This window comes from Rattus norvegicus, chromosome X (genome assembly GCF_036323735.1).
Source record: "Rattus norvegicus strain BN/NHsdMcwi chromosome X, GRCr8, whole genome shotgun sequence".
Classification (NCBI taxonomy): Eukaryota; Metazoa; Chordata; class Mammalia; order Rodentia; family Muridae; genus Rattus; species Rattus norvegicus.
The window spans coordinates 26,308,618-26,445,748 of NC_086039.1; the positions used below are offsets into that span (position 1 = coordinate 26,308,618).

The 137,131-nt window shown below is 39.4% G+C and overlaps 1 protein-coding gene and 2 pseudogenes across 3 annotated transcripts; all 3 read right to left on the minus strand.

The window, feature by feature from the left end:
* Positions 1 to 2,746: 2,746 nt before the first annotated feature.
* LOC100362291 (hypothetical) lies at positions 2,747 to 20,650 on the minus strand (annotated as a pseudogene).
* Positions 20,651 to 54,148: 33,498 nt separating this feature from the next.
* On the minus strand, positions 54,149 to 119,017 carry Samt1 (spermatogenesis associated multipass transmembrane protein 1). 3 transcript variants are annotated; one of them, XM_006256812.5, is made up of 4 exons: positions 118,969 to 119,017; positions 110,674 to 110,785; positions 56,926 to 57,024; positions 54,149 to 54,939 (listed from the first exon to the last, which is right to left on the minus strand). In XM_006256812.5, exons 3-4 carry the CDS (start codon positions 56,952 to 56,954, stop codon positions 54,267 to 54,269), a joined length of 702 nt encoding a protein of 233 aa, XP_006256874.1. In that variant the 5' UTR covers positions 56,955 to 57,024; positions 110,674 to 110,785; positions 118,969 to 119,017; the 3' UTR covers positions 54,149 to 54,266. The 3 variants fall into 3 exon arrangements, with proteins under 3 accessions (XP_006256874.1, XP_017457770.1, XP_063136417.1); XM_017602281.3 differs by lacking the exons at positions 110,674 to 110,785; positions 118,969 to 119,017 and adding an exon at positions 57,454 to 57,528; XM_063280347.1 differs by lacking the exons at positions 110,674 to 110,785; positions 118,969 to 119,017 and adding an exon at positions 57,424 to 57,527 and having other exon boundaries at positions 56,926 to 57,089.
* Positions 108,395 to 110,702, minus strand: LOC685806 (hypothetical protein; annotated as a pseudogene).
* Positions 119,018 to 137,131: the final 18,114 nt, after the last annotated feature.

A 137,131-nucleotide genomic window follows, 5' to 3' on the forward strand; every position in this document is an offset into this window, starting at 1 on the left:
GGCTTACTTCTTAGCACTATCCCCCTACAACTGTCTTCCTGATATTTTTTCAAAGAAAATATTCCACAGTTTTTCTAATCTTTATGTTCTAGTTTTGCTAACAGTTCCCTACCACTGATTTGACTGTGAAGCTTTCCAAATACTTTTGTGCGAAGAATGTCCCCTCATTCTCTGTCCTCTTCTATGGCCACGAACATTCTTGGACTCATTGTTTCTGTGAATTCCCTGAGGAAAACTGTGGGACCCTGAAAGTAACCCTAGTTATTGGTTGAGCTGTGGTTTGAAACTACTGTGTCACTGCAAGGGACAGTAGGCATTTCACCTGACTCCCATGAAACCAGTTCTTCTCACTAGCTCATCACTCCATAGACTTGTGGCCATCAGTCAGGTAAGGGCAGTGCCCCAAGACCCTCTACAGGTAGAGGATGTGAATATATCATGTAATCTCAATATAGATCTCCATTTTAATGAGGTACCTAAAGTCTTGGAGGATTAGCTAATAAACTTTCCTTTTGGAATACTTCTCCCTGCAAAAGGTATATAATCTCAGGCCCACCTTGAGAAATGAGTACCACTTTAATGGTCAACTTATGCTTTAAAACTAAATGTCTTAAAACCATTGATTGCCTCTTTTCATCATGATCTGCTGTGCGGAACCATAGAGAAGCCCTTCGCCGGGTCTAATCTTATAGAAAGCTTCCCTGTACTACCAGCAGTGGTGACAACCAAGCCAAGTCTGCAGCCTGCCACCATCAAGCCAAGGATTATCCTTGTGGGACCAGAGAGATTATTCTTCTTTACCCTCAGCTCTGGGCTTGATACAGTTTGTGACACCCCACTTCATACTCATGTCTTCTTCTACATTCTGAAGATGTCTGGATGCCCAAGAGCCTAAGGACCTGACTGCCTCTGGCTACTTGCAGGCCTGGGGACCACTGAGCCAGCTCCAGCTGGGGTAAGCATGGTCAAAGTCCTGCATCCTGCCTCCCAGACTGGCCAAGCCCTATGTTGGAGCAGATAGGGTCCAGTATAAACCTATAGAAAACACATGTTTGTCACTTACCAAGTTGAATTAATATTTGTGTACACAAAGAATATAAACAATGTCTTCTGGAGCACCACTGAACTCAATTGTCACCTGCAAACACATAGTTCTATATTCATTCAAGTAGACACATACACAAAATCACACACACACACACACACACACACACACACACACACACACAGACACTTCTCTAGAATACCTGACTGTGGGTACACAATTCATACATCATCTTTTCTTTTTTATTTCCAAAGAACATTGACACTTTTGCTGCTATCACATTCAAGTTCAGACTTGGCTAACTGATCCAATCCCCACACTGTGTTTCTCTGGAATCAATCCTGCCCAGGCTATCTCAACATTTTAATTTGGATTTTGGATATGTAGCCCTCATGATCTCTTTGCTTGGCAAAATCTCATGAACATTATCATGAGTGTCATCTCACAACTCCCAAGCCAAGTTTATTGCCCATGTATATTGGGCATATTGTGGCCTATTTATTTATTTATTTATATTTATTTTTATTTTTGCACAAATTTTCCAGATATTTTTCAAGGATACCTTAGTGTCAGTCCCATTCTCACAGCTAAATGCCTAACTTCTCTCTTACAATTCCATAGCTGGATACCCCATGAAAATAAGTCTCCCTATAACATGTATATATATACCCTGGCCTTACTATGGAGGAAAAGATCATGTATCAGATCTGAATATGTACTTCATCTAGCCTAACATTAGTTTCCAAAGAGAGTCATCCCTACCTTCCCAAATTTAGCATCCCTGATGAGAAAGCTCTTCAACCATCACTCTCTGTCATTTCTTAAACCAATCCTGCATATAGCTTCTAAAATCTTTAAAAATCACTTGGATGCATCAAGGCTTGATACCTCAGTGTAGAGGAATGTCAGGGCAGGGAGGTGGGAGGGAGTTGGTGGCTGGGTAAGGGAACACACTGATAAAAGTATGGGGGGGAATGGGATAGTAAGTTTCTGGAAGGGATTCTGGGAAACGGAATAACATTTAAAATGTAAACCAAAAAAATCCAATAATATAAAAAAGCCTACTGAAAAGATAATATTTCTTTTGATAGCAAAATGTCCCCAAGAAATAGACAGCATTGCTGTTTTTAAAGAAGCATAGTGTTTTTGGAATCATATTTCCCAAAGTCTCAAACTAATATATTCTTGTCTTTTCTATCAGGGTTTTATTTGAGGCATAAGATATATCACACCCATAATGTTGTGACACTCTTTAATTCTTTAAATATATGTACATATTTTAGAAGGCTCTACAATATTGGTTTTCCTTAATGTTTCTTAAAGGTCTTTGTTCTTACCTGGGGTTCTCCACACAGGAGTATGGTTAATTTTTGTTTGTTTAGGTGATACTTGACATTTGTTTTGTACATTTTTGAAAATTGCATTTTAGGATGAATTTACTTACTAGTGATTGTTGTCAAAATCTGAAACCATTATCAAAATCTGAACTCTTCAGAGTTTGAGACATGAAAAAATAATTAAGAATGGAAGGGCTTAAGCGATATATAGGACAAAGTAAACTTAAACATACTCTGAAAATCAACTTATGCTTAATATAGAAAAATTATTTATAATCCATTCAGTTCTACCTGAGTTTCCTTCAGTGTTAGTAAGTTTCTCGAAAAGGTTCTCACAGATGTTGCAAATGCAGAAGGCTTCACTTCAGACCTCTAGAAGGGCCTCTTTGGAAGCATAGTTGGCCATCATAGGAATTTTTAGTTTCAAATAACTTATCTCAGAGACAAACATGTTTACACCAAAGAGTGACATGGGGGATAACAGGAGACCTCCTGGAAACATAGCAGTTAAATATTTGCTTCTTAATGTTTCTTTCTTTTTTTTTCTTTTTTTTTTCTTTTTTTTTTCGGAGCTGGGGACCGAACCCAGGGCCTTGCGGTTGCTAGGCAAGCACTCTACCACTGAGTCAAATCCCCAACCCCTAATGTTTCTCTCTTAACATGAAATTCATGTGGAAAATGAAGAGTGGTTTGGCCATTAAGATCAACTGTGTGTTTCCAGGTCACAGAAACAAATGTGAACACACTGCTAACAATCAAAATTAAAGCAGAGATCTTGTAGCAATATATCTGCATCTCCACAAATGGATGTTTGTTGCAACTAATCTTAATGTCCATTGCAATGAAAGCTAGAACTGCAGGCTTCATCAAAATGGTCCATACTATAAGGTTCTGTACCTACAAAAATTCATTTAAAATTTTGTAAGTTTAATCAATAGGGATGTGCACCATTATGTAGGTTAGTGTCCAGAGACTAAAGTCTTGAGAAAAATACGTTTCCAATAGTCCGTAGGACACAAACTGCACAATATTATTGTCAAATTCCCACAGGCGCCAGCATAAGCTGCTTGCAGTATTTCAAAGATGAAAGCTGATAAGCAGCTAAGAAGGCCACGCAGCTTGTAGATGTACTCTGTCCCACTGTTAAATCTGAAAATGATATTGAACAAGTATGAAGTCAATACAGGGACACAAAAGAATCTGGGAAAACTAAAAGTCACAGTTTATGGAGCACAAAGATCTCATAACCTTTATCTATTTTCACATATTTGCATTTAAGTAGTCAATGAATTAGTGTTTAAAATATTGCAAGTAACAATAGAAGAAGCCTAGAAAACCATGGCAGTGGAAGGATTATCATCTACCCATGTTTTTTTTTCATAGCTTCAGTGTATTTTTAAAATACTAAACTGTAAGTATATATTTATTAAATATTTTAACACTTGGAATTAACAGTCAGAAAAAGTATGTATCATCACAAGTAAAGTGATGGGTTGCTTCTGTTTTTTCAATGCCCAAATATTATAAACAAAGGAGAGTAACAATTGGCAAGAATTCTCAATTCTCAATTCTAAATTGCTTTGCAGGACTATTGTATAACTATTGGTAAATGAACTCTAGGGCAAGTACAAGTGAAATGAAAAATGATTCACATGTTATAACAATGCATGTCCAAATACCATGCATGAAACATCTATAGTGTTTTATTTGTATACAGTCTTTGACACACACATGCACACAAACACACACAAACACACACACACACACACACACACACACACACACACACACCACTACAAACATATAGGAACATAAAAGATACATGCCAAAAAAGACCTCTATGTAGATAGAACTAACAGTTTGGAATATCTTTCTTAAATATTATTTTCTGAAATGTAAAAAAAAATGTTGCTATAAATATTTTGTACTTAAAATCACAATGACTTTCAAATTTTGTAGATATCTGTGTAAGGTTTTTCCTCAGTGTAAAATTCATTCTTCAGTGCCCAAATCCAGAGTCTGCATGTAAACCCTGAGGGTCTGTTGAAATTTCCATAATTTATCCATGACGTAATCAAATGTAAACTCTCATTGATGAACTTTATTTGATTTTTGAATACAAATTTTCCTATTTCGCGTGTGCATTTTATCATCAAATAAAGGTTTCACATGCATTTTATGCACGAATTCATTTAGATCTTTCCTCATTTCAAAACTTTGGATGCAGTTAGTACTCGTGTTCATGGAAAATTATTCCTTTTTGGATGGCAGAATGTACTAGAGAAGAACGCAAAGGGGGCACATGTTTACACCTACCAGGTACATGGTAAATTTCATTGCCATTTTCAATTCAGAAGTACTGAGGGTAGTAAAACCAGGCTCTCATTGATAGACCATCTTCCCTCCCAGGTACCCAGTACTGGACAGATTCAGTGGAATGTGCTCCCCAATTTGAAGAAGATAGTAGCTGTTACACTTGTAAAATTATAGCAGAAAGATGTGATTTCAATTGATATGGGCCTCAGTAATACCCTATAAACATCTTCTTACTTATGAAGGCATATTGAAGACAGTGGATTCCAGGGGCAATGAGTTTTGATTTACAACCTGAAACGTGGAAAATGGTGCTGTTTCATAGAAATGTGATAGCATAGCAGGATCTGGTTCTCTCATATTTGAATTCCATGCAATACATGCATCTGTTTCATCCAGACCCAATTTGAAAGCCCCCTCCCAATATAACTTATTTAAACTTTGCATTTATGTATCGAGTGATGTGATCCATTTAAAAGATGCTGTGATCATAAATATCTGTCAATTAACAGAAAATGCTGAACAGAGTTGGATTGACGCAAGATGTGAATCACCTTCAAGATGTGCAATTCTGTTAGCCAGATATTTCAATTCAGAAAAGTGTCCCACCAACCAACTCCTGGCTCACAACATCCTTAACAATTCTGTCTTGTGCTTTGATTAGATTGAGCCTCGGACATACATTTTATGGATATTAACACATCTGATTTACCAAAACTTCAATCAGATGTAGGCAATGATTATTTACTTGTTATTGATATGAGAAGAGAGAGAGTGTGTCTATATCACATAATAAACTTCAGGAAACTACACATATATTCTGGTCAGCACAAGCTGCAGAACCCTCTTAAACAAGTCGTGGTTCCTGGCACTTATACTGTCGGATGTACATGGCTGGACATTTTATCAACAAACTAATCAATCTTGTGTCAGTATTTATTGTGACCCTCTTTGTTTTGAGAAATAGTAAGTTGTTACTAATAACTACATAAATATTAAATACTTGCCTCTATATATTCCTTGAAGTGCAAGTGTTAGTGTTTACCCAGTGTTAGAGTAACATTAAAAATTCTTGTTTTCATCACTACCAGAGGTAAATGTCTCATTATGAGTAATGACCCAGAATCAAGGCATATAGTCTGAAACGGCCGGAGAGGCAAACGTTCTTCTCATATGTGAGAAGGTTTAGGAAAATCATGTATTTCTTTTTTTTATATTGGATACTTTATGTATTTACATTTCAAATGTCACCCCATTTCCCTGTCCTATTGCCCTCCCCTTGCTTCTATGAATAATCTTTCATTCCCAAACATCCACTCTCACCTCAGCACCTTGGAATTTCCCTACAATGGGGAAACTAGTCTTCACAGGACCCAAAGCTTCTCCTCTTATTGGTCCAGACAATGCCATACTATGCTACATATGTGGCTTGTGTCATGGGTCTCCCCATGTGTAATCTTTGATTGGTGGTTTAGCTCCTGGTAGCTCTGTGGGGGTCTTGTTGGTTGATATTGTGGTTCTCCTATGGGTTGGCAAACCCCTTCAGCTCCTTTTGTCCTTTCTCTAACTCCTCCATTGGGTCCCCATCCTCAGCCCAATGTTTAGTTGCAAGCATCCACATCTGTATTTGTCAGGCTCTTTCAAGGCCTATGAGGGGACATCTATATCAGGTTTCTGTCAGCAAGTATTTCTTGGTATAAGCATTTATAACTGGGTTCAGTGAATGCTCATAGGATGGAGTACCAGGTGGGGCGGTGTCTTGATGATCTTACCTTCAGTGTTTGCTTTACTCTTTTTTCCTGTATTTCATTTAGACAGGAACAATTCTACAGCAGAATTTGGGAAGTGTGAGTGTCCTTATCCCCAAACAGGGGCTCTTGCCTAACTTCTGTATACGATCTCAACAGGTTTCCCCTTCACTTTTAGGGCATTTGAGCTAATCTTATCCCTGTTTGGTCCTGGAAGCCTCTCGCTTTCCTGGAATCTGGGACATGCTTGTGGCTAACAGTAGTTCTCCAGCCCCCAGTGTGCCCAGCTCTGCTTAAATTCCTGACCCTCCCTCTGTATATCAACATCATACACTCTCATATCTGATCCTGCAACCCTATTTTCCTTTCCACCTCCTATCTTCCTCCCAAGTCCATCCAAACCTCTACCTCTTGTGATTACTTTATTCTTCTTTCTACTAAGAAGTGAAGCATTCACATTTCAGTCTTCCTGGTTGACCTTCCTATGGTCTGAACCTTGGGTATTCATAGCTTTTGGGCTAATATTCATTAATCAGTGAGTGCATACCATGTGTGTCCTTTAGTGACTGTATTACCTCACTAAGAATGATATTTTCTAGTTCCATGTATTTACCTAAGACTTTCATGAAGTCATTGATTTAATGGCTGAATAGTATTATATTGTGTAAATGTGCCACATTTTCTGTATTCTTTCCTCTCTTGAAGGTCATCTGAATTCTTTCCAGCTTCTGGTTATTATAAATAAAGCTGCTGTGAACATAGTAGAGCATGTTTCCTAGTTATTCGTTGGAGCATATTTTGGGTTTATGCCCAGGGGTGGTATAGCTGGGTCCTCAGGTATTACCTCGCCCAACTTTTCTGAGGAACAACCAGACTGACTTCCCCAGTTGTAACAGCTTGCAATCCTACAAGTAATGGAGGAGTTTTCCTCTTTCTCCACATTTTTGCCAGCATCTGCTACCACTGAAAGACCACCAGGGTGGGGAAGACCCCCACTCAAATCTCAAAACAACGCAACCCCCAAGAACTCACGAGAAAACAGTCTTGATGTAATAAACAAGAGGTGTATTTGAGGAACCAGAGCTCTGGGCATGACACGTATCTCACACAGGAGACAGAGGAGACGACCCCGAGCCCAATTAGGGGAAGGGATTTATAGGGAAAATTACATAGGTAGTTGGCAACCATCACACAAAGCAATTTCATTGGTTTGTAACGGGCTCAGTTCAACTCTAGGCCACCCTCCTTCTGGGGCAAGGTGACCCTAATTCTCATTTTTCCAGGACTGCTGAGTCAGGCCTTAATGAGGCCATATGGTTTGTGGTGGCTATAGCCAGGCTACATCCCCAAAATATGTTATGTTATTCTTTTCTATGAGGTGCACTTGTCCTCACAGCAGGGTCAGTGGGGAATAGTTTAAAATCTTTATTCTTTCACCACCTGAGTTTTTCAACCTAGCCATCTGACTTGTGTGATGTGGAATCTCAGGCTTGTTTTGATTTGCATTTCCCTGATGACTAAGGATGTTGAATATTTTTTACATGTGTCTCAGGCATTCAATATTCCTCAGTTGAGAAGTTTTTGTTAAGCTCTGAACCCCATTTTCTTTTATACATTATTTTTCTGGGATATTTATTTAAATTTCAAGTGTTATCCCCTTTCCCTCCTCTCCCATACCCTCTCCTTCCTTACCCTGTTACTATGAGGATGCTCTTACTCTGTCCTTACCAATCCCACCTCAATTTCCTGTCATTCCCTACACTGGCGAAATGAGCTTCATTGGAACAAGGATTTTCCTCCTATAGATTCAGGAAAATGCCATCATCTGCTACATATACTGTTGGAGTTATGGATCCCTCCATGAGTACTCATTGGTTGGTGGTTTAGTCCCTGGGAGCTCTGGTAGGGTCTGGTTGGTTGATATTTTTGTTCTTCATATGAGATTGCAAACTTGTTCAAACCCCATTTTTTGTCTATTTACTTTTTTATTAGATATATCTCTTTACTTACATTTCAAATGTTAATCCCATTCCCGGTTTCCTGTCCTTAAGCCCCTATCCCCTCCCCCAGCCCCATATGGGTATCCCCCATCCATCCCCTTACTGCCCCCCATATTCCCTTGCACTGGGAGGTCCAACCTTGGCAGGAGCAAGGGCTTCACATTCCACTGGTGCCCCAACAAGGCTATTCTCTGCTACATATGCAGTTGGAGCCTTGGGTCAGTCCATGTATAGCCTTTCAGTAGTGGTTTAGTTCCTGGAAGCTATGGTTGTTTGGCATTGTTGTTCTTATGGTGTTGTAAGCTCCTTCAACTTTCAGTACTTCCTCTAATTCCCGCCAAGGCGGTCCTGTTCTCAGTACAGTGGTTTACTGCTAGAAGTGACCTCTGTATTGGACATACCCTTGATGTGTCTCTCAGGAGAGATCTATATCCGGTCTCTTTCTGCATGCATTTTTTAGCTTCATCAATATTATCTAGTTTTGTGGCTGTATATATATGGACAACATGTAGGGCAGGCTCTGAATGGCCATTCCTTCATTCGCTCCTCCAAACTTCGCTTTCATATCCCCTCCTATGGATATTTTTCCCCGTTTAAGAAGGAGTGGGAGAATCCATACTTTGGCCATCCATCTTCTTGAGCTTCTTGTGATCTGTGGATTGCATCTTGGGAAATTTGAGGTTTTGGGCTAATATACACTTATCAATGAGTGCATACCATGTGTGTTTTTCTGTTATTAGGTTACCTCACTCAGGATATTTTCTTGTCCATTCCATTTGCCTATGAATTTCATAAAGTCATTGGTTTTTGATAGCTGAGTAGTACTCCATTGTATATATCTTAGAGCATAAGCCACCGATGTTCTGTTCAGGTAACTTTGTCCTGTGCCTAGCTTTTCTAGACACTTACCCACATTCTTTAATATTTGTTTCAGTGTATCTAGTATTTTTTCCTCCATCTTTATTAACTTATATATTTCTGATTTACATTTCAATTGTTATTCTTTTTCCTGGTTTCCGGGCCCACATCCCCCTAAACCCTTACCTTCCCTTCTAAACGGGTTTTCCCCTCCCCATGTTCCCCCCATTACTACCCTCCCCCAAAAATCATGTTCACTGAGGGTTCAGTCGTGGCAGAACCAAGGGCTTCCACTTCCACTGGTGCTTTTACTAGGCTATTAATTGCTACCTATACAGTTGGAGCCCAGGGTCAGTCCATGTATAGTCTTTGGGTAGTGGCTTAGTCACTGGAAGCTCTGGTTTGTTGGCATTGTTGTTCATATGGGGACTCAAGCCCCTTCAATGTCTTTCAATCCTTTCTCTTGAATGGGGGTCCCATTCTCAATTCAGTGCTTTGCTGTTCACATTTGCCTATGTATGGCTGTGTCTCTTAGGACAGATCTATATCTGGTTCCTGTCAGACTGCACTTCTTTGCTTCATCCATTTATTTGTTTGGTGGCTGTATATGTATGGGCCACATGTGGGGCAGGCCCTGAATAGGTATTCCTGCATCCTTTGTTCTAAACTTTGCCTCCCTATTCTTTCCCAAGGGTATACTTGTTCCCCTTTAAAAGGACTGAAGCATTGGCATTTTGGTCATCCTTCTTGAGTTTCATGTGCTCTGCGCATCTAGGGTAATTCGAGCATATAGGTTAATGTACACATAGAAATGAGTGCATAGAATGTGTCTTCTTCTGTGATTGGGTTACCTCACTCAGGATGATATTTTCCAGTTCCATCCAGTTGCCTATGAATTTCATATAGTCATTGTTTTTGATAGCTGAGTAGTATTCCGTTGTGTAGATGTACCACATTTTCTGTATCCATTACTCTGTTGAAGGGCATCTGGGTTCTTTCCAGCTTCTGGCTAATATAAATAAGGCTGCTATGAACATAGTGGAGCACGTGTCTTTGTTATATGTTGGAGCATCTTTTGGATATATGCCCAAGAGAGGTATAGCTGGATCCTCAGGTAGTTCAATGTCCAATTTTCTGAGGAACCTTCAGACTGATTTGAAGAATGGTTGTACCAGTCCACAATCCCACCAACAATGGAGGAGAGTTCCTCTTTCTCCACATCCTCGCCAGCATCTGCTGTCACCTGAGTTTTTGATCTTAGCCAATCTGACTGGTGTGAAGTGGAATCTCAGGGTTGTATTGATTTGCATTTCCCTTATGACTAAAAATGTTAAACATTACTTTAGGTGTTTCTCAGCCATTCGGCATTATTCACCTGTGAATTCTTTGTTTAGCTCTGAACCCCATTTTTAATAGGGTTAACTTCTTGAGTTCTTTGTATATTTTGGATATAAGCCCTCTATCAGTTGTAGGGTTGGTAAATATCTTTTCCCAATCTGTTGGTTGCCATTTTGTCCTAACAACAGTGTCCTTTGCCTTACAGAATCTTTGCAGTATTATGAGATCCCATTTGTTGATTATTGATCTTAGAGCATAAGCCATTGGTATTTTGTTCCGGAAATTTTCTCCAGTGCCCAGGTGTTCGAGATTCTTCCTCATTTTTCCCTCTATTAGTTTGAGTGTATCTGGTTTGATGTGGGGGACCTTGATCAATTTGGACTTAAGCTTTGTGCATGGTGATAAGCCTGGATCGATCTTCATTCTTCTCCATGCTGACCTCCAGTTGAACAAACACCATTTGCTGAAAATGCTATCTTTTTTCCATTGGATGGTTTTGGCTCCTTTGTCAAAAATCAAATGGCCATAGGTATGTGTGTTCATTTCTGGATCTTCACTTCTATTGCACTGGTCTGTCTGTCTGTCTCTCTACCAATACCATACAGTTTTTTTCACTATTGCTCTGTAATACTGCTTGAGTTCAGGGATAGTGATTCTCCCAGAAGGCTTTTTGTTGTTGAGGATACTTTTAGCTATCCTGGGTTTTTTGTTATTCCAGATGAATTTGCAAATTTTTCTGTCAAACTCTATGAAGAATTAGGTTGGAATTTTGGTTGGGATTGCACTGAATCTGTAGATAGCTTTTGGTAAAATGGCCATTTTTACTAAACTAATCCTGCCAATCCAGGAGCATGGGAGATCTTTCCATCTTCTGAGGTCTTCCTCAATTTCTTTCTTCAGAGGCTTGAAGTTTGTATCATGCAGATGTTCACTTGCTTGGTTAAAGTCACACCGAGGCATTTTATATTATTTGGGACTATTACCAAGGGTGTCATTTCCCTAATTTCTTTCTCAACTTGTTTCTATTATGTGTAGAGTAAGGCTACTGATTTATTTGAGTTAATTTTATACACAGCCACTTTGCTGAAGGTGTTTGTCAGGTTTAGTAGTTCTCTGGTGCAACTTCTGGGATCACTTAAATATACTATCATATCACCTGAAAATAGTGATATTTTGACTTCTTCTTTTCCGATCTGTATCACTTTGATCTCATTTTGTTGTCGAATTGCTCTGGATAGAACTTCAAGAACTATATTGAATAAGTAGGGAGAGAGTGGGCAGCCTTGTCTAGTCCCTGATTTTAGTGGGATTGCTTCAAGTTTCTCTCCATTTAGTTTAGTATTAGCTACTCATTTGCTGTATATGGCTATTACTATGTTCAGGTTCCGGCCTTGAATTCTTGTTCTTTCCAGGACTTTTATCATGAAGGTGTGTTGAATTTTGTCAAATGCTTTCTCATCATCTAATGAAATGATCATGTGGTTTTTGTCTTTCAGTTTGTTTATAAAGTGGATTTCGTTGATGGTTTTCCATATATTAAACCATCCCTGAATCCCTGGAATGAAGCCTACTAGACCTTGATGGATGTTTGTTTTGATGTGTTCATGCATTTAGTTTGCAAGAATTTTATTGAGTATCTTTGTGTCGATATTCATAAGGAAAATTAGTCTGAAGCACTCTTTCTGTGTTGTTTGTTTCTGTCTTTTAAGTATAAGAGTAATTGTGGCTTCATAGAAGGAATTCCGTAGCACTCCATCTGTTTCAATTTTGTGGAATAGTTTGGATAGTATTGGTATGACGTCTTCTATGAAGGTCTGATAGAATTCTGCACTGAAACCATCTGGATCTGGGCTCTTTTTGTTACTAGACTTTTAATGACTGGTTCTATTTCCTTAGGAGTTAGGGGGTGGTTTAAATAGGTTATTTGTTCCTGATTTGACTTTGGTACCTAGTATCTGTCTAGGAAATTGTACATTTTCCTCCAGATTTTCAAGTTTTGTTGACTATATACTTTTGTAATAGGATCTAATGATTTTTCGATTTTCCTCTGGCTCTATTGTTATGTCTCCCTTTTCATTTCTGATTTAGTTAATTTGGACACATTCTCTGTGTCCTGTGGTTAATCTGTCTAAGGGTTTATCTATCTTGTTGATTTTCTCAATGAACCAGCTTTTGGTTCTGTTGATTCTATGTATAGTCCTTTTTGTTCTGAGTTGGTTAATTTCAGCTTTGAGTTTGATTTTTTCCTGCCTTCTCCTACTTCTGGGTGTGTTTGCTTCTTTTCATTCTAGAGCTTTTAGGTGTGCTGACAAGCTGCTGATATATGCTCTCTCCTGTTTCTTTTTCAGGCAGGCACTCAGAACTCTGAGTTTTCCTCTTAGCCCAGCTTTCATTGTGTCACATAATTTGGGTTATTCCTTAATTTTCATTAAATTTTAAGAAGTCTTTAATTTCTTTCTTTATTACTTCCTTGACAAGGTAATCATTGAATAGAGCATTGTTCAATTTCCATGTATATGTGGGCGTTCTTCCCTTATTTTTGTTGAACACCAGCTTTATCCCGTGGTGGTCTGATAGGATGCATCAGATTATTTCAATCTTCCTGTATCTATTGAAGCCTGTTTTATGACCAATTATATGGTCAGTTTTGGAGAAAGTACCATGAGGTGGTGAAAAGAAGGTATATCCTTTTGTTTTAGGATAGACTGTTCTAGAAATATCTGTTAAGTCCATTTGGTTCATGACTTCACTTAGTCTGTCTATATCTCTATTTTATTTCTATTCCCATGATCTGTCCATTGATGAGAGTGGGGTGTTGAAATCTCCTACTATTATTGTGTGAGGTTCAATGTGTGCTTTGAGCTTTAGTAAGGTTTCTTTTATTTATGTAGGTGCCCTTGTATTTAGAGCATTGATATATTTAGGATTTAGAGTTAATCCTGGTGAATTTTTCCTTTGATGAATATGAAGTGTCCTTCCTTATCTTTTTGATGACTTTTGGTTGAAAATTGATTTTAATCAATGTTAGAATCACTACTCCATCTTGCATCTACAGACCATTTGCTTGGAAAGTTGTTTTCCAGCCTTTTACTCTGAGGTTGTGTCTGTCTTTGTCTCTGAGGTGTGTTTCCTGAAGGCAGCAGAATGCAGGGTTCTCATTGCTCATCCAGTTTGTTAATCTATGTCTTTTTATTGGGGAGTTGAGTCCATTGATGTTGAGGGATAATAAGGAATAGTGATTGTTGCTTCCTATTATTTTCGTATTTGTATGTGAGATTATGTTTGTGTACTTTTCTTCTCTTTGTTTTGTTGCCAAGACGATTAGTTTCTTGCTTTTTCTAGTTTGTAGTTTGCCTCCTTATGTTGGGCTTTACCACTTATTATCCTTTATAGGGCTGGATTTGTAGAAAGATATTGTGGAAATTACGTTTTGTCATGGAATATCATGGTTTCTCCATCTATGTTAATTGAGAATTTTCCTGGATACAGTAACCTGGGCTGGCATCTGTGTTCTGTTAAGTTCTGTATGACATCTGTCCAGGATCTTCTGGCTTTCAAAGTCTCTGGTGAGATGTCTGGTATGATTCTGATAAGTCTGCCTTTATATGTTACTTGACCTTTTTCCCTTACTGCTTTTAATATTCTTTCTTTGTTTTGTGGCTTTGGTGTTTTGACTATTATGTGAAGGGAGGAGTTGCTTTTTTGGTCCACTCTATTTGGAGTTCTGTAGGCTTCTTGTATGTTTATGGGCATTTCTTTCTTTAGGTTAGGGAAGCTTTCTTCTCTGATTTTGTTGAAGATATTTACTGGTCCTTTGAGCTGCGAGTCTTCACTCTCTTCTATACCTATTATTCTTACGTTTGATCTTCTCATTGTCTCCTGGATTTCCTGTATGTTTTGGACCTGTAGCTTTTTCCGTTTTAGATTACCTTTGACCGTTGTCTCGATGATTTCTATGGAAACTTCTGCTCCTGAGATTCTCTCTTCTATCTCTTGTATTCTGTTGGTGATGCTTGTGTCTATGGTTCCTTGTGTCTTCCTTTGTTTTCTTTTTTTTATTATTTTTTTTCCTTCTGCAGCAAAGAGTTTATTGCATCTTTTTTTTTAATTTTATTTTTTAACTTCAGTATTTCTTATTTTCATTTCGAGTGTTATTCCCTTTCCCGGTTTACGGGCCAACATCCCCCTAATCCCTCCCCCTCCCCTTCTTTATGGGTGTTCCCCTCCCCATCCTCCCCCCATTGCCGCCCTCCCCCCAACAATCACGTTCAGTCTTAGCAGGACCCAGGGCTTCCCCTTACACTGATGATCTTACTAGGATATTCAATGCTACCTATGAGGTCAGAGTCCAGGGACAGTCCATGTATAGTCTTTAGGTAGTGGCTTAGTCCCTGGAAGCTCTGCCTGCTTGACATTGTTGTTCATATGGGGTCTCGAGCTCCTTCAAGCTCTTCCAGTTCTTTCTCTGATTCCTTCAATGGGGGTCCTGTTCTCAGTTCAGTGGTTTGCTGCTGGCATTCGCCTCTGTATTTGTTGTATTCTTGCTGTGTCTCTCAGGAGAGATCTACATGCGGTTCCTGTCTGCCTGCACTTCTTTGCTTCATCCATCTTGTCTAAGTGGGTGCCTTAATATGTATGGGCCACATGTGGGGCAGGCTCTGAATTCTATATCCAGCGTTGTCTCCCGTTTTGCTTTCTTTATTGCTTCTATTTCCATTTTTAATTCCTTCACCTGTTTGTGTTTTCCTGGAAGTCTTTCAGGCATTTTTGTGATTCCTCTCTATAGTCTTCTACTTTTTTAGTTATGTTTTCTTGCTTTTCTCTAAGGGAGTTCTTTATGTCTTTCTTGAAGTCTTCCATGATCATGTTCAAATGTTATTTAAACTCAAGATCGTACTTTTCTGGTGGATTTGGGTTTTCATTGTTTGCTTTCGTGCGAGAATTGGGCTCCGATGATGCCATGTAGCCTTGGTTTCTGTTGCTTCGGTTCTTGTGCTTGCCTCTTGCCATCAGTTTGTCTTTGGTGTTATCTTGTTTCACTATTTCTTAAAGTTTCTAGACTGTCTTATAGGCCTGTGTGTCAGGAGTGCTGCAGACCTGTTTTCCTGTTTTGTTTTGGCCAGTTATGGGAACAGAATGTTCTGCTTTCAGGTTTGTAGTCTTTACTGCTTACTGGTCTTTGGGCGTGTTTTCCTGTGGGTGTGTGCCCTGAGTCCACCAGGTAGGTCACTTTGAACGCAGAAGTTGGTCTTACCTCTGTTTTCAGGCCTGAAGTTGCTCCTTGGGGGCTACGTTTCAGCTATTTGTGAGAGCAGCAACCAGAAGGGCCTGCCCCATCTTTTCTCTGGTCTCTCTGCACATGGGGTCCAGATGGCGCTAGATGTTTTCCTCTAGAGTCAGAAATGTGGGCAGAGTGTAGTCTCTTCTGGCTTCCCAGGCATGTCTCCTCCTCTGAAAGTTTAGCTCTCCCTCCCATGGGATTTGGGTGCATGGAGATGTTGACTGTGTTCCTTCCTGTCTGGGTGGTGTCTGGAATGCAGGGGACCTGTCGCTTGAGTGCCCCTGTCTTCCTGTTCCCAGAGGCCCTATACAGTTTCACCTTGGGCCAGGGATGTGGGCAAGGGTGGATAGTATCTGTGGTCTCTCCTGCCATGCAGTCTCAGAAGTGCCCACCAGTCTGGGTGGTGAGCTGTCTCTCCCACAGGATTTGGGGGCAGGGAGCTGTGGGCCTGGATCAGCCAGGTTGGGGCTCCAGCTAAAAACCAGAAGTGTCTGGTCCCAGAGGAATTTTGACTCTGTATGTCCTGAGTATCCCAAGCAGGTCACTTGGAGCAGAAAAGTTAGTCTTACTGTTGGACCCAGTCCTGAAGGTGCCTCTGGGGGATTGCGTTTAGCTTTCCATGAGAGTGGCAACCAGAAGAGCCTGCCCTGTCTTTTCTCTGGCACCTATGCACAGGGGTTCCAGATGTCGTTAGGTGTTTTTCCCTGTCAGAAATGTGGGCAGAGTGTAGTCCCTGTCTGACAGTGGTTAGGCTGTCCTATAGGCCTGTGTGTCAGGAGTGCTGTAGATCTGTTTTCCTATTCTCTTTCAGCCAGTTATGGGAACAGTGTGATCTGCTTTCAGGCATGCAGTCATTCCTGTCTACTGGTCTTCAGGTGTTCCTGTGGGCGTGTGTCCTGTGTCTACCTGGCAGGTCACTTGGAGCAGAAAAGTTGGTCTTATCTCTTTTCTCGAACCTGGAGTCACTTCTCAGAGCCAGGTGTCAGCTCTCTGTGAGGGCACCAATTAGAAGGGCCTGTGCCGCCTTCGCTTGGGACCCTGTGCACAAGGGGCCCAGATGGCCGGTGCTAGGCATTTTACTCCAGGGTCAGAAATGTGGGCAGAGAGTAGTCTCCTCTGGCTTCCCTGGCGTGTCTGCCCCTCTGAAGGTCTAGCTCTCCTTCCCATGGGGTGCCGGGAGCTGTTTTACTGGATCACGTCAGATCTGGATGGTGTCTGGACCACATCAGTGAGTGCCCATATGTTCCTGTCCCAGAGGCCGTATACGGTTTCCTCTTGGGCCAGGGATGTGGGCAGGGGTAGGCAGTACTGGTGGTCTCTTCTGTCCTGCAGTCTCAGGGGTGCCCTCCTGTCTGGGTGGTGAGCTCTCTCTCCCACCATGTTTGGGAGTAGGGAGCTGTGGCCTGTGATCCAGTGTGTCTGGTCTTATGTTGAGGGCCTTGATCCATTCGGACTTGAGCTTCATACAAGGAGATAGAATGGAATGATTTCTGTTTTTATACATGCTGACTGCCATTTGAACGAGCACCAATTTTAGAAATGCTTTCTTCTTTCCACTGGATGGTTTTAGCTCCTTTGTCAAAGATCAAGTGACCATAGTTGTGTGGGAGTTTTACTGGGTCTTCAATTCTTGTCCATTCATAAACTGTTCTCTGTACCAATATTATACAGTTCTATTCATTATTGCTCTGTAATACAACTTGCACTCAGAGATTGTGAATCCCACAGTTCTCTTATTGTTGAGAATAGTTTTTGTTATCTAGGGTATTTTTACTATACTAAATGAATTTGTGAACTTTTCTTTCTAAATCTGTGAAGAAGAATTGAGTTGGAATTTTTGATGTGGATTGCATTGAATCTGCAGATTGCTTTTTACTATATGCCCATTCTTACTATATAAGTACTGCCAATTCATGAGCATGGGACATTTTTCAATCTTTTGAGATCTCCAATTTCTTTCTTCAGATACTTGAACTTCTTGTTGCATAGATCTTTCACTTGCTTGGTTAGAGCCACAACAATGTATTTTATATTATTTAAGACTATTGCAAAGGGTGTTGTCTCCCTAATTTCTTTCTCAGCCTGTTTATCCTTTGAGTTGAAAAATGTTATTAATTTGTTTGAGTTAGTTTTATAGCCAGACACCTTGCTGAAGTTGTTTGTCAGGTTTAGGATTTCTCTGGTGAAAGTTTTAGAGTTATTAAGTATATTATCATACCATTTGCAAATAATTTTATTTTGACTTCTTGCTTTCCAGTTTGGATCCCTTTTACCTCTTTTGTTGTTTATATTTTTGGCTAGTACTTCAAATTCTATATTCAAGAAGAAGAGAGAGAAAGATAGTGGGAAGCCTTGTCTAGTCCCTGGTTTTAGTGGGATTGCTTTAAGTTTCTCTCGATTTATTTTGATGTTGGCTTCTCGTTTGCTGTATATTGCTTTTAGTATATTTAGCTATGGACATTGAATTTCTGATCTTTCCAAGACTTTTATTATTAAGGGATGTTGAATTTTGTCAAATCCTTTCTCAGCATCTGATGAGATGATCATTTGTTTTTTTCTTTGAATTTGCTCATATAGTGGATTATTCTGATGGATTTCTATATATTGAGCCATCCCTTCTTCCCTGGGATGAAGCTTACTTAATCATAGCGAATGCCGGTTTTGATGTGTTCTTGAGTTCGGTTTGCTAGATTACCCATAGGGTACAATATTTTTACAGATTTCATGTTTGTTATTTTTATGATCATACCTTGCCTCCATAGTATTATAACTGCATGCTTATATGTTCATTTATCTCATACCATACAAAGTCTTATAACCTAGTTAATTATTTTTGGACCAAACATAAACTCCTTAACTATTCCCTGCCATTGTGCTTGTCTTGCAATATTATAGATGTATCTTGTAAAGTTCCTTTAGTGAAAAGTGACCTTCTTTTTTCCAGCAGACATTAAATGAAAATAGCTTCCATGTTACAAGCTGAGTCATTGTGTTCAGTACTTGGTGAAATTATGGCTAATGTCCAATGTGAACTTTTATGCATGCTGTCACAGACTCTTGCAACACTGGAAATGGCAGAGTGAACACATGTCACTGAGGAGTGATTACTTCAAAGACTTGAACATTCTTCTCCTGTTCAATTGTAGATCTATTTGTTAATTGTAAACTATTGCAAGAAAAACTTTTCAGATATGGGTTGAGTGAGGCAGTAATGTATGAGTAAATTAGATTTACATTAAGAATTATCATATTTTAATGTTCTTTGATCAGAATATTATTAGTAGGTTTCCACTATGGCAGTGGGATATCTGATATAAGGTGCTTATACAATTACTCATTGTTATTATGAGTTCAACCTCAGAATGTGAACTCTGAATCCGGTATAAATGTATCAGGTTACTCCCATAAACTTTGTGAAACATACACCAGAATACCTTCTTGGAAGGTTGCTGTAATTAAAAAGACTTGCAGCTACATTATTCAGTAGAAGTGCTAATGAGACAAATGAAAAAATTAAGATGTTTCAGAAACATCTCCAGAAAACAATAACCAATGAAATTGGAGCATTTTGTGGTCAAGGGAAAATGAATATATCTATAAAATCCTCAAGCATCTAAGTGTCATGGATTACTGTGTAAGGAGGAGTAGAAAGATCATAATTGCCAGAGTACCAGGGAGTTAATTGTGAGATTGTGTCTCTAAGTTATAACAGAAAACATAGCAATAAAATCGCATGACCATTATTGCCAAAATATGAGCTACAGTGGAATGATACCAAGGATCCTGTTACCTGGCAGGAGACAAATTTGTGAGACCTCAACCCTGTAAAACATATTATAGGCAGCACAGGAAAGCTAAAAGTGGGAGAGGTGCTGTTACCCAGAAGAAGTATGCAAGTCCAAAATGATCAGCTTTGAAAACACTCACACGGTTGGCATTCATTTCAAGGAATGAAAATATGTGTGTGTAAGGGTGTGTGTGTGTGTGTGTGTGTGTGTGTGTGTGTGTGTGTGTGTGTGTGGCTATTTAATCATAACAGAATTGTCGAACATTTATTATTCTTACCTATTCACTATGCGAATAATCCTGAAACACTTGTTGTAATTAGCAAAATTAGAATTTAATATGATCGTGTGTTTCACTAACTATTAACTTGCATTATTTAATCATCCTAAAGAGTGTGCAATGGCAGCTGTTCAAAGGACTGTGTCTAATCCTTGTATTCTTAAAGGAGTTGCATAGGCACAATGCTTATCTAAGCATAACAATGTTAATTTTAATTTTTATTAAGATAAAAAGATTGAGATGAACACTAGAATCTTGCACAGAGTCCCAGAGATGTTAAACTCTTGAGGGTAGTATGCTTCTCATAGTCCACAGGACAAACCCTGCCCAACATGGATGTCAAATTCTAACAAGCACCAGCATAGCTGTTTGCAATGAGTATTTTAAACATGAAAGATGATAAGCTGCTAAGGAGGCTGCTTAGCTTGTAGGTGCACTTCTTCCCACTAGTAAATCTGAAAACGAAATTGAAAAATTATGAAGTCAAGTCAGAAACACAAAAGAATTTGGGAACAAAAAATAGTCTATATGGAGTACTAAGAACTCATGCCCAATTGAATCCTAGGAACCTCTCCATCCCAGTGGTCTGGGACTACCAAGTGGTTCACCGTATCCCCAACCCTCTCCTATTTCCCTTCTTACCTGATTTTGCCCCTTCTTTCCATCCCCTCCTCCTTGTCTCTCCTGCCCTCTGCCTCCTATGATTATATTGTTCTCTTTTCTCATTGGGACTGTAACATCCTTACATGGGCCTTGCTTTTTGCTAACACTTTTAAGATTAGTTCAAAAGAGGAATGGATACAGAAAATGTGGTATATCTACACAATGGAATATTACTCAGCTATCAAAAACAATGACTTTATGAAGTTCATAGGCAAATGGATGGAATTGGAAAATATCATCCTGAGTGAGATAACCCAATCACAGAAAAACACACATGGTATGCACTCATTGCTAAGTGGATATTAGCCCAAATGCTTGAATTACCCTAGATGCACAGAACACACGAAACTCAAGAAGGATGACCAAAATGTGAATGCTTCACTCCTTCTTTAAAAGAGGAACAAGAATATCCTTGGGAGGGAATAGGGAGGCAAAGTTGAGAACAGAGACAGAAGGAACACGCATTTAGAGCCTGCCCCACATGTGGCCCATGCATATACAGCCACCAAACTACATAAGATGGATGAAGCAAAGAAGTGCAGGCCAACAGGAACCGGATGTAGATCTCTCCTGAGAGACACAGTCAGAATACAGCAAATACATAGGCGAATATCATCATTAAACCACTGAACTGAGAATGGGACCCCCATTGAAGAAATCTTAGAAAGGCCTGAAAGAGCTTGAAGGGGCTTGAGACACCACATGAACAACAATGCCAACCAACCAGAGCTTCCAGGGACTAAGCCACTCCCCAAAGACTATACGTTGACTGACCCTGGGCTCCAATGTCATAGGTACCAATGAATAGCCTAGTAAGAGCATCGGTGGAAGGGGAAGCCCTTTTTCCTGCAAAGACTGAATCCCCAGTGAACGTGATTTTTGGGGGGACGGTGGTAATGGAGTGAGGAATGGGAGGGGTACACCCATAGAGAAGGTGAGGGGGGGTGTTCGGGGGGATGTTGGCCTGGAAACCACGAAAGGGAATAACAATCGAAATATAAATAAGAAATACCCCAGTTAATAAAGATGAAAAAAATTTTACAAAAAAGATTGGTGATTGTATCATGTGTATTCTTTACATTTTGACTAATATTTACTTAGCAGTGTGTACATATAATGCATGTCACTTTTGTTGCACTCAGATTGGTATTTTCTTTTTTTTTTTATTATTAACTTGAGTATTTCTTATATACATTTCGAGTGTTATTCCCTTTCCCAGTTTCCGGGCAAACATCCCCCTCCCCCCTCCCCTTTCTTATCGGTGTTCCCCTCCCCACCCTCCCCCCATTGTCCCCCTCCCCCCAACAGTCTAGTTCACTGGGGGTTCAGTCTTAGCAGGACCCAGGGCTTCCCCTTCCACTGGTGCTCTTACTAGGATATTCATTGCTACCTATGAGGTCAGAGTCCAGGGTCAGTCCATGTATAGTCTTTAGGTAGTGGCTTAGTCCCTGGAAGCTCTGGTTGCTTGGCATTGTCGTACATATGGGGTCTCGAGCCCCTTCAAGCTCTTCCAGTTCTTTCTCTGATTCCTTCAACGGGGGTCCTATTCTCAGTTCAGTGGTTTGCTGCTGGTATTCGCCTCTGTATTTGCTGTATTCTGGCTGTGTCTCTCAGGAGCGATCTACATCCGGCTCCTGTCAGCCTGCACTTCTTTGCTTCATCCATCTTGTCTAATTGGATGGCTGTATATGCATGGGCCACATGTGGGGCAGACTCTGAGTGGGTGTTCCTTCAGTCTCTGTTTTAATCTTTGCCTCTCTCTTCCCTGCCAAGGGTATTCTTGTTCCCCTTTTAAAGAAGGAGTGAACCATTCACATTTTGATCATCTGTCTTGAGTTTCATTTGTTCTAGGCATTTAGGGTAATTCAAGCATTTGGGCTAATAGCCACTTATCAGTGAGTGCATACCATGTATGTCTTTCTGTGTTTGGGTTAGCTCACTCAGGATGATATTTTCCAGTTCCAGCCATTTGCCTACGAATTTCATAAAGTCATTGTTTTTGATAGCTGAGAAATATTCCATTGTGTAGATGTACCACATTTTCTGTATCCATTCCTATGTTGAAGGGCATCTGGGTTCTTTCAAGCTTCTGGCTATTATAAATAAGGCTGCAATGAACATAGTGGAGCACGTGTCTTTTTTATATGTTGAGGCATCTTTTGGGTATATGCCCAAGAGAGGTATAGCTGGATCCTCAGGCAGTTCAATGTCCAATGTTCTGAGGATCCTCCAGACTGATTTCCAGAATGGTTGTACCAGTTTGCAATCCCACCAACAATGGAGGAGTGTTCCTCTTTCTCCACATCCTCGCCAGCATCTGTTGTCCCCTGAGTTTTTGATCTTAGCCATTCTCACTGGTGTGAGGTGAAATCTCAGGGTTGTTTTGATTTGCATTTCCCTTATGACTAAAGATGTTGAACATTTCTTTAGGTGTTTCCCAGCCATTCGGCATTCCTCAGCTGTGAATTCTTTGTTTAGCTCTGAGCCCCATTTTTTAATAGGGTTATTTGTTTCCCTGTGGTCTAACTTCTTGAGTTCTTTGTATATTTTGGATATAAGGCCTCTATCTGTTGTAGGATTGGTAAAGATCTTTTCCCAATCTGTTGGTTGCCGTTTTGTCCTAACCACAGTGTCCTTTGCCTTACAGAAGCTTTGCAGTTTTATGAGATCCCATTTGTCAATTCTTGATCTTAGAGCGTAAGCCATTGGTGTTTTGTTCAGGAAATTTTTTCCAGTGCCCATGTGTTCCAGATGCTTCCCTAGTTTTTCTTCTATTAGTTTGAGTGTGTCTGCTTTGATGTGGAGGTCCTTGATCCACTTGGACTTAAGCTATGTACAGAGTGATAAGCATGGATCGATCTGCATTCTTCTACATGTTGACCTCCAGTTGAACCAGCACCATTTGCTGAAAATGCTATCTTTTTTCCATTGGATGGTTTTGGCTCCTTTGTCAAAAATCAAGTGACCATATGTGTGTGGGGTCATTTCTGGGTCTTCAATTCTATTCCATTGGTCTATCTGTCTGTCTCTGTACCAATACCCTGCAGTTTTTATCACTATTGCTCTGTAATATTGCTTGAGTTCAGGGATAGTGATTCCCCCTGAAGTCCTTTCATTGTTGAGGATAGCTTTAGCTATCCTGGGTTTTTTGTTATTCCAGATGAATTTGCAAATTGTTCTGTCTAACTCTTTGAAGAATTGGATTGGTATTTTGATGGGGATTGCATTGAATCTGTAGATTGCTTATGGTAAAATGGCCATTTTTACTATATTAATCCTGCCAATCCATGAGCATGGGAGATCTTTCCATCTTCTGAGGTCTTCTTCAATTTCCTTCTTCAGTGTCTTGAAGTTCTTATTGTACAGATCTTTTACTTGCTTTGTTAAAGTCACTCCGAGGTACTTTATACTATTTGGGTCTATTATGAAGGGTGTCGTTTCCCTAATTTCTTTCTCGGCTTGTTTCTCTTTTGTATAGAGGAAGGCAATTGATTTATTTGAGTTAATTTTATACCCAGCCACTTTGCTGAAGTTGTTTATCAGCTTTAGTAGTTCTCTGGTGGAACTTTTGGGATCACTTAAATATACTATCATGTCATCTGCAAATAGTGATATTTTGACCTCTTCTTTTCCGATCTGTATCCCTTTGATCTCCTTTTGTTGTCTGATTGCTCTGGCTAGAACTTCAAGAACTATATTGAATAAGTAGGGAGAGAGTGGGCAGCCTTGTCTAGTCCCTGATTTTAGTGGGATTGCTTCAAGTTTCTCTCCATTTAGTTTAATGTTAGCAACTGGTTTGCTGTATATGGCTTTTACTATGTTTAGGTATGGGCCTTGAATTCCTATTCTTTCCAGGACTTTTATCATGAAGGGGTGTTGAATTTTGTCAAATGCTTTCTCAGCATCTAATGAAATGATCATGTGGTTCTGTTCTTTCAGTTTGTTTATATAATGGATCACGTTGATGGTTTTCCGTATATTAAACCATCCCTGCATGCCTGGGATGAAGCCTACTTGATCATGGTGGATGATTGTTTTGATGTGCTCTTGGATTCGGTTTGCCAGAATTTTATTGAGTATTTTTGCGTCGATATTCATAAGGGAAATTGGTCTGAAGTTCTCTTTCTTTGTTGTGTCTTTGTGTGGTTTAGGTATAAGAGTAATTGTGGCTTCGTAGAAGGTATTCAGTAGTGATCCATCTGTTTCAATTTTGTGGAATAGTTTGGATAATATTGGTATGAGGTCTTCTATGAAGGTTTGATAGAATTCTGCACTAAACCCGTCTGGACCTGGGCTCTTTTTGGTTGGGAGACCTTTAATGACTGCTTCTATTTCCTTAGGAGTTATGGGGTTGTTTAACTGGTTTATCTGTTCCTGATTTAACTTCGGTACCTGGTATCTGTCTAGGAAATTGTCCATTTCCTGAAGATTTTCAAATTTTGTTGAATATAGGTTTTTGTAGTAAGATCTGATGATTTTTTGAATTTCCTCTGAATCTGTTGTTATGTCTCCCTTTTCATTTCTGATTTTGTTAATTTGGACGCACTCTCTGTGTCCTCTCGTTAGTCTGGCTAAGGGTTTATCTATCGTGTTGGTTTTCTGAAAGAACCAGCTTTTGGTTCCGTTGATTCTTTCTATGGTCCTTTTTGTTTCTACTTGGTTGATTTCAGCTCTGAGTTTGATTATTTCCTGCCTTCTACTCCTCCTGGGTGTATTTGCTTCTTTTTGTTCTAGATCTTTCAGGTGTGCTGTCAAGCTGCTGACATATGCTCTTTCCTGTTTCTTTCTGCAGGCACTCAGCGCTATGAGTTTTCCTCTTAGCACAGCTTTCATTGTGTCCCATAAGTTCGGGTATGTTGTACCTTCATTTTCATTAAATTCTAAAAAGTTTTTAATTTCTTTCTTTATTTCATCCTTGACCAGGTTATCATTGAGTAGAGCATTGTTCAATTTCCAAGTATATGTGGACATTCTTCCTTGATTGTTATTGAAGACCAGTTTTAGGCCGTGGTGGTCCGATAGCATGCATGGGATTATTTCTATCTTTCTGTACTTGTTGAGGCCCGTTTTTTGACCAATTATATGGTCAATTTTGGAGAAAGTACCATGAGGAGCTGAGAAGAAGGTATATCCTTTTGCTTTAGGATAGAATGTTCTATAAATATCCGTTAGGTCCATTTGGCTCATGACTTCTCTTAGTCTGTCTACGTCTCTGTTTAATTTCTGTTTCCATGATCTGTCCATTGATGAGAGTGGGGTGTTGAAATCTCCCACTATTATTGTGTGAGGTCCAATGTGTGTTTTGAGGTTTAGTAAGGTTTCTTTTATGTATGTAGGTACCCTTGTATTTGGGGCATAGATATTTAGGATTGAGAGTTCATCTTGGTGGATTTTTCCTTTGATGGATATGAAGTGTCCTTCCTTATCTTTTTTGATGACTTTTAGTTGAAAATTGATTTTATTTGATATTAGAATGGATACTCCAGCTTGCTTCTTCTGACCATTTGCTTGGAAAGTCGTTTTCCAGCCTTTCACTCTGAGGTAGTGTCTGTCTTTGTCTCTGAGGTGTGTTTCCTGTAGGCAGCAGAATGCAGGGTCCTGGTGCGTATCCAGTTTGTTAATCTATTTCTTTTTATTGGGGAGTTGAGGCCATTGATGTTGAGAGATATTAAGGAATAGTGATTATTGCTTCCCGTTATATTCATATTTGGATGTGAGGTTATGTTTGTGTGCTTTCATTCTCTTTGTTTTGTTGCCAAGACGATTAGTTTCTTGCTTCTTCTAGGGTATAGCTTGCCTCCTTATGTTGGGCTTTACCATTTATTATCCTTTGTAGTGCTGGATTTGTAGAAAGATATTGTGTAAATTTGGTTTTGTCATGGAATATCTTGGTTTCTCCATCTATGTTAATTGAGAGTTTTGCAGGATACACTAACCTGGGCTGGCATTTGTGTTCTCTTAGGGTCTGTATGACATCAGTCCAGGATCTTCTGGCCTTCATAGTTTCTGGCGAGAAGTCTGGTTTGATTCTGATAGGTCTGCCTTTATATGTTACTTGACCTTTTTCCCTTACTGCTTTTAATATTCTTTCTTTATTTTGTGCATTTGGTGTTTTGACTATTATGTGACGGGAGGTGTTTCTTTTCTGGTCCAATCTATTTGGAGTTCTGTAGGCATCTTGTATGCCTATGGGTATCTCTTTTTTTAGGTTAGGGAAGTTTTCTTCTATGATTTTGTTGAAGATATTTACTGGTCCTTTGAGCTGGGAGTCTTCACTCTCTTCTATACCTATTATCCTTAGGTTTGATCTTCTCATTGAGTCCTGGATTTCCTGTATGTTTTGGACCAGTAGCTTTTTCCGCTTTACATTATCTTTGACAGTTGAGTCAATGATTTCTATGGAATCTTCTGCTCCTGAGATTCTCTGTTCCATCTCTTGAATTCTGTTGGTGAGGCTTGTATCTACAGCTCCTTGTCTCTTCTTTTGGTTTTCTATATCCAGGGTTGTTTCCATGTGTTCTTTCTTGATTGCTTCTATTTCCATTTTTAATTCCTTCAACTGTTTGATTGTGTTTTCCTGGAATTCTTTCAGGGATTTTTGCGATTCCTCTCTGTAGGCTTCTACTTGTTTATTAATGTTTTCCTGTATTTCCCTAAGTGTGTTCATGTCTTTCTTGAAGTCCTCCAGCATCATGATCAGATATGATTTTGAAACTAGATCTTGCTTTTCTGGTGTGTTTGGATATTCCATGTTTGATTTGGTGGGAGAATTGGGCTCCGATGATGGCATGTAGTCTTGGTTTCTGTTGCTTGGGTTCCTGCGCTTGCCTCTCACCATCAGATTATCTCTAGTGTTACTTTGTTCTGCTATTTCTGACAGTGGCTAGACTGTCCTATAAGCCTGTGTGTCAGGAGTGCTGTAGACCTGTTTTCCTCTCTTTCAGTCAGTTATGGGGACAGAGTGTTCTGCTTTCGGGCGTGTAGTTTTTCCTCTCTACAGGTCTCCAGCTGTTCCTGTGGGCCTGTGTCTTGAGTTCACCAGGCAGCTTTCTTGCAGCAGACAAGTTGGTCTTACCTGTGGTCCCGAGGCTCAAGTTTGCTCGAGGGGTACTGCCCAAGGGCTCTCTGCGGTGGCAGCAACCAGGAAGACCTGTGCCGCCCCTTCCGGGAGCTTCAGTGCACCAGGGTTCCAGATGGCCTTTGGTGTTTTCCTCTGGTGTCCGAGATGTATGTACAGAGAGCAGTCTCTTCTGGTTTCCCAGGCTTGTCTGCCTCTCTGAAGTTTCAGCTCTCCCTCCCACGGGATTTGGGTGCAGAGAACTGTTTATCCGGTCTGTTTCCCTCAGGTTCCAGCGGTGTCTCAGGCAGGGGTCCTGCCGCTCCTGGGCCCTCCCCCACAGGAGCCCAGAGGCCTTATACAGTTTCCTCTTGGGCCAGGGATGTGGGCAGGGGAGGGCAGTGTTGGTGGTCTCTTCCGCTCTGCAGCCTCAGGAGTGCCCACCTGATCAGGCGGTGAGGTGTCTTTCCCACAGTGTCTGGGAGCAGAGAGCTGCTGCGGGCCCGGGATCCGGGGGCGTGGGACCTCCGGCAAACACAGGACGTGCCTGGTCCTAGGTGAACTCTGCCTCTGTGTGTCCAGATCTCACCAGGCAGCTCTCTTGCAGCAGACAAGTTGGTCTTACCTGTGGTCCCGAGGCTCAAGTTTGCTCGCGGGGTGCTGCCCAAGGGCTCTCTGCGGCGGCAGCAACCAGGAAGACCCAGATTGGTATTTTCTAGATCCTTCCTTTTGCCTGCAAAATATGTAATGCACTTGTTTCTAATAGCTGAATACGTTTTTATTGTGTAAATGAACCACATTTTTGTACCCTTTTTTATGTTGTTGTTGTTGTTGTTGTTGACGACATCTCTGGTTTTTTTTTACAGCTTCTGGCTATTATGAATTATGGTACTACGAATATAGTGGAGGAAGTGACATTGTGGCATTGTGGAGGGAGCATCTTTTGTGCATATGCTCAGGAGCTGTGAAACTGTTTCTTCAATTTGAAATGTTTTCAGTTTTATGATTAACAACCAGATTGATTTCTACAGTTTACCAGTTTGCAATCCCAACAGCAATGGAGGACTGTTCCCTTTTATCCAGATCATTGCCAGCATGTGCTGTCACTTGAATTTGTGATCCTAGCCATTCTGATTGGTGTAAGGTGGAATCTCAGGATCGTTTATAATTTGCATTTCCCTGATGTCTAAGATGCCATCCTTTATGGAACTGGAAAGTATCATCCTGTGTGAGGTAACCCAATCGCAGAAAAACCCACATGGTATGCACTCATTGATAAGTGGATATTAGCCCAACTGCTTGAATTACCCTAGATGCACAGAACACGTGAAACTCAAGAAGAATGAACAAAATGTGAATGCTTCACTCCTTCTTTAAAAGGGGAACAAGAATACACTTGGGAGGGAATAGGGAGGCAAAGTTTAGAACAGAGGCTGAAAGAATGCCCATTCAGAGCCTGTCCCACATGTGGCCCAGACATATACAGCCACCAAAGTAGATAAGATGGATGAAGCAAAGAAGTGAAGGTTGACAGGAATGGAATGTAGATCTCTCCTGAGAGACACAGCCAGAATAGAGCAAATACATAGGCGAATGCCAGCAGCAAACCACTGAAATGAGAACGGGATCCCCGTTGAAGGAATCAGAAAAAATAAAATAAAAAAAGAAAAGAAAAAGAAAGATGCCATCCTTTTATTTAGGTGTTTCTGGCCATTCAAGATTTCTCTGTTCTGTTATTTACTCCAATCTTAACTGTTATTTTTGGTTTTTTAACGAATTGTGTTCTTTATATATTATGAATGTCAGTGTTAGCCAAGATTTTTTGCAAATCTGTAGGCTGCAGTGTTGTCCTATTGACACTGCCTGTTTCCTTACAGAAGCTTTTAAAGAAATCTCATTTGTCAGTTTTTGATCTTAGAGCCTGATGTATTTGTATTGTGTTCAAGAAATATCTCCTTTGACAATATGTTCACGGCTATTTCATATGTTCTGTTTTTTTTATATTGAGTTTATTAGGTTTAATGATGAGGTCCATAATCCAGTTGGAATTGTGCTTAGTACATGGTCAAAATAGGAAACAATTTACATTATTTGACATGTAGACCTCCAGTTAGACTACCACCATTTGTTGGAGATGCTGTTTTTTGCATTTTATGGTTTGGTTTCTTTGTCAAAAGTTAAATATCCAGATTTATGTAAGTTTATTTCTATGTCTTCCATTCTATTCAACTGAGAAACCTGTCTGTCTCTGTACTAATATCATGTTTTTCTTCTTTTTGAATCACTTTTGCTCTGGAGTACAGCTTGAGGAAAGAAACAATGATTCCTCCTGATGTTCTTTTATTGTTCAGAATTGTTTTCATTTTTCTGGGGTTTTTATTTTTCCATATGCAGTTGAGAATTTGTCTTTCCACCTCTGTGAATAAATATGTTGAAATATTTATGGGGTTTGCTTTGAGTTTGTAGATTGCTTCTGTTTAGATGGCCTAAGTTTACTCTTACCAATCCATGGGAGATCTTTACCTCTTCTGAATTCTTGTTCTATTTCTTTCTTCAGGGACTTGGAGTTCTTGTCATACATATCTTTCATTGGCATGGTTAGAGTTACACCAAGGTATTTTTTCTATTGAAGAGGGTGCTGTTTCCCTAATTCTTTTCTTCTCCAATTTTTCATTTTTATAAAGGAAGGCTACTAATTTGTTTGAGTTAATTTTATGTCCATCCACATTGCTGAATATGTTTATCAGTAGTAAGAATTCTGTGTTAGAATTATTGAGGAAGCTTATATATACTGCCAAGCCTGGCTTATCCCTGGTGAGGACATGGTAACATGGTGCCTGCCACTGGGAACATTCCCAGGTGTGAACCTACAAGATATGTGTAGCCTAGTGTGGCCCTGTTTTGGAAAGAGTGAGATGGTGCTGCTTCTGGAACAAGGCCTGGGTGTGAGCCTTCATGAATGTGGATGGCTGCTGTGGGCATAAGGCATGTTTTTGTCACAATGTACGTATTTTTGCATTCCTGCTAGGAATGTCCTCCCTGTTAATATTAATTACTCCAGGAGAATTAGATGGAGCAGGACTCCAGGAGGTAAAGATTTGGCTAATGTCTTAGCACAATGGTAAATGCTGGGACCTTAAGGACAACCCTCAATTCTTTGGGAGAGAGCTCTATATACAGAAAGTCAAAAATATATAATTTATCAGTTATAACAATGCAATATGAATTGAGATGTGTTTCACAGATCTAAAGGAACAAAGGCAGATTCATAAATGAGCCATCTTAACAGAAAATTATAAACACATTCACATCCAAAGGCCATCAGTTTTCTGACTTCAAGTTTACCATAGGACACAGCAAGCTTAGGCCCAAGTGTAGTATAAATGATATTTTAAAGGCAGGTTCACACAAATCTGTTATTGTTTGTGTTCTTGGGTGGTCTTTGGGGTCTGGATGACATCTGTTCAAGATATTATGCCTTTTAGTGTCTATCCCAAAATTCTGTAGTAATTCTGATTAGTCTGATATTTTACTTGGCTTTTTTCCATGAAGCATTTAATATTCTTTCTTTCTTCTGTACATTTAGTGCTTTGGTTATTATATGGCAGGAGTATATGCTTTTCTGATACAATCTATTTGATGTTATGTAGGCTTCATAAACATTTATGCACTTCACTTTCTTTAGGTTAGGGAAGTTTTCTTCTATGATTTTGTTGAAGATTTTGACTGGAACTTAGGGCTAGGCATCTGCACACTCTTCTATTTCTATTATTTTTAGGTTTGATGTTTTCATTTTATCTCACTTTTCTTGGAAGACTGAGGTGCGGATCCTTCTACATTTTTTCATTTTCTTTTACTGATGTGACTATATCTTCTCTGGTATCTTCTATACCTGAGATTCTCTCTATCATGACTTGCATTCTGTTGTCGATGGTTGCATCTCTAGCTCCTAATTTTCTCCTAGCTGTTCTATCTCCAGGATTGCTGCCATTTGCAATTTCTTTCTTCTTTCTATTTCCTATTTTAGGTCTTGGAACATTTTATTTAATTTCTTCACCTGTTTGAATATATTTTTCTGTATTTCTTTAAAGGTATTATTTATACTCCCCTTAATAGCCTCTATCACCTTCAAGAAATGGGATTTTTAGGACAGAATCTTGTTTGCATATGTGATAGGGTATACAGAGCATTTTGTGTTAGGACAACTCTTTTATGATGGTTTTAAATTACAGTTGCTTCTGTTTCTTATGTTCTTGGACTTCCTTTTGTCTTCTACTTATCTCTCATGTGAATCTCTAGTCCTACATGCCTCAGACTGGAGTAGGCCTCCTTGGAAGCAGTGAGACCTCTGTAACCTGGTAAAAGCAGGCCAATTGGGGGGCAGGAAGTGCTGTCTCTGTTTAGGCCAGGACTCCTCTTCCTTTTTTCTTCTTAAAAATGTATTTGTTTGTTTGTTTGTTTGTTTTTATGCTCAAGCTATTACCCCCCCCAGTCCACATTTCAGTTCTCACATATCTACTCCCTGCCCTCCTGTCTCCATTAGAATGTCCCCACCCCATGCATCACACCACATGTCTAAACTACCTTGAACCTCCAGTTACTTGAGAGTTAGATGCATCTTCTCTGACTGAACCCAGACCCAAGAGTCCTCTTCCGTGTCTGTGTTGGAGGCCTCATATCAGCTGCTGTATGCTGCCTGGTTGTGGATCTAGTGTCTGAGAGATTTCAGAAGTCCAAATTAATTAAGATTCCTAGTTCTCTTACAGAATCACACTCCTCAATCCTTCTCTTGATCGGTTGTGTGCACATATCTTCATCTGACCCATTCAGCTGTTTTTTGAGTAATTTGAAGGGCAGTCACAATACGTCCCATTTTTGTGAGCACCCCATAGCCTCAGTAATGGTGTCAGAACTTGGTCACCCCTTTGAACTGGATCCCCTTTGGGGCATGTCCCTGCACTTTTTTTCTCTGTTTTTTTTTATTTCTATTCCCTCAGTTCCTTCAGACAGAAATAATTATGGGTCAGAGTTTTGACTTTGGGATAGCAACTTCATCCCTCTCTTGATGTCCCGTCTTTCTGCTGGAGGTAGGTTCTATAAGTTCCCTTTGCCCACTGTAGGCCATTTCATCAAAGGTCTGCTTTTGAGTCTGAGTGTCTCTCACCTCCAAGGTCTCTGGTTTGTCCTGGAGAGTAATCCCAACTTCCTACCTCCTGAGTTTGCCTGTTTCCATTCTTTCTGCTGAACCACAGGACTTTAGTACTTTTCCCTCACCCAGTACTAGATCATGTTTCCCTTTCCTCCATACCCATTCCCCTTTCTCTCTACACTTTCTCCCTGCCTCCCCCTTGTGAATGCTTTCTCCACCTTCCCAAGTGGGACTGAGTGATCTTTACTTGGACCCTTCATCTTCTTGAACTTTTTGACACAAGAATGTATCTTGTGTATTCTCTACATTTTTTGGCTAATATCCACATATTGGTGAGTACATTCCATTCATGTCCTTTTGAGCCCAAGTTACCTCACTCAGGATGATATTTTCTAGTTCCATCCATTTTCCTGCAAAACTCAGGATGTCCTTGTTCTAATGGCTGAGTAGTTTTCCATTGTGTAAATAAATCCTACTTTCTGTAACCATTCTTTCCTGTGGTTCCTCTGTTTTTTTTCCTAGGTTCTTGATATCACAAATAAGGCTGCTATGAACATAGTGGAACATGTGCCTCTGTGGCATGGTGGGGCAACTTTTGGGTATATTCTCAAGAATGCTATTTCTGGGTCTTTAGGTAGATCTATTTCCAATGTTCTTAGGAACCTGCAAATTCATTTTCAGAGTTGTTGTACCAGTTTGAAATCTCAGCAACAGTGGAGGAGTGTTCCTCTTTCTTTATATCCTTGCAAGATGTGTTGTCACTTGAGGTTTTGATCTTAGCCATTTTGTTTTGTGTAAGGTGGAATCTCATGGTTATTTTGAATCCTAGGGACGTTGAACATTTCTTTAGGTACATCTCAATATCAGCCACTCAAGATTCCTCTCTTGTGAATTGTTGTTTTAGTTCTATAACCCATTTTTAGATTGGATTGTGCGGGTTTTGGTGGTTAGTTTTTTTTTTATTTCTTTAACAATTTTGAATATTAGCCCTCTATTAGATGTGTGGTTATTGAAGTTTTTCCCATGTTGCTGATTTTTCTTATTGACTATGTCTTTCACCTTACAAATTCTTTCCATTTCTATGAGGTCCCATTTGTCAATTCTTGAACTTTGTGCATGAGTCATTGGAGTTCTGTTTAGGAAATTCCCCTATGCCAATGAGATCAAGGCTCTTTCTCAATTTCTCTTCTATTAGATTTAGTGCATCTGGCTTGATGTTGAGGTCCTTGATCCATATGGACATGAGCTTTGTGCAAGGTGAGAACTGTTTGTCTATTTTTATTTTTCTACCAACACATAGCCAGTTAGAGCAACACCATTAATTAAAGATGCTTTCTTTTATCCATTGTATAATTTTGGCTTCTTGCCCAAACTACAAGTGTATGTAAGTGTGTGGTTTTACTTCTAAGTCTTCAATTTTATTCCATTCAACAACCTCTGTACCGGTACCATGAAGGTTTTATCACTATTGCTCAGTAGTAGATGGTGATTCTATCAGCTCTTCTTTTATTGTTAAGGATTGTTTTTGTTTTTCTGTTTGGTTTTTATCCCTTTTCCAGTTGATTTTGAGAATTGCTTTTTCCATGTGTTTGAGGAAATGCTTTAGGATTTTGATGGGGATTATACTGAATCTGTAGATAGTCTTTGGTAGGATGGCCATTTTTACTATATTATTTCTGCAAATACATGAGCTTGGGAGATCGCTCCATTTACTGAATCTTTGATTCCTCATTTTTCAATTTCTTTCTTGAGAGTCTGGAAGTTATTGTCATACAGATCTTTCCCTTGTTTAGTCTATGTTATGCCAAGATATTTTATATTATTTGTGGCTATTGTGAAGTGAGTTATTTTCCTAATTTCTTTCTCAGCCTGTTTATCATTTGTATAAAGGATGTCTAATGATTACTTTGATATAATTTTATATAAGGCCATTTTGCAGAGGTTTTTTTATAAGCTCTAGAAGCTCTCTGACAGAATTTTTGGGGTCACTTATGTATACTATCATATCATCAGCAAATAATGATACATTTATTTCTTCTTTGCCAGGTCATATCCCCTTGATCAAGTGTTATTGTCTTACTGTACTATCTACCACTTTGAGTACTATATTGAACAGATATGGGGAGAATAGGTCTCCTTGTCTTGTCCCAGATTGCTTCAAATATCTCTCCATTTAATTTCATATTGGCTGTTGATTTTCAGTAAATAGGTTTATATTTTGCTTAGGAATGGACTGTGAATTGCTGATCTCTCCAATTCTTTTAACATGAAGGGGTGCTGTATTTTGTCTAATGTTTTTTCTGCATTTAATGGCATGATCATTTGTTTTTTTCCCTTTCAGTTTGTCTATATAGTGGATTTCATTAATGGCTTATTGTATACTGAACCAATCTTGTTTCCCTGGGATGAAGTCTACTTGATGGTGGTGAGTGATGATTTTGATGTGTTCTTGGAATCAGTTTGCAAAGCTTTTATTGTGTATTTTTGTATCAACATTCATATGTAAGATTGGTCTGAAGTTCTCTCTTTTGGTAGGGTCCTTGTGTGGTTTACATATCAGAATAATCGTGGCTTCATTGTATGAGTTAGGTAGTATTCCTTCTGTTTCTATTTGATGGGATAGTTGGAATATAGGGATCAAATCTTTTTTGAAAGTCTGTTACTATTCTGAACTAAATCTGTCTGGCCTTGTGCTGTTTTTTGGGTGGGGGTTAATGATTTTTTTCTATTTCCTTATGGGATATGGGCCTGTTTAGAATGTTTACAATTTCTTGATTTAACTTTGGTATGTGCTGGTGAAAATCATACATTTCATCTAGTTTCCAGGTGTTTTTTGTTTGTTTGTTTGCTCGTTTTGAGTATAGACTGTTGTAGTAGGATCTGATGAATTTTTCAATTTCCTCTGTTTCTGTTGTTATGTCACCCTTTTTGTTTGTATTTTGCTGATTTCAGCTCTGAGTTTGACCATTTCCTGCCATCTACTCCTCTTGGCTTAGTTTGCTACTTTTTTGTTCTAGAACTCTCTGGTATGCTGTTAAGTTGCCAGTGTAAGATATCTTGAGTATATTTAAAAGGGCACTAAATGCTAAGAATATTCCTCCTAACACTTTTTTTATTGTTTAATAAATTTTGTATGATGTGTAAACTTTTTCATGAAATATCAGGAACTCTTTCTTTCCTTGTTCGTTGGCCAAATTGTCATAGATTAGAGAATTGTTCAATTTCCCCCTGTATGTGGGCTTTCTGTTGCTTTTGCTATTATTGAAGCCCAACCTTAGGCCATTGTACTCTGATAGGGTACATATCATTATTTCCATGTTTTTGTATTGGTTGAGGGTTGTTATGTGATCGTTTATATGTTCAATTCCTGGGAACGTATCATGACGTACTTAGAAAAAGGTGTATTACTTTGTTTTAGGGTGAAATATTCTATAGATATCTGTTAAACCTATTTGTTTCATAACCTCTATTAGTTTCACCATATTTGTGATTAATTTCTGATTCAATTACCTGTCCACTGGTGATAGTGGGGTGTTGAAGTCTCCCATCATTACTGTGTGGGGTTAAATGTGTGTTTTGAGCTTTAGTAAATTTTCTTTTTTGAATGTGGGTGCCTTTGCATTTAGGGCATAGATGTTCATAATTGAGACTTTCTTTTCCTGTTTTTTCCCTTTGATGAATACAAAGTGTCCTTCCTCATCATGCTTTACAACTTTTAGTTGAAAATCTGTTTTATAGAATATTAGGATGGCAACTCCAGATTTTTCTCTTGACCATTTGCATGGAAGACATTTTTCTATCCTTTTATTCTCAGATATTATCTGTCTTTGTTTTTGAGGTGTGTTTCTTCTATGCATCAAAATGTTGAATCTTGTTTGCATATGCAGTATGTTAGCTGATATCTTTTTATATGTTATTTGAATGTGTTTTCATTGTTAGATATTAAAGATAGAGGATTGCTGGTTCCTGTTATATTTATTTCTGTACATGGCTTTATGTGCTTGTACTTCACCCCTTTTGGTTCTTTGTGAGATGCTTAATGTTTTGTTTTTTCTTTGGTGTAGGTATGTTCCTTTTGTTTGAACTTTATTTCTTGGAATCTCTGTAGGGCTTTATTGGTAGATAGATACTGTTTGAATTTGGATTTGTCCTAGAATATTTTGGTTGTTCCATCTATGTTGAATGATAGTGTTGTAGGGTATAGTAGCATGGCTGCCATTTGTGTTCTCTTGGAGTCTGCGTGGCCTCTGTCCAGACTCTTCTGGTATTCACAGTCTCTGTTGAGAAGTTTGTTGTAATTCTAATAGGTCTACCTTTGTATATAACTTAGCCCTTTTCCCTTGCAACTTTTAATATTCTTTCTCTGCTCTCTGGGCTTAGGGTTTTGATTACTATGTGATGAGAAGATTTTCTTTTCTGGTCCCATTTGTTTGGTGTTCTATAAGATTCCTGTAACTTTATGGCCATGTTTTTCATTAAATTGAGGATTTTTTTGTCTATGATTTTACTGAAGACTTTTCAGGTCCTTCAAGCTGGGAATCTTCATTCTCTTCATTTCATTGTGTTATGATTTTCCTGAATGTTTTGGGTAAGGAGTTTTTATATTTTGAATTTTATTTGATAGGTGTGTCAATCGCTTCCAAGGTACCTTCTACACATGAGAGTCACTTGTCTATCTCTTGTATTCAGTTGGTGATACTTACACCTGTAATTCCTGAGCTCTGTTCTAGGTATTTCATTTCCAGTTTTGCCTCCATTTGTAATTTCTTTATTTTTATTACTTCCACTTTTAAGTATTAAGCCAGTTTATACAATTCCTTCACCTTTCTAATTGTGTTTTCTTGTATTTCTTTAAAGGATTTCTTTGTTTCCTCTTTAAGGGCTTCTACCTCTTTATATGTGTTTTCCTGTATTTCTTTTATTTTTTTGAACCTATTTTCTTTTTTAATATCGGGTGGATTTTTTTCAGAATTTTATACACGAGTACCATATTTACATCATTTCTGCTTCTCCTCCCCCCTGAACTCCTCTCGTGTGACCTCACTCTCAGATTTTCTTTTCTTTTTTTTTTTTTAATTAACTTGAGTATTTCTTATATACATTTCGAGTGTTATTCCCTTTCCCGGTTTCCGGGCAAACATCCCCCTCCCCCCTCCCATTCCTTATGGGTGTTCCCCTCCCAACCCTCCCCCCATTGCCGCCCTCCCCCCATAGCCTAGTTCACTGGGGGTTCAGTCTTAGCAGGACCCAGGGCTTCCCCTTCCACTGGTGCTCTTACTAGGATATTCATTGCTACCTATGGGGTCAGAGTCCAGGGTCAGTCCATGTATAGTCTTTAGGTAGTGGCTTAGTCCCTGGAAGCTCTGGTTGCTTGGCATTGTTGTACTTTTGGGGTCTCGAGCCCCTTCAAGCTCTTCCAGTTCTTTCTCTGATTCCTTCAATAGGGGACCTATTCTCAGTTCAGTGGTTTGCTGCTGGCATTCGCCTCTGTATTTGCTGTATTCTGGCTGTGTCTCTCAGGAGGGATCTACATCCGGCTCCTGTCGGTCTGCACTTCATTGCTTCATCCATCTTGTCTAATTGGGTGACTGTATATGTATGGGCCACATGTGGGGCAGGCTCTGAATGGGTGTTCCTTCAGTCTCTGTTTTAATCTTTGCCTCTCTATTCCCTGCCAAGGGTATTCTTTTTCCTCATTTAAAGAAGGAGTGAAGCATTCACATTTTGATCATCCGTCTTGAGTTTCGTTTGTTCTAGGGATCTAGGGTAATTCAAGCATTTGGACTAATAGCCACTTATCAATGAGTGCATACCATGTATGTCTTTCTGTGATTGGGTTAGCTCACTCAGGATGATATTTTCCAGTTCCAACCATTTGCCTACGAATTTCATAAACTCGTTGTTTTTGATAGCTGAGTAATATTCCATTGTGTAGATGTACCACATTTTCTGTATCCATTCCTCTGTTGAAGGGCATCTGGGTTCTTTCCATTTTCCGGCTATTATAAATAAGGCTGCGATGAACATAGTGGAGCACGTGTCTCTTTTATATGTTGAGGCATCTTTTGGGTATATGCCCAAGAGAGGTATAGCTGGATCCTCAGGCAGTTCAATGTCCAATTTTCTGAGGAACCTCCAGACTGATTTCCAGAATGGTTTTACCAGTCTGCAATCCCACCAACAATGGAGGAGTGTTCCTCTTTCTCCACATCCTCGCCAGCATCTGCTGTCACCTGAGTTTTTGATCTTAGCCATTCTCACTGGTGTGAGGTGAAATCTCAGGGTTGTTTTGATTTGCATTTCCCTTATGACTAAAGATGTTGAACATTTCTTTAGGTGTTTCTCAGCCATTCGGCATTCCTCAGCTGTGAATTCTTTGTTTAGCTCTGAACCCCATTTTTAATAGGGTTATTTGTTTCCCTGCGGTCTAACTTCTTGAGTTCTTTGTATATTTTGGATATAAGGCCTCTATCTGTTGTAGGATTGGTAAACATCTTTTCCCAATCTGTTGGTTGCCGTTTTGTCCTAACCACAGTGTCCTTTGCCTTACAGAAGCTTTGCAGTTTTATGAGATCCCATTTGTCGATTCTTGATCTTAGAGCATAAGCCATTGGTGTTTTGTTCAGGAAATTTTTTCCAGTGCCCATGTGTTCCAGATGCTTCCCTAGTTTTTCTTCTATTAGTTTGAGTGTGTCTGGTTTGATGTGGAGGTCCTTGATCCACTTGGACTTAAGCTTTGTACAGGGTGATAAGCATGGATCGATCTGCATTCTTCTACATGTTGCCCTCCAGTTGAACCAGCACCATTTGCTGAAAATGCTATCTTTTTTCCATTGGATGGTTTTGGCTCCTTTGTCAAAAATCAAGTGACCATAGGTGTGTGGGTTCATTTCTGGGTCTTCAATTCTATTCCATTGGTCTATCTGTCTGTCTCTGTACCAATACCATGCAGTTTTTATCACTATTGCTCAGTAATACTGCTTGAGTTCAGGGATAGTGATTCCCCCTGAAGTCCTTTCATTGTTGAGGATAGCTTTAGCTATCCTGGGTTTTTTCTTATTCCAGATGAATTTGCAAATTGTTCTGTCTAACTCTTTGAAGAATTGGATTGGTATTTTGATGGGGATTTCATTGAATCTGTAGATTGCTTTTGGTAAAATGGCCATTTTTACTATATTAATCCTGCCAATCCATGAGCATGGGAGATCTTTCCATCTTCTGAGGTCTTCTTCAATTTCTTTCCTCAGTGTCTTGAAGTTCTTATTGTACAGATCTTTTACTTGCTTGGTTAAAGTCACACCGAGGTACTTTATATTATTTGGGTCTATTATGAAGGGTGTCGTTTCCCTAATTTCTTTCTCGGCTTGTTTCTCTTTTGTATAGAGGAAGGCAACTGATTTATTTGAGTTAATTTTATACCCAGCCACTTTGCTGAAGTTGTTTATCAGCTTTAGTAGTTCTCTGGTGGAACTTTTGGGATCACTTAAATATACTATCATGTCATCTGCAAATAGTGATATTTTGACCTCTTCTTTTCCGATCTGTATCCCTTTGATCTCCTTTTGTTGTCTGATTGCTCTGGCTAGAACTTCAAGAACTATATTGAATAAGTAGGGAGAGAGTGGGCAGCCTTGTCTAGTCCCTAATTTTAGTGGGATTGCTTCAAGTTTCTCTCCATTTAGTTTAATGTTAGCAACTGGTTTGCTGTATATGGCTTTTACTATGTTTAGGTATGGGCCTTGAATTCCTATTCTTTCCAGGACTTTTATCATGAAGGGGTGTTGAATTTTGTCAAATGCTTTCTCAGCATCTAATGAAATGATCATGTGGTTCTGTTCTTTCAGTTTGTTTATATAATGGATCACGTTGATGGTTTTCCGTATATTAAACCATCCCTGCATGCCTGGGATGAAGCCTACTTGATCATGGTGGATGATTGTTTTGATGTGCTCTTGGATTCGGTTTGCCAGAATTTTATTGAGTATTTTTGCGTCGATATTCATAAGGGAAATTGGTCTGAAGTTCTCTTTCTTTGTTGTGTCTTTGTGTGGTTTAGGTATAAGAGTAATTGTGGCTTCGTAGAAGGAATTCGGTAGGGCTCCATCTGTTTCAATTTTGTGGAATAGTTTGGATAATATTGGTATGAGGTCTTCTATGAAGGTTTGATAGAATTCTGCACTAAACCCGTCTGGACCTGGGCTCTTTTTGGTTGGGAGACCTTTAATGACTGCTTCTATTTCCTTAGGAGTTATGGGGTTGTTTAACTGGTTTATCTGTTCCTGATTTAACTTCGATACCTGGTATCTGTCTAGGAAATTGTCCATTTCCTGAAGATTTTCAAATTTGGTTGAATATAGGTTTTTATAGTAAGATCTGATGATTTTTTGTATTTCCTCCGAATCTGTAGTTATGTCTCCCTTTTCATTTCTGATTTTGTTAATTTGGACACACTCTCTGTGTCCTCTCGTTAGTCTGGCTAAGGGTTTATCTATCTTGTTGATTTTCTCAAAGAACCAACTTTTGGTTCTGTTGATTCTTTCTATGGTCCTTTTTGTTTCTACTTGGTTGATTTCAGCTCTGAGTTTGATTATTTCCTGCCTTCTACTCCTCCTGGGTGTATTTGCTTCTTTTTGTTCCAGAGCTTTTAGGTGTGCTGTCAAGCTGCTGACATATGCTCTTTCCTGTTTCTTTCTGCAGGCACTCAGCGCTATGAGTTTTCCTCTTAGCACAGCTTTCATTGTGTCCCATAAGTTTGGGTATGTTGTACCTTCATTTTCATTAAATTCTAAAAAGTCTTTAATTTCTTTCTTTATTTCTTCCTTGACCAGGTTATCATTGAGTAGAGCATTGTTCAATTTCCACGTATATGTGGGCATTCTTCCTTGATTGTTATTGAAGACCAGTTTTAGGCCGTGGTGGTCCGATAGCACGCATGGGATTATTTCTATCTTTCTGTACCTGTTGAGGCCCGTTTTTTGACCAATTATATGGTCAATTTTGGAGAAAGTACCATGAGGAGCTGAGAAGAAGGTATATCCTTTTGCTTTAGGATAGAATGTTCTATAAATATCCGTTAAGTCCATTTGGCTCATGACTTCTCTTAGTCTGTCGACATCACTGTTTAATTTCTGTTTCCATGATCTGTCCATTGATGAGAGTGGGGTGTTGAAATCTCCCACTATTATTGTGTGAGGTGCAATGTGTGTATTGAGCTTTAGTAAGGTTTCTTTTACGTATGTAGGTGCCCTTGTATTTGGGGCATAGATATTTAGGATTGAGAGTTCATCTTGGTGCATTTTTCCTTTGATGAATATGAAGTGTCCTTCCTTATCTTTTTTGATGACTTTTAGTTGGAAATTGATTTTATTTGATATTAGAATGGCTACTCCAGCTTGCTTCTTCTGACCATTTGCTTGGAAAGTTGTTTTCCAGCCTTTCACTCTGAGGTAGTGTCTGTCTTTGTCTCTGAGGTGTGTTTCCTGTAGGCAGCAGAATGCAGGGTCCTCGTTGCGTATCCAGTTTGTTAATCTATTTCTTTTTATTGGGGAGTTGAGGCCATTGATATTGAGAGATATTAAGGAATAGTGATTATTGCTTCCCGTTATATTCATATTTGGATGTGAGGTTATGTTTGTGTGCTTTCATTCTCTTTGTTTTGTTGCCAAGACGATTAGTTTCTTGCTTCTTCTAGGGTATATCTTGCCTCCTTATGTTGGGCTTTACCATTTATTATGCTTTGTAGTGCTGGATTTGTGGAAAGATATTGTGTAAATTTGGTTTTGTTATGGAATATCTTGGTTTCTCCATCAATGTTAATTGAGAGTTTTGCTGGATACAGTAACCTGGGCTGGCATTTGTGTTCTCTTTGGGTCTGTATAACATCAGTCCAGGATCTTCTGGCCTTCATAGTTTCTGGCGAGAAGTCTGGTGTGATTCTGATAGGTCTCCCTTTATATGTTACTTGACCTTTTTCCCTTACTGCTTTTAATATTCTTTCTTTATTTTGTGCGTTTGGTGTTTTGACAATTATGTGACGGGAGGTGTTTCTTTTCTGGTCCAATCTATTTGGAGTTCTGTAGGCTTCTTGTATGTCTATGGGTATCTCTTTTTTTAGGTTAGGGAAGTTTTCTTCTATGATTTTGTTGAAGATATTTACTGGTCCTTTGAGCTGGGAGTCTTCACTCTCTTCTATACCTATTATCCTTAGGTTTGATCTTCTCATTGAGTCCTGGATTTCCTGTATGTTTTGGACCAGTAGCATTTTCCGCTTTACATTATCGTTGACAGTTGAGTCAATGATTTCTATGGAATCTTCTGCTCCTGAGATTCTCTCTTCCATCTCTTGTATTCTGTTGGTGAAGCTTGTATCTACAGCTCCTTGTCTCTTCTTTTGGTTTTCTATATCCAGTGTTGTTTCCATGTGTTCTTTCTTGATTGCTTCTATTTCCATTTTTAATTCCTTCAACTGTTTGATTGTGTTTTCCTGGAATTCTTTCAGGGATTTTTGCGATTCCTCTCTGTAGGCTTCTACTTGTTTATTAATGTTTTCCTGTGTTTCCCTAAGTGTGTTCATGTCTTTCTTGAAGTCCTCCAGCATCATGATCAAATATGATTTTGAAACTAGATCTTGCTTTTCTGGTGTGTTTGGATATTCCATGTTTGTTTTGGTGGGAGAATTGGGCTCCGATGATGGCATGTAGTCTTGGTTTCTGTTGCTTGGGTTCCTGCGCTTGCCTCTCGCCATCAGATTATCTCTAGTGTTACTTTGTTCTGCTATTTCTGACAGTGGCTAGACTGTCCTATAAGCCTGTGTGTCAGGAGTGCTGTAGACCTGTTTTCCTCTCTTTCAGTCAGTTATGGGGACAGAGTGTTCTGCTTTCGGGCGTGTAGTTTTTCCTCTCTACAGGTCTTCAGCTGTTCCTGTGGGCCTGTGTCTTGAGTTCACCAGGCAGCTTTCTTGCAGCAGAAAATTTGGTCTTACCTGTGGTCCCGAGGCTCAGGTTCGCTCGTGGGGTGCTGCCCAGGGGCTCTCTGCAGCGGCAGCAACCAGGAAGACCTGTGCTGCCCCTTCCGGGAACTTCAGTGCACCAGGGTTCCAGATGGTCTTTGGCTTTTTCCTCTGGCGTCTGAGATGTGTGTGCAGGGAGCAGTCTCTTCTGGTTTCCCAGGCTTGTCTGCCTCTCTGAAGGTTTAGCTCTCCCTCCCACGGGATTTGGGTGCAGAGAACTGTTTATCCGGTCTGTTTCTTTCAGGTTCCGGCGGTGTCTCTGGCAGGGGTCCTGCCGCTCCTGGGCCCTCACCCACGGGAGCCCAGAGGCCTTATACAGTTTCCTCTTGGGCCAGGGATGTGGGCAGGGGTGAGCAGTGTTGGTGGTCTCTTCCGCTCTACAGCCTCAGGAGTGCCCACCTGACTAGGCGGTTGGGTCTCTCTCTCACCGGGTCTGGGAGCAGAGAGCTGCTGCGGGCCGGGATCCGCGGGTGTGGGACTTCCGGTAAACACAGAACGTGCCCGGTCCTAGAGAAATTCTGCTTCCGTGTGTCCCAAGCTCACCAGGCAGCTTTCTTGCAGCAGAAAATTTGGTCTTACCTGTGGTCCCGAGGCTCAGGTTCGCTCGTGGGGTGCTGCCCAGGGGCTCTCTGCAGCGGCAGCAACCAGGAAGACCTGTGCCGCCCCTTCCGGGAGCTTCAGTGCACCAGGGTTCCAGAAGGTCTTTGGCTTTTTCCTCTGGCGTCCGAGATGTGTGTGCAGGGAGCAGTCTCTTCTGGTTTCCCAGGCTTGTCTGCCTCTCTGAAGGTTTAGCTCTCCCTCCCACGGGATTTGGGTGCAGAGAACTGTTTATCCGGTCTGTTTCTTTCAGGTTCCGGCGGTGTCTCAGGCAGGTGTCCTGCTGCTCCTGGGCCCTCCCGCACGGGAGCCCTGTATTTCTTTTAATGAATTAGTTTTATCCTCCTTAAAGAACTGTATTATTTTCAGCAGATATGATTTTATGCCAACTTTCTAATTTTCAGGAGTGTTGATATATTTAGTGTTTGCTGTGGTGGGATAATGATTTTGATGATGGCCATATATAATGGCTTCTGTTGCTTATGGCCTTGTGCTTGCCTCTTGTCAGGTGGTTATCCTGGTGTTTAGTGGTCTGTGTGACTCTATCTTGAGACTGTCTCTTTTGTTTCTGGTTTAATACTGGTCTCCTGGTAGGCCTGCTGCATTGAATTTAGATCTCTTGTGAGGCCATCCAACTGAAGGGTCTTCAGAGGGGCAGAGAAGCTGATGATTTGTTACACTGGCTGTGGTAACCAACAGAATGTTGGGTTTTCAGAGGAGCACTCTAAGTGTTGTCCTTTGTGAAGCTGTTCTCTAGGGTGGGCATCTGGACTGTGGTTTCTGTTTCTCTATTTGCAGCATAACTCCAGCAAGGCTTTCAATCTTTTGGGTCAGTTGCGTGTTTTCCACAGAGCCCCCAGGGGAATGTTCAGATTGAGATGTCAGTTGCCCAGTTGCCCTGTGTACAAAGGTTCTCCTGAGATACCCTTAAACTGTGAAGCCCTGGATGTAGTAGATCTCCTGCGATGTCTCCAGCTGTGATGTGAGATGCCCTGGGTACAGCAGATCTCCTGGGATACCTCAGGATGTGATAAAAAATGCTCTGAATGCAGCCAATAGTCTGATATGCCTCAGGATATGGTGTATTTTTGGAGCAGACTAGCTTGTCATCAAATTATCTGAGTAGAGTGGATTCTCTGTTATGCCTCAGGATATAGCCTTTTCATGGTACAGAGTTTCTAGCACTGTGTTCCAGCAGAAAGGACAAGGTAGAAGTGGTATTTTGTGCCTGGGTCGAGGGGTTTGGGAGATGGTGTCTCTGTGAATCCACTGAGATTGCAGTGATACATGTGGAACTTTGGGAGGGTTCTTTCAAAATGTTCTGAGTACAGCAGACCCTCTGGTGTGCCTTAGAATATAACTTCTTCCATGTACACTATTTGGTTTATCCATAGCCACACAGCCCAGCCACTATGTCTTCTAAGTTTGTACTTCACCTTTCTGTCAGACAAAAGCCTGCATATTCTAATAGAAAAACCTCATGGCTGGCTAACAATGAGCAAATTGTTTCTTGTGTTTATCTGGTGGGATCCACAGAACTTCTTCCTGCAAATCCATTTTCACACTGCCATTCTTAGCTTTGGTCACTCAACACCTGCTCTGGAATTACCTGCTGAGTCCCTTTAGAAAACTTTCTACCAGAGTTATAATATTCTCAGGATTAGCTTTGTAATGCAACTCTCTTACAAGCATCAGAGGGTGGGAAAACTCTTATTTCCCCATGAATCCATCTGAACATTCTCAAAACTCTGACTCGACATTCAGTTCCTGAACCAATTTTCTTCAGGTTGTTTCCAGAATGACTTGTGAGGACTTATCTACTCTTGTAAGTATGGCTCTATTAAGCTTCATTGATTAAAACAAATTTAAGGATAATTTTAACAGAAACTTGTATATCATCTTCATCCCCATAGCCTTAGGCGTAGATTGTCTTGCACCTCCATAGGTTAATTCCCATTCTAAATTCCATAGGCTCATGTCATTCTATAAAATCTAAACACTACAAGTATTGTTAAGCACAACCTGCACGAGATCTCCCTGGTACATTGGCTTATTTTTCATGTATTTCAGCCTATGAAGAGAAGTGATGTAATATTATATTGTAAAAGTACTATGCTTGTGGTCTGTGAAACAACTCATTTTGTAAAGGAATTTGCCAGGATCCATGATAATAGTTTGAACTCAGTGATAAGGCTGATGAAACAATAACACCATCTATGGAAAACTGCCATTTCTTATACAATATTTGTGCTAGCAGATCCCATTGGAATCATCTTGACATTTATGATATTAACAGCCAAGTGAGTAGATGGCTACTGTCTTCTATTGGAGACAAGTAACAAATGGCATTAGCATCCACAGTGCAAAACATTGCCTTACAACACCAAGATGGCAGCCTTCAATGTCAACAATGCAAAGGCTAAGACATTCAGCTTTCAGCCCCCCAAAAATGTATGGACTTAAATTTCTCCAGACATGATGTAGTTTTTTTTTCAGAGTTGAGGTTACAGCTAACCTACAGCCAAGCTTTTATCTTATATTTATTATGTTTACTATTGCAACATGAATTTCGCCAGTACCCTTGTCTGATACCATTTTCTAGCAGTAATGGAAGATATGATAATGACCTCTAGTGATTACAAAGAGAAAACACCTAGAGAGGGGGAGGTATTTCATAAGTAGGAGTGTTCAAATCATAAACATACCTCCAGAAAAAACGAGTTGATGCATGGTAAGAACTATACTCGTGTCTTAATTAGGGCTTTACTGCTTTAAACGGATTCGGTGACCAAGCTAACTATTATAAAGGACAACTTTTAATTGCAGCTGGCTTAGAGGTTCAAGTGTTGGGGCCATTAGCATCAAGGCAGAAACATGAGAGCATCCAGACAGATGTGAGGCTAGAGAAACTGAGAGTTCTACATCTTGTTCTGAAGGCATACAGTGTTATACTACCTACCAGAAAGCTAGGAGAGATGTCTCAAAGCCCACCATCACAGTGACAAAATTTATACAATGCCATACCTACTCCAAAAAGGCCACACCTCAAAATCGTGCCACTCTGTGGGTCACATATATTTAAACCACCACATTCCACTCCATTGTTATCATAAGCTTGTTCAAATCCATGAGATTATATGTTTATGAGTCACACTTAGCAATAAAATAATGTAAAATGAATCTTGTTCCAAAGTTGAATGTCACTTCTGAATTTCACATATCTTAATATAATCCCCTATAAATATCAATATCTAAAGGCATATTACATGTCTCCAACATCACAGCAAGTTCAAAAATCAGCTGGGCAAACTCCAAATTCTGCATTTCTTTGTCTGATGTCAAAGTGTTCTTCTGATCTCCAACCCCTTTCTGCTTTGTTGACTGCAGCACAGTTCTTTTGTTTTGTGTAGATCCACCCTCTGATAGCACCTTTTCTCAGAAGGTATCCTATGGCTCTGGCACCTCGAACATCTTGGGGTCTCCAAGGCAACTTCAACATTACAGTCTCACTAACTCAGAAATTTTCTTTTATCTGCTTTCATATTCATTCACTAATTTCCAGCATGTTTTTATATCTTTCCTCATTTTTTTTCCTTTGGCAAACTCATCATTCAGTAGAGTAATGGTTTGAAGTGGAAACATTGAAATGTTGGTTGGATGGTATTTTGCCAAGGAAACATGAAACGGATGTTTCACTAAAGTGGACACAGGTGTGAAAATCTAAGCAGATTCTTCAAGGAATGTTTCGCTGAAACAGACACAGGAGAAAAAATGTGCTCAAGCAACCACGTGAAAGCACATGTGAAGAAGAAAAACATGCAAGAATTGGTGCACCATGAATTGATTTGTTGAGCTGCATTTACCAGGACTCCACAGACAGAAATGCAACAAAGAAATTCTGGTGGTGTGCTCCAGTTTCTTGCCAATTCTGTGGACTCTGGAAAAATGGCAAAGTGACGTCAGCTGAGAGAGTTACTTGTTCTGAGGCAATCCATGTGATCAGGCAGGAGCTGGGGAGGATATATGATGTTTGCACAGTGTAAATAGAACATAATGATAAAGGCTGATCTGGGCTTGCTTATTGAGGTAACTGCAATATTTGTGAATCTCCAATCTTCACTGATCTTTGCTTCACTGAATGAGGCAGAGCCAATAAATAATCCTGACATTACTCCTGGTGCCTCCTGTTGACTCAAGCTGAGGCTGAGGCCTGGTTGGTGTCAGTGCTGGAGCTAACCAGTCTCTATTGAATCTGGACTGCTGATGCATCTGTTTGCAAGAGGATATAGCTACCTCTGCTAACCTGTAAACTGACCTGCAGATTTCCAGAAAACACAGATAGGAGTTGCTCAAAAGAACCTTTCTAATCATGTCCACTTCCCTCATATACTTTCTTTCCCACTACCTCTGGTGGGTGTTGGGTTTAAGTGAGGATAAAGCATTTAAGAACCATCATTTTATAAAACAAGATTTGAAAAATTAAAGTGGTTAATTACTACAATTGTAGAAGCATTCTGGGGATTCCTTTGCTGTCAAGTTCATAGCTTTATTAAAAACTGGCTGTGTAGAATACTTGAAATTATTTCAAATTTTCTGAAAATTTTAAGATGTGTTCTGTGTCCCATAGTGTGGTCCATTTTTAAGTAAGTGTCCATGCCCAGATAAATAGAATGTATATTTTTTTATCACGAGATTGTAATATTTGCTAGGGCCATTGGATGTACGATGTCACTAATTCTCTATGTCTGTTTAATTTGTATCCTGATACTTATCTTTTGGTGGCCATTGGTTATTGAAATTATATACTGCTACAGAGTGTGCAATTATCTGTCTTCACGTTCTGTGGTCTGTACTTATGTACTTAATTGTGACTGAGTTTTCTGCAAAAAAAGTTTAAAATTATAATGTATTTTTCTTAGAAATATGTTTGATAAAATGAATTATCCTCCATTACATCTTGTGGTTAATCTGTTTGAAATGTATATTTAATTAATTAATTAATTTACATCTTTTTTATTACTAAATTATTTTAATTATATTCCAAATAATGCTCCCTATGCAGTTCCCCATTCCAGAGATCTTCGCTCCACAACCCTTCCCCTTTGACTCTGAGAAGGTGCTTCCCCAAGAAGCTATCCACCCATTCTTCTCATACTTTCTCCTACACCCACCTTATTCCCTCAATATTCCACATTCCTGGGGCTTCAGGACTCTGCAAAAAGGCCATATGCTGCACATGGAATGTGTCCAAATTTGGGCCAGTCATTGGATTGCCTTTAGTTAAGTCTTTGCCCTGTTCTGTCCTTCTGTTTCCTTTAGACAGTAACCATTATCAGTCAAAAATTTTGAAGATTGGTGGGTGCCCACATCCCACCACTGGGGGCACTGCCTACCTACTGGAAATTGTCTCAAGTTTCAGCTCCCCACTGGTGGGCATTTCAGCTAATGCCATCCTCATTGAGTCCTGGGAGCCTTTCATATCACAGGTATCTAGTTGTTTCTAGAGGTTACCCCCAACCTCACCTCCTGCAGCTGAATATCTCCATTCATTCTTCTGGGCTATCCTCATGTCTCACCTACATACTTGATTCTGCCCCCTCTTTTTTCTCTCTCTTCCCTCTCACAAATTTCCCTTTGTCCTAGCATTACAGTCCTTCCCTCTCATCTGCCTTTTCCGCACCCCCTACCTTTCTTTTCAGAGAAGCAGAAAAGTATAACAACCAAGCCCCTTGGTAAATCCTTGCTGTAGGACTAGGTTATCTTCTCTTATGCAGCCTAGATAAAGCAGCCATATTAGAGGAAAGGGGTTTAATGGCAGGGAGCAGAATTAGAAACAGCCCCTGATCCAGTTGTTAGGCATTCCACATGATCACCGTGCAGCACATTATTTATATATGAGTAGGGGTATTAGGACCACCCCATGAATGGTCTTTGTTATTTCAAGCTCTGTTACCCATTATTGGCCCAGGTTAGTTCATTATTTAAGATATCCTGTGTTGTTCTTGACCCATCAGACCATTTCAACTCTTCCCTCATCCACATTATTCCCAGAGCTCCACATAATGTTTGGCTGTGGGTTTCTACATCACTTTCCATCACCTGCTGGGTGAAGCCTGTCAGATGGCAGTTATACTAGCTTCCTATCTGCAACTATAGTGAAATCTCATTAATAGTGTCAGTGGTAAGCCCTTTCATATGGCATGAGTCTCAAGTCCAGCCAGTCTTTGGGTGGGTCATCCCTCAGTTTTGCTCCATCTCTATACATGCACATATTGTAGGCAGAACTAATTGTCAGACAAAGGTTTTGGGGTTGAATTGGTGTTCCTATTCCTCCATTAGAAGTCTTGCCTGATTATAAGACTAATTACAGGTTCCAAATCTATTGCTAGGGTCATTTTCATAGGTTTCTGGGAATTTCCATTGCCCCGGGCTTCTAGTTTATCCTAGAGATGACACCACCAACCAATCCCAGTTCGATCTGCCAGTTCTTTCTCCCTTGGTAATCCTCACCCTTGATCCATCTGGTTTCCCTCAATATTTTCTCTTTCTCTCAGTTCCATCTCTCAAATCCCCCACAACTATCTATCTTAATTCTCAATCTCAGTGTGATTTAAACATCCTCCCACAGTTCAACTTCTTAACTAGCTTATTTCGGTCTATGGATTATAGCATGTTGATGCTGTACTTTATGGCTAATATCCAATTATAGTGAGTGAATATCACACATGACTTTCTGAGTCTCATTTATCTCACACAGGATGATATTTTCTAGTTCTATCTACTTGTCTGCCAATTTCATAATGGTCATTTTTAGTAGCTGAGTAGTATTCCATTGTGTAAATGCACTGCATTTTCTATATCTAATTTTTCAGTTGAATGATATCTAGGATGTTTCCAGATTTGTGGTTTTATTAATAAAGTGACTCTGTACATTGTTGATCATGTGTCTCTGTGGTATAATAGAGCATTATTTGGGTATACCCCAGGACTAGTATAGTTGGGTCTTATGACAGAACTATTCCCATAATACTGAGAAACCATCAAGTTGTTTTCCAAATCAATTTGATTTTAAAGGTTTGTACTTCCCTCAGCTATGGAGTAGTGACTAATCCTTTGCAGAATGAGCTGTTGCTTGAGATTTTGATTTTAGTCATTATAATGAGTGTAAGATGGAATGACAGTATAATTTTGACTACATTTCCCTAATGACTAAGGAACTTTAATATGTCTGTAAGTGATTCATTGCCTTTTGAGATGCCTTTCTTGAGAATTTTCTGTTTTAATTTTATTTTTCTTGAATATTTTATGTATTTACATTTCAAATGTTATCCCCTTTCCCCCTCCCATACTTCCTGCCCTCCCTCTGATTCTATGACCATGCTCCCACTGTCACCAGCCCATTCCAAATTCAACATCCTGGCATTATCCTACATTGGGGAAATGAGCCTCACTGGACCAAGGACTTTACTCCTATTGATGGTGGACAATGCCCTCCTCTGCTACATATGTGGCTAGAGTCATGGGTCCCTCCATATGTACTCATTGGTTGGTGGTTTAGACCTTGGAAACTCCGGTGGGGTGTGGCTGATTGATATTCTTATTCTTCCTATCGCATTGCAATCTCCTACATTTCTTTTAGTCTTTTCTCTAACTCCTCCATTGGGATCCTAATTGCAACCATTCTCTTCTGTAGGGCTCTGGCAGAGCATCTCAGGAGACACCCCTATATTCTCCTGTCAACAAGTGCTTATCAGCATCAGCAATAGTGACTGGGTTTGCTGACTGCGGATCCAAGCTCATGGGACATACCAGCCACTCTCTCTGGGGAGACTGAATGCCACCAAAAATAGGGGTCATGGCCATGTTTCTCCAGGTGAAAAAGTGCACATACTGGGAACCAGATGTCTGTTCTCAAACTTCTTGGCACACAGATGCTGCTAGGAACTGCAAAGAGTTGAGAATTAGGCCCTTTCACCTGAGATGAGTCTGGGGAGATGGAAATCCAGTTTACTTCAGGGGTGAGTACCAGGAGTATGGAAGGGGCTTGTGCAAGATATTTAGGCGCAGCTCAATATAAAAAAAGATTCCACCCTTGAGGTGGTTTATGAGGACGGAGACATTCCTTGCTTGTCCACTCTATTGATTGTCAGAAAGGGTCATACTGTTTATTCAAGCTGGATAGGAGTTTATGTAACTTTTTTGGGAGGGGATGCCCCGGAAGGGAAGCTTATTTCCTAAATACTCAGGATATATCTATGGACCTCATTAAAATGGAGAAATCTGAACTCTGTGATATGACCAGTTACCATGATCTTCTTATTGGGAGGTCATGGTCACCTGATGAGGATAGGAATCAGATCTGTAGCAGACTCAAATACCTAATACTTTTAGTATGAATATTTCTGGGGTTCCCTAATTTGCTTGGCTTCACTGGTTTTTCTGTCTGCTAATGTGGTTCCACTTGATCCACCTGTGGGCAGCCCTAGATCAAATACCCTTTGTGAATTCCTTCAAAATTTAACCAAGCTACACAGGTAATTCCTGTCCACACTTGATTTGTTTTCACAGAATACATGCTGGTTTTTATGCTGAACTCTGTTTCTTATTCATTAAAGTATTCCCCTCACTCCCAGTCCTACTCATAGATAGGGATATGGCACAGTCAAATGGTCTACTGATGGTCTATTTTTTTACTATTAATCAATACTATTCTACTAAGTGTTGTATATAAGACACTAATCTATGGGTATATCAGAATTTCTTTAAAAGCTATTTTATTTCAATATGCTTAGAGCATAAATATAAGAGGATTTTTCTAAGTCCAATTAATATCAGGATTCTTTCCACTTCAGCATATATTCTGTGGATTCTACCTCATGGAATGGGCCTTAAATCCATTTAAATTATGGTTGTTACATAACATTTCTGGCACTATTATACCTATATCTCACCAAGAAAATCTCAGCTGCAGTTCTCAGGCATTGCAGTTGTTTGATATTGATAATAGGAAGTAGTCTAACATTCACTATCATAGATACTTATCAAAGGTGATGATTTATGTGGTATGAGTTCTAATATTCCATGTTAATTACATGAAAATATTATTTTCCACAAGAGGGTGACAATACATCATTGTGGAGAATTATGAATTGAATTGCCAAGTGTCTACTGTGTTGTTTTGTTTTGTTGTGATTCTGGAAATAGATTGTTTATGGAACTCTGTTTACCCCTGATTAAAAATAATGTAATCCACCTTGTCAACTGAGGATTTATTGAAGACATACTATGTCTACTATAGAGGTTATCTCAACAATTATGTTGTGACACTTAAAATTCGGTGCAGCTGTGTAAATGTCTAAGAAGTTTCTTCATTAGTAGATTTTCTTAAAGATTTTTAAATGGTCTAAGCTGATTTTAGGATCTGAATTTCTCCAAACAGGAATGTGGTTACTTTCTTTGTTTAGGCATCAATTTCCTTTTGAAGTGATCTCACTTGATATTTATTTATTTTTGCAAAGACGATTTTATAGATGTTAATTTGTCTACTTGTTAGAAACTCCATGTTGGAAAAATCTGAAAACATTGTCATAGACTTTAGAGTTTAGGCTATAATAAAAAGTAAATAACTTTAAAAAGTTAAGGGATATAAAGGAAGAAGTAATCTTAAGCACAGCCTGAAAAACACTTGATTCTTGATATAGAACAAATTTATTTAGAATGAGTTGAGTGCCACATGAGTTTCCTGTTGAAATGAGAAAATTCTCAAGGAATATTCTCATAGATGTTACAAATGCATAGTTCCTAAATTCAGGCCTCGGGTGGATTTGTTTTGGAACCACACTTGTCTTTCAGAGAACTCTGTAGTTTCAAATGCTTTATCTCAGAGACAAACATGAACACACCAAAGAATGACATGGTGGCAATTAGGAGGCCTATTGGGAACACTGCAGTTAAATGTTTGCTTCTTAAGATTTCTTTCTTAACAGGAAAATCAGGTGGAAATTCAAGAGTGGTTTGACCATAAATGTCTACCATGTGGTTCCAGGTCACAGAAACAAATGTGAACATGCTGCTGACACACAAAATTATGGCAGATATCTTGTAGCAATATATCTGCATCTCCACAAGTGGGTCTTTCATGAAGCTGATCTTAATTGCCATTGCACTGAAAACCATAACCACAGGCTTCATCAAAATGGCCCATACTATCAGATTCTGTGCATACAAAAATTCAGTTGAAATTTTCCAAGTTGAATCAATTGGGATATACACCAGCATCTTGGTCAGTGTCCCAGAGACATTAAGCTGTTGAGGATAATATGCTTCCCATAGTCCAAAGGACACAAACTGCACAACATTGCTGTCAAATTCCCACAGGCGCCAACATAAGCTGCTTGCAATGAGTATTTCCAACACGAAAGCTGATAAGCTACTCAGGAAGCCATTCAGCTTGTACATGAACTCTGCCCCACTGTCAAATCTGAAGATGATATTGAAAAAGTATAAAGTCAAGACAGGAACACAAAAGAATTTTCAAAACAAAATATTCACTGTACATGGAGCACTAATATAATATGTCATGATTTTCACATAGTTGCAGTCAAGAATTCTAGGCATTAATATTTCAGATAATACAAGTAACAACATAATAAGCCTGGAAATCCAGGACAATGGAAGGATTACCATCTACAAATGATTTTTTCTTTCTATTAATAAACTGAAAGGATTTATTAAGTGACAATATTAATACCTGCTATTAATAGTAAGAAAAAAGTGTGTGTGTGTGTGTGTGTGTGTGTTATATAATCCCATGAAAGCTTATGTACTGTCATCTGTGTTTTCAATGGAAAACATAAAAAATTAATGAGAGTAAAAATCAAAAGTATTTTCAAATATCATTTCTAAATTACATCTCAGGACTATCATATGACTATTGAGAAATGAAATCTGAATAAATAACAATCAAAATGAAAATAATCCATGTGGTATAAAGATGCATGTCCAAACTCCATGCATGAAAAAATATAGTCTTACATATAAATACATGCTTTGACACACAGATATGTACACAAACACACACATGCAAAGGCATAGGAACATAAATATTCAGGCCAAAAAAGAACACTAAATAGATAAACTAACATTGTGGAATGCTATTCTTATGTACTCTTTCTGAAAGGGAAAACTTTTTAAAAGACTATATTTTTTTAATTTTTTTTTATTAACTTGAGTATTTCTTATATACATTTCGAGTGTTATTCCCTTTCCCGGTTTCCGGGCAAACATCCCCCTCCCCCCTCCCCTTCCTTATAGGTGTTCCCCTCCCAACCCTCCCCCCATTGCCGCCCTCCCCCCATAGACTAGTTCACTGGGGGTTCAGTCTTAGCAGGACCCAGGGCTTCCCCTTCCACTGGTGCTCTTACTAGGATATTCATTGCTACCTATGGGGTCAGAGTCCAGGGTCAGTCCATGTATAGTCTTTAGGTAGTGGCTTAGTCCCTGGAAGCTCTGGTTGCTTGGCATTGTTGTACTTTTGGGGTCTCGAGCCCCTTCAAGCTCTTCCAGTTCTTTCTCTGATTCCTTCAAAAGTCTATATTTTTAAATTGAAGCCACAATAACAATGACTTTCAAAACATGTAGATATCATGTCCAAGGCAATTCCTCATTGGAAAAGTGTTTGCTGAAACCCAAAAAGATCCTGAAGTCATTCTTCATGGTTTACATCTAAAATTTCCATGGAAAGCATGAGGACTTGTTGATATTTCCATAATTTACCCATTATATAAGCAAACATACACTTTCAGAATATGAACATTTGATTATTTCTTATCATTTTCCTGACTAACTTATGTGTATTTCTGAGCAAAAAAAAATACTCCACATGAAATGTAGGCACAGATTCATTTAGATCTCTCCTCCATTTACATCTTTGGAGGTATAAATTTTAATGTTCATACAAAATTATTTCCTAAGGGCTGACAGAGGGTACTTGAGAGAATTTGAAGGGGGAAAATGTTTGCAGCTACCAAGTATGTGGTTAATTTCATTGCTACTCTTCTTGCAAAATTTCTTAAAGTACTAAAATAAGATCGTATGGCTCACAAAATTTCCCTCTCAGGTACCCAATACTGGGCAGTTTCTGTGTCATGTGCTTTCAAATTTAGAGAAGATAGTAATTGTACCCCTTGAAAAGTTACAGCAGAAAGATGGGATTTCAATTGAGGGTAGTTTCAGTAATACCTTACTCACACAATTTTACTTACAGAGGTTTTTCTTCTGCAGTGGACTGCAGTAGCACTGAATTTTGATTTACAAACAGAGACAGGCAGAAAATGCTGCTGGGTCACACAAATATGCTAGCCTAGCTGTATCTGGCTCTTCTTCTGTCTAACTATTATTGAGTAAATGCATGTGCTTCATACAGACCAAATTTGAAATTCCTCATTTAACTTATTTAAAGATTTACCTTTGTGTACCAACAGTAAGGCGTTCCATTTGAAAGATGCTGTGATCATAAATATCTTCCAAATAACAGGAAATGATGACTAGAGGAGGAGCCAATTACCTTCAGGAAAAGAAGTTCTGTTACTCAGACATTTAAACTCAGAACGGTGTCCAACCAACTCCTGGCTCACAGAAACCTTTACAATTCTCACCTGTGCTTTAATTACCTGAAGTCATGGAGAATAACACAACTGATATTCTTAAACTTCAAATCACATCCATGCAGTCATTACCACTCTTTTAGATAAGAAAATATAAAGGCTAATTTCAATGTTCAACCTCAGGAAACTATACATGTAAACTGGTCATCAAAAGTTGAAGTGTCCTCTTACACAATTATGGTTTCCTTGCACTTGATATTCCAAGAATTTACATACATGGGAATGCTATGAAGAAACTGCTACACCTTATCTCAGTGGCTGACTTGACTTTCTTGGTATGGTGAAATGAAAATTACTACTAACAACTACATAAAATATCAAATACTTGCCTCTATCTCTTCTTTGAAGTGCAAGTGTTAGTGACTGGCCAGTGTCAGAGAGTGGCTTTAAAATTCTTGTTTCCATAACTACCAGAGTAGAATGACCCATTATGACTAATGCATCAGAAGCAAGGCACATAATATTAAAGGACTAGAGAGGCTAATGTCCTTCCCATTGTGAAAAGGTTTATAAAATTTATTTAATTCATTTTTCCTTTAGAAAGTTTCATCATAAAATACTCATAGAGTAAAGTTTTCCCTTTAATATTTTCAATATCATTCCTTACCTACATACATATCCAACTGGAAATGTGTTTGCTCATGCCCCCCCCCCAAACCACAATAATGTCCTCACACCTACTTAAGTACAGTAGCATGCTGAATAGATGTTGTTTACAACTACATACTTCAATGTCTCTCACACTTTGGATTGTTTAGTTGTAGGACTCTTTGTTAATTATCATCTACAGCACACAAAAGCGTTTATGATATGTGTTGAGTAAGGGCCATATTTAATGATTAAATAAGGTCTACATTAAGAGTGATCTTATTTCAATATTCCTTGATTAGAATTTTAAAAGTAAACCTCCCCTATGGCTAGGACCTATCTAATATCAAGTATCTGTTCACTTAAGCAGTGTTATTTATGAGTTTTACATCTTGATGTGGAACTTGACAGAGTCTAGTATAAATGTTGTGTGTTACTCTCGTAACCCTATTAGAATTACACAAGTATACCTTCCAGGCAGGTCACCGTATTTCTAAGAACTTGTACATACGTGGTTTTGCTGGTTAAATTTATCCTGAAGTAACTATAACTGTATCTTAAAGTATCATGATCACTAGTAAGTAAAAGTGGAAATGAGTCAAACTAAAAATATAAAACTTCAAAGACTTTCCCCAGAAAACAAAACCAATCAAAATGCAGAGTTATGCTTCCAGTTTAAGTGGACATACCTAAAATTGATACTTGTATCTATGGCTCAGAAATTACTGCACAGTGGGTATGGAAAGATTGTAATCAACAAAGTATTGTGGAGTTGCTTGTCAGATTATATCCCTGAGTTATATCATAATAAATACCAATAAAATCTCACAATCATTAATGGGCAATTATAAGATGCAAAAGAATGATACCAAGGAGCTTGTCAAACTGTGAGGAAACAAAATTAGCAGATCTCAACATTATAAATCATAATATAGACAACTCCAAAAAGCTAAAATTCGGAGAGTTGTTATTATCAAGAAGTGGAACACCAGTTCCAAATTATCAGCCTTGAAAACATTTACACAGGTGGCATTCATTACAAGAAAATGGTAATAATGTGTGTGTGGGGGGGGTGTTGGGGGAAACACATCCATATGTAGGCACGCAGTATCTTTAAGCACAATACTGGATATATGCCAGAAAAAGTTGAGGACTATCAGAAGGATTTGTTAGGAGGAAATGGAATTAAAGTATAATCTTAATAACAAATGTAAAGTCTGTGTTCTTGCAAAGTTAAAAATATAAAAAAGGATGAATGTCCCATACCACGTTTAAATCAGATAATTTTAATAACTTAAACTGACCAATATTCTCCAATAAATCTGTAATTGAAAATCTCATAACCAAATGAAGCAAAGAAATAGAGGTGCATTAATTGTACATATTATGAGAATTTCAAAAAAAATGTTTTATAACGGGAAAACTGAAGTAATGTATTTTAATGGTTTTTACTTTGCCACTATTTGTCCATATTCATACCACAAAAAGTCCTAAGTATAATTAAAGACAAAGTTTTCTATGTATTAAATGCAAAACTTTTACCAAAATACAGTGTCATTAAGGCCATAGAAAAAATATTATCCACTGTGTTTATGTAAGCTTCATCGTAGAGATGCGGAGATTGTCCCACATATGATCAAACTCCTAAATAATACGAATGCAAGAGGCATACCTCAACATAATAAAAGAAATGTACCAAAATCTCACAACCAACATAAACCTAAATGGAGAAAAATTGTGGGTGGAGAAAATAAGGTATTCCATTACAAAACGAAATTTGAATAGTATCTGTTTATATGTCCAAACCCATAGAATATAACAGAAGGATAATCCATACCAAGGGGCTAACTACATTCATGAAAACATGAAAACATAACAAGTAGTCACACCAGCTAATTGGAAGAACACACACACACACACGCACACACACACACACAGAGAGAGAGAGAGAGAGAGAGAGAGAGAGAGAGAGAGAGAGAGAGAGAACAAATCTCATATACAGGTAAAAAAAACATACTACCATCATCACCATAATAAATGGAAAAAAACAGGAACTAACAATCATTGGCCATTAATCTTTCTATTTCCCACACATTCAGAGAGATGCAACTATCAGCATGGAAACAAAATCAGTATCCATCCTTCAGTTGCGTACAATAAACAGGCATTACAATGTAGATTGATATCATGGTATCTGATTCAATTTCATTTATCTGTGTGCCTGGAATTATTACAATGCCATGCTCTTTATTTATATTTCCCTGTAATAGTTTGAAATTAGGAACGGTGAAATTTCCAGATGTCCTTCTACTATGCAGAATTGTAGGTATGCTGGCATTTCTCTCCTCACTTTTTCTGCTGTATTTTTCTATATGAATGTGAGTATTGTTCTTTCAAATTCTATAAAGAATTATTTTGCCATTTTATAGAATTATGATCTTGCTCTAGTTTACTTTTGGTAACATGGCCATTTTTTGCTTGGTCAGTCTCCTGATTGATGAGCATGGGAGATTATTTCATCTTCTGATATCTTCTTCAATTTCTTTTTTCAGAGATTTGAAGTTCTTTTAATGCATGTATGTTACTTTCTTGGTTATATTTAAATCACAATGTGTTATATTATTTTTTAAATGAAGCATGTTTCTTCCTTATTTTCTTTTTCAGCCTTTTTGTAGTTGGTAACTGGGAGAGATTCTCGTTCTGTGAGTTAATTTTTTTATATGCAGCCACTGAGCTGAAGGTGTTTACTATACGGAAGAGTTCCCTGATAAAATTTCTGTTTTTGCTTATATGTACTAACTTATCATCTTCAAAAGGAGGAACTAGATTTCTTTCTTTCCAGGTTCTACCTTTTTTTTCTACTTTATTGGTTTTATTGCTTGGGCTAGAACTTCCAGCCTATTGGTTAGATAAGGTGAAATGGGGCAGACTTTTTTTTGTCTCTGATTGTAGTGGAATTGATTTAAGTTATTCTCAATTTAATTTGTTGTCGGTTATTATCTTGCTGTAAACTTGCTGTATTCTGTCATATATATATATATATATATATATATATATATATATATATATATATATAGAGAGAGAGAGAGAGAGAGAGAGAGAGAGAGAGCGTGTTAATGATCATGTGTTCTGTTTCTGTCAATTTATTGATATGATTGATTACATCAATAAGTTTTCATATGTTGAACCACGGTGTATGTAGCTTTTTCTACCCCACCCAAGTTCCAGAATGGTCTGTAATACCAGTCTCCACCCAGATTCCCTTGAATCCACAGATAAAAGACACAGACACAATCAATGTTCATTTGTAACTTGACTTTGTAACACAATGGCTTAACATTATTAAACTCCTGCAGTTCCCATATCCTTATCCATACTTTTAGCTCTTCACCCCCACCTGCCCCTAACTTTAGTTACTCAGTTACATCTAGTCCCTGATAAACATTTCCAATCTCCCACCTTTAGGAGTCACCTCAAGCTGCTGCTTCACAAAAGACCTAACATGGTGGCTTGTCTTTTTTTCTCTGTGAAGCATGTTGAACTTTCCTCTATTCTTCTTGCATCCCTATATTGCCGCCGAGTACCTGCCTATCCCTTCTGACCAGTAATTGGTACATGGCTTCTTTACTTACAGATCAAGATGAAATTGAGCATTAGGACTGTATTTTGATGTCATTATGCGGGTGTAGGCAGGTACAGGATAGAACGAGGCCTGTCATTGGACGAAAAGGAAGGATTGGCAGGAGAAAAGTTTTAGAGAAGAGGAGGCTGGAGCAAACTGGATGGAGGCACCTGAGAGACCATTGCAATGGATGTTAAGAATCCTCTCTGCACATATTACAGGTTGTTATGGCTATTCTTAAGGGAAGGATGTATACAGGATTTTCTGTAGTCTAGATGGGCAAATTGGATCCTATTGATTGGTTGTAATTTCATTATGTGCATGTATTGTGGATTGAGGTTTTAACATGTAAATCTGATTGTTGGGTTACAGTTTCTTGACTCTTGATTTTATGGGGTGACTGGAACCAGAGAGTACCCAGCTGGCAAGGGTTGACCAACGCAACTAGCAATGGGAGTGTAGAGACCACTGGGGATAGGAGATAGCTAGACAAATGTGGCATGGTACCACATTGGAAACAGCCACCTCTGAGATAAATTTTTATAAGTTCTTTATGGTGCTCCAGTGCCAGAACTAGTGTGGGAGAGAGGCAGCCAGGGGAGATGTTAATCAGAGAAAAAATAATGTTGATTCTATATGGCCCTATAGTGCCAGAACTAATGCCAGGGAATGACCACCTGTGTCTGAGAATACCAGGGGGGCTAGCTTTGTGCATTGAGGCATGGGAACCAGTGTCACCAATATTTTAGTTTTACCACAACAAGTGGAAAATCAACCAGTTTTGCAAGAATACACTACATTTATGACTATTAGCATGAAATGTAGAGTGTTTTTTCTAAATAAGAGGAACCCAGTGCCATATTGAGTAACATGATGGCCCAAATGTGGAAACCTTAAACATAGGAACAGCAGGGATGTCTGCTCAGAGACTGTAGGTCCCCGAATATGAAAAATACAGACTGCTCCACAGTCACAAAGACCTAAAAGCATGGAAGCTGCCTGCTTCCTTAAATGTTGATTAATGTATTAGTCATTTAAAATGCTGTTTTTCTTTTCCTTTTAGAATACTTAAATACATAGTTTGTCCAAATCATGTGGGGAATTTGATCCACCATTCAGAACTAGATAAGAGATAAATAAAACTCTGTAACACTAGTCTGAATAATTACAAACATATATTATAGAGTTATTAATAAATAAAGTCTGGCACTACAGATAGAGATCTTAGCAGAGAGGTGGTGTTAATATATAATGCTCTAATAAGTCTTTCAGGATACTCATATTCTTTCTAACATAGGCTCCATGGGAAATTTGGGATATTATCCTGGTTTGACAAGTTGCCTGCTTCTACATCTGTATTAATGGTAATGTGATTAATTTTTTTATAGTTAGCAGGAGAGAATACAGAGTTTATCTGAATCACATTGGGATTTTCACACATGGTTCAGGACTTAGAGGTAATTAGTCACTTGCTCCATGCAAAGAGTGGTGAAATAAGACTGATGCTCCAGGTAGAGAGCTTAACATCTGTATTTTGGGCTAAAATCTTAATTTGACAAGTTACTAACTCATTTGGTATTGGTATAAATGAATAGGTTATCAAATTGCTTTATGAGCTGCCATGGTATGCCAGCTAGTGAGGATTTGTGGTTATTTTAACATTTACCATAACAGGAAGCTCATGTTCTATTAACATGGGCTCCACGGAATTTTGGGTTAATTTCCTGATATGACAGATTAGAAAAACCTAAACAGGTTCATACACTACTGTTTTGCTTTTTTTTAACTTTTTTAAAAATAGTTTTAATTTTCATAATGTCAACGAGGGTGCAGAGGGTACCTGGAAGAGAATGGGGGACAAGAGACGTGAAGAAGGATGCCAAGACAAGTGTCTGATCAAGGTGACAATTTTATTTTTTTCCAAGGATGAATTTATACCATAACAGGGGTAACAGAGAGAGGGAGAAAGTGGGAAACATTTACTCAGGGCAAGGACACAGTATTCATGTGGTCAGCTGATGACAACAGGATATTGGTTTTTCAGAAAGGTTACAGGTCATCACATTGGGTATCGACGTCAGATGTATTTCTCAGCAAGGTCAGAACTTTATCATATCATTATTGATACTGACCACCAGATTTGTATTAGTCTTCTGCAGCTGGCTGGGGATTTTCAATGAATCCAGTCATACTTAACTCTAAATATAATAATAACCTCAATGGTGGAGGTTTCCAAGGGCATCGCTCCCAACATCATAATAGGTGTGATTTTGAGTCTTCATATATTATGTCTCTGGGAGACAATACAAGAAAGAAGCTTTTCTGGTTACAGACTAAAGAACCTGGTATTTTGGGAGAAAAATTTTGTCTTTGTATTTTTCAAACAGAGGATTAGGCTCTAGAAACCTTCCAGAGGTATATGGGTTAGATTTGATAAAGGGAAACTGCGTGAAGAAGTAGATTAAAAAGAACAAGACAAAACAGAATGGACACAAATTTATCCTAACTAGTCTGTAAAACTTACACAGACAGATTCAACCCATACAGATAATCTTGAAGATACTAATGTTTTGTTTGAGATTTATATATTACAGAATGTACAACTTTGGTGAGTGTCACCATCAGACCTGCATGCACTTCTGAGTCTCAGGACCCTGTCCAAGACAGATATCAGAGACTACAACAATTGTTGGTGTGGCCAGCTTCCTCATCTCCACTCCCTTCTAGCTATCTCAAACCCATGTTCAGCTTGGAGAATCTATTGAAGAGTTGTCACCTCAATTCTCTGGAATTTGGGGCCTAAAATGGTTATTCTGAGGTTGGTTTTTTTTCTGAAGAATTTAGAAATGGTCATAATTTAACAGAGAGGAATTACCTCAAATTGATTTTACAACCATAATCTCATTTGGTAGAAATCATTATATCTGTTACAAGTTAAGTTATAATCTTTTACATTGGTACAGAATTAATTTAATACATATTTATATTTTCTTTGATATAAATTCCTTATAATTTAAAATTAACATTGTTACTTTCATTAAAATGCATTGTGCATATACAATACATTTAAGTACACAACGCTTATACCAATCCTTTACGGCTATTAAAGAACTAATGGGAGATGATTAAACATGTGAGTTAAGGAGCAAATAGCAAATTCATAGCTCTAAGATTATTGTTAGAATGTTTCCCAGATAATTTATTATGAAAATTAGTGGACAAGAGTCCAGATTACTTACATAATTAGATGGTTTTCAAAACCATCAGAAATCCTCAAAATCAGACATTTAATGTTATTTATCTTTTGGTGAGTCATGTCTGCTCCTAACAGCTCCCCATTGGTGGAGTCCAAGAACAAACTGAACATCTCCAACTCCAGGTGAGGTGATGTATTATACCAAGACAGCCACTATGCAAGATCTAACTCAATACATCTACAGAATAAATACGGTCCAGAAAAGGATATGTTACAAAATAACTTAACTGATAATTTCTGATAAGTCGGAGTGATCAGCCCTTCAAAATCCTGTGTTTCAAAAGTCTGTCAGATGATCCTAAGCCAGATGGCTGAAGAATTGCTCTCACACATTGCTGACAGGGGAGTGTTAAAGTGGAAACTTGTCTCTTAATCTGTCTCAGTTCTTGAAGCTGTGTTAGGCTTCCTATATTTACAGATGTATTGATCATTCTCAGATATCTGATGGGGTTGAAGACTGATTATAGTCTCATAGCCTACTCAGACTGTTTAACCTTGAGAATACATACTTTATTAGATAGTTATAAGATATTATACAAACTAACCAGGATATAACATGGATTTTAAGCCTTTCTTAAGCAGATAACTAAATGTTATGTTTAAGTGATAAATGTTGGACTGGGTATTAAGTATATTTTATACTATTAAATTACAAAATGATAAAGTTTCACTCAGCTTATATTTGAGAGAAAAGGTTTATTTTTAATTAGACAGAAGGGGTAAAGTGTAGGTTGATTTTATTATGCAGATGAAGGCAGGTATAGGATAGAACGAGGCCCCTGTCATTGGATGAGAAGGAAGAATGAGCATAAGCAGGAGAAAAGTTTTAGAGAGACAGAGGAGGCTAAAGGGAGGGGGAAGGAGGCAGCCAAGGCAACATGGCAGCAGATGTTAAGAATCTTCACTGGACATATTACAGTTTTCTATGACTATTACGAAGGGATGATGTACACAGTATTTTGTGTTGTCTAGATGGGAAAATTATATCTTATCAATGGGATCAGAGGATATTGTGTGATATGTTCTTTCATGTGGTGACTTAATTGAGTTCAAGAGTGTGTATGGTGTATGGAAGCACTGGGCCCACCACAGAATGGAAGTGTATTCCTGGCATGGTGGAAACCAGCCAAGAAAGCTGTGAGTAAGGCTGGTTGGACCTGACAGGTGGCCATGTTAAAATGGCTTGCAGAGAATGGGTCAGAAAATAGATGGGGGCAGCATGTACCAATTAAAGCAATAGAATGCTAATTCTAATACCCTTCTGGAACCAGAACTAGAAAGGAAGCAAGACCACCAGGTTAATTCCAGGAACCAGTTACCTGCTTTTTAATTTTTACTGTGAAAATGAATTGGAGCATCAAACGACCCCTTCAGTACCATCCTGATGTATCTGCAATGAAGCCTTACATTAATGTGGTGAATTTTTTGATGAGTTCTTTGATTTGCTTTGCTAGTATCATAGTGAGGAGTTTTATATTAATGGGATTTTTATTTTATTTTATTTTTTTAAGCAAACTGGTCTGAAATTCTCTTTCTTTGCTGAGTCCTTGTGTGGTTTATAGACCAGGCAAATTATGGCCTCATATAACGTATATGATGATGTTTCTTCTGATGCTGCCAAGTATGTTGTAGTCCTAATGGATTCTATTAACTTAACACAGTCTAGATATATCTGAACAAATAGCAACTAGGATGAGAATTTTCCTTCATGATAACAGACTACAGATAACTCTGTGGAGGCCTCTCCTGAGGATTGATTCATATGTGAATGTCAAAGTTTCTGTGATCTTGGGAAGCTGGTGCTTGGTTTTACAAAATGGCAAAGCTGAGGTACTTATGGAAGGTGGTTCATTAAACAATATTCCTTAGTGATCTCTGCTTATGTTCATGCCTCCAGAATTCTTCAAAGACACATAACCTGAGTAATTTCAGTACTGGACTGTGAGTCCCCTGCCATCCTTTCTCTCAAAAGTGACACAGAACTAGGCCCAACTATTATTTCCAATATGTGACACATTAGCTGACGACACACAGCTCAATCATTTCCTCCTTGTGTTGGAGTTTTCCATCTATTATCCTTTCTTGGGGTGGATTCGTGGAAAGTTATTTGGTAAATTTGGTTTTGTCATGGAATATCCTGTTTTCTCAATCTATGTTAATTGACTGTTTTGTGGGTATAGTAGCCTGGGCTGGCGTTTGTGTTCTCTTTGTTCTGTATGACATCTGCTCAAAATATTCTGGCTCTCAAAGTACCCCACTTTTAATTGTTATTTTCCATTTTGGAATCTAACTTCTATATTTCTTTGTATTGTGGATGTCAGAGTTATTCAAGATCTTTTCCAAATCTGTAGATTGCTGCTTTATCCTATTAACAGTGCCAGTTTGCTTCCAGAAGCATTTCATGAAGTTCCGTTTGTCAGTTTTTGATTTTATATCTTGACCCATTCGTATTAAGTTCAAGAAAATTTCCCCTGTGATAATATGTTCATGGCTATTCATATGTTCTCCTCTATTATATTGAGTTTATCAGTTTTCAAGATGATAGTCCAAGATATAGTTAGAATTATTCTTAGTACAAGGTGAAAATAGGAAACAATTTGCATTATTTTGCATGCAGAAATGCCGTTAGACCACAGCCATTTATTGGAGATGCCTTCTTTATTCCATTTTACTGTTTTGGCTTCTTTGTCAAAGATCATGTGTCTAGTGGTGTGTGAAATTATTTCTAGGTCTTCCATTCTATTCCATTGATACACATGTCTGTCTATGTACTAATATCATGTGGTTATTAAATCACTTTTGCTCCAGAGTATAGCTTCAGGTAAGAAATGATGATTCCTCCACAAATCATTTTATTGTTAAGAATTGTTTCCTCTATCCTGGGATTTTGTCTTTTCTTTCTTTTTTTCTTTATTAACTTGAGTATTTCTTATTTACATTTCGATTGTTATTCACTTTCCCGGTTTCCGGGCCAACATCCCCTATGCCCTCCCCCTCCCCTTCTATATGGGTGTTCCCCTCCCAAACCTCCCCACGTTACCGCCCTTCCCCCAACAATCACGTTCACTGGGGGTTCAGTCTTAGCAGGATCAAGGCCTTCCCCTTCCACTGGTGTTCTTACTAGTCTATTCATTGCTAACTATGAGGTTGGAGCCCAGGGTCAGTCCATGTATAATCTTTGGGTAGTGGCTTAGTCCCTGGAAGCTCTGGATGGTTGGCATTGTTGTTCATATGGGGTCTCGAGCCCTTTCAAGCTCTTCAGTCCTTTCTCTGATTTCTTCAAGGGGGTTCCCGTTCTCAGTTCAGTGGTTTGCTGCTGGCATTCGCCTATGTCTTTGCTATATTCTGGCTGTGTCTCTCAGGAAAGATCTACATCCAGTTACTGTCGCCCTGCACTTCATTGCTTCATCGATCTTGTCTAATTGGGTGGCTGTATATATATGGGCCACATGTAGAGCAGGCTCTGAATGGGTGTTCCTTCTGTGTCTGTTTTAAACTTTGCCTCCCTATTCCCTGCCAAGGGTATTCTTGTTCCCCTTTTAAAGAAGGAGTGAAGCATTCACATTTTGGTCATCCTTCTTGAGTTTCATGTGTTCTGTGCATCTAGGGTAATTCAAGAATTTGGGCTAATAGCCACTTATCCATGAGTGCATACCATGAGTGTTTTTCTGTGCTTGGGTTACCCTCACACAGGATGATATTTTCCAGTTCCCTCCATTTGCCCATGAATTTCATAAAATCATTGTTTTTGATAGCTGAGTAATATTCCATTGTGTTGATCTACCACATTTTCTGTATCCATTCCTTTGTTGAAGGGCATCTGGGTTTTTTCCAGCTTCTGGCTATTATAAATAAGGCTGCTATGAACATAGTGGAGCACGTGTCTTTGTTATATGTTGGGGCTTCTTTTGGGTATGTGCCCAAGAGAGGTATAGCTGGGTCCTCAGGTAGTGCAATGTCCAATTTTCTGAGGAACCTCCAGACTGATTTCCAGAATGATTGTACCAGTCTTCAATCCCACCAACAATGGAGGAGTTTTCCTCTTTCTCCTCATCCTTGCCAACATTTGCTGTCACCTGAGTTTTTGATCTTAGCCATTCTGACTGGTGTGAGATGAAATCTCAGGGTTGTTTTGATTTGCATTTCCCTTATGACTAAAGATGTTGAACATTTCTTTAGGTGTTTCTCAGCCATTTGTCATTCCTCAGCTGTGAATTCTTTGTTTAGTTCTGAACCCCATTTTTTATTGGGTTATTTGTCTACCTGCAGTCTATCTTCTTGAGTTCTTTGTATATTTTGGATATAAGCCTTCTATCTGTTGTAGGATTGGTAAGGATCTTCTCCCAGTATGTTGGTTGCCGTTTTGTCCTAACCACAGTGTCCTTTGCCTTACAGAAGCTTTGCAGTTTTATGGGATCCCATTTGTCAATTTTTGATCTTAGAGCATAAGCCATTGGTGTTTTGTTCAGGAAATTTCCTCCAGTGCCCATGTGCTCAAGATGCTTCCCCACTTTTTCTTCTATTGGTTTGAGTGTATCTGGTTTGATGTGGAGGTCCTTGATCCACTTGGACTTAAGCTTTGTACAGGGTGATAAGCATGGATCGATCTGCATTCTTCTACATGTTGACCTCCATTTGAACCAGCACCATTTGCTGAAAATGCTATCTTTTTTCCATTGGATGGTTTTTGCTCCTTTGTCAAAAATTAAGTGACCATAGGTGTGTGGGTTCACTTCTGGGACTTCAACTCTATTCCATTGGTCTATCTGTCTGTCTCTGTACCAATACCATGTAGTTTTTATCACTATTGCTCTGTCATACTGCTTGATTTCAGGGATAGTGATTCTGCCAGAAGTCCTTTTATTGCTGAGGATAGTTTTAGCTATTCTGGGTTTTTGTCTTTTCATATGTAGTTGAGTATTGCTCTTTCCATCTCTGTGAAGAAATGTGTTGGGATTTTGATGGGGATTCCTTTTAGTCTTTAGATTGCCATTTTAATATGATAAGCTTACCAATGCATAAGCATAAGAAATCTTTCCAACTCTGAGGTCGTGTTCTATTTATTTCTTCAGGGACTTGGAGTTCTTGTCATATATATCTTTCACTTGCATGGTTAGAGTTACACCAAGATAGTCTATATTATTATTTTTTCTATTGAAAATGGTGTTTCACTAATTCCTTTTTCATCCAATTTTTCAATTTTTAAATGGAAGGCTACTAATGTGTTTAGTTAATATTTTATCTATCCACTTTGCTGAATATGTTTATCAATTCTAAGAGTTCCCTGTTAAAATTATTGAGAAAGCTTATATGTACTGCCAATCCTGGTTTGGCTCTGGTGGAGGCAGAGTAACATTTTGCCTGCTCCTGGAGAGTTCCCAGGTGTGAGCCTACTAGCGATGTGTAGCCTGTGGCACTTTTGTGGAAATAGTGACATGGTCCTGCCCCAGGACAGGGCCTGGGTGTGAGCCTTCATGAATTTTGATGACTGCTGTGAGAATAAGTCATGTTTGTGTGATAATTTACATATTTTCACATTCCTCCTAAGAATGTCCTACCAGAGAATATTAATTATTTCTGGAGAATTAGATACAGCAGGAATCCAGGAACTGAAAATTTGGGTAATGTCTCAGCAAAATAGCAAATGCTAGGATCTTAAGGACAGCCCTTAATTCTTTGGGAAAGAGCTCTAGATACATAAGATCAAAAATGCGTAATTACTCAATTACTCAAAATAGAATTGGGAGGTGTTTCACAAATCTAAAGGAATAAAGGCAGATTCATAAATTAGCCACCTTGACAGAAAGATAAATAAACAGCAACATACAAAGGACAGATGACTCCTGACTTCACAGTCACCACCATGAGACAGTAACTTTAGGCCCAGGTGTGGTATAAATGGTAATTTCGAACTAGGGTTGCATCCAACTGTTGTTGTTTGTGTTTTGGTGTGGTCTCTAAGGTTTCTGGATATAATCTATCCACGATCTTATGCCTTTTAGTATTTATCTTATTTATCTGGGTTCTTTCCAGCTTCTGGCTATTATAAATAAGGCTGATATGAATACAATGTTGCATATGACTTATTTTGGAGCATTTTTGGGTATATGCCCAGGAGAGATATAGCTATTTCCTAAGGTAATACTATGTCCAATTTTCTGAGTAAGCTCCAAACTAATTTCAGAGAGGTTGTATGAGTTTGCAATCCCACCAACAATGGAGGAGTGTTCCTCTTTCTCTACATCCTCACCAGCATCTGCTATCACCTGATTTTCTCATCTTAGTCATTCTGACTGCCCTGAGGTGGAGTCACAGGGTTGATTTGATTTGAATTCCCCTGATGATTAAGGATGTTGAACATTTCTTTAGGTGTTTCTCAGCCATCTGATATTGTTCAACTGTGAATCCTTTGTTTCGCTCTGTACCACAGTTTTAATAGGGTTATTTGGCTCTCTGGAGTCTAACTTCTTGAGTTCTTTGTATATTTTGCATATTAGCCTTAATTAGATGATGTAGGATTGGTAAAGATCTTTTCCCAATCTGTTGTCTGTCGTTTTGTCCTAATAACAGTGCCCTTTGCCTTACAGGAGTTTTGCAGTTTTATGAGGTCCCATTTGTCAATTCTGGATCCTAGAGCATAAGGCATTGGTGTTCTGTTCAGAAATTTTTTCCCTTTGCCCAGGTGTTCAAGCTTCTTCCCCACTTTTTTTTCTATTACTTTGAGTGTATCTGTTTTGATGAGGAGGTGCTTGATCCATTTGGACATAAGGTTCGTACAGGGTGATAAGAATGGATTGATTTGCATTCTTCTACATAATGTCCTCCAGTTGAACCAGCACCATTTGTTGAAAATGCTATCTTTTTTCCATTGGATGGTTTTGGCTCCTTTGCCAAAATTTAACTGACCACACGTGTGTGGGTTCAATTCTGGGTCTTCAATTCTTTCCCACTGATTTACCTGCCTGTCTCTGTAACAATACTTTACAGTTTTTTAGCACTATTGCTCTGTAATACTGATTGAGATCAGGAATGGTGGTGATTCCCTCAGAAATTCTTTTATTGTTGAGGATAATTTTAGGTATCTTGAGTTTTTTATTATTCCAAATGAATTTGCAAGTTGTTCTTTCTAACTCAATGAAGAAATGAATTAGAGTTTTGATAGGGATTGCAGTAAATCTGTAGACTGCTTTCGGTAAAATGGCCATTTTTACTATATTAATCTTGCCAAATCGTGAGCCTGGAATGTCTTTCCATCTTTTGAGATCTTCTTCAATTTCATTCTTCAGAGACATGAGGTTCTTATCATACAGATCTTTCACTTGGTTTGTTAAAGTCACACTGAGTTATTTTATATTACTTGGGACTATTATGAGGGTGCCATTTCCCTAATTTCTTTCTCAGTCTGGTGTCATTTGAGTGGAGGAAGTTTTCCAAATTTGTTTGAGTTAATTTTATACCCATCCATTTTGCTGAAGTTGTTTATCAGGCTTCGTAGTTCTCTGTGGTACCTTTAGAGGTCACTTAATTATACTATCATACCATAAACATATAGTGATATTTTGACTTCTTCCTTTCCAATTTGTATTGCTTTGACCTCCTTTTGTTGTCTGATTGTTCTGGCTAGGACTTCAAAAACTATATTGAATAAGTCGGGAGACAGGGGCCAACCTTTTCTAGGCCCTGATTTTAGTGGGATTACTTGAAGTTCCTCTAAATTTAGTATAGTGTTAGCTACTGGTTTGCTGTAATTGACTTCTACTATGTTTAGGTATGGGTCTTGAATTCCGGTTCTGTCCAGGACTTTTATCATGAAGGGGTGTTGAATTTTATCAAATGCTTTCTCAGCATCTAATGAAATGATCATGTGCTTTTTATCTTTTAGGGTGTTTATATAGTGAATTACATGGATGGTTTTCCATATATTGATCCATCCCTGCACACTTGGGATGAAGCCTACTTGAACATGATAGATGATGGTTTTGATGTGTTCTTGGATTCAATTTGCAAGAATTTTATTGAGCAGTTGTTGCATCAATATTCATAAGGGAAATTGGTCTGAATTTCTCTTTCTTTGTTGAGTCTTGGTGTGGTTTAGTTATAAGAATAATCGTGGCTTCATAGAAGGAATTAGGTATTGCTCTATCTGTTTCAATTTTGTGCAATATTTTGTACAGCATTGGTATGAGGTTTTCTATGAAGGTCTGATAGATTTCTGCACTTGAACGCATCTGTTCCTGGGTTCTCTTTAGATGGGAGAGTTTTAATAACTTTTTCTATTTATTTTGAGTTATGGTGTTGTTTAAATGCTTATCTGTTCCTGATTTAACTTTAGAACCTGGTATTTGTCTAGAAAATTGTCCATTTCCTCCAAATTATCAAGTTTTATTTAACATAGGCTTTTTTAGTAGGATCTGATGATTTTTTGAATTTCCTAGGATTCTCTTGTTTTGTCTCCCTTTTCATTTCTTATTTTGTTAATTTGGACACAATCTCTGTGCCCAGGTTAGTCTGGCAGCATTTATCCAACTTACTGATTTTATCAATGAACTGGATTTTGGTTTTGTTGAGTCCTTTTCGTTTCTACTTGGTTTATTTCAGCCCAAGTTTGATTATGTCCTGTCTTCTACCCCTCTTGGGTATTTTTGCTTCTTTTTGTTCTAGAGCATTTAGGTCTGCTGTCAAGCTGCTGATATATGCTCTCTCCTGTTTCATTCTACAGGCATTCAGAGCTATGTTTTCTCCTAGCACAGCTTTCATTTTGTCCTATGTGTTTGGTTATGTTGTACCTTCATTTTCATTAAATTCTCAGAAGTCTTTAATTGCTTTCTTTACCTTTTCCTTGACCAATTATCATTGAGGAGGCCGTTGTTCAACTTCCATGTATATGTGTGCATTCTTTCCTTATTGTTGTTATTGAATATCAGCCTTAGTCCATATTGATCTAATAGGTTGCATGGCATTATTTCTATCTTCCTGTAAATGTTGAGGCCTGTTTGTGGCTGATTATACAGTCAATTTTGGAGGAGGCACCATGACATGCTGAGAAGAAGGTATATCCTTTCGTTTTATGATGGACTATTCTATAAATACCTGTTAAGTCCATTTGGTTCATAACTTCTCTGAGTTTCTCTATGTCTTTGTTTAATTTCTGTTTCCATGGTCGGTCCATTGATGAAAGTGGGGTAATGAAATCTCCTACTATTTTTCTGTGAGGTGCAAGGTTTCTTTTATGAATGTAGGTGCCCTTGTATTTGGAGCATTAATATTTAGGATTTAGCGTTCATCTTGGTGGATTTTTCCTTTAATGAATATGAATAGTCCTTCCTTACCTTTTTTGATGAGTTTTGGTCAAAAGTCGATTTTATTTGATACTAGAATGGCTACTCCAGCTTGCTTCTTCAGACCAGTTGATTGCGAAGTTGTTTTCCAGCCTTTTACTCTGAGGTATTGTCTGTCTTTATCTCTGAAGTGTTTTTTCCTATTTGCAGCAAAATTCTGGGTCCTCTTTACATATCTAATCTGTTCATCTATGTCTATTTATTGTGGAATTGAGTCCATTGATGTTGAGAGATATTAAAGAATAGTGATTGTTGGTTCCTGTTATTTTCATATTTAGAAGTGGGGTTGTGTTTCTGTGTTTCTCTTCTTTTGGTTTTATTGCAAGGAGATTACTTTCTTGCTTTTTCTAGGATGTAGCTTACCTCCTTGTGTTGGGCTTTGCCATTTATTATCCTTTGTGGGCCTGGGTTTGTAGGAAGATATTGTATAAATTTGGTTTTCTCATGGAATATCTTGGTCTCTCCCTCAATGTTTATTGATAGTTATGCTGGATACAGTAATCTGGGCTGGCATTTGTGTTCTCTTAGAGTCTGTATGACATCTGTCCAGGATCTTGGGTTTCATAGTCTCTGTGAGATGTCTTGTGCAATTTTATACGTCTGCTTTTATATGTTACTTGACCTGTTTCCCTTACTGCTTTTAATATTGTTTTCTGTGTGTTTATACATTTGGTGTTTTGACTATTATGTGACAGGAGGAGTTTCTTTTCTGGTACAATATATTTGGATTTCTCTAGGTTTCTTGTATGTTTATGGGCATTTCTTTCTTTAGGTTAGGGTAGTATTCTTCTATAATTTAGCTGAATATATTTACTGGACCTTTTATTTGGAAGACTTAACTCTCTTCTATACATATTATCCTTAGGTTTGATCTTCTCATTGTGTCCTGGACTTCCTGTATATTTTGGACTAGGACCTTTTTTTTTTCCATTTTCCATTATCTTTGACAGTTGTGTCAATGTTTTCTATGGTATATTTTGCTCCTGAGATTCTCTCTTCTATCTCTTGTATTCTATTGGTGATGCTTGATATCTATGACTCCTGATCTCTTCCCTAGGTTTTCCATCTCCAGGGTTGTCTCCCTTTGTGCTTACTTAATTGTTTCTATTTCTATTTTTAACTCCTTTTTTGTTCATTTCCTTTTCCTATTTGTTTGTGTTTTCCTGCAATTCTTTAAGGGATATCTGTATTTTATCTTTAAGGGCTTCTACTCGTTTATTTGAGCTGTCTTGTATTTCCTTAACGGAGTGTTTTATCACCTTTTTAAAGTCCTCCATCATCATGATAAAATGTGATTTTATGTCTAAGTCTTTTTCGGTGTTTTTGGATATCCAGTGTTTGCTTTGGTGGGAGACCTGGGCTTTGATGATGCCAAGTTATCTTGGCTTCTGCTGCTTGTTTTCCTGTGCTTGCCTCTCACCATCAGGTTGTCTCTGGTGTTAGCTTATCTTGCTGTTTCTGACAGTGGCTTGACCATCCTGTAGGCCTGTGTGTCAGCACTCCTGTAGATCTGTCTATTTGTTTTCTTTTAGGCATTTGTGGAAACAGAGTGCTCAGCTCTCAGGCATGTAGGTTCTCCTGGAGGGTGGCTTTCAGCTCTTAGTGAGGGCAGCAACTGGAAGGGTCCTGGTCCTACTGCTCCTAGGTCCCTGTGCTCAGGGAACACAGATTGCACTAGGCATTTTTTCTTGAATTGGGAATATGGGCAGAGAGTAGTCTCCTCTGATTTCTCAGGAGTGTCCCCACTTCTGAAGATCCAGCTGCCCCCACAACCCCCACGGGATTTGGGTGCAGGGAGCTGTTTGACCTGTTCAGTTTAGTTCATTTCTTGGCACAGACCTGAACTGCAGTTATTGGCAGCTGACTCTTCCTATATTCCTGTGTCCAGAGGCATGATGCAATTTCCTCTTGGGCTAGGGATGTGGGCAAAGTTGGGCAGAAGTGGCAATCTGTCCTGTGATCTCAGGATTGTCCACACTTCTGGGTGTTCAGCTCTCTCTACCATAGGATTTGGGAGCAGGGTGCTGTGGGAAGGTATCAGCATCCTTATCTTAAAAACTTCAAACACTGAAATAATTAGTCTCTTAAATCCCAACATCTTCCATCTGTGGGCTAATATATAATAAAGTTAAATATTATATTAGATTATAAAGTAAAAATGTAGGCACAGTTATGATTAAACCAAAGCAATAGGAAGCAACACCATTGCAAGCAACTAAATGCCCAATTGATGTCACTGCCTCAGAATCTTATTTCCAAGGGATTTGGTAACTATATCTGTATCAGCAGCAGCACAAGATTATTGTCTTCTTTGATCCACCATGTTCACCATATATGTGTTTCTGCCCTTGGTTTTCATACCCATTCCTGATATCTCCACTACACTGGTGTGTGAATAGTGAGAGTGTCCTTTTTCCAATTACCTTTCCTGTATTGTCTTCAGAAATTCTGAACTTGTCTCATAATGTCAAGTCTCAGTTTCTTCCTATGAGCCCTTTAAGTCACCATTGACATTGATTGTGTGGTTGCATGTTGAAAAGTGGACTCTTGTTGAATAAACAGTACAATTCCTCATACATTCTGAATGCTGATCTTAAAAGATCCCAGCCACCAGAGCCAAGTTTTCTCTCAAATGTTTTCCAAAGATCATATTACACCCTGGCAATATTTTATTCATGAGTCATCACTGATTCATGTATGGTTCTTTCAATGCCTGAAAGTCATTCGCCAGTGATTACACCTCTTCCAAAGGAGGATACTTTTCTTCCAGATTTCCTTAAACTGAAGACAAAGGAGTCAATCATTTTGCTAATGTGGAATTTTTACTCAAAGTACAACTCCTGTCCTTTCCTTAGACATACTACTGGCCCACTTTTTAATGCAGTCAATGATAAATAAGTATTGCTTTTGTCTAGTGAGCTTTAGAGTATCTATACTACCATAGCCATTCCCATACTCCCAGGTATAACTGTTGTCATTCAACTCCTATCCTGGTATTTCCTGGTAAGTTTAACTACAATTTGTTGACACTGGCCATCCCCAAATCCTATCTCAGGTTTTTTACAAATGTCATTGTTTTTGTCTGGAAATGACAAAGTCATTGCCTATCAGAAACATCTCAATCTTCCTAGGCCTAGCATCCAGCACACAGCTCTTATAAATATTTTCTTTACAGAGTTCTTCCAAAGCATATAAATCTACACTACCTCCACTATCTTAAGTCTAGCTCTAGAGGCCAATATATCTCACTCGTTTTCCTGGTGAACATCATGTTTATACCCTGTGGCATGACACTGATTGCACAGTTTCAGAATTAGGATTCTAAGATGTATAGTTCCATCACCAACTCTGTACAAGCATAGCTCCAGACATGTGGATCATTTGAGGAGTTAATGTGATGAACTTCCAGAATGGCACTTACTTGTATCAACTATATCTTCTCATATCTATTTTCTGTTTTAATTTATACGAACTGCTTTTTATTATTAAGCTTCAGAAAACTTTCTGTGGCTCTGTCTTCTGAAAACTGTGATTAAAGGCACATGCCACCACACTTGGCCTTCAGGTTTTCTCTCCTTGTAATTTTCTCTTTCCCAGACTGGTCTAGAACTCAAAGATCTGCTTGCCCTTTCTTCTGGGATTAAGGGGGTGTGCCACAATAATTAGTCCCATTCATACTGGACAGATTTCCCTAGCCATTATTCCTTAATTCCTTATTCCTTAATATATAGATCAAAGTCTTACTGGATCACAATTATTTTTTGATTGTAATTTGTTCAAGATTAAAAGTGCAAACTATTCCTAATTCATTTGTAAACACAAACAATAAGCTTAGCTGAATAGGATATTACCCTGAGATTACTACTCCCTTAACCTTTTTAGATACTTGGACTCAGGATTTATCTTCCTTTTACAAGCTGGTGCCCTCTTATTACTTGAACAATATATTTTGTGGATTTTTTTACCCAGCAATGTTTTATCAGAATGCTCTTTAGGAAAGTAAACCAGAGGACATTGTCTATTCTTTCTTTGTCAATGCAATTAATCTGATTCCCTTCACCTTAGACCTCACCTTAGAGCCTCATGCAAGCTCTTCTGACAAAGACCCAAATCAGCTACTTCCTTCACCAAATTCCACAAAACTGTCTCTAGGTCCCATACTAAAGTTATTCTCCTCCTAACACTCTAGAGCCAGGTTTCCACAAATCAAACCACCCTCATCAACAATGTCCTCCCTATTCCTGTTAGAATAAGCTATTAATCTCCAATTAAAGCGCTCTATTGCTTCAGAAACCCAATTTCCCCAAGTCCACATTCCTTAAAACAAAAACATGGACACACCTATCACAGTGATACTCCAGTTCCTGGTACCAATTTCTGTCTTAGTTAGTGTTTTCCTGCTTGGAACAAACCCCATGTCCAAGGCAAATCTTACAAAGGACAACATTCAATTGGGGCTGTTTTATGGGTTTAGTCCAATAACATCCAAGTAGGAGCATGCCAGTAGGTATGCAGATATGGGAGTGGAGAATCTGAGAGTTCTACATTTTGTCATAAATGCAAATAGGCAGAGACTGACTTTTACGAAGCTGGGTAGAAGGTATCAAAGGCCATTTCAAAAGTGACAGACTTCATCCAACAATGCAGTACCTCTCCACAACATGAACCTTTCTAATAGTGCCACTCCCTGGGAAAAGCATATTCAAATAACCACAGCTGGTATGACACCTACACAACCAGAACTAGGTCTGCGATAGTTGAAATAATACCCTTGAGGAAATACAGTACAACCATTTGGTAACCATGATTAAGAGTGCATGTGGTAAAGATAAGAGCAACAAATGTTCTTTGCATACATAAAGCAGATAAAAATATTGGGCATCCATATTCAGACACCTGAGCCAAGTCTGTGTGTATGGGTGTATGTTGTAAGTATGTGTGTGCTTGATATTTTGAGAGAGAAATAGAGATGGGGGAGGAGAGGGAGAGATAGAGTATATGTATGTCTGGGCATGAATACTCTGACATATGTTTCTGTTTGTAGGTAAGATTCAATGTATCTTAATAAGAAATGCAGGGTATCTACAGATTTTGGCATGGCAAAATGTACATAGCAAATGGTGACCTTATTTCTTGGGGAATTGACGAGAAATATTGTTTTACTCAGTGAATTCCCCTTTTGATACTCTCAGTACCTGGCCTACTCCTGCAGGCTTCACAGAATCTTTTCCAAAGACCAAGAGCTGGAACAGTAATGAAGTCCTGAGGAGCTAAGGTTCCAAGAAGCTAAAGGGGCAAGGACAGTACATAACCAATGCATTGAAAGCAACATCATGATTTGTAAAGTTACCACAGACAGTCTTAGTAACAGTAGCAAATTCAGAGGCTGTATATATGTGACTAAATTTAGGCCTCCAGAAAAGATTAAACGGGAGAGCATGGTTATGTGGAGATAAAAATTAGAAGTGGTTCACATTTGGTCATGAAGTTTCTTGTCTCTGAGTGGGAAGACAGCATGAGTGGGCATGACCAAGAGGATATGAAAGTGAATTCTCATAGATATACTGTGTGATCTGAGATGGACTTTGGAGTAATGAATTTCACTGGAGAACAAGGTTCAGGCTTCCTCCAAAAGTAAAATCCTGTGCCTCATCAGTATATGCTTGGTCTCTTAGCATGGAATAGCATAAGCAATGTTCTCAGTGAAGGTAATCATGAGGAAATATTCTAAAGGAGCTATATGTCTGGAATCAAGTATGGATCGTGACCATTATTCTGGAAGGCAAATATCTGTTGATTTTACCATGCATACTGGTAAATGAATAAACATTTAAAGGATTCCAAGATCATAAATATCACTTTTTTGAAGTTCTGGCACAAGTTGGCACTAACACCATCTGGCGCTGCATTTTATGCTTAGGAGAATTTAAAGAGCGCTTCTATTTGCTTAGGGGTTGTAGGCTGGTTAAATATTTTACTTGATCTTGATTTTAGTTTGGTAAATGGTACCTGTCTAGAAAATCATTAATTTCGTGAAGTTTTTTTAATGTTGTAGACTACACACTTTTGAAGTAAGATCTATTGATTCTTTTGCTTTCTTCAGTGTCTGTTATGTTACCCTTTTTATGTCTTATTTTGTTTATTTGGATCCTTTCTCTCTTCCTTGCTGAGTTTGGCTAAGGGTTTGTCTATTTTGTTCATTTTTTCAAAGAACAAACACTTAGTTTTCTTGAATTCTATTTATTTTGGCTATTTTATTTGTTTACATTTCAAATGTTATCCTCTTACAGTTTCCCTCTGGAAACCCCCTATCCTGTCCTCCCTTCCCTGTTTTATGAGAAAGCACAACCACCCACCACTCACCCTCTCCTGCCTCTCTACCCTGGCATTTCTCTACATTGGATCCTTCCCAGGAATGAGAGCCTCTCCCCCCGCTTATGCCTGAGAAGGCCCTTCTTTGCTACATATGTGGCTGGAGCCCTGGGTCCCACCATGTATAATTTTTGGTTGGCGGTTTAGTCTCCTGGAGCACTGGGGTATGTGTTTGGTTGATATTGATGTTCTTCCTATGGTTGCAAATGCTTCAGCTCCTTCAGTCATTTCTCTAACTCATCCGTTGGAGACCCCGTGTCCCCATTCCAGTGATTGGCTGTGAGCATCCACCTATGTATTTGTCAGACTCTTGAATAACCTCTCAAAAGAGAGCTATATAAGGCTCCTGTCAGCAGGCATTTCTTAGCATCTGCAGTAGTGTCTGGGTTTGGGGTCTGGTTATGGCATGGACCCATAGTTTGGGCAGTCTCTGGATGGCCTTTTCTTCAGACTCTGTTCCACGTTGTTTCCATATGTCCTCTCTTGAGTATTTTGTTGTTCATCCTTCTAAGAAGAACTGAAGCATTCGTGCTTTTGTCTTTAGTTATTTTAATTTGTGCTTTTTTATTGAATATTTTATTTATTTGCATTTCAAATGATCTTCCTTTCCTGGTTTACTCTTCACAAACTCCCTATACCATATCCTCTTCCCCTGCTTTTATGAGGGAGCTCCCAGACCTACTCCCATATCATGATGCTGGAATTCACCTACACTGAGGTATCAAACCTTCACAGGACCAAGGGCCTCCCCTCCCACTGATGTCCAACAAGGTAATTCTATGTTACATATGCATGCACTGGAGATGTATGCTGCTGGAGCCATGGGTTCCGTCTCTGGTTGTTGGTTTAGTCCCTGGGAGCTGTGGCCATCTGGTTGGTTGATGTTTCTGTTCTTCCTATGGGGTTGCAATCCTCTTCCACTCCATTTTTTAAGCTTCATGTATTTTGTGAATTGTATCTTGGGTATTCCAAGCATAGTGGTTAATATCCACTTCTCAGTGAATGGATAACATGTGTGTTGTTTTGTGACTGGGTTACCTTATTACAGATGATATCAGAGCTGTATTACAGAGCAGTAGTAATAAAACCTGTATTACCATTGTTGTAGGAACATACAGGTTGACCCATACAGTCACAATGAAGACTATGAAACAATCTGTACACCTATGAGCACTTGACTTTTGACACAGAATGTAAAACCATACGATGGGAAAAAAGGCATCTTCAACAAATGGTGCTTGTCTACTTGATATGTACATGTTGTAGAACAAAAATAAGTCAACATTTATCATGCGGCACAAACTGCAATTACCTGTAGATAAAGTACATGAACATAATACTGAATATTTACTTTCATAACAGTAAAAGTTGGAAATACTCGTCAATGAATTAGAACAAGGTACATTTCCTCTGAATAGAACACTGATGACTCGGGGTCTAAGAACAAAAATTGTTAAACAGGACCTTAGGAAACAGAAAAGCCATTGTAAGGCAAAGAACACTGTCACTGGGACAAAACAGAAGCCTGTAAATTGCAACAGGATCTTCAGCAACCCTAGGTCTCACTGAGGGAAAATATCCAAAATGTTTAAAAGAACTAAAGAAGATAGACACCAACAACCCAAATAACCCAAATAAAAATGTGGTGCAGAGCTAAAGAGAATTCTTAACAGAGAAATTTGAAATGTCTGAAATGAACTTTAAGAAATATTCAACAGTCTTAGTAACCAACAAAATGCAGATAAAATTGACTATGAGATTCCATTTTAAACACCATAGAATGATTAAGATATAAAACCTCAAGCTGTAGCACTTGGCAGTGAGGGTGTGGAACTAGGGGAACACTCCACCATTGCTGGTGTGAGTATTCACTTATAAAATTTGGAAAACAATTTGGCAGTTTCTTGTAAAACTGGACATTGCTCTACCTCAAGAACTAGGATTGTCATTCCTGGGCATACACACAAAAGTTCTCCACTATGCCACAGCAATACTTTTTCAACTATGTTTATGAGTGTTTTATTCATAATAGCCAGAAATGTAAAACAAATTAGATATCCCATAACTGAAGAATGGATAACAAAATGGTGGTTTATCTAAAAATTTGAATATAACCCAGCTATTAAAATCAAAGGTAATATGGATTTTCCAGGCAAATAGATGGAACTTGAGAATAGTATCTGCGGTTAAGTAATGTAGTTCAGAAAGGAAATAAATGGTATGAAGTCACTTATAAATGGATATTAGCTATATAATTCAGGATACCCACACTATACTCCATAGAACAAAAAAAGCTAATGGTGAATGAGATCCAAGCAAAGATGGTTGAATTTTACTTAGGCGAGGTAAACAACTTGTCATAGGAGGCATATGTTGGGAAGAAACCGTGGGAGAAGAAATGCCCTGGGTATTGGGGGTGAGGATTAAGGATGATATGTGAGAAGAGATGGGTGATAGCCAGATGGCAATAAGCATTACTTGACAAATAGAGTGGGCAGGGTTGGAGGGGAAATGCTAAATCTCAGGTATGTCATATATCTTAGATGAGAGGGTGTCCCAATAATCAGTGGGGGGATGAACTTAGCAGAGATTCAGAGAAGTGTATGAAAAGTATGCAAGTATATATTTACATGTTTGCATGAAGTTATTTGGACTCTACTTTTTGTTTTGCCCAACCAATGTGTCTGTGCTTGTGTGTGTGTGTGTGTGTGTGTGTGTGTGTGTGTGTGTGTGTGTGCGCGCGCGCGCGCGTGCATGTGAATTTCTGCATGCACATGTGCTTTGAGACTACTGAGTGGGACATATCCGGGGAAGGTATCCACTTTCTGAGAAGTGAAGGGGAGTGGGTAGGGGGATGGACTGTGGTATGAAGAGACTTGGCAGAGTGACAGCAATCAGCATGTAAAGTGAATACATTTAAATTTTTACTAAACAAGCCAAGTGGAACAAAAGAGTAAGATGATTACTGTCTCTTCTCTGAGTTCTTAATTTCCTTTCAAAATTCACTGTGGCTTTTGGCAATAATTCAAGCAAAGCTATCTTCCCATGTTTCTTTTGCACACTATTTTTATCACAATTTAAGAATTTTATAACTACATGAAAGCTACATATGTGATTGTGGTTCATAAGATGAGAAAAACCCCAAGTCACTTGTGTTTTGAACTTCAGGGAACAGAATGAGACAAAGATATTTACTGACTCTAAATATTATTTTTTGTTATTAAGGTTGTGATTTCAGTTAAAGGACATGTTTGACATCTGACAGTCATAATATTGTTTAGTTACTTTTAATTTTCTGTCTACTTCATCATGTTTTTCCCTTTGAGAGGACAAGAAAGAAAACTGATCTTCACTTGGCATCAAAAAGATGCAAAGATAGAATGACCCTGATCACCTTTCTAATGAGAGCCAGATGAAGGTGAATGAAAGTGAGCTCAATGGACTGTATCCATCAAAAGTGTTTCTACTCAGTGATGTGTACCTAAGACCTGAGGGGAAAGGGAAGACTTGAACAAATGGTAAGTATGTGCTTTGTATAATCAAACAGAAGAGGTCTAATTGAGAGAAAATAAAAAACTGCCTCAGAAGTTTTCTTTTCTTTGCTTCAATATTCACTCACTTATTTCAAGCATGTTTTTTACTTCTTCATTTCTTTGTCAAACTCATTATTCAATAAATGATTATTTGAAGTGGAAACTTTGGAAAGTCAGTTGGATGGTGTTCTGATGTGGCAAACATGTGGAAGAATGTTTTATTAAGGTGGACATGTTTGTGAAAGTTTAAGAAAGACTCTTCAAGGAATGTTTCGCTGAAGTAGACACAGGAGAAAGGATGTTGTGCTAAAGCAAGCTCATGAAAAAACATGTGAATAAGAAAAATATGAAGGTATTGGTCTGCCTAATATTGATTAATTGAGCTGCATTTTCCAGGAATCCACAGAATGAACAAAAATCTTCTGGTGGTGTGCTGCAGGTTCTTGCCAATTCTCTGGACTCCGATTGAAAGAGTGATGTCAGATGAGAGAGGTACTTATTCTGAGTCAATACATGTGCTGAGCAAAGACATGGGAGGACAGGTGATATTCAAGGGTATAAATAGGACTTATTGCACAATGATAGTGGCTAAGCTGAGCTTGCTTATCAAGGTAACTGCAATACTTGTAGGTCTATAGTCTTCAATGATATTTGCTTCACTGAATGAGGCACAGCCAATAAATTCTCCTGACATTACTCCTGGTGCCTCCTCCTGACTCCAGCTGAGACAGAGGCCTGGCTGACTCCTCTATGCGGAGTCACTGCTGGATCTAACCAGACTCTACTGAATTTGGACTGCTAATGTATCTGTGAACTATTTGCAAGTGGATCTAGATAACTCTGCTAACCTGTGATCTGACCTGCATATATCCAGACAACACAGTTGGAACACTCTACAAGAACTTTTCTAATCATGTCTACTTCCTGCATATCCTTTCTTTCCCACTACCTCTGTTGGATTGTGGGCTAAAGGGAGGATAAAGCACTTAAGAACCATCATTTTTTTGGCCAAGCCCACTGGGCTTGTGGCAAGTCCAAACATCACAGCAGGGAGTACAGGTGGGACAGAACTGACCACAGCATGGAGAGAAATGGAAGGAGGGATAGAAAGAAGGAGGGAGAGGGAGAGGGAGAGGGAGAGGGAGAGGGAGAGAAAGGGCCAGGGTCCTTGTACCCCTGCAAGGACATGCCTTCCAGGGATCAGAGTTCCTGTCATTAGGCCCCACCACCTTCCAACAGTATCACAGGCTAAGAATCTAGCCTTCAGTATGTGAGCCTTCACGGAACATTCTAGATCTAAAGCATGGTAGCACTGTGTGCCAGAGTAGAAGGATGGCCAGGAAACCCTTACAGAGAACTGGACTAGAGGCATGAACAGAGGTTCCTGAAGAAATCCTGAAGAAACAGGTGTCTGTGCTTAGCCCAAGGAATTCCAAACCAGTGACTCTGGCACTCAGAGCAGAGAGTGTGGAAAGTAAGTGAGCAACTGGTTCCAGTATGTGGCCAGTATTCGGCCAGCATGGAGGTCAGGGAGGTCGGACAGCAAGCGGAAAGACATTGATCTGAAGGCATACAGTGTTTCTGACAAGGTTAAGGGGGTGTGACCAGAGCAGAGTCAGGAGGGCCGTGTAAGGCTGAGCAGCTGTATGACCTGGAAGTCCCAGGCAGTCTAGGTGCTTTTCCTTATCACTGTGATTGACCACCCGAGACAAACAACTTGGGAGAAAGACAGGTGCGTGGTCTGAGAGGGTTCACTGCGTCGTGGTGGAGAGTTCAGATGGAACAGGGCCTGGGCTGTACCCCTCTAGCTCAGCCGGTGGCCCTTTATCTGCCAGATAGCCATATAACCAAAAGCTTCCACTATCTCCCACTTGGTGGGGACCAAACGTTCAGATGACACAAATCTGTGGACCGTGCTTTGGATCAAGCCACAACCTTGGGGATGGATACTGCTGAGGATCATGTGTGGTACAATCACTGGAATAAAGGGAAGGCTCCGGAGACCTCTGCAGGAGATACTCCATGGAGCAGAGCTGCTGAGAGCCTGGTCCACTCGCATCCTCTGACCTCCAGTTGTTGCTGGCCCTCTGTCTTCTTCCTGTCACCTCCACAGAGCTCTCAGGGCTCCAGATGACTGGGTCCATGAGGTGCTGGGAGGACTGGGGTCTCATTAACGGAAGGAAGGGATGGTGGGCTAATAAAACGACGAAGCCAGAAAAAAAAAAGAACCATCATTTTTTAAAACAAGATTTGAAAAATTATAGTTAAAATGATTAATTGCAACAATTTTGGGTGGGTGTTGAGGATTCCTTTGCTGTTGATTTCATGGTTTTATGACATTTTCTCCATGCAGGAGAATTGAAATTATTTCAAATTTTCTGGCCTTTTAATGATGTCTTTTATGTACAATGTGTGACCCATTTTTAGGTAAGATTCCATGCTCAGATAAATAGAATATATATTTTTTTATCATGGGGTTGGTATATTTGATAAAACCACTGGATGAATGATGTCATTCATTCTATACGTCTGTTCAATTTGTATCCCAATACTTATCTTTTGGTGGAGGTTGGTGTAGGATGTCATACAGGTGAAGAAAGTTAAAAGATAGAATGAAGCCTGTCATTGGATGAGAAGTAAGGAGCGACAGGAGAATAGTTCGAGGGAAGAAGAGGAGGCAGGAATGGAAGGAGACTGAAGAAGAAGCTGCTGAGAGAACTTGGAGACAGATGTTATGATTCCAATCTGTACCTTTACAGGTTGTTATGAATGTTCTTAAGGGATGGATATGTATAGGGCTTTGTATGTTTAGGTGGGCAATTATATCTTATCAATTGGATCAGAGGTATTGTGTTGTGTGTTCTTTCTTGTGGTGAATTAAGTTTTAAGAGAATACATGGCGGCTGGCATAATAAGCTGCCAAGGAATTGAGATATATATTTCTGGCATGGTGGCAGCCTGCCTTGGGAACCGGATGGGTAAAGAGACTATTGCCAGTCTCAGAGAGAGGCCATCAGCAGTGTAATATGGGATGGAGCAAAGCAGTTTAGAGGTTTTGCTGAATGAGATGAAGATATCTATGAGATATATTAGGGCACTACAGTGCTGGGTCTAGTGTGGGGTAAAATAAAGCCATTTTTTAAAAATTTACAGCAACAGATAGTGAAACAACGTATCAGTGAGAATCCACTATTAATCCTAAGAGTTGAGAGAAAGGTTTTGTTTTCTAAGTAATAGGAATCAAGCACCGTGTTGAGTCATGTGATGTCTCAAACCTGGGAACATTAAACAGAAAAACAGAAATGATCTGGGTTGGCAGGATGTGGGTCCCCTGCTGTGTGATAAGTAGTGACAGCTCAGAGAGTTAGAAATTAAAGCTGCCTTTTAAAGAAAGTTATTTAGAGTCTTTCATGATACACATATTCCTTCTAACGTGGACTCCATGGGAATTTTGGGTTGAAATCCTAGTTAGACAAGCTACTTCTTAATGACAGGTTTTATTAGAAGCTGATTTAGTTTGTTTTAAGAAGAAGAGAGGACAGAGATTATCCGAATCACGTGGGCATTTTTATCCACAGTTCAGAACTTAGATAGGGAAAAACCACTCACTGACTCTGAGTAGAGAATTTTGACATTTACAAGTTATTAAGGTTAAATAAAAAAAATCTATGGCTCCTGGTAGAGAGCTTAACAGATCAATATATTTTGGGTATTCGGGTAAATAAAAATCTGAGACTCTGGGTAGAGAGCTTGACAGATTGATATATTTTAGGCTAAAGTCCAGGTTTGATAAGTTGTTATTGGTATTAGAATTGATAGAAGGTGTTTAGTTCATTTTATGAATTACCCTGCTAAATGCCATATGGCTCTTTGCTGCCGGCTAGTGAGGGCTTGTAGTTATTTTTGATATTTAGCACAACAGGAATCTCAGAATCTCTTAACATAGGCTCCACAGGAATTTTGGGTTAATTTCCTGATATGATAGATTGGAAAAGTCTGTCAGGCTCATTGTTTAACACTATTGTTTGGATTACTTCCTTCTTTAAAATCGCTTAATCTACATAATGGGTGTGACTTTAAGTTTTATGGTTATATTAATACTCTGGGAGAAAGTGCAATATACAAGCTTTTTTAGTTACAAATGAAGGAGCACAGTATTCTGGGGAAAAGGGTTTGGTTTTGTGCTTTTAAAAAGTGTGACTAGGTTCTGGAAACCTCACAGTGTCATACTGATAAGATTTGAGAGAGGAAGACTGCCTGAAAAACTAGATTCAAAAGAAACAAAAAGATATCTCGACTCTAAACTTTTGTTTGAGCATTGCATTTTGCAGAGTGTGACTACTTGGATTCCTGGTCTCAAGGACTTTCAGCTGGGTCAAGTCAGGAGACACATCTGGCTACAGTATTTGATTAATTCTTCCTCCCCCCCCCCCATATCTCAACACTCTTGTACAGCTTGAAGAAGTTTTAAAAGAGTCCTTGCCCCAATTCCCTGAACTTTTGGGGGGATGATGAATAGTGGTTATTCTAAGGTTGTTTTTATGAGGAATTTAGAAATGGTTGTGATTTAATGGAGGGATTAGCTAGAGTGAGTCATTCAGTCATAATCTCATTTGGTAACTAAGTTAAAGTCATATCTTTGCTTTGGTATAGAATTTATTTTTTACAAAGTTTAAAAGTACAAGGTTTACAGCCAGTCCTTCTATTGATGCCATTACAAACTTCTGAGTTGATTACACATGTGAGTTAAGGGCCAAATAGCAAATTCAAGGCCCTAAGTTTATTAGAATACTTTCAACATAATAAAGACAATTAATGGACAACAATCCAGATTACCTTTTATAGATAGATGGTTGTCAAAAGCATCAGAAATCCACACAAGATGAGATTTAAAGTTATTTATCATTTATTGAGACATATCTGCTCCTAACAGTTCCCCTTTAGCAGATTTAACAAAAAAAAATTGAGTATCTCTACCTCCTGGTGAGGCAATACTTTGTGGCTTGGCAGTCATTGTGCAGAAACTGCTTGTTTCATCTTCAGACTAATACTGTCCAAAGAGGAACACCTTATGCAGAATACTTGTTGACTGATAATCTCTACTGAGCCATAATTATCAGCCCTCCGAGGATTCTGAATTTGAAGAATCTGTGAATGGATTTCAAGCCAGAAGGCTGAAGACTTGTGCTCACATGTTGCTAACAGAGCACTGTGCTAGTGGAGATTTGTCTACACAACCTCTCAGTTCTGGAAGCCATGTTAGGCTTACTATGTTTATAGATAATTGGTCATTCTCAGATTTCTGATGTGGTTGAAGGCTGATTATAGTCTCATAGACTATCAGGCTGTTTAACTCTGAAAATACATACTTTATTAGATAGTTATCAGGTAATATATAAACTAGCCAATATATAACACAGATTTTAAGCCTTTCTTAATCTGGAATAGATAATTCAATATTCTGTTTAACTGTTAAAGTGTTGGACTGTGATTTAGATATGTTTTATGCTTCTAATTGCAAAATGATAACAGTTATGCTCAGCTTATACTTGAGAGAAAAGCTTTTTTTTAATTAGACAAAAAGGGTGAAATGTAGGATTACATACCAGTGAAGGCAGGTACAAGATAGAATGAGGCATATCATTGGACGAGAAGGAAGGATGGGCAGGAGAAAAGTTTGAGGGAAGAGGAGGAGACTGGAATGGAAGGAGACTGAAGAAGAAGCTGCTGAGAGAACTTGGAGACAGATGTTATGATTCCACTATGTACCTGTACAGGTTGTTATGAATGTTCTTAAGAGATGGATAGGTATAGGGCCTTATATGTTTAGGTGGGCAATTATATCTTATCAATTGGATCAGAGGTTATTGTGTTGTGTATTTTTCTTGTGCCAAATTAAGTTAAAAGAGTATGTTGTGGCTGGGGCAGTAAGCTGCCATGGAATTGAGATGTATATTTCTGGCATGGTGGCAGCCTGCCTTGGGAACTGGATGGGTAGAGAGATTGTTACCAGGTTCAGAGAGTGGCCATCAGCAGTGTGATATGGAATAGAGCAAATCAGGTGAGAGGTTTTGCTGACTGAGATGGAAAAATCTACCAAATATTTTGGGACACTGTGGTGCTGAACCTAGTGGGAGTAATAACAACATGTTTTTATAGTTTTACAACATGTTGGTTATTGAAATTATATACTATTAGAGAGTGTGAAATTATGTATATTTTCAAGTTCTGTGGTATGTTCCTCTGTTCTTAATTTTGACTGGGTTTCCTGCATATATGTTTAAAATTATAATGTATTTTGCTTACTATTATCCTCAATAAAATGAATTATCATCCTTTACCTCTTGTGGTTAATCTCTTTGAAATGTATTTTTAATTAATTATGTAATTAAATTAATTTGCAACTTTCTATACTTTTTATTGTTAATTAATTTATTTTATTTATATTTCAAATGATGCCCACTTTCCAGTCCCCCATCCTAGATATATTCATTCCATCCCTCCTCCCCTTTGACGCTCAGAAAAATTGCTTCCCCAATCACCTACACACCCATCACTCTCATGCCCTCACCCACACCCACCTAATCTCCCAACATTCCAAATTCCTGGGGCTTCAGGTCTCTACAGAAAAGTACATCTTCTCCAACTGAGGCCAGAATAGATAGTCCTCAGCTACATATATGCCTGATGGCCATGAGTCTGTACATGTATGCCTTTTGTTTGTTGGCCTTAAACTCTGGAAGCTACCTGAATTCCAGGTTATTGAAGACTGTTGATCTTTCCATAGGATTGCCATTCTCTTCAGCTCCTTCAATCCGTCCCCTAACTCTTCCATAGGGGTCCCAGACCAGATTCCAATGGTTGGCTATACGTGTCTCCATCTGTCTTAGGTGTTGCTAGAGCCATTCAATGGACAGCTATGCTAGCTTCCTGTCTGCGAGCACATCATGGGTCTCAGAAATAGTGTCAGGGTTTGATGCTTGCACATGGAATGGATATACATTTTAGCGAATCACTAGATTGCCTTTAGTTAAGTCTCTGCTCTGTTCTCTCCTTGTGTTTATTTTAGACAGGAGCAATTCTCAGTCAAAAATTTTGAAGATTTGTGGGTGGATCCATCCCACCACTAGGGGGCACTCTCTATCTTCTGGAAGTTGTCTCTTCAAGTTTTATCTTCGCACTGGTGGGCATTTCAGTTAATGTCATCTTCATTGAGTCCTGGGATCCACTCACATCACAGGTCCTAGTACATTTTAGAAATTATACCCACCTAAACTCTTGCAGCGGCATATCTCTATTCATTCTCCTGGGCACCCACATACCCTATTCAAACCCCCTTTCTTTCTCCCTCTTCCCTCTCAATATTTTCCATTCCTCCTAGCCTTTCAGTTCTTCCCTCTCTCCTGACTTTTCCAGACCCCCTACCTTTCTCCTCAGAGAAGCAGAAGATGACTCCCATGTATAACCATACCCTTGACAAATTAAATGCTCACCAAAGGTGACTTCAGCTGACAAGGAGTTCGATAATCAAGTGGATGAGGTGACCCATTCTGTGGACAGTCAGCCTCTTTCCCAAGTTATCCCTGTCATTGCTCAATGGGCACATGAACAAAGTGGCCATGGAGGTCAAGATGGAGGCTATGCTTGGGGTTAACAACACATATATCCACTCACCAAGGCTCACCTGGCTATAGCTGCTGCTGAAGGCCAGATCTGACAACAGCAAAGACCAAAACTGAGCCCCAGATATGGCACCATTCCTCGAGGTGACCAGTCAACAACCTAGTGACAGGTTGACTACATTGGACCACTTTGTCTGTGGAAAGGATATTATGTTCTCACTGGAGTAGATACTTATTCTGATTATGGATTTGCCTTTCCTACACATAATGCTTCTGCCAAAACCACCATCCATGGACTTACAGAATGCTGTATCCATCGTCATGGTATTACATACAGTATTGCTTCTGACCAAGGAACTCATTTCACAGCCAGAGAAGTGTGACAGTTGGCCCATAATCATGGAATCCACTGGTCTTACCATGTTATACCCATCATCCTCAAGCAAATTGTCTCATAGAAAGATGGAATGGCTTTTGAAGACACAGTTCCAGTGACTATTAGGTGGCAGCAGCATAAAGGACTGGGGCAAAGTTCTTCAGAAGGCAGTATATGCTTTGAATCAGTGTCTGATGTATGGTACAGTTTTCCTCATAACCAGAATACACAGGTTCTGGAATTGAGGAGTGGAAAACGGAATAGTTCCACTCACTATCACTCCTATTGACCCTCTATAAATTTCTTTCTTCCTGTCGCCACAACTCTAGGTCCTGCTGCCCTAGACCAGAAGAGGAAGTGCTCCTACCAGGAGTGATGAAAACATTCCATTGAACTGAAAGCTCAGACTCCTCCCTGGTCATTTTGGGCTTCTAATGCCCTTAAACCAACAGGCTAAGAAATGAATAGCAGTGGTAGGAGGGGTCATAGATCCAGATTACCATAAGAAAACTGTATTGCCTCTCCACAATGCAGGTAAGATGGATTATGTCTGAAATGTACGAGATTCCTTAGGGCATGTCTTAGTATTACCATATCCTATGGTTAAAATCAATGGGAAACTACAGCAGCCTAATTCAAGCAGAATAGAAAAGGACACAGACCCATCAGGAACGAAGGTATGGGTCACTCCTCCAGAAAAAGATCCAGGGCCTGCAGAAGTGCTCACAGAGGGTAGAGGAAATACAGAACAGATAGTAGAGGAAGGTAGTGATAAATACCAGCTATGGCCATGTAACCAGTTGCAGAAATTAGGATTATAAAGTAATATGGATGCTTCTTCTGTTTTAATTTGTTAAGAACACATTTGTCTTTCCCCAAATTTCTTTAACATCAATTACTATGTAAGTTTTCATACTAAAAGAATGTTCCTAAGGGACATTACCCCATTGTAAATTTACTAATGTGTTTTCAATTGTATGAGGAATAGTTATATTAGGCATATTCACGAACTTGGTATTCTTTCATGTGTATATGAACTATTTGTGTCAAATTAACAAGGGTGGATTGTAGTGGATATTTTTGGTTGTCAACTTGACTATATCTGTAATGAATTGCAATACAGAATTGTAAGTCTCATCTTTGATCCTGATCCTGAGGCTGGGAGGCTCAAGTTTCTGACCTAGAACTTCATGTTGAGATCTTAAGGCAAAGAGGCTATGAATCCCAGTAGCTTAAGGCAAGGAGATCTCTGAATTCAAGGTCACCTGGGACAAAGCAAATCCCAGCCTCAGGCTTGGTTGTATACACCTTAATCTGGGGCACACCTGCTGAAGGACATTGGGAGAAAGAAGTCTCTCTTTGTGCCTGCCTGCCTGCCTTGTGGGACTGAGCCACTGCTAGATCCTTGGACTTCCATTCATGGCTGCTGTTGATCATTTTTGAGGAGCTGGACTAAAGACTGTAAGTCATGAAGCAATTCTCTTTCTATACAGAGAATATCATAAGTTCTGTGTCTCTGAGAACCCTGACTAAGACAGCAGCCATATTAGAAAGAAAGGGTCTAAAGGCAGGATGCAGAATCAGAGACAACCCCTGACACATTTGTTAGGAATTACACATGAAGATTATGCAGCCAATCATTTATATATGAGTAGGGTCTTAGGACTACCCCATGAATGCTCTTTTGCTGGTGTTTCAGTTTCTGTTATCCACTATAGGCCCAGACTCGTTCATTCTGTAAGTTATCCTGTGTTGTCTTTGATGCCTCAGGCTATTTTAATTTCTCCCTCTTGCATATTATTCCCAGAGCTCCACATAATATTTGGCTGTGGGTTTTTACATCTATTTCCATCATCTTCTGTGTGAAGCCTGTCAGGTGGCAGTTATGCTAGCTTCCTATATGCAAATATAGTAAAATATTATTAATAGTTTCAGTTGTGAGCCCTTTCATATGGCACAGACTGGGAGCAAGGTGGTTTTTCTGAAATTTCTGGGAACCCAGATGCTGCTGGGAACTGCAAAGAGTTGAGAATGAGGCCCTTGGACCTGAGATGAGTCTGAGCAGAGGGAAATACAGCTTAGTTCACGGGTGAATACCAGGAGTATGGGCGGCTATTGTGTGGGAGACTTAGGTGCAGCTCAATAAAATCAAAGAATTCCACCCTTGTGTTGTTTTTTGAAGAAGGAGACAATCCTTGCTTGTCCAGTTTGCTTATTCATGAGCAAAAAGGTGCATACCATTTACTCAAGTTGGACAAAAGTTAATACCTTTTTCAGGAGCTTTTGCCTGGGAAATGAAACTTATTGCCTAAATATCAGAATGTATCTATGTACCTTACTAAAATAGAGAAATCTGGACTCTATGATCTGAACAGTTGCCATGGTCTTCATAGTAGGGGGCCATGGTCACATGACAAGGACAGGAATCAGAACTGTAGCAGATTCAAAAACATAAAAATTTCAATATGAAAATTTCTGGGGTTCCCTAATCTGATTGACCTTGTCAGTTTTTCTGTCTGCTCACATAGTTCCAATTTATCCATGTGCATATGCCACCTAGACTAAATAAACTTAGTGAATTTCTTCAAAATTTAGCCCAGCTATACCAGGTATACCCTGTCCAGACTGGATTTGTGTTCACAGATAACATGCTGGCTTTTTCAGTTGATCTCTGTTCCTTACTCATTGGATAATTCCCCAAACCCCCAATCCTACTTATACATAGGGAGGTGGTACAGTGAATTGGCCTATTGGTCTATTATTTTTTAACCATTAATTTATAGTATTCTGCTAAGTGTTGTATATAAGGCACTAATCTATGGATATATCAGTGTTTCTTTAAAAGTCATTCTATTTAAATCTTCTTAGAGCACAAAGATAAAAGGAGTTTTCTAAGTCCAATTAACATCAGGATTCTTTACATTTCACCATATATTCTACAGGTTCTATATCACGGAATGGGCCTTAAATCCATTTAAATTATGGTGGTTACTCACATAACATTTCTGACACTGTTATACCAATATCTCAACAAGAAAGTCTTAATTGTAGTTCTCAGGAAATGCACCTGGTTGATATTGGTAATAGGAAGTAGTCTGACATTCCTTATCATGAATAATTATTAAAAGGTAGAAGATTTATTTGGCATGACCTCTAATGTCTGATGATCAATTATATGAAAATATTGTTCTCCACAAGAGCATGACAATATCTCATTGTAGAAAATTATGAATGGAATTGAAAGTGTTTATGATTCTCTTGTTTTGTTTTGCTTCCAGAAACATATTGTTTATGGAACTCTATTCACCATTAATGCAATATTCCTTCCTGTCAACTGAGAATTTATTGGAGGCATAAGATAGCTAGTGTGGGAGTTATCTAATCAACTATGTTGTGACACTCTTTAAATTCCTTGCAAATGTGTAAATATATAAGGAGGTTCTTCATTATTGGATTTTCAAAAACTCTTAAAAAGTGGTTAGCTTTTGTTAGGATTGATTGGACTTCTCCAAACAGGAATTGTGGTTACATTATTTTGTTTAGGCATCAACTTCCTTATGAAGTGATTTCACTTGGCATTTGTTTATTTTTTTTTGCAACAAGCATTTCAGATGTTAATTTGCCTACTTGCTTGCAAATGCTTAATATTGTCATAGATTTCAGAGTTTGAGATATAATAATGATTAAAGAAATAAAAAAGTTCAGCAGCTCTCTGCTCCCAAATCCCGTGGGAGAGAGACCTCACCGCCTGGTCAGGTGGGCACTCCTGAGGCTGCAGAGCGAAGAGACCACCAACACTGCCCACCCCTGCCCACATACCTGGACCAAGAGGAAACTGTATATGGCCTCTGGGTTCCCGTAGAGTAGAGGAGGGCCAAGGAGCAGCAGGACCACTGCGCCTGTGACACCGCCATAATCTGAAGGGACCCACCTGATAAACAGTTCTCTGCACCCAAATCCTGTGGGAGGGAGAGCTAAACCTACAGAGAGGCAGACACGCCTGGGAAACCAGAAGAGACTGCACTCTGCACACATCTCTGATGAAGGGGAAAACACCAAACGCCATCTGGAACCCTGGTGCATGGAAGCTCCCGGAAAGGGTGGCGCGGATATTCCTGGTTGCTGCCGCCGCAGAGAGCTCGTGGGCAGCACCCCACGAGCAAACTTGAGCCTCGGGACCACAGGTAAGACCAACTTTTCTGCTGCAAGAGACCTGCCTGGTGAACTCAGGACACACTGAGGCAAAATTCCTCTAGGACCGGGCACTTCCGTTTGTGGGAGTGCCAAACCCGCAGATCCCGGCCCGCAGCAGCTCTCTGCTCCCAAAGCCAGTGGAAGAGAGATGTCACCACCTGGTCAGGTGGGCACTCCTGAGACTGCAGAGCAGAAGAGACCACCAACACTGCACACCCCTTCCCACATCCCTGGCACAAAGGGATACTGTATACAGCCTCTGGGTTCCCGTAGAGGAGGGCCCAAGAGCAGCAGGACCGCTGAGCCTGAGACACCGCCATAACCTGAAGAAAGCTACCGCATAATCAGGTCTCTGCACCCAAATCCCGTGGGAGGGAGAGCTAAATCTTCAAATAAACAGTCATGCCTGGGAAACCAGAAGTGATGGCACTCTGCCCACATCTCTGACGCCAGAGGAAAACACCACACGAGCAAACTTGAGCCTCGGGACCAACTTTTCTGCTGTAAGTGAGCTGCCTGGTGAACTCCAGACACAGGCCCACAGGAACAGGTGAAGACCTGTAGATAGGAAAAACTACATGCCTGAAGGCAGAGCACTCTGTCCCCATAACTGACTGAAAGAAAACAGGAAAACAGGTCTACAGCACTCCTGACACACAGGCTTATAGGACAGTCTAGCCACTGTCAGAAATAGCAGAATAAAGTAACACTAGAGATAATCTGATGGCGAGAGGCAAGCACAGGAACCCAAGCAACAGAAACCAAGACTACATGGCAACATCGGAGCCCAATTCTCCCACCAAAGCAAACACGGAATATCCAAACACACCAGAAAAGCAAGATCTAGTTTCAAAATCATATTTGATCATGATGCTGGAGGACTTCAAGAAAGACATGAAGAACTCCCTTAGAGAACAAGTAGAAGCCTACAGAGAGGAATAGCAAAAATCCCTGAAAGAAATCCAGGAAAACACAATCAAACAGTTGAAGGAATTAAAAATGGAAATAGAAGCAATCAAGAAAGAACACATGGAAACAACCCTGGATATAGAAAACCAAAAGAAGAGACAAAGAGCTGTAGATACGAGTTTAACCAACAGAATACAAGAGATGGAAGAGAGAATCTCAGGAGCAGAAGATTCCATAGAAATCATTGACTCAACTGTCAAAGATAATGTAAAGCAGAAAAAGCAACTGGTCGAAAACTTACAGGAAATCCAGGACTCAATGAGAAGATCAAACCTAAGGATAATAGGTATAGAAGAGAGTGAAGACTCCCAGCTCAAAGGACCAGTAAATATCTTCAACAAAATCATAGAAGAAAACTTCCCTAACCTAAAAAAAAGAGATACCCATAGGCATACAAGAAGCCTACAGAACTCCAAATAGATTGGACCAGAAAAGAAACACCTCCAGTCACATAATAGTTAAAACACCAAACGCACAAAATAAAGAAAGAATATTAAAAGCAGTAAGGGAAAAAGGTCAAGTAACATATAAAGGCAGACCTATCAGAATCACACCAGACTTTTCGCCAGAAACTATGAAAGCCAGATGATCCTGGACAGATGTCATGAGGACCCTAAGAGAACACAAATGCCAGCACAGGTTACTGTATCCTGCAAAACTCTCAATTAACATAGATGGAGAAATCAAGATATTCCATGACAAAACCAAATTTACACAATATCTTTCTACAAATCCAGCACTACAAAGGATAATAAATGGTAAAGCCCAACATAAGGAGGCAAGCTATACCCTAGAAGAAGCAAGAAAGTAATCGTCTTGGCAACAAAACAAAGAGAAGAATAGCACACAAACATAACCTCACATCCAAATATGAATATAACAGGAAGCAATAATCACTATTCCTTAATATCTCTCAACATCAATGGCCTCAACTCCCCAATAAAAAGACATACATTAACAAACTGGATACGTAACCAGGACCCTGCATTCTGCTGTCTACAGGAAACACACCTCATAGACAAAGACAGACACTACCTCAGAGTGAAAGGCTGGAAAACAACTTTCCAAGGAAATGGTCAGAAGAAGCAAGCTGGAGTAGCCATTCTAATATCAAATAAAATCGATTTTCAATTAAAAGCCATCAAAAAAGATAAGGAAGGACACTTCATATTCATCAAAGGAAAAATCCACCAAGATGAATTCTCAATCCTAAATATCTATGCCCCAAATACAAGGGCACCTACATACATAAAAGAAACCTTACTAAAGCTCAAAGTACACACATTGCACCTCACACAATAATAGTAGGAGATTTCAACACCCCACTCTCATCAATGGACAGATCATGGAAACAGAAATTAAACAGAGACGTAGACAGACTAAGAGAAGTCATGAGCCAAATGGACTTAACAGATATTTATAGAACATTCTATCCTAAAGCAAAAGGATATACCTTCTTCTTAGCTCCTCATGGTACTTCTCCAAAATTGACCATATAATTGGTCAAAAAACGGGCCTCAACAGGTACAGAAAGATAGAAATAATCTATGCGTGCTATCGGACCACCATGGCCTAAAACTGGTCTTCAATAACACTAAGGGAAGAATGCCCACATATACATGGTAATTGAACAATGCTCTACTCAATGATAACCTGGTCAAGGAAGAAATAAAGAAAGAAATTAAAAACTTTTTAGAATTTAATGAAAATGAAGGTACAACATACCCAAACTTATGGGACACAATGAAAGCTGTGCTAAGAGGAAAACTCATAGCGCTGAGTGGCTGCAGAAAGAAACAGGAAAGAGCATATGTCAGCAGCTTGACAGCACACCTAAAAGCTCTAGAACAAAAAGAAGCAAATACACCCAGGAGGAGTAGAAGGCAGGAAATAATCAAACTCAGAGCTGAAATCAACCAAGTAGAAACAAAAAGGACCATAGAAAGAATCAACAGAACCAAAAGTTGGTTCTTTGAGAAAATCAACAAGATAGATAAACCCTTAGCCAGACTAACGAGAGGACACAGAGAGTGTGTCCAAATTAACAAAATCAGAAATGAAAAGGGTGACATAACTACAGATTCAGAGGAAATTCAAAAAATCATCAGATCTTACTATAAAAGCCTATATTCATCAAAACTTGAAAATCTGCAGGAAATGGACAGTTTCCTAGACAGATACCAGGTACCGAAGTTAAATCAGGAACAGATAAACCAGTTAAACAACTCCATAACTCCTAAGGAAATAGAAGCAGTCATTAAAGGTCTCCCAACCAAAAGGAGCCCAGGTCTAGATGGGTTTTGTGCAGAATTCTATCAGACCTTCATAGAAGACCTCATACCAATATTATCTAAACTATTCCACAAAATTGAAACATTGGAGCACTACCGAATTCCTTCTATGAAGCCACAATTACTCTTATACCTAAACCACACAAAGACCCAACAAAGAAAGAGAACTTCAGACCAATTTCCCTTATGAATATTGACGCAAAAATACTTAATAAAATTCTGGCAAACCGAATCCAAGAGCTCATCAAAACAATCATCCACCATGATCAAGTAGGCTTCATCCCAGGCATGCAGGGATGGTTTAATATACGGAAAACCATCAACGTGATCCATTATATAAACAAACTGAAAGAACAAAACCACATGATCATTTCATTAGATGCTGAGAAAGCATTTGACAAAATTCAACACCCCTTCATGATAAAAGTCCTGGAAATAATAGGAATTCAAGGCCCATACCTAAACATAGTAAAAGCCATATACAGCAAACCAGTTGCTAATATTAAACTAAATGGAGAGAAATTTGAAGCAATCCCACTAAAATCAGGGAGTAGACAAGGCTGCCCACTCTCTCCCTACTTATTCAATATAGTTCTTGAAGTTCTAGCCAGAGCAATCAGACAACAAAAGGAGGTCAACGGGATACAGATCAGAAAAGAAGAAGTCAAAATATCACTATTTGCAGATGACATGATAGTATATTTAAGTGATCCCAAAAGTTCCACCAGAGAACTACTAAAGCTGATAAACAACTTCAGCAAAGTGGCTGGGTATAAAATTAACTCAAATAAATCAGTAGCCTTCCTCTACACAAAAGAGAAACAAGCCAAGAAAGAAATTAGGGAAACGGCACCCTTCATAATAGACCCAAATAATATAAAGTACCTCAGAGTGACTTTAACCAAGCAAGTAAAAGATTTGTACAATAAGAACTTAAAAACTCTGAAGAAAGAAATTGAAGAAGACCTCAGAAGATTGAAAGATCTCCCATGCTCATTGATTGGCAGGATTAATATAGTAAAAATGGCCATTTTACCAAAAGCCATCTACAATTTCAATGCAATCCCCATCAAAATACCAATCCAATTCTTCAAAGAGTTAGACAGAAAAATCTGCAAATTCATCTGGAATAACAAAAACCTCAGGATAGCTAAAACTATCCTCAACAATAAAAGGACTTCAGGGGGAATCACTATCCCTGAACTCAAGAAGTATTACAGAGCAATAGTGATAAAAACTGCATGGTATTGGTACAGAGACAGACAGATAGACCAATGGAACAGAATTGAAGACCCAGATATGAACCCGCACACCTATGGGCACTTGATTTTTGACAAAGGAGCCAAAACTATCAAGTGGAAAAAAGATAGCATTTTCAGCAAATGGTTTTGGTTCAAATGGAGGTCAACATGGAGAAGAATGCAGATTGACCCAAGCTTATCACCCTGTACAAAGCTTAAGTCCAAGTGGATCAAGGACCTCCACATCAAACCAGATACACTCAAACTAATAGAAGAAAAAATAGGGAAACTTGTGGAACACATGGGCACTGGAAAAATTTCCTGAACAAAACACCAATGGCTAATGCTCTAAGATCAAGAATCGACTAATGGGATGTCATAAAACTGCAAAGCTTCTTTAAGGCAAAGGACACGGTGGTTAGGACAAAACGGCAACCAAGAGATTGGGAAAAGATCTTTACTTATCCTACAACAGATAGAGGCCTTATATCCAAAATATACAAAGAACTCAAGAAGTTAACCCTATTAAAAATTGGGTTCAGAGCTAAACAAAGAATTCACAGCTGAGGAATGCTGAATGGCTGAGAAACACCTAAACAAATGTTCAACATCTTTAGTTATAAGGGAAATGCAAATCAAAACAACCCTGAGATTTCACCTCACACCAGTGAGAATGTCTAAGATCAAAATCTCAGGTGACAGCAGATGCTGGCGAGGATGCGGAGAAAGAGGAACACTCCTCCATTATTGGTGTGATTGCAGACTGGTACAATCATTCTGGAAATCAGTCTGGAGGTTCCTCAGTAAATTGGACAGAGAACTGCCTGAGGATTCAGCTATACCTCTCTTGGGTATATACCCAAAAGATGCCCCAACATATAAAAAAGACACGTGCTCCATTGTGTTCATCGCAGCCTTATTTATAATAGCCAGAAGTTGGAAAGAACCCAGATGCCCTTCAACAGAAGAATGGATACAGAAAATGTGGTACATCTACACAGTGGAATATTACTCAGCTATCATAAACAATGACTTTATGAAATTTGTAGGCAAATGGTTGGAACTGGAAAATATCATCCTGACTGAGGTAACCCAATCACAGAAAAACACACATGGTATGCACTCATTGATAAGTGGCTATTAGCCCAAATGCTTGAATTACTCTAGATGCCTAGAACAAATGAAACTCAAGACAGATGATCAAAATGTGAATGGTTCACTCCTTCTTTAAAAGGGGAACAAGAATACCCTTGGCAGGGAATAGAGAGGCAAAAATTAAAACAGACACAGAAGGAACACCCATTCAGAGCCTGCCCCACATGTGGCCCATACATATACAGCCATCCAATTAGACAAGATGGATGAAGCAAAGAAGTGCAGGCCCACAGGAGCCGGAAGTAGATCGCTCCTGAGAGACACAGCCAGAATACCGCAAAGAGAGACGCGAATGCCAGCAGCAAACCGATGAACTGAGAATAGGACCCCCGTTGAAGGAATCAGAGAAAGAACTAGAAGAGCTTGAAGGGGCTCGAGACCCCATATGTACAACAATGCCAAGCAACCAGAGCTTCCAGGGACTAAGCCACTACCTAAAGAGTATACATGGACTGACCCTGGATTCTAACCTCATATGTAGCAATGAATATCCTAGTAAGAGCACCAGTGGAAGGGGTAGCCCTGGGTCCTGCTAAGACTGAACCCCTAGTGAACTAGATTGTTGGGGGGAGGGCGGCAATGGGGGATGATGGGGAGGGGAGCACCCATAAAGAAGGGGAGGAGGGAGGGGGATGTTTGCCCGGAAACCGGGAAAGGGAATGACACTGGAAATGTATACAAGAAATACTCAAGTTAATAATAGTAATAAAAAAAGAAATAAAAAAGTTAAGGGAGTCCAGTTTCTTCCGGCTCCCAGAAGAAAACCATTCCCACAGCTCTCTGTCCAAATTTAATATGAGAGAGCGCTGGACTCACAGAAGGACAAACAATCCTGAGATCTCATAAGAGATCACCACTTCTTACATTCCTGGCCAAAGAGGAACCTGGTGAATACCATTTGGTCCCTCTGGGCACAGGAACTGAGGAATAGTAAGGGGCAGGACCCTTCTGGTTTCTGTTTGTGCCAGAGCTGAAATTCTGTCACCGGGAGTGCTGAAACAATTGAGAGGAGAGGTAAGACCCACACTTCTGCTCCAAGCGACCTGCCTGGTGGCCTCAGGACACACAATGGCAGGAGCAGTCTGGGACATGTTATTTCCCATTTCTGCCTGCACCTGGAGCTGAACCACTCCTACAGCTGTCCGTACCCAAATCCCATGGGGAGGAGAGCTGTACTCTCAGAAGTGCAGACAATCCTGAGAGCTCAGGGGAGACCTCTGCTACTGCTCATATTCCTGGCCCAAGAGGAACCTGCCTAGTGCCCTCTGAATACAGAAACTTAGGAACAGTCAGGGGCAGGACACTTCCAGTTTCTACCTGAGCCAGGAGCTGAAAGCCAATCAACAGAAGCACTGACAAACCTGAGAGCAGAGTTAAGGTCAACTCTTGTGCTCCCAGTAACCCAGAAGCCTCCAAAGATGGAGGATTCCGGACCCACAAACCCAGGAGAAGCTCTCTATTCCCAGATCAGAGTGAAAGAAAACAGGTCTACATGAATGCTAACACACAGGTTTACAGGAGGTTCAAGCCAATACCAGAGACTGCAAGAGAAGCTAAAACCAGAGAAAACTGGTGGCAAGAGGCAAGCACAGGCACCTAAGCAAAAGAAATCAAGACTACTTGGCATCATCAGAGCCCAGTTATCCCAGCGAAGCAAACGCTGGATATCCCAACACACTCAAAAAGCAAGATTTGGATTTAAAATCACATCTCATGAGGATGATAGAGGAAATAAAGACATAAATAACTCCCTTAAAGAAATATAGGACACACTTCTGCTCACATTGCTGGCCCAAAGGGAACCTGCAACATAGCCTCTGGATGCAGAAATAGAGAAGCCATCAGTAGCAGGAATGGTCTGGTTTCTGCCTCCACCTGGAACTGAATTGAACAAGTTCCACAGATACCCGCACTCAAATCCCGTGGGCAAGACACCTGAATGCTCAGAAGTATGGACAATCCTGAGACGTCAGAGGAGACAAGAAATGTCTGCCTACATTCCTGACCCAAGAGGAAATCGCCTAGGGTCACATGTGCCCTATGTGCACAGGGACCTACGAGGAGATAGGGGTATGACACATTGGGTTTCTGCCTGTGCTAAGAGCTGAAAGACAGTCGCCATGAGTACATACACATACACACCTGAGAGCAGAGATAAGACCAACTCTTCTGCTCCAAGCGACCGGCTTGGAGGCTTCAGGTCACACAAACCCAGGTGTAAAGTCTTTGTTTCCAGATCTGGCTGAAAGAAAACAGGACTACAAGAGTGCTATAACACAGGCCTATAGGAGGGTCATGCCACTGTCAGAGACAGTAAAACAAGCTTACACCCTAGACAACCTGATGGTGAGAAGCAAGCACAGAAACATAATCAAAAGAAACCAAGATTATTTGGCATCAACAAAGGCCAGTAATCCCAACAAACAAATACTGGATAACTACAAACACCAAAAAATCAAGAATTGGATTTAAAATCACATTTTCTGGGGATGATGGAAGACTTTAAGAAGGGCATAAATAACTCCCTTAAATAAATACAGGACAACACAAGGAAGTAAGTAGAAGACACAAAAATCCCATAAAGAACAACTGGAAAAAACAACCAAACAGAAGGAAATGAACAAAACCATCTATGAGTTAAAAAAATGGGAATAGAAATAATAAAGAAAGCACAAATGGAGACAACCCTGTAGATAGAAAACCGAGGGAAGAAATCAGGAGTCATAGATGGAATAATCACCAACAGAATACAAAAGACAGAAGAGAGAATCTCGGGGGCCAAAGATGCAATAGAAAACATGGACACAATTGTGAAAAATTATGTACAACACAAAAATCTCCTATCTCAAAACATCAAGGAAATCCAAAACACAATGAGAAGATCAAACCTAAGGATAATAGGTATAGAAGAAAGAAAAGACTCCTAACTTAAAGGGCCAGTAAATACCTTCAACAAAATTATAGAAGTAAACTTTCCCAACCTAAAGAAAGAGATGCCCCAAAACATACAAGAAGCCTACAGAACTCCAAATACATTGGACCAGAATAGAAATTCCTCCTGTCACATGATAGAACACCAAATGCACAATACAAAGAAAGAATATTAAAAGCAGTAAGGAAAAAATGTCAAGTATCATATAAAGGCAGACTTATGAGAATTAAACCAGACTTCTCACCAGAGATCCTGGCCAGATGTCATACAGACCCTAACAAAACACAAATGCCAGTCCAGGTTACTATATCCAGCAAAACTCTCAATTAACATAGATGGAGAAACCAAGATATTCCATAACAGACAAAACAAAATTTACACAATGTCTTTCTACAATCCAGCCCTACAAAGGATAGTAGATGGAAAATTACAACACGGGGGGGGGGATTACACCTATAAAAAAAGAAATGAATCTCCTTGAAAGAAAACAAAAAGAAGAGAGACACACAAACATAATTTCACCTGTAATAAGGAAAATAACAGGAAGCAATGATCACTCTTACTTAATATCTCTTAACATCAATGGACTCTATTCCTCATTTAAAAGGCATAGACTAACAGACTGGATAAGTAAAGAGGACCCAGATTTTTTCTGCATATAGGAAACATACCTCAGAGACAAAGACAGACACTACAACAGAATAAAAGGCTGGAAAACAACTTTCCAAGCAAGTGTTCTGAAGAATCAAGCAGGAGTAGCTGGAGATGGAGGGATGGTTCAACATATAGAAATCCATCAACACACTACACTTCATAAAAAAACTCAAAGAACAGAAACCACATGATCATTTCATTAGATGCTGAGAAAGCATCTCACAAAATTCAACATCCTTTTATGATAAAATTCCTGGAAAGATCAGGAATTCAAGGTCCATACATAAACAGAGTAAAAGTAAAGTACAGCAAACCAGTCACTAACATAATACTAAATGGAGAGAAACTTGAAACAATCCCACTAAAATCAGGGAGTAGAAAAGCTGCCCTATCTTTCCCTATTTATTCAATATAGTACTCAAATCCTAGCCAGAGGAGTCAGACAAAAAATGAAGGTCAAAGAATGCAAATTGGAAAGGAAGAACTCAAAATATCATTTTGAGATGATGTGATAGTACACCTAAGTGAGCCCAAAAGTTCCACCATAAAATTACTAAGCCTGATAAACAACTTCAGCAAAGTGGCGGGGTATAAAATCAAATCAAACAAATCAGTAGCCTTCCCCTATTCAAAGGATGAACAGGCTGAGAAGAAATTATGTAAATAACACCCATCACAGATTTCAGAAGATGGATAGATCTCCCACTATCATGCATTGGCAGTATTAATATAGTAACAATGGCCATATTGCCAAAGCAATCTACAGATTCAATGCAATCCCCATCAAAATCCCAGCTTAATTCTTCATAGATTTACAAAGAGGAATTAGCAAATTCATTTGGAATAACAAAAAACCCAGAATCGTGAAGACTATCCACAACCATATAAAAACTTCTTTTGGGAATCACCATCCCTGACCTCAAGGAATATTACAGAGAAATAGTGGTAAAACTGTGTGGTATTGTTACAGGGATAAGTAGGTAGATCAGTGGAATAGAAATGATGATCAGAACTGAAACCACACACCTGTAGTCAATTGATCTTTGACAAAGGAGCTAAAATCATCCAATGGAAGAAAAATATATCATTTTCAACAAATGGTGCTGGTTCAACTGGTGGTCAGCATGTAGAAGAATGCAAATTGATCTTTTCTTATCACCCTGTACAAAGCTTAAACGCAAGGAGATCATGCATCTCAACATAATACCAGATACATTCAAACTAATAGAAGAAATAGTGGGGAAGAGTCTGGATCACATTAGCACTGGGGAAACTTACCTAAAAAAACATTAATGACTTATGTTTAAGATCAGGAATTGACAAATGGGATGTCATAAAATGGCAAAGCTTCTGTAAGCCAAAGGACATTGTCATTAGGACAAAAAATGGCAACCAACAGACTGGGAAAATATCTTTACCAACCCTACATCTGATAGAGGGATAATATCCAGAATATACAAAGAAGTCGAGAATTTAGAATCCAGAGAGCCATATAACTCTATTAAAAATGGAGTGCAGGCTAAATAAAGAATTCTCAGCTGAGAAATTTTGAATGGCTGAGAAGTAACTAAAGAAATGTTCAAAATCCTTAGTTATCAGGGAAATGCAAATCAAAACCACCATGAGATTCCACCTCTCCCCAGTCATAATGGTGAAGTTAAAAACTCAGGTAACACAGATGCTTGCAAGGATGTTGGGAAATAGTTACACTCCTCCATTGTTGGGATTGCAACCTGGTAAAACCACTCTCAAAATCAGTCTCGATGTTCTTCAGAACGTTAGGCATTGCACTTCTTCTTCTTTTTTTTTTTTTTTGGTTCTTTTTTTCGGAGCTGGGGACCAAACCCAGGGCCTTGTGCTTCCGAGGTAAGCGCTCTACCACTGAGCTAAATCCCCAGCCCCAGGCATTGCACTTCTTGATGACACAGCTATACCCCTCCTGGGCATATACCCAAATGATGTTCTAACATACAACAAGGACACATGCTCCACTATGTTCATAGCAGCCTTATTTATAATAGCCAGAAGGTGGTAAGAACCCAGATGTCCTTCAACAGAGGACAGATACAGAAAATGTTGCACATCTAAACAATCGAGTACCACTCAGCTCTCAAAAACAATGACTTCATGAAATTCATAGTTAAGTGGATTGAACTAGAAACTATCAACTTGAGGGAGGTAACACAATCACAGAAAAACACACATGGTATGTATGCACTCACTGATAATTGGATATTAGCCCCAAAATGTGAATTACCCAAGATACAATCCACAGACCACATGAACTCAAGAAGAATCATCAAAGTGTGGATGCTTTACTCCTTCTTAAATGAGGGGCAACAATATTCATAGGAGGGTTTATGGAGCAAAGTTTGGAGCAGAGACTGAAGGAATAGGCATTCAGTGCCTGCGGCAGCACATGGTTACACAGCCACCAAAACTAGTTAAGATTTATGAAGCTAATAAGTGCAGGCTGACAGGAGCCGAATATAGCTATCTTCTGAGAGGCACAGCCAGAGCAAGTCAAATACAGAGGCGAATATCAGCAGCAAACCAATGAACTGAGAATGGGATCCCCTTTGGAGGAATTAGAGAAAGGAGTGGAAGAACTGAAGGAACTTGCAACTCCATAAGAACAACAATGCCAACCAATTGGACCTTCCATGGACTAAACCACTACTCAAAGACTATACATGGACTGACCCATGCCGCCAGCTGCATATGGAGCAGAGGATGTCCTTGTTGAGCACCAATGGAAGGAAAATCAATTGGTCCTTCCATGGTTGGACGCCCCCCCCCCCCAGTGTAGGGAAATTCGGGGATTCAGGAATGGAGCATTGGTGGTGAGGATAACACCCTTATAGAAGAAGGGTGATGGAGATGGGATAGGCAGCTTATGGACAAGAAATGGAAGAGGGAGTAATATTAGAAATATAAATAAAAAAAAATCCAAAAAAGGTAAGGGTTATAGAATATGAATAATCTTAACCAGAACATTAGAAACATTTGATTCTTGGTATAGAAGAAATTTATCTAGAATGAGTTTAAGGCCACATCAGTTTCCTGTAGTAATGGAAACTTCTCAAGGAACATTCTCACATATGTTACAAATGCATAATTCCTAAATTCAGGCCTCGATTGGATTTGTTTTAGAACCACACTTGTCTTTCAGAAGACTCTGTAGTTTCAAATGCTTTATCTCAGAGACAAACATGAACACACCAAAGGATAACATGGTGTCTATTAGGAGGCCTACTGGTAACACTGCAGTTAAATGTTTTCTTCTTAAGGTTTCTTTCTTAACACGAAAATCAGGTGGAAATTCAAGAGTGATTTGGCCATAAAAGTCTACCATGTGGTCCCAGGTCACAGAAACAAATGTGAACATTTTGCTGACACACAAAATTATGGCAGAAATCTTGTAGCAATATATCTGCATGTCCAAGTGTGTCTTTCATGCAGCTGATTTTAGTGCCCATTGCACTGAAAGCCAGAACTACAGGCTTCATCAAAATGGCCCATACTATCAGATTCTGTGCATACAAAATTTCAGTTGAAATTTTCCATACTGTGTCAATTGGGATGTACACCAGCATCTTTGTTAGTGTTCCAGAGACATTAAGTTGTTGAGGAAAATATACTTCCCACAGTCCAAAGGACACATACTGCACAACATTGTTTTCAAATTCCCATAGGTGCCAGCATAAGCTGCTTGCAATGAGTATTTCCAACACGAAAGCTGATAAGCTACTAAGGAAGCCACTCAGCTTGTAGATGCACTCTGTCAAACTGTTAAATTTGAAGATGACATTGAATAAATATAAAGTCAAGTCATGGACACCAAAGAATTTGGCAAAACAAAATAGTCACTTTACATGTAGCACTAATATCTAATAGCATGTCACTCTTTTCACATAGTTGCATTTTAGAAGTCTAGACATTAGTGTTTAACAAACATAATACAAGTAATGGTATAAGAAGCCTGGAACTTAGGACCATGAAAGGATTACAATCTAGTCCTGGTTTGTTTTGCACAATTTCAATGTATCTGTAATGTATTAAGCTGTAAGTATATATTAACTAGGAATATTAATTCTAGGTATTAATAGTGAGAAAATAGTGTATCATATCACATGAATTGTGATGTTTTATAATCTGTGTTTTCAATGTAAAAACATAAAAATAAATGAGATTAAAAATCACAAGAATTTTCAAATATTATTTCTAAATTTCACATCAGGACTATCATATGACTATGGAGAAAAGAAGTATGAAGAAATAAAATAAAACAAAATAAAGATAATCCACGTGGTATAAGCATGCATGTCCAAGCTCCATACATAAAACATGTATAGTCTTACATATGTGTACATGCTTTGACACACAGTAATGCACACACACACACACACACACACACACACACACACACAAAACCACAGTCAATGACATAGGAACATAAACATGCATGCCAAAAAGAATACTAAATAGATCAAACTAACAGTGTGGAATGTTATTCTTATGCACAATTTCTGAAATGGAAAACTTTTTTAAAAATCTATACAATTTTTAAAATTAAAGCCACAGTAATAATGATTTTCAAAATCTGTAGAAAAGTGAATGCTGAAACCCTAAAAGATCCTGAATTTATTATTCAGGACTGACATCTAAAATGTCCATGGAAACCATGAGGACTTATTGATATTTCCATAATTTACCCATGGTGTAAACAAATATACAGTTTAAGGACATGAACGTTTTTTATTATTGCATATCAAATTTCCTGCTACATTTTATGTATCTCTTAGCAAAATATAAAAATTCTACATGTAATATGCACACCAATTCATTTAGATCTGTCCTGCATTTATACGTTTGAAGGTAGTAAGTGTTAATGAATATAGAAAATTATTTCTTGAGGGATGGCATAGGGTATTGAGAAAAATTACAAGGTTGCAAGTGTTTTCAGCAACCAAGTATGTGGTAAATTTCATTGATGCTCTCCATGCAAATTTTCTGAAGCACAGGATCATGTGGTTCAGAAAATTTACCTCCCAGGTACCCAATACTGGACAGTTTCTGTGACATGTGCTTCCCAATTTAGGGAAGGTAGTAACTGTACCCCTTGAAAAGTTACAACAGAAAGATAGGAATTCAGGTGATGGTTGCATCAGTAATACCCTACTCACACCGTTTTACTTGCAAACACAGATCTCTAGCAGTGGACTTCGGGAGTAGTGAGTTTTCATTACAACCAGAGACAGGTAGAAAATGCTGCTTTCCACACAAATATGATAGCCCAATTGTACCTGAATGGGCTCATGTCTCATGTCTGAATCTTACAGTGTAAATGCATGTGCTTAATACAGACCCAATTAGAAATCCCTCAAATCTAATTTACAGATTTACCTCCATGTACCAAGGGTGAGTTGTTCCATTTGAAACAATGCTGTGATGATAAATGTCTTCCAAATAACAGGAAATGTTGGTCAGAAGAGGAGCCACATAAGAGGTGAATCACCTGCAGGAAAATTCTATTAGGCAGGCATTTCAACTCAGAAAAGTGTCTCACCAATCAACTCCTGACTCACACAAACCTTTACAATTCTTCCCTGAAGCCTTATACATTTCATGGAGATCAAAAAAACTGATATTCTTAAACTTCAAAATATATCCATGTAGTCATTATCACTTTTTTATAGATAAGAAAAATGAGGGGAGGGAGAGCTAAACCTTCAGAGAGGCAGACAAGCCTGGGAAACCAGAAGTGACTGCTCCCTGCACACACATCTCGGACGCCAGAGGAAAAAGCCAAAGACCATCTGGAACCCTGGTGCACTGAAGCTCCCGGAAGGGGCGGCACAGGTCTTCCTGGTTGCTGCCGCTGCAGAGAGCCCGTGGGGAGCACCCCACGAGCGAACCTGAGCCTCGGGACCACAGGTAAGACCAAATTTTCTGCTGCAAGAAAGCTGCCTGGTGAGCTTGGGACACAGGAAAGCAGAATTTCTCTAGGACCCGGCAAGTTCTGTGTTTACCGGAAGTCCCACACCCGTGGATCCCGGCCCACAGCAGCTCTCTGCTCCCAGACCCGGTGAGAGAGAGACCCAACCGCCTGGTCAGGTGGGCACTCCTGAGGCTGCAGAGCGGAAGAGACCACCAACTCTGCTCACCCCTGCCCACATCCCTGGCCCAAGAGGAAACTGTATAAGGCCTCTGGGCTCCCGTGGGGAAGGGCCCAGGAGCGGCAGGACCCCTGTGCCTGAGACACCGCCGGAACCTGAAAGAAACAGACCGGATAAACAGTTCTCTGCACCCAAATCCCGTGGGAGGGAGAGCTAAACCTTCAGAGAGGCAGACAAGCCTGGGAAACCAGAAGTGACTGCTCCCTGCACACACATCTCGGACGCCAGAGGAAAAAGCCAAAGACCATCTGGAACCCTGGTGCACTGAAGTTCCCGGAAGGGGCGGCACAGGTCTTCCTGGTTGCTGCCGCTGCAGAGAGCCCGTGGGCAGCACCCCACTAGCGAACCTGAGCCTCGGGACCACAGGTAAGACCAAATTTTCTGCTGCAAAAAAGCTGCCTGGTGAACTCAAGACACAGGCCCACAGGAACAGCTGAAGACCTGTAGAGAGGAAAAACTACACGCCAGAAAGCAGAACACTCTGTCCCCATAACTGACTGAAAGAGAGGAAAACAGGTCTACAGCACTCCTGTCACACAGGCTTATAGGACAGTCTAGCCACTGTCAGAAATAGCAGAACAAAGTAACACTAGAGATAATCTGATGGCGAGAGGCAAGCGCAGGAACCCAAGCAACAGAAACCAAGACTACATGCCACCATCGGAGCCCAATTCTCCCACCAAAACAAACATGGAATATCCAAACACACCAGAAAAGCAAGATCTAGTTACAAAATCATATTTGCTCATGATGCTGGAGGACTTCAAGAAAGACATGAACACACTTAGGGAAGCACAGGAAAACATTAATAAACAAGTAAAAGCCTACAGAGAGGAATCGCAAATATCCCTGAAAGAATTCCAGGAAAACACAATCAAACAGTTGAAGGAATTAAAAATGGAAATAGAAGCAATCAAGAAAGAACACATGGAAACAACCCTGGATATAGAAAACCAAAAGAAGAGACAAGGAGCTGTAGATACAAGCCTCACCAACAGAATTCAAGAGATGGAAGAGAAAATCTCAGGAGCAGAAGATTCCATAGAAATCATTGACTCAACTGTCAAAGATAATGTAAAGCGGAAAAAGCTACTGGTCCAAAACATACAGGAAATCCAGGACTCAATGAGAAGATCAAACCTAAGGATAATAGGTATAGAAGAGAGTGAAGACTCCCAGCTCAAAGGACCAGTAAATATCTTCAACAAAATCATAGAAGAAAACTTCCCTAACCTAAAAAAAGAGATACCCATAGACATACAAGAAGCCTACAGAACTCCAAATAGATTGGACCAGAAAAGAAACACCTCCCGTCACATAATTGTCAAAACACCAAACGCACAAAATAAAGAAAGAATATTAAAAGCAGTAAGGGAAAAAGGTCAAGTAACATATAAAGGGAGACCTATCAGAATCACACCAGACTTCTCGCCAGAAACTATGAAGGCCAGAAGATCCTGGACTGATGTCATACAGACCCTAAGAGAACACAAATGCCAGCCCAGGTTAATGTATCCAGCAAAACTCTCAATTAACATTGATGGAGAAACCAAGATATTCCATGACAAAACCAAATTTACACAATATCTTTCTACAAATCCAGCACTACAAAGGATAATAAATGGTAAAGCCCAACATAAGGAGGCAAGCTATACCCTAGAAGAAGCAAGAAACTAATCGTCTTGGCAACAAAACAAAGAGAATGAAAGCACACAAACATAACCTCACATCCAAATATGAATATAAAGGGAAGCAATAATCACTATTCCTTAATATCTCTCAATATCAATGGCCTCAACTCCCCAATAAAAAGACATACATTAACAAACTGGATACGCAATGAGGACCCTGCATTCTGCTGCCTACAGGAAACACACCTCAGAGACAAAGACAGACACTACCTCAGAGTGAAAGGCTGGAAAACAACTTTCCAAGCAAATGGTCAGAAGAAGCAAGCTGGAGTAGCCATTCTAATATCAAATAAAATCAATTTCCAACTAAAAGTCATCAAAAAAGATAAGGAAGGACACTTCATATTCATCAAAGGAAAAATCCACCAAGATGAACTCTCAATCCTAAATATCTATGCCCCAAATACAAGGGCACCTACATACGTAAAAGAAACCTTACTAAAGCTCAAAACACACATTGCACCTCACACAATAATAGTGGGAGACTTCAACACCCCACTCTCATCAATGGACAGATCATGGAAACAGAAATTAAACAGTGATGTCAACAGACTAAGAGAAGTCATGAGCCAAATGGACTTAACGGATATTTATAGAACATTCTATCCTAAAGCAAAAGGATATACCTTCTTCTCAGCTCCTCATGGTACTTTCTCCAAAATTGACCATATAATTGGTCAAAAACGGGCCTCAACAGGTACAGAAAGATAGAAATAATCCCATGCGTGCTATCGGACCACCACGGCCTAAAACTGGTCTTCAATAACAATAAGGGAAGAATGCCCACATATACGTGGAAATTGAAACTCAATGGTAACCTGGTCAAGGAAGAAATAAAGAAATTAAAAACTTTTTAGAATTTAATGAAAATGAAGATACAACATACCCAAACTTATGGGACACAATGAAAGCTGTGCTAAGAGGAAAACTCATAGCGCTGAGTGCCTGCAGAAAGAAACAGGAAAGAGCATATGTCAGCAGCTTGACAGCACACCTAAAAGCTCTAGAACAAAAAGAAGCAAATACACCCAGGAGGAGTAGAAGGCAGGAAATAATCAAACTCAGAGCTGAAATCAACCAAGGAGAAACAAAAAGGACCATAGAAAGAATCAACAGAACCAAAAGTTGGTTCTTTGAGAAAATCAACAAGATAGATAAACCCTTAGCCAGACTAACGAGAGGACACAGAGAGTGCGTCCAAATTAACAAAATTAGAAATGAAAAGGGAGACATAACTACAGATTAAGAGGAAATTCAAAAAATCATCAGATCTTACTATAAAAACCTATATTCAACAAAATTTGAAAATCTTCAGGAAATGGACAATTTCCTAGACAGATACCAGGTATCGAAGTTAAATCAGGAACAGATAAACCAGTTAAACAACCCCATAACTCCTAAGGAAATAGAAGCACTCATTAAAGGTCTTCCAACCAAAAAGAGGCCAGGTCCAGACGGGTTTAGTGCAGAATTCTATCAAACCTTCATAGAAGACCTCATACCAATATTATCCAAACTATTCCACAAAATTGAAACAGATGGAGCACTACCGAATTCCTTCTACGAAGCCACAATTACTCTTATACCTAAACCACACAAAGACACAACAAAGAAAGAGAACTTCAGACCAATTTCCCTTATGAATATCGACGCAAAAATACTCAATAAAATTCTGGCAAACCGAATTCAAGAGCACATCAAAACAATCATCCACCATGATCAAGTAGGCTTCATCCCAGGCATGCCGGGATGGTTTAATATACGGAAAACCATCAACGTGATCCATCATATAAACAAACTGAAAGAACAAAACCACATGATCATTTCATTAGATGCTGAGAAAGCATTTGACAAAATTCAACACCCCTTCATGATAAAAGTCCTGGAAAGAATAGGAATTCAAGGCCCATAGCTAAACATAGTAAAAGCCATATACAGCAAACCAGTTGCTAACATTAAACTAAATGGAGAGAAACTCGAAGCAATCCCACTAAAATCAGGGACTAGACAAGGCTGCCCACTCTCTCCCTACTTATTCAATATAGTTCTTGAAATTCTAGCCAGAGCAATCAGACAACAAAAGGAGATCAAGGGGATACAGATCGGAAAAGAAGAAGTCAAAATATCACTATTTGCAGATGACATGATAGTATATTTAAGTGATCCCAAGAGTTCCACCAGAGAACTACTAAAGCTGATAAACAACTTCAGCAAATCTGCTGGGTATAAAATTAACTCAAATAAATCAGTTGCCTTCCTCTATACAAAAGAGAAACAAGCCGAGAAAGAAATTAGGGAAACGACACCCTTCATAATAGACCCAAATAATATAAAGTACCTCGGTGTGACTTTAACCAAGCAAGTAAAAGATCTGTACAATAAGAACTTCAAGACACTGAGGAAAGAAATTGAAGAAGACCTCAGAAGATGGAAAGATCTCCCATGCTCATGGATTGGCAGGATTAATATAGTAAAAATGGCCATTTTACCAAAAGCAATCTACAGATTCAATGCAATCCCCATCAAAATTCCAATCCAATTCTTCAAAGAGTTAGACAGAACAATTTGCAAATTCATCTGGAATAACAAAAAACCCAGGATAGCTAAAGCTATCCTCAACAATAAAAGGACTTCAGGGGGAATCACTATCCCTGAACTCAAGCAGTATTACAGAGCAATAGTGATAAAAACTGCATGGTATTGGTACAGAGACAGACAGATAGACCAATGGAATAGAATTGAAGACCCAGAAATGAACCCACACACCTATGGTCACTTGATTTTTGACAAAGGAGCCAAAACCATCCAATGGAAAAAAGATAGCATTTTCAGCAAATGGTGCTGGTTCAACTGGAGGGCAACATGTAGAAGAATGCAGATCGATCCATGCTTATCACCCTGTACAAAGCTTAAGTCCAAGTGGATCAAGGACCTCCACATCAAACCAGACACACTCAAACTAATAGAAGAAAAACTAGGGAAGCATCTGGAACACATGGGCACTGGAAAAAATTTCCTGAACAAAACACCAATGGCTTATGCTCTAAGATCAAGAATCGACAAATGGGATCTCATAAAACTGCAAAGCTTCTGTAAGGCAAAGGACACGGTGGTTAGGACAAAACGGCAACCAACAGATTGGGAAAAGATCTTTACCAATCCTACAACAGATAGAGGCCTTATATCCAAAATATACAAAGAACTCAAGAAGTTAGACCGCAGGGAAACAAATAACCCTATTAAAAAATGGGGTTCAGAGCTAAACAAAGAATTCACAGCTGAGGAATGCCGAATGGCTGAGAAACACCTAAAGAAATGTTCAACATCTTTAGTCATAAGGGAAATGCAAATCAAAACAACCCTGAGATTTCACTTCACACCAGTTAGAATGGCTAAGATCAAAAACTCAGGTGACAGCAGATGCTGGCGAGGATGCGGAGAAAGAGGAACACTCCTCCATTGTTGGTGGGATTGCAGACTGGTAAAACCATTCTGGAAATCAGTCTGGAGGTTCCTCAGAAAATTGGACATTGAACTGCCTGAGGATCCAGCTATACCTCTCTTGGGCATATACCCAAAAGATGCCTCAACATATAAAAGAGACACGTGCTCCACTATGTTCATCGCAGCCTTATTTATAATAGCCAGAAAATGGAAAGAACCGAGATGCCCTTCAACAGAGGAATGGATACAGAAAATGTGGTACATCTACACAATGGAATATTACTCAGCTATCAAAAACAACGAGTCTATGAAATTCGTAGGCAAATGGTTGGAACTGGAAAATATCATCCTGAGTGAGCTAACCCAATCACAGAAAGACATACATGGTATGCACTCATTGATAAGTGGCTATTAGCCCAAATGCTTGAATTACCCTTGATCCCTAGAACAAACGAAACTCAAGACGGATGATCAAAATGTGAATGCTTCACTCCTTCTTTAAATGAGGAAAAAGAATACCCTTGGCTGGGAAGGGAGAGGCAAAGATTAAAACAGAGACTGAAGGAACACCCATTCAGAGCCTGCCCCACAGGTGGCCCATACATATACAGCCACCCAATTGGACAAGATGGATGAAGCAAAGAAGTGCAGACCGACAGGAGCCGGATGTAGATCGCTCCTGAGAGACACAGCCAGAATACAGCAAATACAGAGGCGAATGCCAGCAGCAAACCACTGAGCTGAGAATAGGTCCCCCGTTGAAGGAATCAGAGAAAGAACTGGAAGAGCTTGAAGGGGCTCGAGACCCCAAAAGTACAACAATGTCAAGCAACCAGAGCTTCCAGGGACTAAGCCACTACCTAAAGACTATATATGGACTGACCCTGGACTCTGACCCCATAGGTAGCAATGAATATAATAGTAAGAGCACCAGTGGAAGGGGAAGCCCTGGGTCCTGCTAAGACTGAACCCCCAGTGAACTAGACTATGGGGGGAGGGCGGCAATGGGGGGAGGGTTGGGAGGGGAACACCCATAAGGAAGGGGAGGGGGGAGGGGGATTTGCCCGGAAACCGGGAAAGGGAATAACACTTGAAATGTATATAAGAAATACTCAAGTTAATAAAAAAAAAACAAAAAAAAAAAAGAGCTACAACCAACTAATGGCTGCTAAGAGATGGAGAATCAGTTTTTCTCCAGGGATGAGCCCACCACTCCAGTTCCAAGTGATCAACCCTACACACAATACTGTATATTCTCAGCAGGTTGTATTTACATGCATGTGTATGTGCATGTATGTGTAACAGTAACAAAGAAGAGGACAGGAAGGTGAGAAGCTATAGAGGGACGTAGGAGGAGTGGAACAGAGAATGCAAGATGCACATAATGTAAATGCAGTACTCATATACAACATTTTCCAGAAAACATTACATGCAAAAATAATAATGATGGTCAGACATTAGCAATTTCTACTGCTTTGATGGGGCTCTGATTAGGTGTGATTAAACTGTTAACTTTGTCCTGAACTAAGTTTAGATGGTTTTATTTGTAGATATTAGTACCACCGTAGCCACATAGCACATGTATTTGACTGTGTGTTTTGTAAGTACTGTTACTGAGAATGAAATGAAGATTGGCATTGGACACTCATGGGATAATTTGTAAATGATGGATGAAGGTCCATTTCAGTTTCTCAAGATTGATAGTAGTGTGAGATATCTACAATATAACTTTCTGAGAGAAGTTTCCCTGGCCAGAGGTATAGCTCAGTGGTCAAGAACATGCATAGGCAGACCTCCAGAGCTATTAAGAATAGCCAGCCTCCAGAGCTCCCAGGGCCTAAACCACCAACCAATGTGTATACATGGAGGGACCCATGGCTCCAGCTGCATATGTAGCAGAGATTGGCATTGTCTGACATCAATAGGAAGAGAAGCCCTTGGTCCTATGAAGGCTCATTTCCTCAGTGTAGGGGAATGCCAGGGTGGTGAGATGAGAGTGGGTGGGTGGGTAGGTGAGGAAGCATCTTCATAGAAGCAAGGGGAAGGGGGAGGCCTGAGGGGGAACCGGAAAAGGGGATAATATTGGACATGTAACTACATAAACTATCCAATAAAAAGAAAGAATAGCCAAAAAAAAAAAAAAAAAGAAAAATGAGAGGTTAATTATCAATGCACAACCACAGGAATCTATACATGTCAACTGGTGAGCACAAGCTGAAGAGCCCTCTTACACAACAGGGTTTCCTGACAGTTAATATTCCAACATTTACATACATGGAAATGCTAGTAACAAGCTGCTAAACCTTATCTCAGTGGCTGACTCAGCCTTATTAGTCTTGTGAAATGAAAGTTAATACTAATGACTACGTAAAATATCAAATACTTGCCTCTTTCTTTCTTTGAAGTGCAAGTGTTAGTGACTGGCCAGTGTAAGAGAGTGATTTTAAAATTCTTGTTTCCATAACTACTAGAGTTGAATGACTCATTATGAGCAATGACTCAGAATCAAGGCATAGTATTAAAGGGCTAGAGAGTCTAATGTCCTTCTCATATGTGAGAAAGTTTTGGGAAATGATTTACTTCTTATTTCATTTAGAAGGATGACTCAAAGAATCCTCATAGATTGATTAAAGTTTTCCTTTCGATATTTTCAAGATCATTCCTTACCTGCATACTCATCCAACTGCCTATTTATTTGCTAGTGGCCCCCACACCATAAAAAGGCCTTGAAATCTAGTTAATTTTAGTAGAAAAAAAAACATGAAATCCATAGCAACACAAAATAAAGTCTAACAAGATATTAATAAGAGCTGTCATAACCCCCTGTTATGTTGCTTGTCCTAGACAGCAGTAGATGTACCCAGTGATATTTCTTTGGTAAAAATGACTTTCTTTTTCAAGCAGGGATTTGATACAAATAAATTCCTGGATAGTAGTGATTCTTTGTGTTCTTTACTTTATGACAGTACTGGTATTGTCTGATATAAACTTGTGTTCACAATATTACATTCTTCTGGATCATAGGAAATGGCATAATGAACAGATGTCATTTAGGACTACATACCTCAATATTTCTCACACTGTATTGTTTAATTGTTGGTATGTTTATTAATTATCATCTACATCAAGCAAAAGCGTTTATGATATGTGTTGAATAAGGCCATGAATTATGTGTAAATAAGGTTTACAATAAAAATTATCTTATTTCGGTATTCCTTGGTTAGAACTTTAGGATTAGGTTTCCAATATGGCAATGACTTATCTAATATCAGGAGCCTGTCCACTTAGGCAGTGACACTTATGGGTTCTACTTCTTGAATTGGACATTGCTGGAGTCCAGGAATTATGTGTGTGTTATTCCCATAACCTTTGTAGAACTTACAGAAGTATACCTTTCACAAAGGTCACTGTATTTCTAAGGACATTCAGCTATGGGGTTTTGCTGGTTAAATTTCTCTTGAAGTAACTATAACTGTATCTTAACGTATCATGATCACTGGTAAGTAAAGGTGCAAATGAGTCTAACTAAATATAATAAGCTATTTCAGAGAGTTCTCCAGAAAGCATAACAAATCAAAATGCAGAATCTTGCTTCCAGTCTCAATGGACCTATCTAAAACTGTACTTGCATTTAAGGCTCAGAAAATACTGTGAAGGTGGAGTGGAAAGTTTGTAACCACTAGAGTATCCTGGAGTTACTTGTCAGACTGTATCCCTTATTTATATGAGCCAACCCACCAATAAAATCTCACAATCATTACTGCTTGAATATAAGATACAGAAGAATGATACCAAGGGGCATTTCAAACTGAGAGGAAACAAAATCAAGAGGCCTCAACATATAAATCATAATATAGGAAACTCAGAAAAGCTAAAATTCAAAAGGTGGTATTATTCAAGAAAAGGAATGCAGTTTCAAATGATAAGCCTTGAAAACATTTACAGAACTGGCATTCATTACAAGGACTAAATAGTAATGTGTGTGTGTGTGTGTGTGTGTGTGTGTGTGTGAGAGAGAGAGAGAGAGAGAGAGAGAGAGAGAGAGAGAGAGAGTTTGTGTGTATTGCAAGGGGTGTGCACATCCATATGTAGGCACACAACAACTTTTAACATAATACTGGGCATTTGTCTGAAAAAAGAAATAAGCACTATCAAAGTATTTGTTAGAGGAAGAAAGTATAATTATGGCTACACCAGACTTTGTTTGGGACTTCTGATATGCCCAAGCCTGACTGTGACAACTTTATATATTTTATATTCATAAGCTCACTGGCCTTGCCTTGTAATCTCCCATGAACAGTTCAAGGTTGGCTGTTGTCATGTCACTCTGCAACAATTTTTCATTTTACTTTCTACAGGAAAAAAGAACACCTATATAAGGCCTAGTCTTCCATATCAAGGACTAAATGCACTCAGCTTTTACTGGTGAAATTTCTACTTTCTTAGCCACAATATATATCTTCTCATTTCCCTTCCTACATACTATAGTAGTGTTAACTCCCTTTTAACATAGATATATCAGAACAAAATAACCTTTTATAATTACCAGTGTATAAGTCTTTGATCTGAATGCTTAGATGAAAAATGGCATTTCCTTGTGCTACTATCCTGGAGAATGTGTACCATGACCATCAACATACTTATAGTTCTAACTTAGGTCATACAACTCCTGGACCAGCTTTTTGAAGTCAGGTCACACACAAACAAGTACACTGGCACCATGTCATTTGTGGGTGGTCTTGATAAAAATTCACAGTTTCTACAAAAATTTGGCTTACTGATGATGGAAACTCATTCTCCATCTTCAACCCCTATTTCTTAAATGTCTAGCTATATATGACCAGAATGCATAAGATTTTAACATTTTTTATGTCCCAAGACTTTTCCACTCACACATCCACATAGTCCATAGCTTAACCCATGTGCATAGATTTACTGTCCTGATATTCTCTGTTCAATACTTATTGAACATTTTAATACTTATTGAATTTTGTTATTTTGTTATTCCCAAGTGTAATTCTGAATAAAAACATCACTTGCCATATTTGCCCTGGGAGTTCAAAGAATTTAACTAGGACTTAATCCACACTCCAAGAGCTAGCTCACTATACTAAAGTTTCAAAGAAACCCTATCCATGTTTAGCTAGACAGTATCCTGGTTTCACCTATTTACTACCTAATAATTTTATTCTATATCCTTATATCTGTACTCCCAGTCTTATTCCTCTGGACTATGATACTAAAACAGTTTTTATGATGTTTTTCCAAAGAAAACATTTCACAGCTTTTCTATTCTTTATATTGTAGTTTTGCTAACAACAATACCCTAACATTATTTTTCTGTGGAGCTTTCCAAATACTTGGTGCCCATACTGTCCCCACATTCCCTGGCCTGTTCTATGGTTATGAACATACTTCAATGTCTTGTTCCTGCGAATTACCTGAGGAAAACTATGGGGTTGTGAAAGGCATTCTAGTTCCTGGTTGAACTGAGTCTTGAAACCCTGGTGACATTAAAAGGGAATGGTAGGCATTTCTCATGAATCCCAGGAAACCAGGCCTATTCACTAGCTGCAGAACTCCATAGATTTATGGCCATCAGTCAGGTAAGGGCAATGCCCCAAGCCCCTCCACAGGTACAGGATGTGATGATATGTCACATAAGCTCAAGGCAGATCTCGATTATAATGATGTACCTAAAGTCCTAGATGCTTAGCCAATGAAATTTCCTTCCAAGACACCCCTTGATGTAAAAGGTATATAATTTCAGTCTCACCTTGAGAAGTGGTGTACGGGTTTACTGGGCCAACTTCAGCCATGACAATAAATGTCTTAAAATAATGGACTGCCTCTTTTCATTGGGATCAGTGGTAGGGAGCCACAGAGAAGAGCTTTGCCTACAGAGCTGCTTTCTAATCTCTTCTAGAAGGCTTCCCTATGCTCGCAGCTGAGGCTGAAACCAAGACAAACCTGCAGCCCACCACCATGAAGTCAAGGACTATCCTAGTGGAACTAGTCAGAAGATATCACACTTCCCCCTCAGCCCTGGGCTAGATCCAGGTTGCAAGGCCTCACTATAGTCTTGGTTCTTCTGTGACATTCCAATGGTACCCAGATGCCCAAGATCCTGAGAACCTGACCACCTCAGACTTCTTGCAGGCTTACGACTTTTGATATAGTTCCAGGTATATCCCTGCACCTCATACTGCACTTCCCCACACCTTAAGCAATATTCTGGGACTTCCCTAAGGTCTAACACGCTACCTGGTGGCAGAGTGCAGTAAGCATGGTCAACTTCCCACCTCCCACCTCCCTGATCTACCAAGGCCTGTGTCAGAGTGGACACGGGACCCACCATAACCCTACAGAAAACACATATTTCTCATTTACAAAGATCAATTAATATTTGTATGCACAGAGAATATTAACAATGCCTACTGAAGCACCACTGAACTCAATTTTCAACTGTATACACATAGTCATACATTAATTCAAACACACACACAAAAACACACAAACACAGATATACACACACACACACTTCTCTAGAATGTCTGATATTGGAGACACAATTAATATATCATTTTTATTTTTTATTTTATTTCCAAAGAACTTTGACACTTTTGCTGCTACCACAGTCAAGTTCAGATTTAGCTATTTGATCTAATTCTCACACTGTTTTATGTTCCTGGAATCAATCCTGCCTGGGCTATCTCAACATTCTCAGTTTGATTTCTGGATATGTAGCTGTCATGACCTCTTTGGCATAATCTCCTGAACGTTATAGTGAGTGTCACCTCAGAACTCCCAAGCCAAGTTACTGGTTCTGCACCTTGGAGCCATTTTGTTTAATTTTTATTTTTTCAACCAAATTTCCATATACTATATAGGGAAACATTATTGACATCCAAATTTCCACAACCAAATACCTAGCTTCTCCCTTATAATTCCATAGCTGGATACCCCATGAAAATGATTCTATAATGTGGACATATGTACTAGCCTCACTATTGAGGAGGTGATCAGGTATCAAATATGATCGTGAAATTCCTCTAACCTGAGTTTCCAAAGAGAGCCATCCCTACATTCTCCAATTTAGCCTTCCTGATGAGACAACTCTTGCACCATCACTCCCTGTCACTACTTAAACAAATCATGCCTATAGCATCACTACAAACTCAGTTACTAACTCTAGGGGAAAGCTTAGGTACTAAATTGAATGATAATGCTCACAAATTCATTTCTTAGTAGAGTTAGGGAAATTGTCCCTTGTCTTTCAATGGTGACACTTCTCTTTATCCAGGTTCCCCCACTATATAATCCAAATACTGAGAATATTCCAAGGCAAACACACTCTGAAACATACCTCTCCAAACTAATATTGTTTAAAGATTCAGTTCAAGAGATGGAAGGTTAGAAAGAACCTCACTGATCCTGGCCCAAAGCTCACCTAACACCATCTGGGACCCGGGTGAACGGGGGCCCCAGGAAAAGGCTGTGCAGGCCCTCCTGGTTGCCACCTGTAGAGGGCCGCAATAACATTCGCCACCACTAGATGGTGCTGGCTTGACTGCGCCCCACGTGGAAGGCCAGGATAGCCTCCACCATTACAAGATGGCGCCAGCCTTCGCCGCAGCAGCCGGCTCCCTTTCAGGAAGTTAACTGTGCGCAAGTGCAAGAGTGCCTTCGTGCCAGGTCTTTGCCCACTCTGGGGTGTGCCTTATGAGATCATGGGTAAACAACCAATCAGGTGTGGGTGCGCCGCACTAGGGTGTTTATAAGCGCGCCATGTTGGCACGGCGGGCGCTTCCTCTTCTAAGATTAATAAAGTTGGTCACAGTAAGAATTTCTATGTACCCGCGTGCTTCCTGCCGGCGGGAAGTCGCGCGCGGGACATTTGGTGCCGAGAACCCGGGACAAAAAAGCCACATCATCGCCGGCGCTACGAGAAGCCTCCATTTCACGGAAGAAATTCAGAAGCTGTGGAATGCAGGTAAGACTCTGAGAGACTATGTTTAGCCTTGACCTGTTCCAGCTCAGTACCCTGCCGGACGCAGCAGGAGCCGCTATGGTTGCTCTAGCAGCCCTCGGGTTGTTTCTATTGACCTTTGAGTTTCTAGTTACCGCCAAACGGCGTCAGAGGTTGCGTGGGAACTGCCCAGCTGTAACAGCAAAGCGGAGAGTGTTGGGGGAAGGGCGAAGCGAGTCAGAAACAGAGGTTAGTGAAAAGTTGCAACAAGAAAAGGATTCTGATCGATCTCAAGCACCAGGCCCCTCTGCGGTCTTACCACCGCCAGAGGCGAAAGATTGGGGAAAGAACAGCCCAGGTGAGGAGAAGGGAGGAGATAAAAGGAACACAACATTTTGGGAGAAAAATTTTGTCTTTGTGCCTGTAAGAAGTGTGCTTAAGCTCCGGCTTTGCAGAGTCATACTGATTAGGCTTGATAGAGGCAGACCGCCTGAAAATTTATTCAGGAGAATCAAACAAAAGGACATCTCAGTGCCCGTGCACAGCCTGATGGAGTTAATGTAATTGGGTTGTGAGTAAATATATTCAGGGCTGTGTTTCACTTCCATACCATTGGCAAATGTCAGTCGTTCTGCTCAGATAATATATCTCAGTATCTTACAGGAATTGGGTTTCAACACGCTGGTGGACTAGTCCAGGAATTGAGACAATCCATCGCCCATATCGACTCCACTCGAGTGGATAGTCGCGGTGAACACCATCTGGTTTTTTCCCTCTTTGTCTATTGTTTGTCTCTGGTGCACCAGGATGTCCCCATGTCTGTCAGTGTATGTCTGTGGTTTTTATTTCTCGTTGTTTAAATGTTTTATGTTTCATGTTCAAAAGAAAAAATGGTAAAAACTTTATCTGCCAGTCGTTCACACCTTGACTTGGTTTTAACTTGTTTCAAAAGGGAACAAATGAATAAGAAACAGTTTCAATCAGGTCTTTGGACCCCTGTGCCTGGAGCCAGGTGTCTAGATTAGCTGGAGAAGCTGCCCAGAGGCTAAGCGTCTACACGAGCTGATCTTAAAGGCACCAACAGCTTCTCAGCTTCTTCGATACAAGAGTTGATAGCTGTTTCTCTTAGAGAGGTCCCTGACTTATTATTTGACTCAACAGGTGACAAGGTGCTTCTCTTAAAATCATAGCTAAAAAGGTAAAAATGGTGTTTGGTCTAAATATTAAAGATATGTGTAGCCACTTCAATTTTGTTTCTCATTGGTTTTAAATGTATAAATATGCTCTACTTGCCTTGGTTATGGACTATTGGCTTTCAAGTTATTGGATATGGTTAAAAGGGTATAATATTGGTAACAGAAAGTTGACATAAAGCTGGTAATCTGGATGGAGTCATTCTAGATAGCATGGGACATGGGCCAACCTAGGGAAACAGGTCTAAATTGAAATAATATTTTTATGGAATTATTATCCTGGAAACCAGGCTTCTAAAAGAATTTAGGACATTGTCTCTTTGTTGAGGTATTGGAGACCACACCGTCGTGCGTTCATATATAAGAATTGGCAGTCAAACTTTGTATCTGTATTTTAATGCTAATTCCACTGCCCCAAGAACAGTTGCCTAGCAAGTTTTGCTCTCCAAAGTTGTGGTTTGCCCTAAAGCTATTGGTATTTTTATGCTAATTTCCACTGCCCTAAGGACAGCTGCCTAGTCACATACTCAGAACTCAGGTGACCTTGTGGCTGTGTTCTGGTGTTACAAAGAGAACTTAAAGATTGTGATTTAGGATTGCCAGTGTTACATTGACTAACTCAAACTTATTTTTAATTAAGGAAAAATCATACAGGTAGAGATTGTTACAAGATTTATGAAGGATTGATGAGGTTTTGGAACTTGTGAGAACATTACAGCCAGTTTACTTACTCCAACTGCCATTTCAGGATAGATTTAGAGGATTGCTAACAGCCTTATATTAGGTAATTTTGTTGCTTCTTCAGTGTAAAAAGTTAGAACTTAAGTCTTTCAATGTATATGGAAATTTTTACTACAAACCTTTGCTCTCAAAATGAGCTTTGATATTTGGGGAGTAGCTGTTACACTACGCCAGATAAGAATATTTGAAGCTAATTTTAAGCTTCTAAGGATATGTTAATTGGCTAAGTACCTCACCCTACCAGAGGACTTAGGTCTTTCTTATGCACATTAGAGATAAAGCTTCAGCTGTGTTAGTACAGAGTTGTGGACTAGAGTCATAGAAGTATTTTGAAAAGAAACCTGGTAAAAGATATCTTATTCCAAACAACAGTTAATTGGTTATTACAAAATACTGATATTTGGCCTACTACATATATAAATTTTTCAGACGAAATTGATAATTTTACTCTTTACATGCTTTTGTACTTCCTGTATATTTGTGCATACAACCCATAGGAAATGCGCTTACTGTATTTATAGGTGGTTCATCTAATGAAAAGGCTACAGGTATGATTGGATCACTTGTTTATTCTCTTGAGTTTCTATTGCTTCAACACAGATTATTAGATTCTGTAGTTTAGCCACTGTTTTTAAATCAAACTTTCAATTCACAATGTGTGGCTTGTGGTTTACAATTGATTTCAATTACTTAATGTTTTATTAGAGACAGGTTTTCTACTTAAAATCAGTGAGTGATTTCAGTGTAAATTGTCTGACAACTCACTGTCCTTTCAGTGCTCTGGCTCAGACAACTAAACAAAACCATAGACCCAGCTCTTTAAAAATGGTAATGGAGTTGATGACACACCCTCACGAAAAGAGGAAGACTCCATTTGCTTACTTTCAACTCCCAGCCTCACCCTGCCAGCTCAGGGATTTCTAGTAAGACTGAATCTAGACGATATTTGCAAGATTCGACATTTCTAATTAATGCTTATGTTTAGGAAAATAAAGTTTGTGAGGTGCTAGAGAAATGGCTTAGTGGTTAAGAGCACTAAATACTGTTCCTTTATAGGATATTTAAGAACTCAAACTGGATTGCCTGGGCTCTTTAGCAAGGGAGGACAAGATACCAGATAGATTATAGGCCTTACATAGGAAAAATTAGTCAAAAAATCTCATTCTTTATATATCCAAAACATTAATGCTGGAGACAATAATTTGGTATACAAGTCAATTTATAAATACAAGTGCTCAGTGTCCTCAATTTAATCCTCGAGGACTTACCTTAATAAATAATATCTTTACTATATCTTAATAAATAAAAAGGGGGAGTTATCCCTGTATGCTAAATAATGCTCCTTTTATTTCAATTTTAAAATTTTGGATGCCAAAGTGTATGGCACCCTACAACTAGGCATACTTCTGCCTCGGTGAAATAGAGAGATCCACTTATTGACATGATCCTGTCCAGATATTTTATATGGGGAAGAGGGAATGTTTGTGTTTTTTCTACAGGATGCTACAAGAGTGTGCCAGCTGCCTGTGCTGAGACTTGCTGATCCTGGTTGCATAAAGATTCAGCTCTCCTGGTTCGGGTCCCTGGAGTCATCCCTCTGCTCTAAGAGGAAGATGAAAGATTCCCCTTCATCCTTTGTCATCACAGAGATTTTGCCGTTGCTGCAGTCAGTGTTACTGCTGCGTGTGTCCCGTCCCACTATGGCCTGCTCTCTGACCCTCTGTACACTGCTGCTTGCTGGAGGGGACTGGACTCCAGCCGTTGCTGCTCCCCCTTCATTTTCCCTGGTGACTCTTGCTGCCTTAACTGGCCATTTTACAGACTGTAGCTTTACAGGAATGCTACCTGCGTAAAGCTACAGTGGACTGGGGAACTCTGTCCTGGTTATACAGATCTCAGAAATGGTTCCATTGTCTGCTGGTTGTTCCAGAGAAAAATGACTGATCCTGAACTGTCCTGGAAAAGACCTTGACACTTTCGCTGCTATTGTAGCAGCCATTACTGCTGCAGACATTGTGTCTGCAGTGTCTGGAGTTATCCTTCCCCAATCTATTGTTAGACAAGTACAGTGGATGAACTTTCTGGAGTAGTTACTAACAATTGGGAATTCTAAATTTTATTATAGGAGCGGCTTGACTATGGCCCTTGGTGGTAACAGCTGAGGAGGACCAAATGAGGTGCCCACTACTTATCAGTAGTGGCTCTGTCTGGTGCAGCCCTATGCTGTGGATCAGTGTTCATACTATGGTTGGTTTGCAAACTCAGATCTCAACAGAAACGTGACAAGGCCGTTATCACTCAAGCACTTGTGGCCATTGTACAAGGGACCTCCCCTGGAATTTGGTTATCTTGCTCAGGACTCTCTCTGTATCTGAGTTCTCTGCTCCTGCACCCCATGGATCTGTGGATCCATTGCACTGGGAGGAGAGGGACACTCTCTGTATCTGAGTTCTCTGCTCCTGCACCCCATGGATCTGTGGATCCATTGCACTGGGATGAGAGAGACTCATTGTTCCTTTGATCAGCCCTACCACATTGCTGAGGTTTCCTCATTGCACGTGATAGGGTGATCATGACTGCTATAAAATAATATAAATTATAAGGTTGAGATGTAGAGGGCCGCAATAACATTCGCCACCACTAGATGTCGCTGGCTTCCACTGTGCCCCGTGTGGAAGACCAGGATAGCCTCCACCATTACAAGATGGCACCAGCCGGCTCTCAGGAAGTTAACTGTGCGCATGTGCAAGAGTGCCTTCGTGCCAGGTCTTTGCCCACTCCAGGGCGTGCCTTATGAGATCATGGGTAAACAACCAATCAGGTGTGGGTGCGCCGCACTAGGGTGTTTATAAGCGCACCATGTTGGCGTGGCAGGCGCTTCCTTTTCTAAGATTAATAAAGTTGGTCACAGTAAGGATTTCTATGTACCGGCATGCTTCCTGCCGGCGGGAAGTCGCGTGCGGGACAGCCACCCTCACAGAGAGCTCAAAAGTAGCCCCCCACAAGCACCTTGAGCTGCCGGACCAACTTTTCTGCTCCAAGAAACCTGCCTGGTGGACTCAGGACCAGGCACACAGGAAGAGCTGAAGACAGGTAGACAGGAAAGACTACACGCCTGAAAGCAGAACATACTGTTCACGTAACTGGCTGAAAGAAAACAGGAAAATATGTCTACAGCACTCCTGACACACAGGCCTATAGGGCAGTCTAGCCACTGTCAGAAATAGCAAAACAAGGAAACACCAGAGACAAATTGATGGCAAGAGGCAAGCAAAGGAACCAAAGAAACAGAAACCAAGACTACATGGCATCACTGGAGCCCAATTCTCCAACCAAAGCAAACACTGAATATCCAAACACACCAGAAAAGCAAGATCTAGTCTTAAAATCATATTTGATCATAATGATGGAGGACTTCCAGAAAGACATGAAGAACTCCCTTAGAGAAACGCAGGAAAACATAAACAAGTAGAAGCCTAAAGAGAGGAATCACAAAAATCTCTGAAAGAATTCCCGGAAAACACAAACAGATTAAGGAATTAAAAATGGAAATAGAAGCAATAAAGAAAGGACACAGGGAAAAAAAAACCCTTGATATAGAAAACCAAAGGAAGAGACAACAGCCATAGATACAAGCATCACAAACAGAACACAAGAGATAGAAGAGAGAGCCTCAGGAGCAGAAGATTCCACAGAAATCATCGACACAACTGTCAAAGATAATGTAAAACGGAAAAAGCTACTGGTCCAAAACATACAGGAAATCCAGGACTCAATGAGAACATCAAACCTAAGGATAATAGGTATAGAAGAGAGAGAAGACTCCCAGCTCAAATGACCAGTAAATAACTTCAACAAAATCATAGAAGAAAATTTCCATACCATAAATAAACTGATGCCCATAAACATGCAAGAAGCCTACAGAACTCCCAATAGGTTGGAACAGAAAAGAAAATTGTCCCATCACATAATAGTAAAAACAAAAAATGCAAAAAATAAAGAAAGAATACTAAAAGCTGTAAGGGAAAAGGGTCAAGTAACATATAAAGGCAGACCTATCAGAATCACAGCAGACTTCCCATGAGAGACTACAAAAGCCAGAAGATCCTGGACAGATGTCATACAGACCCTAAGAGAACACAAATGCCAGCCCATCTTACTGTAACCTGCAAAAGTCTCAATTAACATAGATGGAGATACCAAGATATTCCATGAGAAAAACAAATTTGCACAATATCTTTCTACAAATACAGTGCTACAAAGGATAATAAATGGTAAAGCCCAACATAAGGAGGCAAGCTGCACCCTAGAAAATGCAAGAAACAAATTGTCTTGGCAACAAAACAAAGAGAAGAAAAGCACACAAACATAATCTCACATCCAAATATGAATATAACCAGAAGAAGGAATCACTATTCCTTAATATCTCTAAACATCAATGGCCTCAACTCTGCAATAAAAAGACATAGATTAAGAAACTGAGGACCCTGCATTCTGCTGCCTCTAGGAAACATGCCTCAGAGACAAAGACAGACACTACCTCAGAGTGAAAGGCTGTAAAAACAACTTTCCACGCAAATGGTCTGAAGAAGCAAGCTGGAGTAGCCATTCTAATATTGAATAAAATCGATTTTAAACTAAAAGTCGTCAAAAAAGATAAGGAAGGACACTTCATATTCATCAAAGGAAAAATCCACCAGGATGCACTGTCAATGCTAAATATCTATGACCAAATACAAGGGTGCCTACATACATAAAAGAAACCTTACTAAAGCTCAAAGCACATATTGACCCTCACAGTATAATGGTAGTAGATTTCAACACCCGACTCTCATCAGTGGACAGTTTATGGAAACAGAAATTAAACAGAGACAGAGACAGACTAAGAGAAGTCATGAACCAAATGGACTTAACAGATATTTATAGAACATTCTATCCTAAAGCACAGGATATACATTCTTCTCAGCACCTCATGGTACTTTCTCCAAAATTGACCATATAATTGGTCAAAAAACGGGCCTCAACAGATACAGAATCATAGAAATAATCCCATGAGTCCTATAAGACCATCACAGCCTAAAGCTGGTCTTCAACAATAAGGGAAGAACGCCCACATATACATGAAAGTTGAACAATGCTCTACTCAACGATAACCTGACCAGGAAGAAATAAAGAAAGAAAGTAAGACTTCTTAGAATTTAATGAAAATGAAGGTACAACATACCGAAACTTATGGGACACAATGAAAGCTGTGCTAAGAGGAAAACTCATAGCTCTGAGTGCCTGCAGAAAGAAACAGGAGAAAGCATATATCAGCAGCTTGACAGCCCACCTAAAAGCTCTAGAACAAAAGAAGCAAATACACCCAGGAGGAGTAGAAGCCAGGAAATAATCAAACTCAGAGTTTAAGTCAACCAAGGAGAAACAAAAGGGACCATAGAAAGAATCAACAGAACCAAAAGTTGGTTCTTTGAGAAAATCAACAAGATAGATAAACCCTTAACCAGACTAAGGAGAGGACACAGAGAGTGTGTCCAAATTAACAAAATCAGAAATGAAATGGGAGACATAAATACAGAATCAGAGGAAATTCAAAAAATCATCAGATCCTACTACAAAAACCTATGTTCAACAAAACTTGAAAATCTGCAGGAAATGGACAATTTCCTAGACAGATACCAGGTACCAAATTTAAATCAGGAACAGATAAACCATTTAAACAACCCCATATCCAACTAAAATCAGGGACTAGAAAAGGCTGCCCACTCTCTACCTACTTATTCAATATAGTTCTTGAAGTTCTAGCCAGAGCAATCAGACAACAAAAGGAGATCAATGAGATACAGATTGGAAAGGAAGAAATCAAAATATCACTATTTGCAGATGATATGATAGTATATTTAAGTGATCCCAAAAGTTCCACCAGAGAACTACTAAAGCTGATAAACAACTTCAGCAAAGTGGCTGGGTATAAAATTAACTCAAATTAATCAGTAGCATTCCTCTACACAAAAGAGAAACAAGCCGAGAAAGAAATTAGGGAAATGACACCCATAATAATAGTCTCAAATAATATAAAGTACCTCGGTGTGAATTTAACCAAGCAAGTAAAAGATCTGTATGATAAGCACTTGAAGCCTCTGAAGAAAGAAATTGACGAAGACCTCAGAAGATGGAACGATCTCCAATGCTCATGAATTGGCAGGATCAATAGAGTAAAAATGATCATTTTACCAAAAGCAATCTACAGATCCAATGCAATCCCCATCAAAATACCAATCCAATTCTTCAAAGAGTTAGACAGAACAATTTGCAAATTCATCTGGAATAACAAAAAACCCAGGATAGCTAAAACTATCCTCAACAGTAAAAGGAATTCTGGGGGAATCACTATCCCTGAACTCAAGAAGTATTATAGACAAATAGTGATAAAAACTTCATGGTATTGGTACAGAGACAGACAGATAGACCAGTGGAATAGAATTGAAGACCCAGAATTGAACCCACACACCTATGGGCACTTGATTTTTGACAAAGGAGCCAAAACCATCCCGTGGATGGTGCTGGTTAAGCTGGAGGTCAGCATGTAGAATAATCCAGGTCCATCCATGCTTATCAACCCGTACAAAGCTTAAGTCCAAGTGGATCAAGGACCTCCAAATCAAACCAGATACACTAAAACTAGTAGAAGAAAACGTGGGAAAACATCTTGAACACCTGGGCACTGGAGAAAATTTCCTGAACAAAACACCAATGGCTTATGCTCTAAGATCAAGAATCGACAAATGGGATCTCATAAAACTGCAAAGCTTATGTAAAGCAAAGGACAATGTGGTTAGGACAAAACGGAAACCAACAGATTGGGAAACGATCTTTACTAATCCTGTAACATATAGAGGGCTTATATCCAAAATACACAAAGAACTCAAGAAATTAGACCACAGGGAGACAAATAACCCTATTAAAATTTGGGGTTCAGAGCTAAAAAAGTAATCACAGCTGAGGAATGCCAAATGGCTGAGAAACACTTAAAGAAATGTTCACCTTCTTTAGTCATAAGTGAAATGCAAATCAAAACATGCCTGAGATTCCACCTCACACTAGTGAGAATGGCTACGATCAAAAACTCAGGTGACAGCAAATGCTGGCGAGGATGTGGAGAAAGAGGAACACTCCTCCAGTTTTGGTGGGATTGCAGTTGGTACTACCATTCTGGAAATCAGTCTGGAGGTTCCTCAGAAAATTGGACATTGAATTTCCTGAGGACCCAGCTATACCACTCTTGGGCATATACCCAAAAGATGCCCCAACATATAACAAAGACACATGTTCTACTATGTTCATAGCAGCCTGATTTATAATAGCCAGAAGTTGGAAAGAACCCAGATGCCCTTCAACAGAGGAATGAATACAGAAAATGTGGTACATCTACACAATGGAATATTACTCAGCTATCAAAAACAATGACTTTATGAAATTCATTGGCAAATGGATGCAACTGGAAAATATCCTGAGTGAGGTAACCCAATCACAGAATAACACACATGGTATGCACTCATTGATAAGTGGCTATTAGCCCAAATGTTTGAATTACCCTAGATGCACAGAGCACATGAAATTCAAGAAAATGGCCAAAATGTGAAAGCTTCACTCCTTCTTTAAAAGGGGAAAATAATACCTTTGGCAGGGATAGTGAGGCAAATTTAGAACAGAGGCAGAAGGAACACCCATTCAGAGCCTGCCCCTTATTTGACCCATACATGGACAGCCACCAATCTAGAAAAGATGGATGAAGCAAAGAAGTACAGGCCGACAGGAACCGGATACAGATATCTCCTGAGAGACACACCCAGAATACAACAAATACATAGCTGAATACCAGCAGCAATCCACTGAACTGAGATTGGGACCCCCGTTGAAGGAATCAGAGGAAGGACTGGAAGAGATTGAATGGGCTCGAGACACAATATGAACAACAATGCTAACCAACCAGAGCTTCCAGGGACTAAGCCACTCCCCAAAGACTATACATGGACTGACCCTGGGCTCCAAATTCATAGGTAGCAATGAATACCCTAGTAAGAGCACCAGTGGAAGGGGAAGCCCCTTGTCCTTCGAAGACTGAATCCCCAGTGAATGGGGAGGGTGTTAATGGGGGGAGGATTGGGAGCGGAACCCATATTGAAGGGGAGAATAAAGGGTTTGGGGGATGTTGGCCTGGAAACCGGGAAGGGGAATAACTATTGAAATTTATATAAGAGATACGCATGTTAATAAAGATAAAAAAGAAAAAAGAGTTGGAAGGATAAATTCTGGAACTATTCACAGAGTCCCAGTTCATGTTGTGTTCTCTATTTTCTTGCCATTAGCACCAGGTAAACATGTATATCTCCATTGCTAAGTTCCTAAATATGTATGCAATATTGAAACATCAGTTTTTCTGAAGTTCTTTAAAAATCTTCATTCTTCACAATAAGTCCTAATGTCAAAGACTCTTGCAAGAAAATTCTCTGGTATAGTACCTAATAATCAAACAAGGTTTTTCATCTTGTCTGTAGGAGAACATGTTCTATAAATTTAACTCTGTACCATGTATTCCTGGTAAACTACTTAAAAACTTTTCCCAGCTCTACCAGGTACTCCTTGTACAGCCTTAATTTTTTAGCACACATAGCTTGTTGGCTTTGTCTGCAGAAATTTGTGCCTTACTAATTAAACCCTTCCCCTATTTCCAAGCCTACTTATATATAGGCAAATGATACACTGAATTGGTCTTGTGATGTTCTTTTTTTCCATTAAGTGTCTGCCATGATGTATTGTGTGTAAGGCACTAATCTATGTATACATCAGTATTTTATTAAAAGTCATTTTATTTCAGTATTCCTTGGACAGACTAATGTTAGGGGTTTACTATGTCTATCTAATATTGGGCTCCTTTCCACTTCAGCATATACTCTATTTGTTCTATCTCATGAAAAGGGACTTGAATCATTTTAAATTATGGTGGTTACTCACATAACATATTTAACACTATTAAAACAATAAATCTTCAATCAGGTCACTACTATAGTTAACAGGAATTGCAACTGTTTGAGATTGACAGTGGGAAGTAGTTTAACTTTGATTACTACAAATACTAACCAGTAAATCTGAAGCTTGTATTTGGCAAGAATTCTATTCCTTCATATTCAATAGCATAAAAAATATTGTCCTTTGCAGGAGGGCCAGAACATATGGTTGTGGAGAACGCTGTTGAAATAGACAGGAAATAAACCACCATGCCAAGAGTACACAGGGATGGAAGTATGGCTCCATCCTCATATATAGCAAATGATGGACTTGTTAGGCATCAATGGAAGGAGAGGCCTTCTTTCAGGCCGAGGCTTGATGCACCAGAGTAGGGGAATGTCAGGGCAAGGAGTTGGGAGGAAGTTAGTGTGTGGGTGGGTGAAGGAGCACCCTCATATAATCAGGGGGAATGGGAATGGGATAGTGGATTTCTAGAGGGGAATCCAGGAAAGGAGATAAAATTTAAAATGTAAATAAAGAATCCAATAAAAGAAATGGAAAGACTCCTCAATAAATATTTCTTTTAAGAGAAAAAAACAAAATAAACCTAAGAAATAAGCAGTGATTGTGTTTTTAAGGAAGCATAGTGTTTATGAAATCACATTTGTCAAAGTCTCAAACTAATATTTTCCTGTTCTATTAATGGGGGTTTTATTGTAGGCATAAGATGTATAGTTTGGGAGTTATCACACCAATAATGTTGTGACACTGCTTAATTGTTTACATATATGTACATATATGAGAAGTGTCTACAATAATGGATTTCCTGAATGTTTTAAAAAGGCCTTTTTGTTGCTACCCTGGGTTCTCCACACAAGAATATGTTTTTGTTTACCTGTCACTTGGCATTTGTTTTGTTCACTTTTGTAAGTTGTATCTTAGGATTAATTTGCTTACTAGTGCTTGTTGGCAAAATCTGAACACATTATCATAGCATTCAGAGTTTTAGATGTGAAAAAAAATAAAGGAGTAGGTAAGTGATATAGAGGATGAAATGAGCTTAAACATGCTCTGAGAATCAGCTGATGCTTAATATAGAACACATTTTTTTTATTAACTTGAGTATTTCTTATATACATTTCGAGTGTTATTCCCTTTCCCGGTTTCCAGACAAACATCCCCCTCCCCCCTCCCCTTCCTTATGGGTGTTCCCCTCCCAACCCTCCCCCCATTGCTGCCCTCCCCCCATAGAATAGTTCACTGGGGGTTCAGTCTTAGCAGGACCCAGGGCTTCCCCTTTCCACTGGTGCTCTTACTAGGATATTCATTGCTACCTATGGGGTCAGAGTCCAGGGTCAGTCCATGTATAGTCTTTAGGTAGTGGCTTAGTCCCTGGAAGCTCTGGTTGCTTGGCATTGTTGTACTTTTGGGGTCTCGAGCCCCTTCGAGCTCTTCCAGTTCTTTCTCTGATTCCTTCAATAGGGGACCTATTCTCAGTTCAGTGGTTTGCTGCTGGCATTCGCCTCTGTATTTGCTGTATTCTGGCTGTGTCTCTCAGGAGCGATCTACATCCGGCTCCTGTCGGTCTGCACTTCTTTGCTTCATCCATCTTGTCTAATTGGGTGGCTGTATATGTAT

What these genes read in the sequence shown, in the direction of transcription:
- Samt1 (XM_006256812.5), bottom strand. Translation starts at nt 56,954, where the DNA reads ATGGAACGCCTTACTGTTGGTACACAAAG. An exon ending in CTTACTGTTGGTACACAAAG is followed by an intron (nt 54,940 to 56,925) that starts GTAAATCTTTAA and finishes TATCATCTTCAG; the next exon opens with ATTTGACAGTGGGGCAGAGT.